This window comes from Biomphalaria glabrata, chromosome 4, assembly GCF_947242115.1.
Source record: "Biomphalaria glabrata chromosome 4, xgBioGlab47.1, whole genome shotgun sequence".
NCBI classification, from domain to species: Eukaryota; Metazoa; Mollusca; class Gastropoda; family Planorbidae; genus Biomphalaria; species Biomphalaria glabrata.
Window position 1 is genome coordinate 6,735,104 of NC_074714.1, and position 131,367 is coordinate 6,866,470.

The following is a 131,367-nucleotide window of genomic DNA, read 5'->3' on the forward strand; positions in this document are numbered from 1 at the left end:
GAAAATGGGTGTCAGAGAAATAACGTGTACAAACTTTTGGCCAAACAGACAGGCACACAGAGCTTTGTAAAAAAAAATTTTTTTTTAATTCAAAGACATAGAGATACTCGTAAGACATTCTCTTACAGAATCAAAGCGGTAGCCTAATTGTTAGTCTTTCAAACAAAATCACGTGAAGCATTTCAGCAGAAAACTGAGTATTTGGTAGCACAGCTTTTTCTTTTTAGTTTTCAACGGTGGCCGCTGAACACAGGAGTATTTCGAGGCTACTAATTTGCACGGCTGGAACAAATCTTTTATTTCTTTCGTTATTACAATCAAGTCAAAAAAGTTAACTAGAACAAACAAAACAAAAATAAATAAAAACAACATTACAATACAAAATATTTATTGAGTCTTTAAAATCAGGGATAAAATTTTAGATAAAGCTTCTTAAAAAATTATATTAAAAAAAAAAAAAATTGTCTAATTTTGTGATGTGTACAAATAATCTGAAACAAAATAAAAAATCCCACACATTTCACAATTTGGCAAAGTCAAATAAAATTGAGTTTCTAATAAACCTTTTCAGTGGCGTAGCTAGGAATTTGCAATCATTTGGAGGCCCGTGGCTTGACCTCTTTGGAGCCCCTTCATTTTGTGTAATATTTAATGTAAAAAAAATTCGAACACTCATTTTGGGCCCCCTTTAAGTGGGGGCCCATGGGGGATTTCCCAATTCTCCCCCTACCCTCAGCTACACCACTTAACCTTTTACTTTAGTCAGATTAACATTGAAAAAAAAAAAAAAATTGAACAATAGATTTTGATGGTAGAATACAAAAGAATACATCTTTTTTCAAAGATTATAAAAAAAAAAAAGTCAAAAGATCAAACCACACAAAAAGAGAAGAATCAGAGTTTGACATTTGAATAACAAAAAAAAAACCTCTACAGGTAAAACTTTGTTCCTAGTAAAAGAAGAACAACTCCAATTTAGAATAATTTAATCCACAAGTTGTTACACAGGCGACATTTTAAAGAGCTTATAGTCTCTTGGAAGATGATTACTGCCTTTATTATACCCCAATTAAAAGGCAAAGTATCCGTTTCATCGAAGTAAATCGTTTTTTTCCCAGAGATTTCTGTACCCTTCCTCCCCTACTGCATCTTGTAACAAAACCGAAACCTGGGTCAAGTAACAGAGAATCTCCCCAATCATCGGAGCATGATCATCAGTCATTTAGAATAAGAGATGCTATCATGAGCATCACCATTTTGTTCCTGCTTCTTTACCCACTAACTCTACCCCATGGGGATATTTGGGGCTTAGTTTGTAGTTTCTCCATCCCACGTGATGGCCTATGTGGTGGAGTCAAGCTAAAGACCTGGGCTCTTACTTGGGATTTGTGACTCCACTCACTTGAATGATAACCTGGTGAAAAAGCTACTGGTCACCTGACAACCTCAAAAACTGTTGGGCCAGGAAACAGTCAAATATCATGACATAGTTTCAGAAAAACCTAAGAACTAACTTGAAACAAATTAGAGTTGGTACATTTGATTGACGTTTCTTCTTTCCTATACACTTACATTCTTTGAAAAGCCCAAACCATAATCAAGTATTCTCTACATCCTCGAGATCTTACAAGAAAGTCAAAGTATTAATTCAAATTCAAAATCCATTCAGAAGTGTATGTATATATATATCATTACATATGCTATAGATGTATGACATTAGATGTCATCGTTGAAATTTCATAAGTACATTCAATAAACAGATTAGAAAAAAATATATCTGTTAATAAGAGGGTAGAGAATGTTAAACAAGAGAAGCCTTGAAACAAAAGGAAGAGTTATAGCAGCATTGGAAGATCACAAAGATAGATGACTATCTTTAATAAGATACTATACACACAAAGAACTATCAAGATGACTATAACATTACAAGAGCAAACAACAAAGAAAACACTTATCCGAAGATAAGTCTGTGTAAGAAACAGGCCAAACACACACAAAACCAAAGATCCACAAAAATGTCAAAAAGACTACCTGCTTTTCTAGAAAGACATCAAAAGCAAACATATTTCACTAATATCAAAGCAAACATATTTCACTAATATCAAAGCAAACTTATTTCACTAATATCAAAGCAAACTTATTCCTCTAATAGTCTACAACACAGAAACACATTTTCAATGCAATACAATAAAGTCATTTCTGCACTTACATATTGACTTCAATCCTAATTGACATTTGCTCTAAACCAAAATATCTACTAAGTAATAAAAACTGAACACTTTCTTAGATTGAATAAGACTATATGAGTGGGAAGCATGGTCGAGAGGCTAAGTCCTTGAACATGGTTTGCCTACCTATGAAGGGGGCTCGAGGTTTGACACCCGAATCGAGCAGAGTTGTGTTTACTGAGCGTCTAAAGGCAGCACAGAAAACTTTTCTCCCAGATACCCCCTCCCTCCCACTGGTCCACAAATGAGATTGGACCAAAGCTCTGAGCATGCTATAAGCAGGAAAGGAGCGTTGTATAAAAGCTATATATTTTTTTTTTAACTTTGAAACCTAAATAGGCAATGTTTTTTTTGCAATTTAAGATGTGGAAATTCCTTCAGAAAAAAAAAATTATGTCCAAGCCTAAAGCTCCTTCAGGATGGAAGTGGATGGAACCAGGCAGGGTTTGACCATCATGGTGACAGTCCATAAGTCATATCAAGCATCCAATCAGTCATCCCAATCAGGCACTCGTCTTGTACTCAAATAAATTGAAGGATTAAGTCACTCTCATATTTTCTGGTCAAATAAATTAAAGGATTAAGTCACTCTCATATTTTCTGGTCAAATAAATTAAAGGATTAAGTCACTCTCATATTTTCTGGTCAAATAAATTAAAGGATTAAGTCACTCTCATATTTTCTGGTCAAATAAATTAAAGGATTAAGTCACTCTCATATTTTCTGGTCAAATAAATTAAAGGATTAAGTCACTCTCATATTTTCTGGTCAAATAAATTAAAGGATTAAGTCACTCTCATATTTTCTGGTCAAATAAATTAAAGGATTAAGTCACTCTCATATTTTCTGGTCAAATAAATTAAAGGATTAAGTCACTCTCATATTTTCTGGTAAAAAAACTTGCTCTTTCTCAATTACCTCCCTGTACATTAGCTCTGGCTGACTTTGTGAAAACTTATGGCATAATTTTTTATTTTTTTTTGTAACATTGCTACAGTAATGAAATCTTACGTTGGTTGCCGATGTAAAAGAGACAATATCTCCAGACAACTCAGTTCCCAGATCTGGATTGTAAAAGAATCGCAGCATTATCCATGAAACTATTAAATCATTAAAATAACTCTTACATACATATCAAAAACAGAGTTGTCTAGCTTAGTTTGGTTGTAAAATGAGTTGTCCAAACCAACAAGTCTACAGCCAACAAGTCTAGTTAGAAGTTATTCTCTAACAGCAGAAGGTGCTCACCTAAAAACTGTGCTGCTTTCAAATGGTAGTGGTAAAAATCACATAGGACAATGAAATATATAAACAATAGATTGCACAAAGATGATGCCTGATGATGATCCAGACATTAGGGCACCACTGACAAGCAGACCCTAAACTGAACTTCATTTCATATTTATTTATATTTTAATTTTCAATCACAAAGCAATTACAATCATATTTTTTTTTTAAATTATATGAATCAATAAATGACTTAAAAACAATTAACCATAATTACCTAAAAATAAATGTTCTATATTTACAACTCCATGTACAATACAGATTAGTCTACCCTGAACACTTGTGGTGCTATTTATAAACCATATGGTACTAGTGCCCACAGGGATGACAAGTTGTCTTATTGAGCTCTATCTACTGTACATTTAGAACTTCAAAGTCTCCACAAGTAGGCCTACTTTAGTTCCCTAGTTGGAGTTCTCAATCTGAGTATTAAGTAAATATAACACACAAGCTTTGTTCAGTACTGCAATCTTTATAGGCCTCAAACATTTCTTTTAGACCAGTAGCTCTAAACATTAAACAAAACAAAAAAATGAAAACAACCAACTTGGAGGGTAAGGTACATAGGCCAGTGAAAACATAATTTAGATGAAGTTTTGGGGCTATATGAGAACACAAACAAAAAAAGTGCTCTAAATACTTTCCTTTAATCTAGTTCTCAAAATGTGTCAATGTAGAAACATGGCAAGCACACATGGTTGGAATAACTTTCAGTAATAACATTTCTTTGAAAAACATGTCTAAAAATGATAAGGCGAGACTAAGATCTCACTGGCTCTCTTCTAGCTCTACCCTCCAATTCTAATACTTTCAAATGTTTACATGTAGGAATCTATTGCACTAACAACATCTGGGAAAAGGGGGTGGGGGGTGGGGGAAATAGCAGAGCTGATGCCCCCTGCTCGAGTTAAACACTAATTAATAAGTAATGTAATGAATGCTGACAAATATTGAAAAGATTTACTTTCAATTCCAGGATTCCTTAAAAATTCCTTTTAACATGCGTTCATTGTCATCATAAAACAAATGTATTCCATCAGAATCTACAAACATGTCAGCATTCATATACACCTACTGTCAACATCCACACACATCTTGTGTAAGCATCTACAAACATCTTCTGACAGCATCTACATACATCTTGTGTAAGCATCTACAAACATCTTCTGACAGCATCTACATACATCTTGTGTAAGCATCTACAAACATCTTCTGTCAACATTCTTATTTTAATAGCCCACTTAATGTTAAATTTATTATCGTGACATAAAATAATGGAGAACAATGTGTCCAGGACAACATCCACAACAAACTGGCTGTAATTCAACTAAAAGAAAACTGCAAACAAACTATGACCAGATGGTAAAGAAACAAATTATTATGTAGACAAAACTGACCAGATGGTAAACAAAAAACAAAATGTCCACTTGACTTACAATTAATAACAGGACTAAGCAATAAACAAATCTAAGTAAAGGTTAAACACACAAAACTGTGTCATAAATAAAAAAAACAATAAATAATCAATTAAATTTTTAAAAATTCATTTCACCATTGAACATTGTTGAAGCTTTGGTTTATCATGTGATATCAACAGGGATTTGAGTCAGATCAATACTGGAGTAGCCATTTACAAACATACAACATAAGAACATTCATGTTTACACTCAATAAAATATAGAATAATATCTAGACTTTTTTCAAAACTAATATGTTTCCTTTAAGCAATTGGACTCTAGGGGCATAGTTTAGTTGTGTAACAAACCAAGTACAAAATCTACCTGTATTAAAACAACAGCTGAAGTGACATAAATAGAAGTAATGCTGATGACATTTAATGTTGATCAAATCCAAACAAACATTGCTGTGAAGTTCTTCATGAACCTTCTTCAGCTTCACCTATCCCTTAGTCTGTTGAACCATTGGGGCACCACGCCAGATTTGTCAAACGTCCTTCTCCATCTGCCTGAACACTGACATTCTCTTTGCAAACATACTTCTATATGAAGAAAAGAGAATGCTTTGAACTAGTGAAATATTCACACTGAGAATTGGAGGCCCATAGATGAAGCTCATGTTCAAAAGGTAAGAGGTCAAGGCCAGTAAGATGACTGTCAAACAAGTTCGATAGTCATACCAGATATCAAAGTATTTTTTCCAGTTTTATTCGACTATGCTGAATATACATCCATCCATCCATCCCAGTGGCGCTACAGCCCATAGAGGGCTCTGGCCTGCTTCAACACATCCCTCCATTCAGATCTCTCCTGGGCCTTTTGTCTCCACGCCTGAACCCCCAAGCTGTTGTCGATATGCCGGATATACACTATATTCAACAGTAAATAATCAACCAATGTAACGATACACATTTGATGAAAGTATGGAGTATATCATGAACTGTCTAGACAGGTCAAATCAAAAAACAATGTTTAAAATTAAAATGACTCAACACCCTTGTATAATAATACTAATGGCAATGACTTTGATTCCAAAGATTAAGGAGGAGTGCACGACTACGCAAACCCCTTTACATATTTTCCCACATCTCGGGCAGACAAAGCCTTGCATGGTAGGGGAAAAAAATGACTAAGTATCAGAAATGACTAAAATAAAGTTCCACATAGCATAATATAATTCTGTTTGATTGTTATACAAAAATCCATCATTGTAAAACCTACACGAATGTATTGATGAGTACAAACAAGAAAAATCCATGTATAAAGAGGAAGGAGGTGGACATACTGTTGTTTTTCAAGTCACTTAAGATTCCTATTGACCAAACAGATCATACAGTTGGTACTCTCATTTATAACAAGCTACGTTAATGCAGTTCTCTAATAAATAAATAATAATTGAAATGATGAGAATGAGGGAATGAGTTTGAACTACATCTTGTAGAAACTTATGACTTGGGGGGTTCACCAAATAAAATGCTTGCTGGGTCTGGTACAAAACAATAAATGACATGAACAAAATGTGTGTGTGTGTGTGTGTGATTTTGACATGATCTGCTGATGTATAGAAGGAAACTGGAACTTTACATGTGACAAATTGTCAACTCAAGATCAACTTAACCCATTTTTTTTTCTCTCTTTTTTTTTAAAGACCCAATGAATTGACTTTTCAATAACTCACAGAATCACTCAAGTGCACCAAATCAACACTTGGAAAATATTTGTGTTCCTTATGTAACATTTTTTAGGCCACATTGATGGCTCTAAGGCTTCAGGAACATGAGGTTAAGAATGACTACTGCAGCTTTTCAAAGTCTTGTGTATACACACACTACAAGATCATTATTGGTTTTAGTCCAGTGACATAACATGCTGTACAATATTTCAATAGCGACAAATTTGTTATATTACATAACAGTCCAATCAATGAACTGGTTTATTTGAGTCCAATATCAGATGCTTAGTGTAGTGTAAGGACACCATAACATGGCTGAGGAGATTCAGTTAAAGAAACAAAAAAAGTACACAGTCACTCCAAAAGCCTCCACACTTTTCCAGAGCGAGAGGGCTTTGTAAGTGGTAAAAGTGGTGAAACCTGTTCAAAACAAGGTCAGTGCATACATTGCTACAGGGATGAGAGTTCTGTTTACATCAACTCAACATCTTTGAACAAAAACTAAGAAATCACCAAATCTTTCCAAACATCCGAGGGTCACAACCCCCCCCCCCACACACACAAAACTAACATCTTCCTTTTTACACATGAAGTGTTTTACATGGTTCAGATTTGAAGACAATTACATATTAGCCCAAACCTCCCACAGGACAGCGTAGGATGGTGACAAGCAGGGTTCGAATCCAGGACCATTAAACGAATCCATAGTACATACCACACAACCAGGCAGCCAGCTCACCCCAAACAAACAGGTTCAAACCTTATATAAATATTCAAATTAAATATTATTTCAATTGTTATAAATCTCTGTTTCAGTATCAAGTAAACTCAGGCATTCTAGTCAAGTATAACAGCATAAATAGTCTCTTTTTTTTAAATATTTAAATGTACAGTATACAATATAAATAAAGACAAATCAACATCACACACAGTAATTATTACACAATATGAAATGAACTGCTGTGTCACAAACTATTATGCAGATACAACAAAGTTTAATATACATATACACAAAGCCAAAATTGCGATAAGCAATAAATATGGGAATGACTTAGGGTGAACGAAATTTTGATATAAAAAATTCATTGAAAGCTCAAAATCAACTTGCATTATATTACTGCATTGTTTCCACAATGCCACATTGTCAGGCTACTGAACACAATGTCCTGAAAAATTATGTTTACTTCTGTGTATCTGTTAGTTTCAAGAGTCTCACACAAAAAAACTTTAGCAATTCCATTGAAGCAGATGTAAAGACATAAGCGTAAAGACGTAAACCTGTTAGAAGTCTGTGATAGTTAACTTGATAAAAAAATATGAAGTCAACTAGATTACATAGATGAGTCTTAATTATCCATATTCTAGACTTACAGAGAAAGGAGAAAAGTTTACCATTTCTTTGATCACATGAAACTTATATTCATTAAAAAGTTGCTCTAACTTTAAATTACACAACATTCTATCTGGCTGTATAAAAGTGAAGTGGCCAATAATGAAAGAACAAATTGTTATTTATGGGAATGAAACCATATCAATGAACAAAATTAATAAAAATAAAGGATTGTTTTCATCAGTTATACATTTCTCTTTTTCAAGAAACGATGATTACATTTCAACTATACATTGCCTCAACCGTACAGCACAATATGAAACCTGCTGTAGAATTCACTATGTAATACTTGTCTACACAAAGTTCATTTAAAAATGCTTTTTTTTTCTTTTCTTTGTCACACGTTCCATAGAGTATTAGATCAATCAATCCAAAGTGACCTTCTATTCCAGAAAGCTCACGTCAACAGATTAGTGTACAATAAAATCAACAAAAAAATCTGCACATAAGAAAGGGCCAAATATATATATGAACATTTTGAATTTTGTTAACAACTATTTCATACATAAAGTAGGTACAATGAACCATTGGTGAGTTTTATTATAATTCTTTTAACATTTCCAATATAGAAAAAAAAATGCAATCAAACAAAGTGAATTTGAAAAGGCTATTACAAAATAGAGGTTCTTGTGGTCTCACCAATTGGACTTGCAAAACGTGATAGGAACAAAGATGTGAGAAATTCCATTATAAAGTGTTAATCCAAAGCATTTCAAACAGTATGGTGTATGTTGTGACACAAAGTTTCAGGATGGAGCACAATGCAGCATTTCAAACAGTATGGTGTATGTTGTGACACAAAGTTTCAGGATGGAGCACAATGCAGCATTCCAAGCTTTTTGTTGGAAAGTCTCAGTACAAAATGTCCACCAGTCTTCTAAATCATTCAGTATCTGGGTATTTTTTATGAAGATCTACTATCTTCATAATCTATTCTCTAAAACCTTAGATCACTGAGAGAACTAGTTCTATTGAATTACTTTTATATGTTGATTGACATGTTTCTGAAGTTACTTCTGAATTACTAGATTATTACTTCCTAGACCAACCCTCCTACAAGACGGCAGAGGATGGCGCAAAACAGGATTTCAACTCAGAAACATAGTGATGACAGTTCAGAGCTCATGCCAAATGACCAGGCAGCCATATAGATAAGCCAGATATATCCATGACTGCAGTATTTGTACACCCAAGGCACACTGACTAGGACTAAAGCTGCCTTTTAAAATAACTCCAATACCTCCTGCTGGAAGTTCATAGATGAAATCAGTTAAATTTCATAAATTTAAAATAAAAATGTGTTTTGATAAACAGATCCAATAAATATACATAAACTACACCTATGATATGAACCAGCGTTATCACATGAAGCTTCTGATTTTGTTTTTGGTAAGAGTTTATCTGCTTCACTAGTGGTACACTCAATGGAAACAAGACAAACATTGCGCTGCATCTGTTTCGATGATGTCGTCAAACATCTCAAGATGGCTGACAGATTTGCCGAGAGGCAAGACATTATGAGAGACTTTAAGTCACTTGGTTTGGCACATTAGTTCGTTTCAAATAAATATATACACTGCATTTTTTTCTTTATAAACACATATCACTGGACATATCTGATTGTCTGTAAAGATTGCTGTGTTACATTAAGTACTTAAGGATTTGAATAAGTTTAAATAAGAATCCAACGATGAGCTAGGACCTATTTATGAGTACAAACATCTTCAATAAGAACACAACATAGATAATAAAACTTCTCTGTCTTTTTTTGTTTTGCCCTTTAACTGTTCAAAGCATATTTTAGTTAAACTAGTCTTCTTACTTGATAGACCAAAAATAATTGTGTGGGAGAGTTCAAATTTTTGTGTGGATAGACCAGAGGGTTCACAAGTTTTGTGTGGATAGACCAGAGAGTTAAAATGTATTTGTAAAAAGGACAATGTAACTTTTTAGCCCTAAAAATATCCAGCATCATTCTGAAATCTTAGACATTCCCAGATACACATCAATGACTTCAACCATTTAGATATGAGTTGTTCTCTATTCAACTTCTGGACTTAAAGGCTAGAACACAATTCAAAATCTACTAGACAAACGCCTTTGACTAAACCAACATATAGACAGAGATGTACTATATGGACTAATTAACCACGCAAACAATAACTGCAGTCACATGGTCAATACATAAAAAAGTTTATACACTCAGTAAAAACATCTTTATAACTATTCCGCAACAAATCCTATAACAGAAACATGGCTTGTACAGTCTCCGCAGAACCTATACATTTCATTTAAATGTCAAAAGTCATCTACATTGGCTCTTAAGTTTTGCAAAGAGAAACTTTAAGTATTTCATTGTGAACAGCATCAAACATCGACACAAATACTGAAAATCCAAATTAATCTTGTGGAGGCAGGAACATAAGTGGGGGGGAGGGGGAATGTTAGTACTCTATTTACATCGTTGTTCTTCAATTGTGTACAACTGTTTCCTTCATAGTAACGGCTTTGTCTGAGGCCTTGCAGGAGAAGCCCCAAATTAAAAACTATCGCAGTCCTTTGTAAAAGCTGATGACGTCTCTGCAAACGTTTTGGCTATGTCTGAAGCCTGGCGGTAGTAAGTCTCAACTTTTTCAAAAGGCTTCGGGTCAAGGTCAATCACCTTGACGGAGAAGTTGTAGAGGTCGCCGTCAAACCTGAGAAAATCTTGTTTGTGTTGGATGCTGCTTAAAAAGAAAAAATAAATCATGTAATCATAGAACAAAGCGGAATTTATTTTTAGCATTTTAAACCAATCAAAACATGGTATATATAGAAAACTTGGAAGTCTGTATAAAATACAATCTGACACAAATGAGTTTTTGTGGGAATAAAAATATTAGGATATATAATCTTAACAGAAAGAAAACTATTACCTTGATAGACTATCAACCCACTGGAAAGCTTTACAGTTTCTACAACCCTGGAAGTCATACCTTGATTTAAGCCTAATAACTTACAGCCAAGTATTTCTTTTCTTTTCAATAATTAGTTTTGTTTAGCATTACTTTCTGTATGCTGATGATGCAGCTATTGTGGCTGATTCTGATATTCAGCTACAGTCCCTGGTTGACAAACTATCTGCTGCTTGCCAGAAGTTAGGCTTAAACATCAGTCAAAGCAAGACTAAGATACTTGTCCAAAACACAAACACTGCACCTCAAGTAAGCATTAATGGCCAACCACTAGAAATTGTTGATCACTTTTGTTACCTTGGCTCCATCATATCCAAAAACACTCTACTGGATAAAGACATAAACAACAGGATAGCCAAGGCAATGGCCACCTTGACACGGTTGCAGAAAAGAGTCTGGGACAACATATTGCTGACTAACAGTACTAAAACCCTAGTCTACCGGACCTGTGTGTTGAGCACCTTGTTGTACGGAAGTGAAACATGGTCAACCTACTCATGGCAGGAAAAAAAGCTGAATGTCTTCCACCTCCGATGCCTAAGGCGGATCTTTAAAATAAGGTGGCAAGATAAGATAACCAATGAGGAAGTGCTATGAAGAGCAGGGTGCCAGGACATTTGCTCTGTTATCAGCAGCAGATGCCTTGGCTGGCTTGGCCACGTTCGTAGAATGCCAGTAGGTCGACTTCCACAGGACATTCTGTATGGCAATCTAATAGAAGGCAGGAGAGCCGCTGGTCGCCCACTTTTAACGTTATACGTATGTATGCAAACGCGACATGAAGCTCTTCAAAATCGACACTAGCAGCTGGGAAGAGGTGGCACTGGATAGATCCACATGGAGAGAGAGCATAAAGGAAGGGTCACGGATTGCAGATGTCATACACAACAGAAGCAGAAAGAAGGGTGAAAATGCAACGGCGCCAGGTGATTACATATTCCCAACCTGCGATCGCAGCTGTGTATCAAGGATTGGCCTCTTTAGTCACACAAGAAGTTGCAAAGGGAAAAGATCATCTCTCGAGACGTAAAATGCCACAGACTTTCTTGGTGCAATCTGGCCCAATTTCTTTTGTCAATCTGTGGGAGGGGTAGAGGGGAAATGGGGGGGGGGGGTCTGGGAGAAGATTTAAAAAGCTGCCTTAAGCCGCTCAGTTAACAAAAACTCAGATCACGTTGAGATTCGAACTCAAGCCAAGCAGTCAATCAGCCACAGATCCCAAAAAATAGATAACAGTTTGTTTTTTTCCCTGACCCATATGCTAACCTATATCTGGATAAGTATCTCACCTCTTAGTAACTGGCTGTATAGCAGCAATGATGGAACAGTCCTGTAAAGTCTTGGAGACCAAAAATCTCTTCACCTGAGACAGGAATTCAACAGTTAGACAGGTTTTTAAAAAAAAATCTTGTATAAATTGTTTTTATAAAATAACTTAAATGGTCTATATATAAGCACAGACATTGTTTATTGAATGTTAAGCTAGTTAATTATATTTCAATATGTAACAAAAATAAATTATTTTCATGTACAAAATGCAATCATCAATCAATTATTTTTTTAGGATGGAAATAAAAAAAAGAGGCTCAAACCTACTTTTAAAACGGCATAATCTAGTGAATCTGGATCAAGGTCACTAAGGTGCTCGCCATCACGTCCCAGCAACCAGGAAACATCATCATAAGGCCCATTTAAACACCAGTGATTTCTGGAAAAAAAAAAAAATCAGTAAAATACAATAATCCAACCAATTCTGTAGATACCAAAAGTTCCAAGAGACCAACATACTAATACTCATTAATGAAGGTCGGAGATGAATTGAAATACAAAACAAATAACAGTTCAAGATTCAACGCAAAGGAAGTCATGATTGTCATAATGCTTTGACCTTTAAAGATTCTGGTCCCCCGTTACAGGATTTCAACTTGCGACCTTTGTTTTCAGTAGCTGAATTTTTCCTGGCTCCATGAGCCCGAGATACAGTGTAAATAAAGCTGAGAGCACAACGTGTGTGTGTGTGTGTGTAAGACTTACATCAGCCACGGCTCCTTTTCCATTCTGGTCTTCAGTTGCTTGTACAGAGGGTACACACCTTCAATGTCAAGGTCATCTAAGCTCTGCAAGCTGTAGATCTTTTCAAGCACACAGCCCTGAGGGAGTTCTTCCGATTTCTCTGGAAAGAGTGTAGAAAGCCAAATGAGGAGTGAAAGCACAATCAAACTATCCGCTGCAGGTAAACTCTTGGCACAAACACAAGATCAATTCATTGAACACTACCCTAATGAAGGTGTCTTGTATAAAAGTAACAAAACCATTATACAAGGCATTAATGGGTTGAAATAAATAATTTTTAATAAAAGACAAGATGTACTATTAAATTCAAAAACTGCGACCAAGAGTATTTATTGAAAGTTATTTAAAAAAAATATATTATTAAGGTAAAAAACAAGCAATTTGGATGGTGAAACCATTAAAATGACGTTACCAACCAAAATACACAAATCCATTTATACTTCTTCATTAATTTAAATCAATAAATTTACATTACATTACTTGCATTTAATAATCAAAAAGGAAAAAAAAAAGTTCCCTTTCTGACCGTACAATCTATAGGGCAGATGATGTAAAAGTCATCTGTTTTTATGGCCACATTTAACGAAGGTGTCGTGTGGCCAGCGCAATGACCACCCACCTTTACTTTTCCCAAATAATGTCCTGTACCAATTACAGCAGGGTGGACTCAGAGGCACCATAAAGATCCACAGCATTGATTTATCAACATGACTTCTATCCACTTACCATCCTCACAATAAACAAAAGAACTGCTGTCACATTTCTGGGAACAAAAGCTTCGAACTGGAGTCCCTGGTTTAGCCGGACATGGGTCACTGTTTTGATCAGTGCTTGGCCTGGTCAGTAGAACTTCTATCACCAGATCTAAGAATACACTGATAAGCCTATATAAAAAAAAAAGATGTACAAAAAAGTCTATTACTATTTTCATCTGACCTTTCAACCATTACAAGATGAAGTAATGAAGTTTAAAAAAAACAACAACACATTTTACAAGATTACTTCCCCTGCCTTAATGATCTCCCACATATAAAAGTGTGCATAATACTTAATGGTTTAACTTCTACAGATTTTTTCTCAGGTTCTCAATAAATATACATCTATGTTACTGATCTTGATCTGATTAACTAGTGGGATAGTGTGGTATTGAATACTTAGTATTTCATACAGAATATACCAGTACATAATTATGATTTTAATGATTTTTAGAATTTACAATGTACACAGTATGTTATTAATAGGACCTGCAACTTCAGATAGTTGGCTGCTATCTAAGAGTAATTTCTTCTGTCTGGTGCAAGCCAAAGCAACAAGTGACAACCCATGGGTTGAACCAGTTGGTTGGTCAGGGTTACTTGTAGAAGGCCTACCGCCCATTGGCTCATTTGCCCTGGTCACAACTGCTTCTACAACTTCTGATTGAACATTTGGCATTATGTTCTGGGTACAGCTTGGCTTCTCATGGCTACAGATATTTATGCTTTCATAAGGAGTAGAAGTTATTTCCCAGCCTGAACAGACATCACCACCAAAAGAACAGACTTAAGAAATGTTCGTGGCAGAGAAGTACAATCATCTAATGACTTTTGGTGCGTCATCAGTGCAGTCCATTATTTTGTTACATTTCATTCACCATTTGCTCACATGAAAAACTTGGTCCCTAGTGCTGCCTTTATAGATGTAAGATGTAAGCATCTTTCATTGTTTCAGCCCTTAGCTTCACAATTGTATTCACGTTTACAGCTTAAACAGCTACCAACTCACTGGGTTTCTATATGTACTGTATGTCACCTATCAATTTAAATAAACCAAAGTCTAGTTTTGAAAACTTAACATATTTATGCCTGTACCGCACGTGTCAAGTGTCAAAACTCCCCATGGCGTAATCTGACATGCATCCATCAATAGCATGACATCTTACAGGAAATAATTTGATAGGTTAAAGGCAAGCGTCTAAGAAGAGGCTAAGGAAAACGTGCGACCTAGAATTTTGAGTCGTAGAGAAATTTTCATAGAGTTAAGACGTATTTTAGTTTTGAGTTGTAACTTGCAGTGACAAGTCTTGTATTTTATTAGATCTAGTATTAATCTGAATATATTTCATTATTGAGCTTTGAAAGAAGATATTTATTTGATACAGTCTATTTTGTATATTCTGTACATACAGTGATTCTTAGTTGAATTAAAGTTCTGTATTTGAATTAAAAGGATCTTCGTTTATTGAATCTCTAAGATAGCATTTAGATCTAGGGATATACATCTACTGAATCCATGACACGTCAAAGTGACTTCTTGTAACATCTGACATATCAACAATCTTCAACAAGAGAACAAGAGCACCTGTAACATATTCTAGCACTTCCAACAACGAGAGTACTGTGACACTGTATTTAAAGTGTCATATTGTTCTATTGTCAATACTTGAGTTATAATAGTTACAATTAAGATAGAGCCATTGTTTGTCTAATATAGGCCTAATGGCTGTCTGTGTCAGCTCTGTTATGATTGTTGGTGAAGACATAGGTGTGCAAGATGGAGGTGGGGCTGGGCAGGCCATGTAGCAGTTGACCTCTGGATGGTGTAATGGCTAGTTTGCTTAGCAGAGTTGCCACTAGGTCATACTGGGGGGTGACTGGTTTCCTGGTCAGTGCAGTCTCTTATTTTGTTACAATTAATTCACCATTTTATCTCACCAAAGATTTGGTCTCTAGTGCCACCTTTGTATATGTCATCTATATGCTTCAGCTACTTAATCTGCCTGTTGTAATAGTGTGTTTACTGATGAGAACCTATTTCAAATATTGCAATACAGAACAGTAGATCATTGTACCTATCTATCTTCCTAAATGCTTCCAAACTAAGGCACCAAGTTGGCTTTTTTTTTCTTCCCTTAAGTATAATGCCTGACCTGATATACACCCAGATTTAGACCTTCCAGTTAGCAGACCATTAATCAACCATGTAGACAAAATGCCCTTATCATCACAATTAAATTTTTTAAAAAATGTAACTATAAGAAAAACAAACGGAATTGTTTCTTTACTTCTTTGTTCGGTTGGGGTTGCTGGGGAACCAGGTAGACAGTATTGCACTCAGATTTTGACGGATTTCTGAACCATAGACTTCTTTACCATTCTGAAATGTTAGAGAAATGAGAAAAACATGGCTGTTAGTTCAAGATATTACACCTGAATACGGAAGATAATGTCATTAATGATAACAAGGTATTATTTTATTAAAATGATAATTTTAAAAAAACTTATTTTTAGGTTCATTTGTTATAACAATTTTTGACAGATTTGGTTAAAATGTGTATTTTTTTGTTTGTTGGTTGGTTAAGAGAGATCTCATGGATTAATTTTCTTTTTAAATTTTTATAAATAACCTTTTGTGAATGCTCAGATGGAGTTACCTCAAGGCTAGACAAAAGCTAAAATGATTTTGTGAGTTATGTCCCTTTAACCACAAAAAAAAAAAAAAAAGATGACTTGCAGGGGAGGACGGGTGTATAGACCAGTGAATGTCCAACCTAATTCGATCTGCGGGCCATATGACCGAAAATGTACAAAACGAAATGAAATGGACCTAAAACTAGTTTATTAGAAACTTCTGCTGCTAGTATTTAAAGTAATTAATGGGAAATTTGAAGTTTATCATTCTTTAAGCGTCGCAAACTGGCTTCATTTCTCTACTTAAAATGTGAGCAACATTGTAAATAGCTTTACCAACGACTCAAATTCTCTTCTTTTGTTGGTAAATATGCCTATCGATCCTTCAGGGTTAGTTTAATAATCTTTCATTCGCGGCTCAAACTAAGAATGTTTTATAATCCGTTTCTATGTTGTTGTGCTTTAAAACAGCCACACTTTACAACAACAAATATGTTGGTTTATTATCATGTTCCACAAACAAAAAGTAATCATCCATTCACTTTTCCTGGTAGATTCTAAATTCAGAGTCTATTTTTAGTTTCTTCGGCTCCCCGATGGCATAACCTACACATTTTAATTGTCAAGGTACCAAATCCATCAGAGAAAAAGTCGTAGCCCTAAAGTTGCTAAAGAAACATTTTTCAAACTTTAAAAAAAAAAGGCAGGGGGCATTTTCTACACTTTGTACCGACGTTTCGGCGAGCCGGATAAAACCACGTCAAGAGCAGGATCTGGCCCACGGACCGTATTTTGGGCATCACTGGAATAGACAAAACAACATATATCCTATAAGTTTGTTTGCTGTATTTTCCGTGTATATATATATTTTTTTAAGTAATGTACGAATAACGCATAATGTACGGATAACGCAGTCTTCCAGAGTCTGCCGCTTGGTACAAGCGTTCCATTAAGAGACTTTTCCAACCAAGGTGCCACTTTGAGGTCGAGGGGGAGCTGGACTTATCGTACCGTATCGTGTGATTGTCAAAAGAGTTGAGCAAAAGGCTCTTCGAACTCTAGGCGTGTAAGCCTGCTTGAACAAAGCGCTATATCTGGAAGAGGTCCAAGTCAATGTCTATGAAAAAGATTGCTATTTCCGATGTATCTCGCACATCGGGCGCATGATGGCCGAAGGCCGAGCACACCGGGAACCCCCGCCATTTTCATATGTTTTACCAAGCTAACCGTGCAGGGCATGCCATTAGTGTTCCCTTGAGGAACGGCGCACGGATTATCGACAGGGACGTGGAAGCTCTCTTTCAACTCAGCACTGTGCAATGAGAAAGCTCTCGCATTCCCTTGGACACTCCCACAGGAGTTTTGTTTTGCTATTCATTTAGTCTAACCACTTCCTCTAGTGATCGTTTCCACCCGAGTGCCACGTTGAGGCAGAATAGCCGTATCAGAAATTCCTTTCGTAACAAACAACATACGCATGACCGTGCCCTGTGTAGATAAGGAAACTTTTAAGTCAACAAACAAGTCAGCACGCTATTAAAGTAGTCGATTACACAATACCAAATGTCTGCTTCCTTGGGCCATGTACTGAAGTGAAGATAGCGGGTCTTTGGTTTTGTCTACAATTGTGTACTAGATGGCTCCTATTAACATTTAGTTGGTCAACATATTCTATGTTTCCCAAGTTGACTAGATATAAAAGAAGGAAGACAAGTCACCGTACAGACCCCACAATCCTCGTGTAAGCCAACTACGCAGGTGTATAGCACTTGGAGGATACGTCACGTCTCCTAATGTATTTCAGTCAAACACACACAGAACACTATGTTTCAACTCAGCTGACACGAGTCACGTGACTTACTTTGCATATTTTCAAATTGTTCTGCGGAGTCTTGATGAGGGACCAGAGGGCGTGTTTCATTCTGTGCTTGTTTCTGAAAGTAACAACGTACAATCGATGAAAACAAAACAAAAAATACAGTCTGTATCCACAGAGGTCATAACATTCTAAATAAATATAACAACCTTTACAGAGCCTCATCACCACACTTTTTACATAAACTACAGACCAAATATGGGAATCGAGAGTATTAACTATTCAGTAACAGTTCCAATCAAAACTCTTTTTTTTTTTTTTTAAACTTCACACACAAACTGAAGTTGTGTTATAACCAGTACTACACACAATTAACTTTGAAAATGTTTGTTTATTGATTAAAACTGGTGATACGAGATGTTAAAGGTATGATGTGACTGATTTGATCCCTAAAGTCAGTTAGGCCTACATTCAATGGATATGTCTCTCAAGGTTGTTCTTTCAACCAGTATATACCAGTAGCTAGGAGAGAGGTAAGCATGCATATACTATACTATTCAACACACTCGACTGTTGTGTAGTCTTAATAAACTGAATACAACCATCAGCGCGACAATGAACATATGCTAACAGCCGAACAAGCACTCAGTCGGAGATTTTAACTCGGCGTCATCGAAATAGGAATTTGATTGATACCAATACATCCCAAACACGCGCACATCTTTAGTATTGCTATTAATAATTAACTATGCTCTCTGCAGATTAAAAAAAAAACGAAAATGAGGGAGGGGGGTGTACATATTAACTTTTCTATTCAATATATAACCTTTATTCTTAGCTATCTCTTCATCGGAGTATTTTCACTTAGCCAAGCTTTTCATTAGTTGTTTAATGTAGCGGGAAGGGGGGTAGATTTGCAGGCACACAATGATAGAACCACTGGGTACAGAGCACATAGAAGAACCTTGTTTTCCACCTTGTAGGTCATCTCTGACGTAGGAGACCGCTGACATTCACAGCAACCGAAGCTCATTAATTATGGTAGGTCTAAATATAGCAGTGAGACATTTGCACAGCGGCGACACACTGGGAGACGCTTCGATCAAAGGATTGTCGGTGACAGGGAGTCAAGGGCGTTTCGAAAACACGCACTAACGCCACCATGACAAGAGTCACGCAGGCCTGGCTCAGCACACAGGCAATTACACCGTGGCCCAGATTACCAGGCGATTACACACTAGCGCATATGTGCATGTCACACAAGTACATACCTCTGGTTGTGTAGTGGGGGGTGTGTGTTCTAGGTTGGTATCAGCAAGGCGAGGGGAGAGGTTGAAGATATAACATTTACACCATTAAATGTTTAATGATCGAATTTCGGTCTAATGATCCAAATTATCACTGGACGCTATATTGTGATATATTGCTATAATGAGAAGCAGACATTAATCCCCACTGCAAGATCCAGAGTACATTTCAGGACGACATACATTGGTAGCCTTGTCCACTTGGAACTCAACGAGCAGCTAATGATAAATAAAGACTTTCACAAAATAGTGTAAAGAAAACAATGAACAAAAACAAAAAAAAAATAGCTTGAAGTCAACTTGGGAAAACAAATAGAATTACAGTTTCTGATCTGTTCATTATTTTGTTCCCAAGCATGACGTTCTGACTCTGAGGCACAATTTGTTCGTAAACTGATTTTATTTGATAGCACTTATAGTCAAGAGTTTTTATTTATTTAGTAATAAACGGACAATGGCTTCATAAGCCATAATTTATTCTAGATCTAGATTCGAACTGCAGCGTCGATTGTCATCACTTCTGTCGTAAGCAGCACCAGCAGCCATGGTGAGTAGTTCCACCTCGCGCTAAATATAAGTTTAAGACTCTATATTGCACCCCGCTAGTGTCAACAGTCTGAGCCTGACTCAGTCTGGCAACAGGTCGATACTACAAAGAACTTGTCACACAGTCGACTACGTTGTAAAGTTCCTGTCCTTTGGGAAGCGGATATGAAATGGTCACGTGGAATGTCACGCGCTAAGCCGTCATGTGCAGGGAGGTCCAGCAGACGAGTACAATATATGTTAGGTTTATGGTTTTCAGCGTTAGCTGCTGAACTGCAAGTCCCAGGTTTGAGATTTTTTAACAAGATGGTTTAAGTTTCCATTCACAGTTGCAGTAGGTAATAAATATAAATAAAGATTTTCAACCATTATCTTCATTCATCGTAGCCCTCATGCAATGAAACCTTCAACTAATGCAGCAATGTTTTTGTTTTGTCACAGACGTTTTGAAAATAACTAGGAGAAGAAAAAACAAACTTTAACATGTCCATGTATGTGAAATACAGAAGAGATCATTTTGGAGAACTACGCTTTGATATTTCATTGCAACACTGATATGTAACAACAGCTCGGAAAGTCATCATCGCTATTTATAGATACTGGATTCCTGTTGTTACACCAGCAGTTTTGTCACTTGGCTGGCGTCGCCTAGTGACCAAATCAAATGAAAACAATATGAAACGAAAAGAAAAAAATGGGGAGTGTGTGTGTGTGTTTATATAAATGTGAGTTAAAAAAAAAGAAAGTGACACACACAGGCGTGATGGTAAAGATAGTAAGCAGAATCTTGTATTATTTTGGGACTCGAAGATAACGCCTTATCCACTATCTTGCTATCACATAGCTCGCCCTGAACCAAGCCCCTGTTTAGACCAGAGCAGAAGACAACCTGTCATTGTTCTCAGGTCGAAACACGAATGGAGTCCTAGGGCCATGAAGAATACACCGTTCAATACCAAGTGTTAGTAACTAAGAGATAGGTCGCTGTTACAGACTAGACGCTAGACACAAACTAAAGTTTACTACTACAGCCAGAGGAGGGGGGAGTTCAAAGGCGAAAGAATCAAAGAGACATTTACCGGCAAGGTGAAGGACGAAAAGAAGGTTTTGTTTGAACCTGATAGATCTTCGTGTATATAGGACAAATCCAGGTGTTAGGCAGGGTGTCAGTGTCACACTGGTGATAACAAACCCGTCACTACTGATCTAGTGACTTCAAAATGTAGGGACGAGGCAACCAGCCGTACGATAGTGCAACACACCTGAAGTGTGTGTCATAAGATAGAGCAGCACACCTGAAGTGTGTGTCATAAGATAGAGCAGCACACCTAAAGTGTGTCATAATACAGAGCAGCACACCTGAAGTGTGTGTGTGTGTCATAAGATAGAGCAGCACACCTTAAGTGTGTGTCATAAGATAGAGCAGCACACCTGAAGTGTGTGTCATAAGATAGAGCAGCACACCTGAAGTGTGTGTCATAAGACAGAGCAGCACACCTGAAGTGTGTGTCATAAGATAGAGCAGCACACCTGAAGTGTGTGTCATAAGATAGAGCAGCACACCTAAAGTGTGTCATAATACAGAGCAGCACACCTGAAGTGTGTGTGTCATAAGACAGAGCACATGATCAAACAGGGCGACACATAAACACGCACGCGTGTTGCCATTTTAACCCACATATCTACAACACATGGCAATGAAATGTGTTATCTTGAGTTGATCTTCGAATGTTATAGATTGGCTCTGCGGGTCGATACAGAGGGCATTCAAAACTGAGGTCATTACCTGAGTGCCCCTACACAGCAACAAGACAACACAAAATTGAAGTGGCATAAACAGAGCTACGACCTCGCACAGTGAACACGCAGAGAAACAGCTGTTCATTCTAAGGAATTCACCGCAAGCAAAAATGCATCAAATATTGACATAACACAGCTCTCACATCCTCAATTGCGATATTAAACTATAACGGAGCATACATTATTGATGAATCACTCCATGTGAAAAAAAATGTTAGTGTTTACATCTAGGTCCATAGTCTTATCTTATATAATACAGACGTTACTTCAAAAAAGAAGATGATTAGTCGGAGCATTCAATGTTAGAACATGCATCTGGAGTCAAACTTTAACAGTCCGTAGACCACCACTGTATTGACTGAGATCATAGAGACCTAGGAATGACCCTTTCGTAAGCCCTTCGGCCTGTACACAGAACATACTCCCTGATTGACTTGAGGTCAAATCCAGGCCAGATTTTAGGAAGTGGAGGCCCTGGAGAGATTCTTTGCTATGACGCCAACCTTCTTCAATAGACATGCGTTAAATAATGGTAATGGTAATGCATCAAATACAATTAGTACGGAAATAAAGAGACTACTTTTAAATGTAATCTCATATCCCTTATTTTCTAACAGTTACTTATTACTTATATTTGTAAACTGTGGAGGCCTGGTTTTAATACAAGGGGTGGGGGTGGGGTGGGGCTATGGGTGTGGACTTTCAAAGTTTACTTCTCGTTCCACGGCTTTCAGATTTGGCCAGGTGTTCACATCCTGAACTATTTCTATCAACCTGTGTTAAGCTTGAAATGTGTCTTTGTCAATGTTTATGTCACGCCAGGGGCGTGGTTCTAGGAACCTGAACACCAATAGAGCCAGGTTTTTAAATAGCCGGATAAATCATTTCGCACATAAATAGCCATACAAAAAAAAAAACAAACAACAAAAACCAAACAACTAGGCTTGAAGTGACGAGACTGTCCCTAAAACTAAACCTGTCCAACGTCTACAGCCCAAGGTCAGGCAACATTCTGGAAAGACGTGTCTGGGATTATTGTCTTCCGTTGAGCGAACAAGAAAAACTCGCACGCCTTTTGGGGCTCCCCTTGGGGCCGATGAAGGCGTAGCATCTTAACATCCAAGGACAGTGGTGACGTCCTAACCCCCCCCCCTCCCACCAGACGTTGTCTCTTAAGTTACTGGCGTCAGTACTTGGTTCTCTATTGCAGCGTAGTTTAATTCTTTTTGTGTGTTGGGGGGGGGGGGGAGGCTAGATCAATTTTTGGCATGTTGCAAACATCTTAAAGAGCATGCGGCAAAGAAAACCAAATTCATGGGTCACGTCGCTTAACAAGACAGCTGCACACTGACAGGGACGAACTGAACTCTAAACCAAGGATATCTAGATGTCGGGGGGGGGGGGGGGGGAAATCGTGTCCAGACACTAACATGGAAAACAAAACCAAAAAAGAGAATACTCATGCCGATGGCCGGGGAACGAAAAAAAGAAAGGTGGGGGGGGGGGAAGAAGGACGGTAGACATCAGTACTTCCTATGGTAGTTTTCTACATACATGTGCTGTCGGTTAAGTCTCATTTTTGGTATAGTTTCATTAATCCAATGGTGTTCACATGATGAACTGAACAGTTTTGATCTAACAGTGTTTTTTTTTCGGGGGGGGGGGGGATAAATCTGACTTCCGAAAGCCTATGGAAAAAAAAAAAAAAAACGACAAGCAAATCGGAGATTCTAAGATCAAGAACACAAATTGAAATGTAACAACGAGACTTCGTAGCGTTAGGTTTTTAAATCAAGCATAAGTGGAGAAACTAGAAAACACTTGTTTTCTTCGAGAAGGAAAGAGAATTTAATTAAAAAAACAACAACTTGAAAACAATATTGAAATGTTTTGAAAAGAGGGAAAGGAAAGAGAAAGTGTGCTGGGTTGTGTTCTGTTCTGTCTGTCGCTAATATCGCCTATTGCCAGGAAGCTGTGAAATGTCACACCGACTTGTAGCTGACAAGCGAAACATGCCAATGTCATCATCAAGCAAGGTCGTGGGGGGGGGGCAGGGCTTGTGTACACGCTGCTGGCCAAAGTTTGCTTGAGTTTGTAGGCAGGGTGTGTGTGTGGTGGTGGTCAAAGGTCAGGCTGTGAAGATAAACTTTGCGAATGGCTATCACAAGAATGAAAGTTATATCCTTTATGGCCTGGTTAGTGGACAAGTGTTTCAGGAACATTCTCTGTGGCCGAACATTCAACAAAGGCTGACGATTTAGGTCATGGCAAGCATAATGATATATCCCAGACATTTTATTTTATTTATGTATAAGCTTGTCTCCGAGTTCTAAAAGTCTGGAGGAGTGCAGTAGTTCTCTCAACCCATTTCTTATCCTCTCTGTTCAAATCCGTTTGATTGTTAAAGAGCTGAGCCGAAGGCTCTTCAAGCTCTAGGCGTGTAAGCCTGCTTGAACAACCGTTCTGTCTGGAAGAGATCCAAGTCAATGCCTATGTAAAGCATTACTATTTCCGATATATCTGGCACTCCGGGTGCATGGACTAGAATGCATGGCCGAAGGCCGAGTACACTGGGAACCTCTGCTATTTTCCCACGTTGTACCAAGCTAACGGTGCAGGACTCGCCATTAGTGTAACGGTCCCTTAAGGAACAGCGCATGGATTATCGACAGGGACGTGGAAGCTCTCTTTCAACTCCGCACCGTGCAATGAGAAAGCTCTCACTTCCACAGGAGTTTTGTTTTGCTATTCATTTAGCCTAATCACTTCCTCTAGTTTCCACCCGAGTGTTGAGGCAAAATAGCGTACCCGGGCTGTTCAAATCCACCAATGTCTGTAGTCCACCAGTGCTCACGCGAATCTCTACAGCTGTCTATGCCCAACACTGCGTCATTCCCCGTGGCCCAAGTCTAACTAACACACACACACATTTGAATGAGTTCAGTAAATAAACACACACACACACACACACACATATTTGAATGCGTCCAGTAAATAAACAAACACACACACACATAACGTCGAGTTCATTGTTCAATGGTTCGAGCCATCGCAACACATACTAAAGTAATCGATTACACACATCTAAAATGGCTGCTCGAGCCATTGCAACACATATTAAAGTAATCTAAAATGGCTGCTCGAGCCATTGTTAAAGTAATCGATTACACACACATCTATACTGGACGTAATGTCAATAATTAATTCCATTTGCTTTTTGTCACTAATTTAGCCTCATGGAAATGCCATGGACACACGCAGGTGTAACGTGAAACGAAGGAGAAAGACTACAGAAGGAAAAACAACTCTTGTCCTATCACTCTTCTATTTCTAGACACAGAAACAAGAACATATCAAACACGCCGTCCGAGCATTTGAACTGACAGTAGATATAATATTTGCAGACGACCTGAGAAATGAGTCATTCCAATATTTTATGTAGCCTTATATATACAATGGCCTCCTTCAGTCGTCGAACGACTATGGTTCATCTCAGAAGCACACTCAGAGCCCTATTTTTACATAAACCATCATGGATGACCCACAATAAATAAATTACTCGACCAAAATATACAAATAAATCATGCCATTGTAGTACCCAAAACATATTGTAAACCTAAAATTTATTGAACAAAAAAATAGAACGGGGGGGGGGGGGCGAGAGCTGACCATGTAGATCTAGACTTGCAAGAGTCCTGGACTTCACTCTTAAGACAATTATAAAGATGTGAGAAAACGAATTAGTGATTTGTTTTTTTACAGAGAGAATGAGATCTCATTACTAACATATCCCTTGTGGTCTATACAAAGGGGAACTTTATTTTACTTTGCTACCATATCCCATTCGCTTCGTGTAAAAGAGCTTGTATTTCCGATATGTTACCTTGCACATGTCACCTGATATTAGTGACATATTAAGGAAGTTCGCAAGTGTTCTATTCACTGACGTGGTTATTGAGAATGGGAATTTTTTTTTTTTTTTACAACTTTACTACGCTCCCCTTCCAGTCCAACGGGTTTTCTGAACTTGACAAAGAAGTTATTAATAACACAATCACAGTGAGTCAATGGTGAGAATCCTCGCGCAAGGAAAAATGTAACGTCGTCAGTGATTGGCTGGGCCGGAGGAGGAAATTTAGACTAGTGCTTAGCATTTGTGCTGAATATCCTGTGCTAAAAATAGAAACAAAAAATCGGGTCATCGCCCATCAGGGTGAGGCTCTGTCAGGGAGCAACGTAGAAGAATGCTAAAAAGGGAAAAAAAAATAAGTCAAAACTAGCGAAGTAAACAAATTATTGCCGTCGTACAGATTGAACCGACGAAATGGGATGTGTTGCAACACAGAGAACTTGTGCGCTGAAGAAATATGCATCTCAACTAAGTCAGTTCAACTTCATCACAACACATTGAGATATGGACACACTTTGTATCTTTTGTTCCAAATGTGTTGATAATTATAGAAGGGAAGCTGTTGAGCAAACGCTTGCCAGATGGCGTGAACTCGATCTATATACTACCTAGTCAGTAAGTTGATCCCACATTTACAGTGTGCATCCCTTGGGGGATAGAGACTTGATGTGTACTGCAGGAACAAGGCTAGGCTACCAATATAGCAACATGTCCCTGCAGGCTTTATTTGATGGCCGCTAGATTCTGATCAGGACCTGAATCGACATTTTTTTTTGTTTAAACGAAAAGGTTACGGGGTCAATATATGTCAGAGGAGAGGAAGTGTCACGAAGATTTGAGATACATACATAGATCTACTATCTTAACTGATGTGAGGTCAGTAGTGGCGTATCTAGGTTGTGGGGGGATGGGAGAATTTGAAAATCCCCAAAATGAGTGTTTTTTTTTTACATCAAAAATTAAATATTACGTAAAATGCAGGGGCCCCCTAAGAGGTCAAGCCTCTCGGGCCCACTAACGATGGAAAATTCTTAGCTACGTCCCTGTTGTGTAGAAGGGGAGGGAGTCCTGCAAAGGTGTAGGTGTCTTGTGATGAACTATTCATTACAGAGATTGAGACAATACTTTCGCAGTGTTACTTCTTGGAGAAGAAATTCAAACATGCCATATTTCAGCGTTAAAGCACTACCATTATCCGTAGCATCTACACCAGCGATGCTCAACCTTTTATGCTAAGCGACCCCTTGTTACAATCCCCCACTCTGCCGCGACCCCCACCCACACAGCAATAGAAGAATAGACAATAACAATCCATATTTTCGATGGTTTTAGGCGACCCCTTGCAAATCGTCAATTGACCCCCAAGGGGGTCGCGACCCACAGGTAACCCCTGATCTACACCGACAGAAGCAATCCCAATAACAAAAGAATTCAACGATTATATGAGGTAAATAAGTGAACACATATTTTATATCATACGTTCGTTGTATCAAACTGGGCAATATATACAGTATATCGAACTAAATGGCTAAGTGAAACCGGTCAATCAACACACTCCATTCGAACTAACACTAGTGGACCGGGAACAATGGTCACAAAGAGTGCTAGAGTTAGACCTTCCATTATCACTTGTCATTCGGTCATCAGATAGCTTCCTTTATCACCTCGTTCTCCTATCACGACACCGCCACCATTAGTGACAATTAGCTAGATGTACAAACTTGGCACACATGGGATTTGGAACGATATATCGTTGTCGACGCACTAATGGTCCGGATCTGTGAGACAAAGTGTGAAGCGACATGTGTATTTCAGTCTTGTACTGCTACACTTGATGGCATCAGATGGAATAGATTCTAGCTCTGGTTCACTACGACGCATGATTCCAAGTACAGACGTGTTTTTGTCTCTCTACGTCTGCTCCCGCTTCTTCCCCCCCACCTTTTTTTTTCATACCGCGCTCTCCCACACACACCCACCCATCTCCCACCAAATATGGTGGCATCATTACCGACGGTAAATCAACCTACATTAGGCACCAGCCGCAAAGTAACCGAGTCAAAGACTGTAAGAAACGAGACTTGCCCGAGAGGTGGCGCTGTTACAGTTCTGTCACAAATAACAGTTGTTTTAATTGGGGGGGGGGGGGGCCTTCTTAAAAGATAGGGGACGCAACCATTAAAAATAAAATACAAACTTATCTCCCCTCTCTCGTAAAGTAATAATCAGTATGTTACATAGAATGCCTCGATCACGCACTTTATTGTAACCGTAACCATATACCAACTTCAAGTGTATTGACGTATCTCGCTCCATTCCCTGCCCCTGCCTAGTGAAACGCCTTTGTGTGTTATGAGCTGAACTCGGCAGTCTTTGTTTCTCTCGCCCAGACACCTGACCTGGTCGAAGCTTTGAACACCTGCCGCCTGGTTTAGTCCCGTTATGCTCCTTCACTCCTCCCCCAGCCCCACCCTCTCCTTTACTCAGGGCTTTTGAAATGTCTTCTAGGTCAAGATGGCTGACAACCATTCTTAAATGACAGCCTATTGGAAATCCACAATCCCTGCCAGGGTGAATTAGGCTGCCCTCATCTGCCCCGCCTCTTCGTTGTTTGATCTAATGAAGATTAGGCACGGGCTTGCACTGAGCCTGATGAATGTACTGAGTACTTCAAAATCTGCTCAACAACAAAGCGATATTCATACATGCATTTATCACTCGTTTCAAGCCACAAGACAAGCTGAAAGTATATAAATATGGGCTGTCCTACAAAAGGGGAGGGTTCGAATCTTGTCTGGCAGCAGATCGGGAATCCCCTCCACCCATTTCAACAACGTTATTGTCAAAACCAGCACTGTTAATATCGGGGTTTGGTCGTGATGTGATATCTGAATTATTATTTTTAAAATCCACCTATACCTTTTATACACGCCATGCCAGGCATTAAATCAAAATATAATTGTAAATGTTCGACATGAATAGTAACAAAAAGCCCTGTACTATTGGTCGTCTGCTAGCACGAGCAATCCTTCCATTGGGACAAGTCTAATCCGCCTAGGACACATTTATAAGTACAATAATAACATGACCAGTCCAAACGAGTTCTAGGGATTCCATCTTCGTGTCACCCACCATACAGCTGCAGCTAATAGCTTTGGGTGGCAGTCACCACTGTCAGGAGACAAAAAAAGAAGTGGCACAAAGCCCGCGTGACACATCGTCTGGAGACACGTCACCCAGCCGTACAGCGTCGCGTGGTAACCAGACGAAACGAAAACAGACATTGTTATCTTCCAGCAGTCGCGCAACCAAGGGCGGCGCTGCCAAGAGGGGTTCTAACTTGGCGCACGTGTATTCTAAAAGAGTGAGCTGCGATTCGCTTGTAACTTACCCCCCCCCCCCCTTTTTCTTTTTAAAATGATACATTAGAGTAGATAATAATTATACAGAAACAGATACAAACAAGAATGGAATGCCAAGATTATATGAGGTAAATAAGAGAACATGTATTTTAAATCATACATTAAATGTAGACGCTGAAGTAATCTTGCAAACTAGTGGGGAGGAAAAGCTTCCAAAATCAAAATACATTATCAACACACACATGAACACACACGCTCTCGGCAGTAATCCTACACATAAACAGACTAGAAGATGGCCAATCACCAACAAGGATTGGGAGCGTGGTGAGAAAGAGATAACACGAGAGAAAAAAGGGGGGGTGTGAGAACAGCGCGCGTGGGTTGAAAGGATTAGTTTTTCCTTCTCATCGACCTCGACCTTTCGCCATTCATATGCCACTCGGATTCTTACCTCCCCTGAAGCATACACACACACACACACACATTTCAATAAGAGGGAGTGAGAAAGTTTTAGCGTAGATATGTCTACACATAACTTGATGACGCAAATAGCTTCTGAGTGGCGAAGCGCCGAAATAACGCAAACACGCATGACATGCAAACATACGCAAATGTTATTGGGGCCTAACGTTTTCACATCTCGTTATGCGGTACATCCGTGAAGAGCAGACACAATCGAGAGACACTGACACACCTCGATAACCCCGCTACTTTTATAACATGAAACAATAGCTCTATTGTTAGACTAGCCGAACAGGACAAGACGATTTACAAAACTTCACAAAACAAGAGAGATTTTTTTATAAATACCCAGACACATTTATGTACACACACACAAACTTTCATCTTAATAAGGATGTGGGGGCTTCAATTGAGAGAGGCCTATCTAACCGGTTAGGGTAAACTTCCCTAACCACCCCCCAATAAAAACTGGCATATGGGGTAGAAGTACCTCAACATGTTTCTCTCTCTCTACTCACACACACACAAACACACATATATATACAGGGCTTTTTTGTGACGGTAAGCACCGGTACAGCGTATCGGCACCTTTTTGAAAAAAATAATACTTATATATATATATATGAAGGAGAAACAGGAAGAAGTTTCAGTTGGTCACATTTCGCTGCCAATTATTCAGTTAAGACTGGGAGAAAGGTTTTTGGTTGTAATCTTCTGAATTATTTGTTTCCATGGTGATGCAAATGTCATGACACTCAAATGTTGCTATAATAAAACAACATCACGATCTACCACCCGGGCTCCATATGTCATCCCTGACATCCACTCCCTGGATGTCATGTCAATAAATGGAACATACTGACATTACAACATCGACCCCCCCCCCCTTTCATATTACGGACAGACCCATAAACATTAAACTGATGCTCTAATCTCTTAAGGAACACTGATGCCCCTACTATTTTTTTTTCTCTTTCCCAAACAAACAAACATCTTTCGTCTCCTGTCCATACCTGTTCACGTAGGCGACCTCACGCGATTGTCAACTGCTACACTGGAGGGTGTCGGAGGAGTCATAGCCCTGACGTGTATTTAGCCGTTAGCCAGAGTCAACATCAGAAGAAGAGCAGCACACAGTGTTGGAAGAGTCATGACGTTCTTAATAATTGTGTTGACATAGAAGCATTAGAGATCTGCGTCTAGTGTAACAGGATTAGGTCTGCCTGGACCCTAATAGAACGATCGATGTATTGGAGTTGAACTGCAGTATTGATTTAGTCGTCCGTTCTGAGCACTAGAACACGACTGTGCAACATTCGACACTTGTCCGTAACTCAAGGACTATAAAACAAGTCTCTGAAGAGACAGGTGCCCCCCCCCCCCCTCTCCGGACAACGGGCTAAGAAATAGTGTTCAAACTGATATTGTTCTATTTCAGTCCTTGAAGAGTTTCGTAACAAAACAAGTTCGATAACAGCATTGAAGTCTAATTATCGAATTAACACTTGAGACCGACGAGCGGTATTTTAGAGGGGCGGGGGGAACAATTACAGTCATGCATTTTAAAAACAAAACTTTTTTCCCCTTCTATCCCCTCATGCATTTGATGAATCATTTCTTTGCGCTACACAGTTATTAACAGCTTCCTAGTCTACGAGGTTACCACATGACCAACACAATGACCGAGGTTACCACATGACCATCACAACAATCAAGGTTACCACATGACCATCACAACAATCAAGGTTACCACATGACCATCACAACTATTGAGGTTACCACATGACCATCACAACTATCGTTATCACATGACAATCACAACTATGGAGGTTACCACATGACCATCACAACTATTGAGGTTACCACATGACCATCACAACTACAACTACTGAGGTTACCACATGACCATCACAACTACAACTACTGAGGTTACCACATGACCATTACAACAACTGAGGTTACCACATGACCATCACAACAATCGCTTAATTGTAACATAATTCGCAATCATTAATTTCCAGGATTTGAACCGGAGAAGTTCGGAATGGGAACAACCAACAACCAAAATAAAAGTACCGTATTACAAAACAAAAATGTTTACTAATTTAGTTTCCCTGTCAATATCTAGACATTCTAACTAGTTTCCTTCATGCTTTGTTCCGTGTTGCCTAAACATTAGGTCGCTGCTGAAACCGGATGGGCATTTGTCAACCCCACAAAATTCCCACTTAACTCTGGCCAGTCCCTCCCCCCCCCCTCTCTGCACAGCCAGGTCACGGGATCCAACTAGCAAGTTACAAATGTAACTTCTTGTAAAAGATATATGTACTACCAGAGATCTTTTTACATCCGGGCAACAAAGAATACTGCGTCTAAAAGAATGAAGGTTAATTATAACATACATTTAATGGCTTGACTTCCCTTAACAAAAAAGGTTTAATACGGCAATTAGAGGACAAGTGAAGTTACTGAAGTGAAACTGAAAGTAGTCGAAACCAAGTACGCAATAGCGTCCTTTGAGTGGTCCATTCCTCTATGACCCTAACTGCCCTAAGTAGCCTACTACAGATCTATGTCACAAGTGGGTTAACTCTCCCTATTTTGGTGTAATAGTAAACATGATAGTAAGCGCTGTAGCACGATTGCGTAGGAGACAGTGGCTATATTTAGAATCAGACGTCAGAAGGACTCGGCACAAAGAAGGCAAGCGAGGCAGTGTTTTGCTGGAAGGGGCTGTGCAGCGGTGCATGCAGGCGTGTAGCTGTTTAATAGGCTTAAAAAAGGAGGGATGTAATTTTTTTTTTTAATATGGCGCGAGGGTGAGGAAACTGTTTCTATTTTTGGTCGTGATCTCGGTCACGCATGACACAAACGTCACTGCTTGACAAAAGGGCAGGTAACTCGTCATCCGATGGCTGAAATAGAACACAAACCGGAAAGATGGACACGGTATAATTACACAGCTACACACTGCACATAAACAGTGAGAGATGGGGGGGGGGGGGCTGACGCGTGACGTCGGGTCAAAGTTAAAAATAGCAACATGGTCAGTCTAACGTAACTCTGCTGTCCTGTCGACTCTCCCATAGAGCCCGCTCTCTTTATAGATCAAGTACAACATACAGCTGTTTTGAAAAGCAAAGAACCAGAAACGAAAGGGTGCTATTTGCTCAGTTGCTGCCCTTAGGCTGTACTATTTCTTAGCGTTGAACGAACTGATCCAAAGCAAACTGTTTTCTGGACGCCAAGTAGTAGCGTACATACTAAATACACACACACACACACACATTAACAGTTATCTTCTGCGTTCTTATTGTCATGTTTAAGGTTCAGATAAATAGTGCAATATCTGATATGAACTGCGCAGTGGTTTAAAAAAAAACCAATATAGTTTGTCTTCTACAGGGGTGTTTGGGGCCAGCGTCTTCGGACCTCTTGATAAAGTCAGCAGTTTTGGAGGACATTCTCTGGTGATACTTCAGTTTCCGGAATATGTGAGTCAACTTCCGTTAAGTCCAGTTCTGAGGTGAAAAATTAGACGTTGATCGTGTCGGGATTACTCGGGATAGCCTTTTTTTTTTTTTTTAGATAGAATTAACAAAAGCCTAGATCTAATAACTGACGGTTTCTTTTCAAATATAGTGGTCAAGAAAAAGGTGGAGGGCAGATGATGAAAAAGACTCACATGGTATCATGTGACCAGCACAACGACAAATCGATTCTATTTTTAGAATCTCGCGTTTTAAAAGGGATTTGAATTCCAGAACGTAAGTTATGAACTTCTAAATGTTCAAATGTTCTATCCAAAGAAGCAATAACAAAAACAAAAGTACATTTTCTGAAGAAACAAAAAATCCTTCCAGATCAATATTGCTGTCCGAAAATTCTGACAGGAAGGTTGATGTATACAGACACAGGGTTTCGTTCCTCCTTCCTGTACGGTGAAGACAGATTTCAGTGACGTAAGGTTTGGGATTGCGTTTCAGTGCTCGGAGTACAGACTGGCATCATAAAGGACAATCACATCACTCAAGAGCAAACATTCAATTAAGCTACTGGCAGAAAGAGAGGGGAAAAAATACATTGACTCGTTTATTTTGTTGTTTTCAATGAAGAATCAGGGGGGGGGGAGACCTTTGATATCATTGTTGAGCTGGAAGTTTTGTTACACTGGTCGAAATGAAAACGTCACTAAAACATGTCGTTACGTTCTGTAAAGCCTGGTGTACATCTGGAGTGACTCAGACCCACAATACATACACAGGGCAGGAGATCAAGACCAGAACACAGTGAGCGCCTCCATTTAAGAGTGAGCATAGTTAAAGATTGACCCATCGTTTGCTGAGCATGTCAAACTACTTGTCCTGCATGGTCCCAAAACTGAAGATGATGAAGAGAGTTAATGAGATGCCGCCATGGACTGTCCACTCCATTCCTGTCACGAGCCAAGTGGAACATGTCTCGGTTCTAGATGACCGGAAGTCTAACCATTCTAGCACATTCAAAGACAGCCTCACACAAACACACCTACACAACGATGACTTGAACTTAAAAAAAAAAAAGTACCAAATACACACTCTACACACGGAACATATCCAGTGCACATAACACATCTCATTTGTTTCTTCGCCCTAATTTCACTCCTACACGCTGTCAGGTCAGGTTTTATTTATAATGCTCAGTGACATTGCCAAAGTCACGCAAAGGGATGTAACCTGTTTTGTTGTTGTTTTTTTTTTTTTTTTGGGGGGGGGGGGGAAGGGATACAAATAATACAATGAGAATTAAAAGTAAACAAAAGTAGATGAATGTTTAATTATTACAGCCTTTACTCCGCACCTGGTCTGCACTGACTTTTATACCAACGGTCAATCCTCTCCTGTCGTACAACGTAGCCTGAGTGTGTATGTGTGTGTGACAATGCACTTGTGTCACAATGTATTTGTATGTGTGTGTGTCACATTGTACTTGAATATATCCCTGTCACGAGTGAATGTACTTTGTGCAGCCAGTGTGTGTGTGTACTCGTTTAGTCCTTAACGACATGGGATACTAATGTAGGCAGGCAACATTAGACACCATGTCATGACATGTGGCAGCCCAGGGCACGCCGTGACACCGACAACAGGTGTATTTTGGGGCTGGCAACAAGAAGCTCCACTAAATGTTTTGTTGTTTGCAGCTTAACTAGAAGGACAAAAAAATAAACAACACACTTCAGTGCGACACTGATGCAGACGTTAAGAGACAGAATTACTGAGCAGAAAGACGGCTGCGAGAAGAAATGGAGATGAACATTTGGAGGCCAACGCTAAGAACGAAAACTAAAATTGAGACCACACAAAAATTGAAATAGAATGAATTAATAAATGAGAAAGAAGAAAGGGAGATAAAAGCAGCACAAACTTAATAGCTATGTACGTTGGCAAATATCAGTCGAGTGCAGTAAGCTAGGTAATGTGACCTAGATAAACAAGGCAGTATTTTTTTTTCCAGCTGCTACACCTAGGTCAAGGACAAACCTCCTGCCTGCTTAGATAAACAGAAAAAAACAACAGTATCGATAAAAATGTCAACCACGAAAAGACCACATAAACTAAATGTATATTTTTGACTACTCTCTGCGTGATTCTAATATATCCATACATGTATTTCAGCATAAAAACCTCCTCACAAAATGGGTCTATACGAGTCTGGCCTTAGATCAATTGTTAAGACAAATGATGTTACCTTCCAATCTTGAGTTAGATAAGTAATATGACATCAAAGGCATGCATTTATATTGATAGTTATTTCAGTATAATACAGATAACGATGTTATCCTTACATTATGGTGATGAAAAGAAATGATTGAAAACAGCCCATCTTCTGGTTGGTGTCTAAATCAACAGCACATGTTGGGCTTCAAGTGTACTCACTTATGAAATAGCGCTGGTCAAAGCTTACTACAAAGCTTACAATCTGTTGTGAATTATAAGGGCTGCAACCACACCTTACGGGTACTCTGGAATATACATGTCGACATAAGGTATCTAGTTTAATAATAAGGCTTGTCCTCGAGATGAAGGGGGAAGGGGGAGAAGACCTAGCTATGACCTTAATATTTTGCCAGACCCAGCGCAGACGTAGCATTTGTCTGCCGGTGGTCAGTCTAGGTTTTCCATTCGCCGTCTACATCTGTCTCAGACAGTAGATTTGTTTAAGTCTCAAATGTGTATCCGCGAACTTTGAACTCTTCGTCTCGTTTTGCAGCCGCCTGCTTTCAGGTTGTCACTTGTATGTCCGTTAAAGCGAGCTGCCATTGGTCTCTAAAGCGTGTTCAGGGGAGCACCTCTGTTATGCCGACCACCTTTCAGCTCACAGAACAAGTCGACTGCCTTTGGCATAGGTCGTCCTCCATACGGGATGTGACCTGTGACTTGCCAAGCGTAGCTGTCGAACAATAAGCAGTCCATCTACTCTGTCCGTGCCGGCTTTCGCTAGAACACCGCTGTTTGTAGTGTGATCCATCTACTTTGTCCATACGAGACTATACGTGATAACGAGCGATTGGCCCACACAGCCCACAGGTTGTGACGTTGCAGGTCAGTGTCCAGGCCTTCTGTAACGATTGGTCTCGGTCCATACGGACATTCGCAAGAACATCGCTGTTTGTAGTTTGGTCTTGTCCATGATGGAGCGCAAACATCTTTGGTGTAGCGTTCAAGAAGTCTTAGTTGCTTTCGTTATAGTAATCATGTCTCAGATCCATATAGAAGGGATGAAAGAACCAGTACTTGTTAGACATTGATTTTTGTAGACAGACGGAGCAATTTATACTCGTATAGAGGTCGGTGGTATTTCTCTAATAAAATCCCCACCTATATTTAAAAAAAAAAATCATTATTCAAAATAGTTTCACAATAATTTAGGTCCACTGGTTTGATCAACGGTTGAAGGTTTTGGGACTTTGTACAGTTAAACCTCAAGCCCACACAATATCGGAGATACGATGTAGTGTTGCAATGTTCTAGGTCAGACTTCTATGTTAACAGTTGAGCCACTACTTCACTACTTAGTAGGACCCGTGTTTTTGGTAGGGGTCAGCCTGACACGGGACTAAATCCTTACTTGGTGACAAGTAGACACAACCTGACACATCACTATGTCAATACCGAACCTGACAGCTAGAGCGGGGATAAGCTTCCAGCTAAGCCACACATCCACACAAGCAGCAGCACGAGGCTAAATCCACCTTAGTGGATCTCAAAAGTGGATACACACATTTAGACTATAATTGGATGGATAATGGACTGAGCCTTAAGAAAACAAAGCCATAATGAGAATGCTCAACAATTAAAATGGCGAATGATGACCTCGCGGGTTGCACACGAGCCCAAATTAGATGCGCATCGCTAGACACCAAAAATAGCGACGTTCTCAAGCGAACATTCACCTCGAGTAACGCCGTTAGTAAAATCACTAAATTTGAAGAGACTTCAGGACAGAAGACTTAACAAGTAAATAACAATAATACATATAAGACTAACAATTTACAAATACAAAGACACAATCTAATAGAATGCTCAAAAAGACACGAAGGGCACATTTCTTATTCCATTATCTAGGAGTAATTCATATAAGTGCTGCTTCTTCCCTAGTGCTATTAGAGCATGAAATGGGTTGATTGAATCAGACAGGAAAACCAAATGATTTAGCAGAGTTCGTCTAATTAACATTCACGACTAGAGTAACACATGGATACGTGTAGGACGCAATTATCTTCTATTTAGAAAGAACGTCTGTAATGTACAAGATAAGAAGATAATGCCACTCAGTGCTTGTTTTGGTTCGACGTGAAATGTAAAATACAGCTTTTCAGTATGTTCACAGTTCAAACATTTCCAATGGTCTTAAAGCTAGGAACTGGAGAAATGGAAAATGTTGAGCTCGGTTCATTGGGTCGATTTATAATTCGATCTAAATGTCTTCAGCGCTAAGACCTGATTTGTCTTCCTTAGAACAATCCAGTTTATTTATAAGAAAACATATCACTTAAAACAACATTTACAGTCACAGATCTTAATACTTAAGTGTCTATTTCCCTTTTTATATCAAAATTAATTAATTAATCAAATAATTAGTGTTTTTTTTTTTTAATCCATACACGTTTTGTAAGGGACAATGAATACTTTGCAAAGTTTCAACTTGATCCGAGATTAGGAAGTGGGAGAAATAACGTGTTCAAAATTTGTACCAGACAAAGTTGATAAAAGCTTTTTTAAAAAAATCACTAGATTTTAAAAACATTACAGATATTTTCAATGACTGAATCGAGTCCAACTAAAAGCAATGTAATTGAAATGTATAATGATGTATGATGTATTTGAAACTGCCAGCAGACGACAAAGGGAGTTAAGTGTTTAAAAGGAAGCAAACTTCTCCCAACTAGTCAGAAAATAGGAGTGGAAGTGTCAAGGTGACCTAGGGCACAGTTTCGTCTGCAATGCTATCATAAGCAAAATCATGGATACGCCCTGCGTACACAATATGTACTACCCTATGCGTTTAAAAATTCATATCCATTGCGTTGGACACGGTTTAGAGACTTGGGAGCGTATGTCTCAGAGACTACGTGGAGCTGCACAAGTTTCACTGAGGATGTGTGTACTCACTCAATGAACTCTTTGTGTCTGATCTATTGGTGTGAATGTTGGGGTTTGGATTTGAGAAAAAAAAAAAAGGGTCCCTGTAATCACAACCCATTCCCAATTAGGATCAATAAAGCAGACCTAGCCTTACCACAGTGCCATTATTGTTACCCCTGGTCGCTTCAAGTACTATTTATGTATTTGTTCAGTCCACATTAAGAACGATGCAACACTTGGTGTTTCTGTTGGTTGACAACTCTAGACTGGAAACAAATTGTTGAAAAGCAAAGAACTCGCAGAAAGATTCCATAGTTTTAATCGTTTGACCGAACCCATAGAGTCAACCAAAAAGGGACCAACACAAACTCAGAGAAAATATTCCTATGACTATAATTTGGAAAGTGTCAGATTAAGTCTCCAGTAATCGAAATATATGGGTTGAGTTCACGGTGTTTTCGGTTGGAAGGGGCGGCTCTAGAGGTACAATAGCTTTGATTGAATGAAGTAAGAAACAAGATATAAACAAAAATGCTTTAAAAAAAAAAAAAGGTGACAAAGACAGTTTGTGTGGAAACACAAACTCAAAATCGGCCCCCGAACTGATCCTCCTAGGCAGGTAAAAAGGCAGGTTTCAATATTTTCAGAAGGAACATCAGAATGAAATTCTATCAAAGACAAATGACAGAGAAAAATCGAGAAAAAAGGTTGACAGATCTTGTGTGGTGCCCCATCGGTCCAGCAGACCAAAGGATAGGTGAAAGTGAATGTGAAGTTAGATGTGAACCTGGCCTAACTGATGTCTTATAATGAATATCTAATTGATCTAATTGTTTTGTAAAGAGTTCAATCTCTTATTCAAATCCTCAAGAAAAAAAACATTTCCGTAAAAAAAAAAAATGAATGTCCTGTGGTTTGGTATGTCTACGCTGCAATTCACGCGATAATATGAAAAACTACTTATTGTTTGTTTTAAATTCTGTCCAACTTATATGCATACTAGATAGATTTTTTCTCTTTAAAAATATAGTTAACATTTTTTTTTGTTATTTTAGTAGTTAGTATGACAGAACTTACTTAACTTAGCAATAAAAATGTAAAAAAATATATATTTTCACAAAACATCTAGAACTGTTTGTATAAATGTGTTACAAATATGGCAAATTACCATGTCCCCTACTAAAGAGCCTCCCGTGTTTGTTACTATTAATAGTGAATAGTTGTAAAAGTGATGTATTTTTATGAAAAATCTGCTTGCATAGACAATTTTTTAAATTAGATGGTTTACTTTCGGAAAAGAAAAAAGTAGTCGTAGCATCAGAACTTTGAAGGATCTAAAATACCATGATGACCGATTTTCATTTTCTCTTCTAGTTTCTGAGATCTAACCGGGACGGACGGACAGACAGGCCACACAAAACTAATAGCGTCTTTTCTCCTTTACATTACAATGAGGGGAGAGCACCGTTCAATCACTGCCAACTTTGCAGGTTTTATCTCCCCTTTTCCCATATAAATCGAAATTAATTACCACTAATTCATCAGTTTAATGTTGTTGTTTTTTAATTGATTCGTGTGTTGTCATCCCCAATGAATAGTTGTTCAGTTTCTACTTGATCCGAGAATGTGAAGTGGGTGAAAAAAAAGTAGAAAAGAATCCAGACAGACAATTTATATAAGCTTTGTAAAAAGGACAGATAGATCGATATCAGTCAGTCCTGTGGGTAAGTCCATTCAGTCAGGACACACACACACGTTTTTAAATATTACCTCCATGCTTGCTTTTTTTTTTGTTTTTGTTTTATATCATTTTTTTTAAAGAAAAGTGAATTCTCAAAAGTCCTTTAAAAAAAAAAGAAACTGAAATCTACGTCACACTTTATCTAAGAAAGAGAATATAAGACAAATGGTTGTCACTTCTAATCCAGTTCTAGCTACCAGTGGATGTTAAAAGTATAAGGCAGTCTACGAAATTGAGAACCCCCCCGTGAGGGCTAGACTACATTTCGACGCGTTCCCATCCATGGCTACCACATCAACAGCTACGTCCGACAAGTCAACAACCTTTTATTATTTGTCTAACGAGTTTAAAGGTGAACTAGCCACAAAACAATAAAGATAATAATAGTATCACAGTGATCTAGGTGACTTATCAAAATTTTTGTTTTTGTTTTGTTACAGTCAATCAGACGATATTGACACAGTTACTTATGACGGTGCAATCATTCACGGGAAGTAATCAATTTATCGAACCCAAGTTTGATCAAGAGTAACATTGTGGTCAATGTTACTTTTATTTTGAATAGAACCTTTAATTCTTTTTTGTTGAACTAAAGTTTAGTTTCTGATTCAGTGTGTTTCTAAGTTGTTTATGAAGTGAACACCACACAGTTGTTACAGAAAGTTAGACTAAATAGTGTTGCTATATTATATATACAGTGGGAGATATTGAAATTGAAATTTGATGTAAATATTTCAGTGTTAATTCTCTGTATCTTTTAAATGATGCCCTGTTTACAAGAAAACCAAGAATCAGATATCCTCAGAACTGCATTTGTTTAACGAAACGATTCCTTGGAAGAGAACTGAAAATCATTGTTTGTTAACTAATACAGAAAATGGCATTTTAAAACTTGAATCTCAAGAGGGAGTCATACAATAGAAAGCTAGTTCAATGAAATAACATTGTCAACTTTGATCAGCTCATTCTACAGCAGGGGTTCTCAACCTGTGGGTCGCGACCCATTTGGGGGTCGATTGACGATTTGCCAGGGGTCGCCTAAGATCATCGAAAAAATGAATTGTTTTTGTCCATCCTTCTATTGCTGTGTGTGTGTGTGCGGGGGGGGGGGGTCGCGGCAGCGTGGGGGATCGTAAAAAGGGGTCGCCGAGCCTAAAATGTTGAGAACCGCTGTTCTACAGGTTCAAACTTTGTTATGAAACTCTGGGAAGTTTTATTTCGAGCGAAAGTAGAAAAAAGCTTTTTTTTTTCCTCCCTTCCCCTTCATCCCCCCCCCCACACCACCACCACCAACGTGGCTGCTTAGGAAAACACTGTTATCTCCAGGCTGCAGAAGGAAGCTCCCAACAATGTGTCTGATCCTGTCAGATATGTTGTGTTCAGTCCCCTCTACACAATGTAGACTTTGAAATCCCACGAGGAGAGAATGTGTTGGACGCGTTTGTTTGCCAACAAAGAAAACAGAGACACGACTTTGTCCAGGGTTTGTTTTTGTGTGTTTCTGTACTTCAATGCTGTACGAGTATCTGCACCCCCCCCCCCCATCAGCAAGTTGAGAGATTTCCTTCTCGACAAGAAGATGCACGAGAATATAATGGCTAGTAGAAACAATGGGAGGCCCCAACATTCTTTAGCAAAGCACATCTGGTTATATTGATTACATATGTATTGGTGTATAGTGATTATATATACAATGGCGTCTAATGATTACATATTGAAAGATTGCAAGTGATTACATATCAAGGTTGTATAGTGATTACATATAAAATTGTTTATAGCATAGATCTATAATGGGGTATAATGATTAAATATGTAATGGTATATAGTGATCAAAGATGTAATGGAGTCCAGTTAAAAAGTATAGAAAATTATCTATAATGATCACATGTGAAATTGCGTCTAAATACCGGCTAAAGTTGTTTAAGTTTTTAATCATGACAGTATTAATTGTTCAGCTATACTCATCACCGAATGACATGACGTAGACTGAGCTGATGGGGAGTGATTAGAGTTGAGATCATTTCAGCCAATCCACGCCATGTCTTGTCATCTGGTGATAGAAGGACAGATAGCTGCAAGTACTTGAGTACAGTTATCCCGCTCTTTCTGGAGCTTTCTTCCTAAATGTCAAGAAACTCACAGAAAAGCAACTCGTCTTCGAGGTTATTTTTATTTACACGATACGATACATAATGACGTCAGCCCAACGAGAGAGAGAGAGAGAGGTCACAAATGAGCAACTGCCTTCCTTTAACAGCAAGATCTAGATCGAGAACTTAACAAAAGTGTAGAAAAGAGAAAAATAAGGATACTATTTTAACTACTCCAATAGGATAGCAGAAGTTTCAAGCTTTACACATCAAAAAACAAAACAAAACACGAATTAATATATTGCATGAAGTTTTACTCTGTACCATGATTTCTATTGGTTTCATTATTTCCATGAACTATTAATGGCTGTAAGATCTTTGTTTTGATTATTACGTTATGTTGTATTCATGTCTATGTTGTGTATCTAAACTCCAGACACTAAAAGACTATTGAACACTGCTAAGTTCGACTTTTAAAAACTGTTTCAGTAAAAAAAAAGGTCAGGAACTAATACATTGGTATAAAACCTAACGTGGATGCAGTGGCCAAACTTTTTGCTGCTCACCAGAAGAGCTCACGTAGAAGTCACCTTTCACCTTCCTTCGCCACCTTCGCTTGTCTGTCAGTCTGTTGGACCGTTGAGGCACCACACATGATCTGTCGATCGTCTTTCTTCATTCATCTCTGCTATTTGCTATGACTCGAGACTGTTTCAATGACAAGCCCAGCCATTCTTCGATGGTGTCTTCCCATCGCTTTACGCCTGTCTCTATAGGTCAGTGTCATGCATTTTTACTTGGCATCTAAGATCGCCTCTCAACCCATTTAGTTCAGTCTCCTGTGAAACCAGTTTCAATGAGTATTGAGAATGGTGGTTGCGCTAGACTTGTACTCACTAATAGTTCTTTACAGCCGAACATCTGCAGCCACTTTCAAGTCTCCAAGAAAACAATACTTACTGACTTGCTACGTAGACTAAAGTGTCAATGATCAAACTATAAACCCAGGCAGCTAGCAAGCAGTGTGGCAGCTAGGAACAGGGAAAATGCTGAGATTTGTCTGCCTTTTTTTTTCTTCTATTAAAGTAAGACAGCGATCATGACACGTCAACAAGCATACATAACTACTACCGTACAGAGGTGGGAGAAAGATGGGCGCCCGATGGTCAATGATAGAAGACAACTGCCGGTACTCCCAGCCACCTACATGGGCTCTGTTTGGGGCTCAGCCATTGAAGAGGCAATACAGATCAACTCATTTGTGTAAAACATATACATATGTAAATAAAACAATTAATGGAATTCGTGTATGTGTGTAGAGCGATAACTTGTGTGTGTGTGTCTCCATATATTTATATAGTACTTATAGTTTCTAAACGTGAGACTTGTCAGACCTACTTTAGTGCCACAGTGACCGGCATTCTGTAACGCCATGTATTCGTGAATCACCCACTATTGTTGTCAACAAGCGTTACTGACCAAGTTGGTTGAATGTCTAATCCTATTTACCCAGCCATGTTGATGCAGATAAGATAGATACAGATATGATACTCAGTCAACGAGCTTGCATGATAACTACACAGGTGGGAGAAAGATGGATATTTGATGGCCAACGAAACTGTCGGTACAAGTCCCAGCCAACTACACGAGGTTCTGTTTGGGGCTCTCCGCCAATGAGAAGGCAATACAGATAGACTAAATCGTTCATATCCTTAATGAATATGGGTCAATATGACCACACCTTCTGTTGCCAAAAAAACATGTTGTTTATATAATTTTAATCAAAGGATCGCGTGGTGAAGTGTTCGTTGAACCTCTGCCACTATACAGTCAACTTGAGTCAACAAAGTCGGAACTAGATGAGATACACGTGTTTTCAGACAGATCTAGTTGACCTTTTTTTCCACACACATTACTACAATTTAATAAAAACATTATAGATTAGATTTGGGATCATCCAACTATGACGTCCAAATGTTTAAACAAATAAAGACCGATTCCTTTCATATCAACATTAAATCTAACAATTTTGTTAGCTAGTCTTAAGAGTAAAACTCTATTGAAAACATTGGGTTTAAAATAATGAATTTGTAAAGTTTTCGCTTTTACTACAAAAAAAAAAAAGATTTATTGATACTAGATGAGTATTAGACTAGCACAGTCACGTGACAGTATCGTTAAGTGGACAACTATGGTCATGATGGTGTGGTCTTCACATGCACTGGTCTCAGGTAATGTCCCATCACCCCGAGGCTGTGTTATAGGCAGTTTGACATACTGGGCAGTGTGCTGCTGCAGAAGTGCAGGTACCATAATATTGTAATTCATGCTAAAGGTTAGGATTAAACATGAGGCTTACATGTTACTTATAAAACTTGGTGATAGTAAAGTAACAATTCGTTGCGGAATGTTAGCGCTCGGTAAGCACTTGAGACCATTAGCTAAATAGACTGAAGGTTAGGTTAGTCGACACAGTCAAGATTAGAGCAATTTTTGACAATGACAACTAGATAAATGACAGTGTTTACTAGTACTTGGAATTGGGGTAAACCTTAGCTTGGACAGTTTAATGCCTTTTTAAATATATAACACCCACATTTGAATGACAAGAAGCCATTCCATCCATTGCCACGGAATCATTTGGCAACAAAAAGGGACAATCGTTTTCATCATCAAATAGTGTGTAGGTTGTAAGATTTAACATGATTCAGTACCGCTAAAATACTTATTTCAATTACGTACCGCTAAAATACTTATTTCAATTACGTACCGCTAAAATACTTATTTCAATTACGTACCGCTAAAATACTTATTTCAATTACGTACCGCTAAAATACTTATTTCAATTACGTACCGCTAAAATACTTATTTCAATTACGTACCGCTAAAATACTTATTTCAATTACGTACCGCTAAAATACTTATTTCAATTACGTACCGCTAAAATACTTATTTCAATTACGTACCGCTAAAATACTTATTTCAATTACGTACCGCTAAAATACTTATTTCAATTACGTACCGCTAAAATAGTTGTTTCAACTACGTATCGCTAAAATACTTATTTCAATTACGTACCGCTAAAATAGTTGTTTCAACTACGTACCGCTAAAATACTTATTTCAATTACGTACCGCTAAAATACTTATTTCAATTACGTACCGCTAAAATACTTATTTCAATTACGTACCGCTAAAATAGTTGTTTCAACTACGTATCGCTAAAATAGTTGTTTCAATTGCGTACCAACATCCATGCCCCAACCACTGGAGCCCGCTGTTCCACCTCCACTTATATAACAGTCATAAAGGAATGATCCTTAATACATCGCCAAACCGCGATACGTTAGTATTCACGACCACCATAACATTTTATTTTTTTTTTAATACCGGTAACAAGTAATTATGTTTTATTGGTAGCTATATAAGCAATACATTACAGCCAATGCCGAATTTACGTAAGTAGAGGACCTGTGCAGGATTTTTGAGGCGGCCAATATGTTATTTTAAAGAAAGTCTAACCTTTTTGGGCCTGTAGACTTATATCTTAAGACAGTTCAACCATTATAGGTCTGGGGGGGGGGGAGGGGGGTTAATATCTTAAGTAAAATAGACCCACCTTTTTAGGCCTGGGGGCTAATATCTTAGGTAGGACAGACCAACCTTTGTAGGCCAGGGAGTTAAAATCAATGTCCATCACGAGTGTCACATGCAGTTCAATGGAACCCAGTTTCTTTGGCTTCATTGTGCACTGTGTCAAGGGTCAGATATGGCCCGCGGGACGTAGGCATCACTAAGGAAACAACATTTATTAGAAAAAGTAGATGAAACATTTCTCTTGTCAACCTAGAATTACCCCCACCCCCCTTCCCCCACATTGCCGAGAGACAGAGAGAGAAGTTTATATTTTAATGCCATCAAACTACTATGGTATACATCTAGTACCCAAGAGTCGCCGCCACTGCAGCACTTGTAAGATCGTGGCATCAAATGAGCGTGATGAGTATCGGTCAAGTGAAAAACATGACTGATGTACTTACGTGTCGCGAGATTAGATACCGGTTAAGTCAGTGATGCTCGAACTGCGGCTAGTGTGCTATATCCGACCCGTGACACAGTTTTAATCCGGCCCCTTGATACTTCTGAGCACATGAAATTGGGTGGACTTGAAGCCAAGACAAGGAAATCATTTGGAAACTCATGCAGAGAGATGTTGGCACCGGGGTAAGTGAAAGCCCAACACTGGGGTAAGTGAAAGCCCAACACCGGGGTAAGTGAAAGGCCAACACCGGGGTAAGTGAAAGGCCAACACCGGGGTAAGTGAAAAGCCCAACACTGGGGTAAGTGAAAGCCCAACACTGGGGTAAGTGAAAGCCCAACACTGGGGTAAGTAAAAGCCCAACACCAGGGTAAGTGAAAGCCCAACACCAGGGTAAGTGAAAGCCCAACACCAGGGTAAGTGAAAGCCCAACACCGGGGTAAGTGAAAGGCCAACACTGGGGTAAGTGAAAGCCCAACACCAGGGTAAGTGAAAGCCCAACACCGGGGTAAGTGAAAGGCCAACACTGGGGTAAGTGAAAGGCCAACACCGGGGTAAGTGAAAGCCCAACACCAGGGTAAGTGAAAGCCCAACACCGGGGTAAGTGAAAGGCCAACACTGGGGTAAGTGAAAGCCCAACACCGGGGTAAGTGAAAGGCCAACACTGGGGTAAGTGAAAGCCAACACTGGGGTAAGTGAAAGCCCAACACCGGGGTAAGATAAAGCCCAACACCGGGGTAAGTGAAAGGCCAACACTGGGGTAAGTGAAAGCCCAACACCGGGGTAAGTGAAAGGCCAACACTGGGGTAAGTGAAAGCCAACACTGGGGTAAGTGAAAGCCCAACACCGGGGTAAGTGAAAGCCCAACACCGGGGTAAGTGAAAGGCCAACACTGGGGTAAGTGAAAGCCCAACACCGGGTCAAGTGAAAGGCCAACACTGGGGTAAGTGAAAGCCCAACACCGGGGTAAGTGAAAGGCCAACACTGGGGTAAGTGAAAGCCCAACACCGGGGTAAGTGAAAGGCCAACACTGGGGTAAGTGAAAAGCCAACACTGGGGTAAGTGAAAGCCAACACTGGGGTAAGTGAAAGCCAACACTGGGGTAAGTGAAAGCCCAACACCGGGGTAAGATAAAGCCCAACACCGGGGTAAGTGAAAGGCCAACACTGGGGTAAGTGAAAGCCCAACACCGGGGTAAGTGAAAGGCCAACACTGGGGTAAGTGAAAGCCAACACTGGGGTAAGTGAAAGCCCAACACTGGGGTAAGTGAAAGCCCAACACCGGGGTAAGTGAAAGGCCAACACTGGGGTAAGTGAAAGCCCAACACCGGGGTAAGTGAAAGGCCAACACTGGGGTAAGTGAAAGCCCAACACCGGGGTAAGTGAAAGGCCAACACTGGGGTAAGTGAAAGCCCAACACCGGGGTAAGTGAAAGGCCAACACTGGGGTAAGTGAAAGCCCAACACCGGGGTAAGTGAAAAGCCAACACTGGGGTAAGTGAAAGCCAACACTGGGGTAAGTGAAAGGCCAACACCGGGGTAAGTGAAAGGCCAACACTGGGGTAAGTGAAAGCCCAACACCAGGGTAAGTGAAAGGCCAACACTGGGGTAAGTGAAAGCCCAACACCGGGGTAAGTGAAAAGCCAACACTGGGGTAAGTGAAAGCCAACACTGGGGTAAGTGAAAGCCCAACACTGGGGTAAGTGAAAGCCCAACACTGGGGTAAGTGAAAGGCCAACACTGGGGTAAGTGAAAGGCCAACACTGGGGTAAGTGAAAGGCCAACACTGGGGTAAGTGAAAGGCCAACACTGGGGTAAGTGAAAGCCCAACACCGGGGTAAGTGAAAGCCCAACACCGGGGTAAGTGAAAGCCCAACACTGGGGTAAGTGAAAGCCCAACACCGGGGTAATAATAATAATTTATTTATTTATAAAGCGCTGTTAACAAACAAAATGTAGGCTCAAGGCGCTGTAACAACATTACAAACATAAACACAACTGCCGAAATAACAGTTAATCTAAAAAAGTTTTAAACAAGTAGGTCTTAATGTTCTTCTTAAAAGTGGTATAGCATGTTGTCTGTCTGAGATCAATGGGGAGTGAGTTCCAAACCTTTGGTCCGTGAACTGAAAAAGCACGCAGACCGTAGCTTTTGAGGGAGAAACGTGGCACTACTAAAAGCGTTGAGTCCATTGAGCGCAGGGTTCTCTGGGGGACATATGGAGTAATCAGTTCGCTAAGGTACAAGGGCATCTCGTTGTTATATATACACTGATGACAAAGTGTGGCGACCTTGTAATCGATTCTCGCTTTCACGGGAAGCCAATGGAGCGTGCGCAAGAGCGTAGTAGCAGAATCTTGTCTAGTTTTTTTTAAGGACTATTCGAGCGGCGTTGTTCTGTATACGTTGCAGCTTGGCTATTTTGTCATCAGGTATACCTGCTAGCACGGCGTTGCAGTAGTCAAGGCGGGAGAGTATGAATGCCACAGCTAGCGTTTTTGTTGACTCCGTTGTTAAATATGGTCGGATCTGGCCTAATCTGCGCAGCTGCAGATAAAGACCTTTGCAGAGCTGATTTATGTGTGGGTCGAAAGATAGTGTTGAGTCGAAGAAAACTCCAAGATTCCGCACTACATGGACAAAAGGAACATGGCAGTTCGTGATAAAGAGAGAATCTGTGCTTTCAACTTTTGAGACATTGTTCCTAGTGCCAATCTTAATTATTTCTGTCTTGTCTTCGTTCATCTTGAGTTTATTTTCAACCATCCAATCGCTCACCCTTGCAACGGTACCACTGATATTCTCTGCCAGATGGGACACCTCTGAGGGTACTGATGAATCGTATAACTGTGAGTCATCGGCAAAGAAATGGTATAAGATGCCGGTTGGCCGTATGACACCGCTGAGTGGATATGTGTACATAGTGAACAGTACTGGGCCTAGAACTGATCCTTGGGGTACTCCGTACTTCAAAAGTAAGCTTGTTGATTCCGTCCCGCTAACAACGACACTTTGGGTGCGTTCCGTCAGGTAGGATCCAAGCCACTTTAGGACGACTCCTGCTAAACCAAAAGTTGCAGAGAATCTGGCCATCATAATTTCATGGTCTAGCGTATCAAAGGCTGCGGACAAGTCCAGCATAGAAAGAATTGATATGTGGCCTTTGTCGGAATTGTGAAGTAAGTCGTTTAGTACCCTGACCACTGCTGTCTCTGTGCTACGGCACTTCCTATATGCAGATTGAAATTCTTCCAAGAGACAGTACTGTTCAAGATGAGAAAGAATTTGCACTAACACGATGCGCTCCAGAAGCTTTGACAGGAAGGGAAGATTTGAAACCGGGCGATAGTTTTTTAGACATTCCGGGTCAAGACTGGATTTCTTTAATAAGGGCCTGACAAGTGCATGCTTAAATTGCTGTGGTACAATGCCTGAAGTCAGTGAAGAGTTCACAATGTTGGTAATTGTAGGTACAAGCTCATCTAAACATTCAAGGAGCAAGGAGGTTGGAATGGGATCAAGGTCACATGACTTATTTGGCATCTTCAAAATAGTACTTTTGACATAATCTTCAGATACACGCTGAAACTCGCAAAAAGGAGTATTTTGAAAAATTGGAGAGTGGTCAAGCTGTGATGAGAGGGATGGCATGTCATTTCTAATCTGCTCAATCTTCCCAATGAAGAATCTATTGAAGGAATCAGGAAGTTCAGATAATGGGATAGATGACGGCAAACGTTCGTTATTTGCTCCCCCTAACATTTCAGCGGTGATCCTGAATAGCTCCTTTGAAGAATCAGAATTTTCGATTTTTTGTCGAATATGACTAGCTTTTGCGTCTCTAATCATACGGTTAACCTTGTTTTTTTCTCGTATGTATATTTGTCGATGTATCGTCAGACCTGTCTTTTGAAATGTACGTTCGGCACGTCGGCGAATAAGTTTGGCAGTCTTTATGTCTTCCGTCCGGGTAAGTGAAAGCCCAACACCGGGGTAAGTGAAAGGCCAACACTGGGGTAAGTGAAAGCCCAACACCGGGGTAAGTGAAAGGCCAACACTGGGGTAAGTGAAAGCCAACACTGGGGTAAGTGAAAGCCCAACACTGGGGTAAGTGAAAGCCCAACACCGGGGTAAGTGAAAGGCCAACACTGGGGTAAGTGAAAGCCCAACACCGGGTCAAGTGAAAGGCCAACACTGGGGTAAGATAAAGCCCAACACCGGGGTAAGTGAAAGGCCAACACTGGGGTAAGTGAAAGCCCAACACCGGGGTAAGTGAAAGGCCAACACTGGGGTAAGTGAAAAGCCAACACTGGGGTAAGTGAAAGCCAACACTGGGGTAAGTGAAAGCCAACACTGGGGTAAGTGAAAGCCCAACACCGGGGTAAGATAAAGCCCAACACCGGGGTAAGTGAAAGGCCAACACTGGGGTAAGTGAAAGCCCAACACCGGGGTAAGTGAAAGGCCAACACTGGGGTAAGTGAAAGCCAACACTGGGGTAAGTGAAAGCCCAACACTGGGGTAAGTGAAAGCCCAACACCGGGGTAAGTGAAAGGCCAACACTGGGGTAAGTGAAAGCCCAACACCGGGGTAAGTGAAAGGCCAACACTGGGGTAAGTGAAAGCCCAACACCGGGGTAAGTGAAAGGCCAACACTGGGGTAAGTGAAAGCCCAACACCGGGGTAAGTGAAAGGCCAACACTGGGGTAAGTGAAAGCCCAACACCGGGGTAAGTGAAAAGCCAACACTGGGGTAAGTGAAAGCCAACACTGGGGTAAGTGAAAGGCCAACACCGGGGTAAGTGAAAGGCCAACACTGGGGTAAGTGAAAGCCCAACACCGGGGTAAGTGAAAGGCCAACACTGGGGTAAGTGAAAGCCCAACACCGGGGTAAGTGAAAAGCCAACACTGGGGTAAGTGAAAGCCAACACTGGGGTAAGTGAAAGCCCAACACTGGGGTAAGTGAAAGCCCAACACTGGGGTAAGTGAAAGCCCAACACTGGGGTAAGTGAAAGGCCAACACTGGGGTAAGTGAAAGGCCAACACTGGGGTAAGTGAAAGGCCAACACTGGGGTAAGTGAAAGGCCAACACTGGGGTAAGTGAAAGGCCAACACTGTGGTAAGTGAAAGCCCAACACTGGGGTAAGTGAAAGGTCAACACTGGGGTAAGTGAAAGCCCAACACTGGGGTAAGTGAAAGCCCAACACTGGGGTAAGTGAAAGGTCAACACTGGGGTAAGTGAAAGCCCAACAATGGGGTAAGTGAAAGGCCAACACTAGGGTAAGTGAAAGGCCAAACTTCATATCTCCAAAACTTAAGCGCACACTCTCAGACAGACATACACAGATCCCATTCCATCCAAGATCAACTTCGTGGGGAAAAAAACACACACACTGTGCTTACCCTGAGAAAAGATCAAGTGGACAGTAGCTGCTCGTCTGTGGCCACTGGCCAGATTTGGTCTGCAAAGAAATGGAAAAGACAAACAAAGCTTATATTAAGCGTAATTGTATCAATTAGTTTGGATCAGTCAAGTAATTAAACTTGTAATAGATCTAGACTAACAACGGTAAATCTGTGCGATTAGAAATATTTTTACCAATTGTTTTTGTTTAGCGCTTTTTCATGATTTTAACTTTCTCCTCAATGTGCTATGATCCTGTCACTTGTCTGGACCACTTGGGAAAGGGGTGGGGGAGAAAGAAGGGGGTATCTGGGTGATCGCTTTTTAAATGCATGTATTTATTTATTTTTAAAAAAGGAACAACGTGAATTGGAACTCAGGGCTCAAGCCTTCTCAATCTGACACTCAAGCCACTGTGCTAGTGAAGGGCTTATGAAAATAGAAGGTTTTATAATTATCTATTGTTAGTTTGAAACTTTCAAGCGGCGGCCTATAAAGGGGGACTAATTCAGCTTATACCACCATATCAGCCATAGACGATTTCTTTACCTTGTTCGATACCAAACAAAATTATTAGTTACCAATAATTAATTAACTAACCAATTGGTTAATTTTTCTTGTTTTGTCAGGTAAAAGAAATGTGTGTGCAAAATTTCAGCTTGTTCCGAGATCGGAAGTCGGAGAAATAACGTGTACAAACTTTTGACCAGACAGACAGACAGACAGACAGAGTGAGTTGATTTAGACTTTATTAAAATAGTCTCGTGTGTTCAGACTTGAAAGATTATTACATCCTAGCCCAGGACGGCGGGGAATGGCGACGGGCTGAATTCAAACCCGAGACCATCGAGACGACAGTCCAGAGCGCATACCACACGACCAGGTAGCCATCCAATGCAACAATCTAATCAACACGAGTGTGTGTGTGGGGGGGGGAATCAGTCCCTGTCACAGTCAGTCCATCTATCAGTGAATCAATTGTCTAAAAACGATTGATCGATTAGTTACCTCTCACACACCTCATCCAATCTCTCTCCCTCTCTCCATCTTCAATCTCTCTTCATTTTATTTACTCTCTAACTCTCCCTTTGATTTCAGAACCACTTTCTAATGTCCAACTTCCCAGGCAGTCTACCACTACGCCAACACGTTTCCCAGCAGATCACTACATGATAAGATTTCCCCATTTCTTCACAGGGTGACTCAAGAGCTAACACACTAACCAGGAGTAGTTAAATTCTAGACATTGAACAACGTCACTAATCAATACCATTCAATACAGTCAATAATCACGTCAGTAGTTCACATGAATGGTTTCCCCTGGTGACCTCATGCACATTTTACAAACTCCGCATTACTTCCCTTGTACATTTAATTTCCCCTGAGTGTCACTGCCTTTCCTTGTCCTATAGATATATTCTCTCTTATCTTATCTTATATAATACAGACGTTACTTCAAAAAAGAAGATGATTACGTCCTACGCGTCATGCATTTAGTCATGCATATTAACCAATGACTTAAATTCTGCCAAGTCACTGGTTTTCCTGGCTAGCTCAGGCAACCCATTCCATGCTCTAATAGCACTAGGGAAGAAGGAGTATTTGTACAAATTTGTCCTAGCATTTGGGACGAGGAATGTGCCTTTATCTTTGTGTCTTTCAGAGTATTTTATTAAATTTTGTTTTTGTATTTGAAGATTATGGTTCAGTGTTTTATGTATGATTGCTACTTTACTTTTGAGCCTTCTGTCCTGAAGGCTTTCTAAATTTAGTGATTTTACTAAAGGTGTTACTCTAGTCAAATGTGAATATTCGTTTGTCTCTCTCTCTCTCTTTTACTCCGTTCCATAACGTATTGAATCAAAGCTCGATTTGATGAGTTTTTAAAAACAGAAGAAATGATTAAGTTTCCCTTTTTTTTGTGTGTAGTATTCAGTCAAATTTGTTGGAAATGGGATCTTTTTAGCGGCCCCCGAAAGGGGAAAAGACGCTATTAGTTTTGTGTGGAATGTCTGTCTGTCGGGGGCCGATTTTTAGTTTATGTTTCCACACAAACTGTCTTTGTAACCTTGTTTTTTTTTTTCTTTACTGCTGGAAACTAATATATTGATTATTACCAATACAAAAAAAAATAAATGTTGTTGTTTATTAGTCGCAAATATCTAGAGCTAATATACATTGTAAAACAGTCCGATACACGGTTCACTAGGTGAACTAGACAACTCTGTTATATACTATGTGAAATAGTTTGAGCATGTCCATTTAGCAATGGCATTGTAATTGGTAGGTGCTATGTTTAGTAGTTTGACCATGTCCATTTAGCAATGGTATTGTAGTACGTAGGTGCTATGTTTAGTAGTTTGAGCATGTCCATTTAGCAATGGTATTGTAGTACGTAGGTGCTATGTTAAGTAGTTTGACCATGTCCATTTAGCAATGGTATTGTAGTACGTAGGTGCTATGTTTAGTAGTTTGAGCATGTCCATTTAGCAATGGTATTGTAGTACGTAGGTGCTATGTTTAGTAGTTTGACCATGTCCATTTAGCTATGGCATTGTAGTACGTAGGTGCTATGTTAAGTAGTTTGACCATGTCCATTTAGCAATGGCATTGTAGTACGTAGGTGCTATGTTTAGTAGTTTGAGCATGTCCATTTAGCAATGGCATTGTAGTACGTAGGTGCTATGTTTAGTAGTTTGACCATGTCCATTTAGCAATGGCATTGTAGTACGTAGGTGCTATGTTTAGTAGTTTGACCATGTCCATTTAGCAATGGCATTGTAGTACGTAGGTGCTATGTTTAGTAGTTTGACCATGTCCATTTAGCAATGGCATTGTAGTACGTAGGTGCTATGTTTAGTAGTTTGACCATGTCCATTTAGCAATGGCATTGTAGTACGTAGGTGCTATGTTTAGTAGTTTGACCATGTCCATTTAGCAATGGCATTGTAGTACGTAGGTGCTATGTTAAGTAGTTTGACCATGTCCATTTAGCAATGGTATTGTAGTACGTAGGTGCTATGTTAAGTAGTTTGAGCATGTCCATTTAGCAATGGCATTGTAGTACGTAGGTGGAGTGATTATCTTATAATAGCTTTCCTATTGAATGCCCACGCCACTGGATCCATTGAACAAAGACATCACAGCATGGCTCCCCATGGCCAAAAGTTCCTATTTTCCCCTACTAGTCTTATTTTCAGCCCAAGAAATCTTTGGCATGCAGCAATCTGTCGTGGTCTTTAAATGAGTGTATTTAGCCTGACCTTCAAAACCAACATCGTGACCTTTAGAGATGAAGAGATGCTCGTTTGAGCACCTTGATTACACTGCGATGATTTTAATGGCATCGACTTGCCCGTGCTTAACATTGTCACTTGCATTCCGCCTTCCACAGTCTCCTGCAGGAGATCCATACAGCACTGACTCAGTCTCATGATTCAGTCGTGTGAGCCCATTATTGCGCATGCGCGATCGCGTCTCTGAACTCCCCTTTCCACCCCACCCCCACACATTCACCCCTTCGTGACCTTTTCCAACACCACGACATCATCTACGCCAGTGGTTCTCAAACAGTGGTCCGCGGACGCCCATGGGACGACCGTAGGGGTCCGATGAAAGATGAAAATTGTACACTTTTTAAAATAACTTCTTCACTAAAAGCCAGTTATTCCGATCAGATAGTTTGTCCCTCACTACTGTATAAGTTTAGACTATAAAGGGATCCCGGGGGCAAAAAAAAAGTTTGAGAACCTCTTCTCTACACCAGTTATCTAGCCCCCCCCCCCTTTTTTTTTTCAAATCAATTTTCTATCTTAGCGCCAGTTTTTCAATGTTGATCACTCCACGCTGAGACTCAAAGACATCATCAACACTCCTTATGCTCATGGAAAAATAAAAGTCTCAGACAATTCGAGTGCACGGCACATACCAAACTTCATCAATTGAGTTACAATGAAACAAATGAAAACAACGAAATGACAAGTTTTTTTCAGAGCCTGTACGAGTTTGAGGTTGGAGAGCTCTCTTGACGGGGATTAACTATTGGCTAAATTTAACCTTTCAATGTATAGGCTCGTTTGTCTATTTAGACACTGAAAAGGAAATAAGCGAATTGTTTGAGAGGCAATGTCACAGGTGAGACGTATTAATGGGTTACAGGCAGGGGCGGACTGGCTATATGGGCATTCGGGCAAATGCCCGGTGGGCCGGTATCCAAATGGGCCGGTAAGCCCACAGTTATATCTCCTTTTTTGAAACCACGTCTGTATTTTATAAAATAAGGACCGCATGGATGCCACTATTAAATTATTACGTTTTTCATTGTATTCCTTTTTCAGGGGAAGGGGCTTCTGAGTGAAGTATTTTCTTAAAAATCTTTTACAGACCCTACTAAGGCCTACTAATTTAATCTAATACATTTTCTGAAATAATGTAATAGCCTACATCGGTAGAGCTTCATCCTTTTAGGGCCTAAACACTTTACGATTAAATAGCAACATAAAGCCTTTATTCCTTATAAGGACATAGTGTTCACTGTAAACATGTGTACAGCTATCGATACATTATCAAAATTTTACATAATGATTTTGAGGACAGGTAGCCCTAGAACTGGATGTCCATCATATAATATACAATTTATGGGCCGGATGGTTTAGAAATGCCCGGGCCGGTTTTGATACCCAATCCATCCCTGGTTACAGGTTTACAACAAAAGCTATGTGACACAGGTGAGAAAAATGACTGAATTTAGTGGAGACACAAGATGTAGCAGGAACATTTCGGTTTAGCAAACTACAATGATTCATTTTTCTCCCATGATAATTGATCAGTCTAAAGAGTTCTTTAATTGACAAGAAGCATAAATAGCAAAACTTATGGAGAGAGAGGGAGAGAGAAAGAGAGCTCTGGGTAATGTTTATGTCACTTCTAGGCCTAACAAACTTGCTGTATGACAACCATTAGATCTGAGAAGCGAGAGTATAAGAAGTACAAGAACATAAAACATAAAGGCATTGTTCTTGGTCTTCTACATTGGACCTCAAACTTTAAGATTTACACCTTTTCTGCAGGGCGTGTCTGTGCTAAACATAAGCTATAGACCGAGAACCACTCTAAGCATGAACTAGAAACGAAACATTTGAGTCGGTATAAAACAAAGAATAAGCACAAGCTCCTCTAAAATACTAAAGACTACAAGGGCTTGTTTTGTAAAGGCGAGGCGGGGATCTATTACGAACGGAAGGTTCAAAGACTCAAAGATTTACTGCATATCTAGTATCAACAACAAACTGAAATGGAGTGAATACTTTCAAAAGATATACAAGAAAATTCACCAGCGACTCTTCTATCTCAGAAAGCTAAGAAAATTTAACATAGACAAAACAATAATCAAACTCTTCTACACAGCAACTATCAGCAAGTCTAATCAACTTTGCCATCACCTGCTGGTATGGTAATACTTCACTGGCACAAAGACATAGACTTAATAGACTAATTAAAAAAAGCATCGTATATCACTTAAATACAGCTACCATCTCTTTTAGAGCTTTTTCAAGAAAGATGCATTTCCAAAACATTCACGATTCTTAAAGACGACCTGCACCCATTAAACCACTGTTACATCAGATCTGAACGAAGTGGTCGTCTCCTTACCTTTAGGACTAAAACAGAAAGATTTAAAAACTCCTTTATCCCACTTTCGGTCAGAGTGTTACAAGATCAGCTGTGGTCATCGAGAAGTACAAAGAAGTCAAACTCATAAAGCGCTGGTTGTGAATGTGTATGTGTGAGTGAATGTTGTTCGAATTTTTCATCCGTATTGTTTTTGGAAAGTAGTTACGCTGAGGTTGTCAATTGTAGTCAAACGGAATTTCCATTTGATTGGATCAATAAAATTATCTTATCTTATCTTATATGTAACCCTGCCGGACCAAGTTGAACAAAGGACGTTACAAAACAAACAAGAGAATGACAAACACTTGCTATGTTTTTTAAGGTAATATATACGTGTCTTGGTATTTTTGGAAAGGTAATCTAAATGACTTGCTATGTTTTTAAGGTAATGTAGATGTTTATGTCTTAATAGTTTGGTATTTTTGAAAGACCAAGAGCTCATAACTTAAGATTAGCAAAAATGTTTACCCCCCTTTGACTAAAACTTCTATTTATACTACGTTTTTAAATTCCAGTCCTACTGTTTCAAATTGGTCATAACAAAGAACCGTTAAGGTCAAAAGGTCCCGGCCCCTGATGACCGTCACAATAGTATTCAGGAATTAACACTGGAATGATAGCCCAGCTGGTCAAACTTCCACTCCGGTCAGAGCCTCATTTCCTTCGCTCCCCCCGGGTCTACCACACAGCCCCTTCCTCCAAGCTGCCATGACGTTCTTTGTTAGTAAACAATACCCCCCCCCACCACACACTCAGACACTAAGGAGAGCCTTCGAGCCTCTCTCCCTCACCCACGACCACCCCTACACTCTCAGCTCCAGAACACAAAAGCGCATATTACATAGACGGGAACACGCCCCCCTCCCACCCGCCTCACATACATGCGGCGGTCGTTTCCTGCGGTTATTTTTGGTAACGGTCTGTCTTTGTGTGTGTCTGACAAGCGGAACGACTGACAGTGGGGAGACGAAAGGGTCAGAGAAGTCCACCATTGTTGTTGGTCAATCAAGCAGCTCCTAACTAGATGAGAGTGTTGGGGTGTGGAACAGGATACAAGAAGTAAGAACCGCTCACGGACGATCACTTGTTCCTTCTATGGTGTGTGAATATAAGTGTGAATGTGTGTGCATCTAATGGGTGTATGTGAATGTGTGCACATACTGTGAGTGCTACTGGACTTTATTAAACGACCTTTAGGACCTCTTTTATGATGGTCTCCCGTCAGCTCAGGGCATTTTATATCTAGCAGTAGGTCGGTCAATGTGTGTGGTCCATAAAGGGAGGACACTTCTTTTTTTTTTTTAAAGTGATGCTACTGAAACAACAATTGTGAGTGCTTTGCATTCTTAACGGAGCCGCTTCCGGTTAAAACTCCGTTTAATAAGAGTAATTAGAAAAAAGATAAACAGAGGGGAAAGAACAGAAGTTTGTGAGAACATTGACCATCACGCGTCTTCCAAAGACCATAGTACTATCCACCGTTAAATGAGTTCAAAATTTTAATATTTTTACCAACATGTTCAGTGGGACAGTACTAAAGAGAGAGAGAGAGAAAGAGAGAGAGAGAGAGAGAAAGAGAGAGAGAAAGAGAGAGAGAGAGAAAGAGAGAGAGAGAAAGAGAGAGAGAGAGTGACCACAGAAACTGATATTGGAGAAGGCGAGGTATGAATACATTTGAAGGTTTCTAAGAAGTTGTTTCAAACCTGTGTAGTTCAAAAGGAACAGTCCAGGAACATTCTAAATTTGTGGAATAAATAAGAAGCAAGAGCTATAGTTCTGGAGCATTACAAACAGTAGTGACAGGAACAGTTGCTGTTCATTTGCAGTAGCAATCATTCAATCACCTCTGAATCTAATGACGGTAGTGCTACAGATGCTATCAGTTGGTGTTTCTTTCAACTGCAGAGATTCTATCCTTTTATTTAGTAACTTTATAAATATCCTCAAACATTTTTTTTTAAGTTACACACACACACATAGATAGATAGATAGATAGATAGATAGATAGATAGATAGATAGATAGATAGATAGAATGATAAATACATAGATATAGCTATAAGACACATATTCTGGGGGCGAGGTGGCTGAGTGGTTAAGCGCTAAGGTTCAGAACCTGGGGTCCTGGGTTCGATTCTCGGTGAATACTAGGATTATGAATTTTGGTGACACCCTGCTCGTTAACAGTTGGCCAAAGAAACAAGCGACCTTAACATTATCTGTTCTATAGATCGCAAGGTCTGAAAGGGGACATTTACTTATAGGCGTTTTATGAACACCTCAGATTTTATTGTTATTTTGTTTTTTATTTCAGAACACAACACACTCTGTAGTGACTGGTGTGCTCAATATCGATCCAGTCCCGCCAGACGTGTGCACGTACTAATGTCTCTGACAACAAAGACTGCCAGTGCAGTGCCAAGTAAACTTGTCAAAACGACACAGTCACCGCGTTAGCCAGCATGCCACTGACAGATTGTGTATATAGATCTGAGTTGAGTTCCATTATGTCGTGATGTGGTGAAAGGAGACTAGTCAATAAATCACCCACTGCCTCATTAGGTGTAGCAAACATGACAAAATAGTTGTCAAATTAACTGCTAGAGAAAGGAAATAAAACTCCATCAACACCCACTTTAAGCGTCAGTCAAGACATTTGTGTGTAAATTACGGAACGTTTTTTAAATGTTAGATTTACAACACTGTAATCTTCCTAAGTTCTTTGGAACACATTTGTTCCCATAATGAGTAGCACATCCCTTCTATTCTACTACAGCTATTGAGTGCAGCGGCTGGCACCCTCACACATCTCAAGTGAGTGCTGCGGCTGGCACCCTCACACAGTCTTACTAGTAAACAAAGACAAACAAAATAACTCAAATGTAGGGTTTTGATAAAAATATATCTGCAGCTTTCTATACACCATTATAAAACATTGATAACATTTTAAAACAATGCGAGTATCATTCACACAAAGAAACTAGGTACATGCCAGTATATTTAAATGCCCGCTACATGTAAACTTATCTAAATAAACATTTAGAGGGAACCTATTCACTAAGCCGACAAAACAAGACTATGATAATGGGAAAAAAAAAGACAACTGTTTTTTAAAAGGACATTGTGAGTCACTGAAAAAGCAACTTTTTACGAAAAAAAAATGATAGTGGAACTAGACATTTGCTAACAATAAAAATGTTAAGAATGACTGTGGAACTTGACATTGGCTTAAAATAAAAATGTTAAGAATGACTGTGGAACTTGACATTGGCTTAAAATAAAAATGTTAAGAATGACTGTGGAACTGGACATTGGCTTAAAATAAAAATGTTAAGAATTATTGTAGAACTAGACATTGGCTTAAAATAAAAATGTTAAGATGATTGTAGAACTAGACATTGGCTTGAAATAAAAATGTTAAGATGATTGTAGAACTAGACATTGGCTTGAAATAAAAATGTTAAGATGATTGTAGAACTAGACATTGGCTTTAAATAAAAATGTTAAGATGATTGTAGAACTAGACATTGGCTTGAAATAAAAATGTTAAGATGATTGTAGAACTAGACATTGGCTTGAAATAAAAATGTTAAGATGATTGTAGAACTAGACATTGGCTAAGAATCAAAATGTGAAATTAATAGTGCCAGTCTCCAAAGTGGTTTCAAACAAAAACTAAAACATGATCACAAACAGCGCGTTTAAAAATGCAATATTTAAATCTCTTTAGAAATATGTTGTATTATATGTACAAGTCAAATGACATAATCTGGTTTCGGTTCTCAAACTAGTACAGCATGCTATAAGCATGAAAGTAGCGCTATATAAAAGCTATAATATAATTTATGTAAGACTTTAAGAGAAAAAAAAAGCTACAAAATCCTAATTTGCCAGAGTATGAATAGTAGTTACATTTTCACTTAAACACTACTTAACTTTAGAGAAAGTGAAATAATTACATTTTAACAAATGATAATACTTCAGTTTTTAAATTGAAAGAATTCAGTGCACACTGTATCCATCTATCATTCATTCAGCCAGTCTCGTATTGCTTTGTTCACCAAATCCGGTCGGTCCATCTGCACGAAATGACCAGCGTCCTCGATTCTTCGAACAGTAATGTTCGGGAACTCTTTCTCAATGTCTTCTACTATGGTCAGGCTGAGAGCCACATCCTTGACCCCCCAGACCACCAGGACAGGGATGGCGAAGGCCATGTCGTAGTCCACCTGCCCCACAGCGGAGCGGAGCCTGGCCCTGTAGTAGTTTATGGGAGCAGTGACGCCTTCGACATCAGAGAACGTGTACTTGTAAGCAGCAATATCCTCTTGGCTCAAAGGGTTCTCAAACGCCTTCGGAAACCCCAACCTGCCTATGTATTTGTTTCCAAAGACGTTGTCAAAAAACACGAAGCTGTTGAGCCTCACCAGAAGCTCTGGGAGATAGGGCAGCTGGAAGAAAAAGATGTACCAAGACATCTGGAGCTGCTTCTTGCTCTTTCTAAACACTTTCTGCATCACGGGCGCCGGCGGGGCGTTCATGATGATCAGCTTCTCCACCATCTCGGGGAAAAGTCTCCCGAAGGCCCAGCATACGGCACCGCCCCAATCGTGACCGACCAAGATGCACTTGGAGTATCCCATGCCGAAAATGACCTGCTTGACGTCGCCCAAGAGCTTCTTTAGACAGTACTCATCCATGCCTTTAGGCTTGCTGGACTCGCCGTAACCGCGCATGTCAATAGCCACGACCCTGAAGTCTTTCTGGAACTCGCGTATCTGGTGCCTCCAGGAGTACCAAAACTCCGGAAAGCCGTGGACAAAGAGCATCAAGGGCTTGTCTTCTGGGCCGCTGACCACGTAGTGAATGACCACATTGTCCAAGGTAAGCATCCCGTGAGTGCCCAAGGAAGGGTCATCCAGCTGCTTCGGCCTCGGCGTGGGCTTCCAGCTAAACACACTCCTCACTCCATACGTCCAGCACATGGTGGCTATGAAAGCCAACATGCGGAAACCGTGGTACACGGCCATCATCCACATGGAACACTGGACGGCCAACTTAGACATGTCCACAGTTGTAATGGAAATCCACACGATAAATTCCACCCAGGTCTTAACTGGTCCTAACACTTAACAGTTGATCCCTGCCTGAACGAATGCCGAAGTCTATTTCAACGTTTGAAGATGTTTAAACACGCAAGAAGGAAGAAAGTGTAACACTAATGCCGTGTAAGCGTATCTTGTGTTATGTCCACAAAGGTCCCAGCATGTGCGATACCTTTTCATTGCAAGGGTTGCCAATTTGTTCCAACTCACGGCACCCAACACAATCCAGGATCTTCCTTACCTCCCTTTACTTCGACAATCAGACACATTTAGCTTTGACAATATAATCAAATGCGCAAACACTTTAATCGTCATCTAGTGCCCTCCCCCCCCCTAAAAAGTGGGCACCCTGAGGGGCACTGTTGTACACCCTTAAAGACCCGCTGTGGTAGTATTTGACGTGGTAAACTTGGTCACGTGATAACGTTGACACACAAGATAAAAGACTGGCTAAGAGAGTGTACAAGACGGTGTCCGTAGGAGGCACGCCTAAACAAAGCGGTTTGACAGTGATCTAAACCAACCGCCAACCAGTCAAGCCCATAGACTGGAAGTACAAGCAATAGCATTAGGAAATTGTCTGCAAATATTTTTTTTTTTCAACGGAAATAGGAATTAATACCTTTTTAAGACATGCCTCCCCATTCCCCCAACACGAGCAGCAACAAAAAAAAAATGAACAAAAAACAGGTGCACTAATAATAAACATTTTATTAAGTGTTATTTTTTTTTCTGTTCACTAGACGCTTATTGCTTATAATGTAGAATTAGTAATGTAAAAATAACGTGTACAAACTTTGAGCCAGACAGACAGAGTGAGTTGATATAAGCTTGGTCAAAAAGTCGATTCTTTTCCTTCCTCTACTTCAGGGGTTCTCAACCTGTGGCTCGCGACCCCCTTGGGGGTCGATTGACCATTTGCCAGGGGTCGCCTAAGACAATCGAAAATATGATTATTATTGTCTACTCTTCTATTGCCGTATTTGTGTGTGTGTGTGTGTGTGTGATGGGTCGCGGCAGAGTGGGGGGGGGTTGTAAAAAGGTGTCGCCGAGCTTAAAAGGTTGAGAACCGCTGCTCTACTTGATAGTTGAAAACAGAGATTGCATGGATGAGGCGTATTGGCTTTTCCTCGTGTATAAACCGTACTCTGGATAAGGTTGAAGCAAGCCTCGTTCTGAAAACGAGGTTCATGCTAAACAAAATAAAACCTATCAGAGCGTTGGGTTCAAATGCTACCGGACAGTCTGAAAAACTATAGCCCTGGACAAAGCGTCCAGGTTACAGCCATATCACCACTGACCATGGTTAATGTATAAGCAGCTCTTATCGACGACCAACATGTTGGTCAGTTGGCAAGCACCATGACGTCCATTACGGCTAATTCAAGATTTCAATAACGTAAGTTAGGGGCTGTAACCTTCAATATGAATGGATGGCTGCATGGTCAGGTGTGCGCTCGAGACTATCGTCTCGAAGGTTCAGGGTTTGAAACCTACACTTCTGCCGAAGGTTTGTGGGCTGGAGTGTGATAATCTTCAAATCTGAAGGACCATTGGAAATGTACAGCAAACCAAACACGGTGGTTAACATGAAGAGCTATCTTCAATACAAGGGACGTTACTAGCATAGGTAAAGGAGCACAACTCTGATAATACACCCATCAACACAGGCGATATCTAGATCACTAGGCAACGGCTCTCCGTCCCCCATCCTCCCATTTCTTTGTCCTTTCAGCAGGACTAAAGGTCGAATGCAATAAGTAAACACGGGTTAAACAGGTTGGCCTACTTGTAAAGCCTAATGTTTACAGCTGATTAAGTGACTCTGTTGGGGGGGAGGGGGGTCACACGATGTTTGGGTGTCCGTGTGTAGTATGGAGAGAGGGAGGGGGGAATTCATGCCACCCCCACTGGAAGGTCCAATAACGGGAGTGAAGGACAGATGGGGTCAGCAACTAGACCAGCGGCAAAGCCAGACTTCGGCGTTGTGCTTACTGGCCATGACGTCACGTCATTTATATGTTAGCCTTGGTGTATCTGTTATACACAAGTAGGTCAAACTTTCCTGTTCTACTACGTTTGCCAAGGGTCGCAACCACTGTGTGAAAAAATATGGACTGCTATGGAAAGTCTTAAGTAAACCGCATATTTAGGGTCTGCAGCCTCATCGTGGCATCCCCGTGGAATGTCTATGAGACATTGGGGGTGGAGACAGTGCTTCTAGTGGCCTGCCACACTACGTTCTAGGGAGCAAGCATTACAATGGGGAGAATGAAAGACACGCTCCGCTAAACCACCACATCCGCCACGTCGTCCTTCCGCGGGAGCTTTACGCTGTGGTGATTACTGTCTCGCCGTCAGTGGCGGTACATTATGGGAATACATGGGAACCGCTAGTTGATTCGACCTCTGGTCTAGCTGTGATGGGAGAACCTAGGCGGGGCTCACAACAAAGGATGTGATTATATGATCATCTATTTTTACAAAGCTTATATATGGTACACATTTTGAACACGTTATTTCTCCCACAGGAATTCTCGGAGCCAATTACAACATCACAGAATAAAGAGAGATGGCTAAATATGTGGGATTTGTCCACTGAGTTGATTGTACACGTTAGCTCTCCTACGTAACACTTATTCTCGGATTAAGATTAAACTTTCCACAATTACTTCTTGTACCTAACAAAACATGAATCAATTTAAAAATTAACCAATTAGTCAATTAATTATTGGTAATTAACTATTTTGTTTGATATCGAAATAGGAAATAAATTCTACATTATTGGCATATACAGTTGTAAATATGGAGTTATTTCCATTAGATAAGCTTTGTTTGTTTTTTTCAAAGTATTTTTATATTTTGCTTGTTTAAAGGATAAACTTGCAAAGTCGAATGATTAAATCTAGTAATTTCGTATTTCAAAACGTTTTGTTTTGTTAAATTCAAAATTGTTCCCACCAAGTTAAATGAGACTTGAGATTCAATTGAAAATGGTAGCCTAAAAAACAAACTTTTGATTTCACGCTTCCTCAAACACTATTTAGTGACTAAAATACACACTCAACGCGTTTGCAGTAGTCAAGGCCGAAACTTTCCGCACTGTCCAACATTAGACCATCTGGGGAAGAATGACTTCCATTTAGACTAATCACTTCCAACGTGACCTCGTTCACCCAAAGCAATGACATCTTAGGCCTTTGGCCCTACGCCATTTGCATCAAAACAAACGGAGGAAGGACTTTTTTTCATTGCGTCATAAGACGGCACAGAACGTCCAATGTCTTGCGCGCAAGGATCACGCAAGTCTTAAACACAAGCAATGGGACCAAAAACTCAAACAAAGACAGCAAATACAGGACTGGCCAGTGAGCAGTTCACATGACCAACTGCAACACAGGAAAACAAAATCTTTAAGAAGGTTTCCCACTGGACATGTCCATATAAGGCGTGACAGCAGTTTCCACAGAGACACAGAAGCAAGGGATGTAATCTAGCTGACAATGTCCACTTTCAAGGCCACACAAGGAAATCCTCAAAACAACCACACGATCATGTCCTTCGAGTTGACCAGGAACAGAATCGCCGCATGATGTCCATGTGTATTAGTGAATGTGTGTGTGTGTGTGTTTATGACGCGAAAGCTAGAGCGAGTGTCCATTATTGACAGATTCGAGGACGACTTCAAACATGTATATGTCCTCAATGTACATAGAGAAGTTTACCAAAATTTCAATAACAAATAAATAGATACATAAAATATAGTCACATTCGGTTAATCGTACTACAACTTCACTGGACCAGGCTCCTCTATCAACTGATACCTAAAGTACAGAAACATTTTCGTAACAGATGTTCGTTTAATCGGTGCAGCCGGTTATTAGGACAAAAATGGTCGTGCCCAGTAGTGGTTCGATTATCCGGAATCAACTGTATATAAATAATGGAAAAATAATATTTCCTCTGTCTCTTGTTTTTCTCTGCTATTTCTTCGCGAATAATGGTTTCGTGTGGGGTAGTTGTGGGGCTGCATCCTCACACTTCCCACACATTTAGAATCCACATTCACGCGCCCAAAGCGAAGTCTATCTAGATGTACAAGTGTCTGGAAGTAGCGTGAGAGCGGTGCTCACCCGATAGCTAGAACAACTCTCACCAACATAAGGTGGTCGACTCTCTAACCCTTGGCCCGCGACCAAGACAATAACACTGATAAGCTCTGATACACAGGCCTAGTTCTTCCTTGTAAGCACAACTAGTCACTTCACGCGTTTGATGTTTTTCATAAGCTAGAGATATCCTAACGGTCTGGAAATAGTTTTGATAAGTGTATGATTTCGATCCTAAATTTCCAATCCAGTGTTGAAGGTATGGTTAGCCTAACGGTCTGGAAATAGTTTTGATAAGTGTATGATTTCGATCCTAAATTTCCAATCCACTGTTGAAGGTATGGTTAGCCTAACGGTCTGGAAATAGTTTTGATAAGTGTATGATTTCGATCCTAAATTTCCAATCCAGTGTTGAAGGTATGGTTAGCCTAACGGTCTGGAAATAGTTTTGATAAGTGTATGATTTCGATCCTAAATTTCCAATCCAGTGTTGAAGGTATGGTTAGCCTAACGGTCTGGAAATAGTTTTGATAAGTGTATGATTTCGATCCTAAATTTCCAATCCAGTGTTGAAGGTATGGGTTGTCCTGGGAGTTTAGAGACTTGAAAGATGTTTAAATGAACTGAGAAGAGAGTTTCATCATAAATTAAGGAAAAGAACAAGACTTACAGAACAAAGAATGTTTTTTTTCTGAGATCAACTTAAAGTTTTAAAAAAGACTCTGAATAAATCAAAGCTCAGTGTTACTAACATTGTTGGTTTATCGGCCAGAATTCAGCGATTTGATGGTCGCATTTTAAATCACACACAAGAAATCTATCACTGAATAGTGCAATTGTTGTGTAGCAAATAAGCCACGAAGAATTACTGTCAGGGTTAGAGAGATCGGTTATTTGATGCCCAATTCGTAGATGCTGATACCAAGCGCTTTGATTTACATTCTAATACAATGAGCTCAACAAAAAATGGAAGGCCGGAGCTGTAATAGAAGCATTGATCAGCCTGAAATTTCTGGACTAGTTTGCTAAGACAAAGGCTATCTGGTTTACATTGGTTGAAGTTAAGTCACACACCTGATGGGGATGTAATGAAGTTATGTAATGGTGGCCAATGCTTCTAAAGAAGCAAAATGAACATTACTTTTGTTTCCGATTTAAAATATAACAAGAAAGAGTATATAAAATGCGCAGTAGAAACTTGTGAAAATACAGGATGATAACCGATGGTAACCCAATGTTTTGACAAAGAAGACACCATTAAAAAAAAAACCAGCCAGGTCCCAACTGTTTTTGATGAGAACCGCCCAATGTTTTGACAAGGACGACACTATTCCAAAACTACCAGGTCCCAACTGTTTCTTGTCTACACTTGTACAACGACGACTGCTAGACATGACAAATGTGGAAGGCAGACAACACTAGATCTGTTCAAAACAAAGGTATGAGGGTTTCACCACAAATAGTTCACAGACAACACTAGATCTGTTCAAAACAAAGGTATCAGGGTTTCACCACAAATAGTTCACAGACAACACTAGATCTGTTCAAAACAAAGGTATGAGGGTTTCACCACAAATAGTTCACAGACAACACTAGATCTGTTCAAAACAAAGGTATGAGGGTTTCACCACAAATAGTTCACAGACAACACTAGATCTGTTCAAAACAAAGGTATCAGGGTTTCACCACAAATAGTTCACAGACAACACTAGATCTGTTCAAAACAAAGGTATCAGGGTTTCACCACAAATAGTTCACAGACTTCTTTAACGACAATTCGTTCACCCCCAAAAAAATGATTTACAGACAGCTGTCTCACCGACAGCTCGCTCGCGAAAAAAGGCTGACTTTTGGTTCACCAACAATTAGTTGACTGGATTGTGACCTAGATCTATTATTAAGATCAGGTCCACCAACTGTAGTCGGGAAGGAGAGACGTAGGTGTGGAAGGGAAGAGTTCTTGGGCTTATGTCTTAGTCTTATATCTTAGTCTTATGTCTTAGTCTTATGCCTTAGTCTTATGTCTTAGTCTTATGTCTTAGTCTTATGTCTTAGTCTTATGTCTTAGTCTTATCTCTTAGTCTTATGTCTTAGTCTTATGTCTGTAGCAGAGACAGAACTGCGAGAAGAAGAAAGATGCAATCACAAAATACACGCGTTGAAGTACAGAGATACTCTCTAGGGCAGATCAGGTTCGAACCAACAAGAAACCTCCACCTATAGAACGTTTTTACCCATCAGATCTCATGGCACACGCTGTACGTGGCACGCTAGGTTAGCCTCAGAATCCATCACCTAGTAGAGTGCATCTAACAATCTAACCAGGGCCGGTCCTACAGATTGCGGGGCCCTATGCGAAATGGATTGCGCGGGTTGTGATAATAAGTGAAAATTAAGATTTTGTATTAGAAATTAAATCGTCTTTGCATTTTATTCATACTTTACTAAGTAAAAATCACAGTCAAATTAACTTTACGAGCCATTTATAATAAATAGTATTTTTTCTACAAAAAGCGGATAAACATTCAGATCTGCCTTTTAGATTTACTATCGACTAGCAAAATATTGTTTTTTTTTAAGAAGTCAAGATAGATTTAGATCTATATTTGTATGCCAGTGATTATTAAAGTAAATTAAGAATCTGAACTTTTTTTTTTCGCATTTTTATTACATTTTTATTAAATGAAAGCTGACAGTGCCGTTTTACATTTGTAATTACTAGTAGGATTGGCGTTTTCCATATTGAATGACACCCAAAAAAAATACAATTTTGTCTGTTTTCAAGGAGATTTGCATCAGTTTTCAGATTTTAATAATTTCAGGAGATTTTAATTTCTCGTATATTTTACAATTTCAGGAGAATTTCAGAAACCCTTTATTAAGTTAAAAATTGTTTATTTTAATAATTTACCCCTAGAATTCGTGCGGGGCCTATGAAAGTGCGGGGCCCACTGCGGCCGCATAGGTTGCAGAGGCCTAAGACCGGCCCGGAATTTAACATTAACACAACCTCCTAAGATTTAAAAACGCTCTGGGCAAGCAACTGTCCCAACACCTTGACCTGAACTGTGTCATTAAGAAATACAATTAGTGTACAATATAGTCAAGTGTCTGCGTGCGTGGGGGCTGAGTGGTAATGCGCTTTGCTTCCGAACTGAGAGGTCCAGTGTTCGAAGACTGGGATTTTTAGGACGCCCCTGAGTTAAACCCAACTTTAATAGGTACCCGACTATAAGTCGGGGAAAGTAAAGGCGCTTGGTCGTTGTGATGGCCACATGACACCCTCGTCAACAGTCGGCCATAAGAAAGTTGACCTTCACTTCACCTGCCATATAGATGGCAAGGACTGAAAGGGACACTATACGTTTTCGTTTCAATCTGTGTCCAAAGCAACGAAGTAGTTCCGAATCTCTGACCCACTTTATAAAAGGTCACGTGACTGTGGTCTTATACATGGCAATAATGGCAGACTAAGACATAAGACTAAGACAAATTTCCTTACGGATAATAAAGATTATTATTATTATTATTATTATTAATATCTTCCTATGATAGGATGTAGATCTAGATTTAGTGCTAGCCTAGATCTAGTGGACCTACTAAATAATCATAAAAATTAGTGAATTATTGTAACATACTTTTTATTACTTAAAGATGTCTAGATCTAGACTATTTTCATGTTTAAATTACAATGAAATCCATGAGGTCATTAATGTAAACAACACACCCACGTGACTGAGAAGAGATCCGGAACTACCCCATTGTTCCTAAGATATTCCACCCAGACCAAAGCAAATCCGAAATCCTGACATCCCTGCTCCCCCCCTCCCACTTTCCAATATGAGTGGCAAAATCCGCTTTGACTTTCTATCAATGGGGCACAAGTTCAAATCCCGACCCAAGATGAGTTGTGTTTGCTGAGCGCGAAAAATTTCTCTCAGGTACACTCCACAAGCACACACAAATGAGATGGGACCACAGCGCTCTGAGCCTGCTAGAGTTTTAACATAAAAAGGTTGCACTATTTAAAATCAGTTTGTAAAAAAAAATATATATAAGCAGCGACTTCATGGTTACAGACATTTATAACAATTCTACACTTTCTCCATGTATGATACATACGTCTAAAACAAAAGGAATGTGAGATCAAAATTGAAATGAATGTTAAGATTTATTCTGTTGTACTCTCTAAATTATTAGTATTTATATGTGCGTGTGTGTGCGCTTATATATATATATATATATATATATATATATATATATATATATATATTCCATGTGTATGTATTGATGACTATAGCTCTTTGAAATGTAAACTCTTTAACAGTTAGATAACAGACAATCAGGTGAGTATATAATGTCTAACTTTAGTAGCCTCTTGGGGGTGCCTTCAAGACAAACTGATTGGCTGGTCTAGCTCGAGAGTTGTTGACTTGTTAGAGCATTTAGTTGAAGAGTAATGCACACATCGGATCTACATGAAGGCTTACTACTCAAGCTAGTTGCTTGAACAATGAGTTTCTTCACGGAGTTGCCGTGTGCGGATTGGGTGAATGAAACAAACAACACGCTAACATTACTATTGACAAACGCCTTTCAATACGTCTCTACGAGGTCCATACAAAGAACTAGGATCAAGTTCAGTCTTCATCATTAACAATTAAGTTTGTTTCATTTTTACTAAACTCGTGGGAGAGACTCAGATTTCAAGTGTTGAAAATGTATCAAGGAAAATCTACACTTGTTTCTTTGACAGGTTCATAGATTGAGTCATGTTTTTGTTTTTAAAAGTCAACTTTCATTACGTATTATCCTTTACCAGATACCAAAATGGTTTTATTATTGCAGTGCCCAACGGATATATAATGAGCATGACAGAGAATAATGGTAGCAGAACTTTAGGAAGCGTGAGTCACCGTGTCTCAAGATGAGTGTACAACATTAAGCTGTAGACTTGATTATCAACTACCTCCTTGACATGCAGTGCCAATAAGACTATGGAAAGTGAAAGTGTGAATAAGCTTGAAGTGTATGAATACCCATCACCTAGAATAACATGACCAAATACATGTAGGCCACATAGTTCGATTGATTCTCGTGTGTTTTAATGAACTGTCACAAAGTAACAAAGCCAAAACTTCTCAATTCGCCGTTTTCTAAAGCGAGCATTGAATTGCTAACTCAGTCCGAGGGTGTAGAGTTAAAGTGAAGTGTCCTACAGGTTATACAGTGCAGAGTTACGGACGATGTTATGAACGTTATCGGGTTAGTATCTGTTGGAACAGCGTTAACAGTGCGACGAGTACCTTTTGAACTAAGTCTGGCGCAGTCTTAAACTGGTGTCTCTGTTGAGCAGAAAAAAAAGGAATTTTTTTGGAAGGATGAACACAAAAAAAAGCGAACAAAGCATTTCATTTCTAACTAGTCCAGAACAAGAAGTTTGGCTTGCCATCAGACTTACAGCACGGCTTGGAATACATACAGAAAAAAAACAACAACGCAAGAACATCAAATTCACCAGTCTGTTTAGACTAGTGATGCCCAGCCATGGCCCGCGTGTCATATCTGGCACGTCGAAATCTATGTTTAGCCTAGTGATGCCCAGCCATGGCCCGTGTGTCATATCTGGCACGTCGAAATCTATGTCAACGAAGGATCGGACTGGACGATCCCTAGAGGTCATGCTGTCCTTGACACGCGTATCGGAATAGCATAGTGTCGGAATACGGCAAATCGTCGCGAGTCTATGAAATAAAATCATTGCACTTGAATACATCTCCAATGAACGCCATCCATGTCTTACCAACGTTGGATAGGATTAATAGGATCAGGTCTTATCGTTACGATTTCTTCATTCTAAATCAAAACTTGGTTCTTATTACCATTCTACATTACGTACAGTTTTTATAACATAAATACACCCACTTCCTTTGAGCAAATAACAAAATAAAACAAATATACAAATACATGCACGCCTACAGCTGCCCTGATACATTAAATGAACTGGTTTTGGGTTTGTTTTTTAAAGCAACTGTATTAGCGCACATAAATGTTTCCTTTCTGACATGTGTGAATATATATCTCAATGAAACGAAAACACACTCTTTAAAAAGTATTTCACGTGTTATTTAAAAAAAAAATCACTTCATAGTCAAAACATATGCACCTAATGAAAAACAAAAAAATAAAAATAATAATAATAATTTAAAAAAAGCTGCCCTAAGAAGGAAACGAATGTAAGAGAGGGGATACTTATTACTCTTTGAAAAGTCATTACAATTGACCGCAGATTTTGTTTCTTCTAGTTCAGCAAATCTGAACAAACAGGGAAGGGGGGGGGGATAGCTTCGGTGGGAAAACATCTGCACTGATGACGTCAACCATGAAAACAACAATGGTGCAGGAGATGGGGATGTGGGCGGCTCAATCCACATTTTGGCAACGGCTGCAGTTTTCGTTTCGGAAAAAAAAAATCTTGAGCCTGATAAATCATGAAACATGTCAACACTCATTTATTGGTAGATTTCTGTCACTGTTTGCAACATCAAAGTTACGACTGGTGTGTATGTGTGTGTGTATATATCTTATACTATAAAGTAGAAAGTAAGGCGTATGTATTTATGTGTGTATGTCCCGCATAGAAATCAAAACCGTTTCACCAATCTTGTTAAAACTTGGCATAAATGTTCCTTGAGTACTAACTGGAACTGTGACGTATGTATAGTAGCCCTAAAACAAACTAAAGACCTCAAAAAAAAAAGTTGCCCAAGTCTATGAAAGTATTAGTATTTTAGTATTTCATGGATCTAGGCCATGTTTACCATGCTTAGATCGAAAGGCCACCAGTGTCTGCCAGTCAAGAACGTATAGGAGCTTAAATTCGAATACCAGCAAAGAATCAACAATATTACTGCGTATGAAATAGAATGGTAACATCAGATTGAGAAGTCACTTAATAAATGATACATTTCGAACAAACTCAACAAGTATTTGGCAATATGTTTTTATTATTATTACTATTATTTGACACCAACAATCCACTGAATAAAGGCGAGCACCGGATTCGGACTACGTCGTGGTCTAATGAATCAGTTTCAGTTCAGCCACTCTCTCCCCTTACTACACACATGACAAACGTGAGGCAGTGTGGCACCCACTCACGCCCAGAATGCGCGCCGTCTTTGTCGGTGCCAGGTGCAAAATTACAAAGGCGGGTCACCTACTTCTTTTTTTTTATCCACCCCGTGAAAGCATGGGCGCCACTCTCGCGTTGCCCCCAGTGACACGAGTGTGGCTGCCAAGCCGCGAAAGAGCCCCCCCCCCACGCCATTAACATGACAAGCTATAATAAAGACATTACGCTTCCCCTACCTACCGCCGTACCACCCGCATAGCTTTGTAAGGGGGTGGGTGGGGAGCTTCTTTTTTTTTTTTAAATAAAAAAAGTACTTTGTTTAGTACACACATCGCCCGCAACCCTTGGGTCCCACGGGTCTGACTGAAGTGGCAACATATGGCATGCTGCTATTCAATAAGACACACGACCGGATACACATCAAAGTCACCTAGGAGCACCAAGACAGATCAATGCCAGATCCGTGCTCCCTTTGTCTCGGGGTCTACAGCTTTGGTCTCTGGCAATGTGAGCCCATCTGTGTACTCGTCACGAGATAACAAACAACTCACACACAAAGTCTAGGAAGCCACCTTCAAGATTGGCCAATCAGGAACTCACAGACTTAACAGATCATGTCGTATACATTGACTAATCTTAGTAAATACTACGAAATACTTACACGTATTTCTAATTACATGCATATAAACGTACTCATTTAATTTGTATGTATAAGTGTACACGTTGAAGAGGACATGTACAGCTTTTCCGCCTATGTAAATAGTGATATGGATGTTACAGAATTTAGAGAAAAGACCATGCACATCTATTGAACCTTGTTTTATAAATGGTTTTTATGTGTATGCATACTAATGTTTGAAAATAAAATGATACGCTTTCGTGAAACTAAAAAGTAGCTTTGCAAATATATCTAGACTGTAACTCTAGACGTAAGTGATATTTACGTTTCAATAGAGCATATAGTTCTGTTATAAACGTGATAGAAGGGGAACGGGCATACATTCAAACAGCATACAATTAAAGTCGCTTTCCCTGCATACAAAAAGACCACCAATTTTGAATTGGATATACAGTTATGACATAAGAGAAACAAAACTAAATCTAGATTTGCAATTTCGCCTTGCAAACGTTATGCAAGCCAAGAACGCTGACCCTGCGATTCATCTACAATGTAGATGTAGAGCATCTGACGACGTTGAAAACAAGTTAGCACCAGGCCTTGCTGGCAACTCATTAGTTCAACGACTGCTGCTAATGGTGCGTTAATTTACTACATTTCTAGTCCACAATTTCCCACAAGGCAAGTTGAATTAAAGCTGGCAAACAGCAGGCTGACAAGTGCTGACACTCGAGGGGACCATTCACAAGATACAAAGTGCAACTGTCTAAAGTCTAAACACACACACACACACACTTACACACACACACACAAACCAAACAGGGCCGGCCTTGGCCATAGGCAGCTTCCGATTTTTGGGGGCCTCCCAAAGGACTCAAAACAATTTTGCTTAGAGACAAAAAAATGCGATATTGTGCCCAATGGTATCAGGTATGGTTGGAGTACGCTAGAATCTAATTAAATTGCGTGTTTTTTTTCTTCTGTTTATTTATTTTATTTTTCTATTTTATTTGGGGGCCACCACATTCACTTCGCCGTAGGGCCTCCAATAAGGTAGTTCCGGATCTCTTCTTAGTCACGTGGGTGTGTTGTTTACATTAATGACCTCATTGATTTCATTGTAATTTAAACATGAAAATAGTCTAGATCTACACATCTTTAAGTAATAAAAAGTATGTTACAATAATAATGAATAATTCACTAATTTTTATGATTATTTAGTAGGTCTACTAGATCTAGGCTAGCACTAAATCTAGATCTACATCTTATCATAGGAAGATAGTGCCATTATTGCCATGTATAAGACCACAGTCACGTGACTTTTTATAAAGTGGGTCAGAGATTCGGAACTACCTCATTACCTACGGCCGACCCTGGAACCCAGATGTCAATGAATTCTCCCCTCATTACGATGAAACAGAAACAGATCAAAGCATTCACTAAAGACACTCGTTTATTAGATTCGGATCTCGTGCGCTGCTTTTTCGTTTCTACCTCTTATACATTTAATGTCATCAATAAGTGCCATCGAGGGGAAAAACAAAACAAACATCCATCCACCCCGGCGGCACTACAACCCATGGAGGGGGCCCCTGGTCTGCTTTAGCCCATCTCTCCATTCTGATCTATCGTGTGCCTCCATGCCAGGACTCTTAGCTGTTGTAGATCTGCCTCTACGTCATCAAGCCACCGTGCTCGTGGTCTGCCTTTGAGACGCCTGCCTTATAGTTTGTTTGTTTTTATGCTCCACAAAACAATGAGACAAATTGCGCGAATTGCCAGAGGATCACCCAGACAAAAAAAAAAAAAAAAAAAAGGAGAAGAGGACAGCGGCCATGTTGGAAGCCATCTTGAAAGATGGTAACACAGACGACAGGGGAAGATAAAATGGCCAAGACAAAACTTACCATCTCTAAGTAAAGATTCGGTGCTCAATATTCGATGGTTAATAGTAAGACAATAACAAAAAGACGAGCCAGATGAGAAACACAAGCGATGGTAGGGCGATAACAGATTCCACCATCGCTGTGCAGCCAAATTTTAATGCTTAACATTCAGAAAAAAACAACAAAACAAAAAAAAAAGCGATATCAAATTAAGAATCTGAAGACATGACAGCTAAATGTGCAGACATTAGAGCTAACAGATGATCCTACAAAGATAGCTGACAACTAAAAATAACTTCTACATCGTTATAACTCTTCATCTTTATCGCTGGGGGACAGGCCTATTAAACATGTCATTTATCTTTTTTTTGTTCCTAACATTCGGCCTACATAACAATGTTTGTTGTAGATAATATACACAGTCCAGTCACACGCTTCACCACACACACACATACACATTCCCCACAACCCCCTTTCCCTTTCTTCTGAAGTGCTGAATTTATAAAACAATGATCGAGATTTTGAATTTTTAAATTATGATAACTTATGCGTCTAACAAAACTAGTTGCATTATACTACTCACTGACCCGGGATACGCGATGAATATATACAAGTTGAAAGCCACGATCTTTGTTTATATATATGTAGATTAGTTGGTTTTTTTTTTTTAATTCTTTGTAAATATAAGGACCCAAGCCTCATTACATATCACAAAGTATGCTAAATACGTTGGGTGTTTACTCATTTTGCTGATTTCAACCTTTATGTTTATATCCAATGTTTACATTTCCACCATCCCCTCAATCAGATCTCCCTCCCCTTCCGTCTCCCATTTCACCCCTTTCCCCAGTGTGTGTGTTTGTGTGTGTCCCCCCCCACACACACACACACAGGGCCGTGTTTCAACATGATCGACAAATATACTGCTGACTGAACAATGACCTTGGGAGCAGCAGCTGGCTGGGACTGGCGCATGCGCAGACCTGGTAAATAAAGACGGCTTTGTTGTGTGCGCACGATAGGCAAGTTCAGGACAGAAAGGAACGGAAGCAGAGTAGAGGTGCAATGGTGGAACTTGATTTGTTTTGTTCTCTCGCACGCCAAACAGAACTCACCCACTGCCACGCGTCAACACACGACCAGTCTAAGGTCCGACGCGATGACCTGTCCCCAACACATCTACTACTGACTGCTTTGACAAACGGGAAAATCTTAACAACAATAGTTGTTCGTAATATCGCGAAAAACATAATAGAGGGTAGAGGGAGGAATATGTCTGGAAAAGGATTTTTTTTTTTCAAAAAATTGACAAATAGTTCATTTGAATTTTAAAATCTAGTGCTACTGCATATCCATATTGAATTTCCACAAAATTCTGTGCAAACTACAGATGGCCAACACACCAAGTCACGTGCAACACAGTTGGCACATTAACTTTTCTTACACGCTGCATTATTCCATTAGTCGCTCCTTCCCCGGCGAGCCAATACGAAACAAATCACAGTGCACCGTGCTTGGTTCTCTATGCTCACTAGCACAACACACTAGTGCTCAACACACCCACGTGATTTACTTGACCTGCTGGTATCTCCCGAGTTGACAACTATTACATGCACTCTTCCGGTCTAACTGCAGGCGCAATACGTCTGCCAGGATTCAAACTCACGACATACGTGCAAAAAGGTTTGTGTGGGGGTAGGCCAGAGAATTCATAATTATAACGAGAGACTTGTGTACCATTCACACCTAGCAGGTCCAGTCTGTCTACAGTCTACTAATAACATACGCTTTTTTTTTTACCATGCAAAGACATTTATATAAGAATACACAATGAAGCTATTTTGTAAAAAAAAAGCGTTTAAAACAAAGGGAATCAACCCCAGAAACGTTAGACAATGCCATTTGCTGAGTCACTGGACTAGCACATAGGAGAATGGCTACTCCGTTTCGGGCCATGAGACGCATAATAGTGTTTTAAAAGGTTACTTCAAATGCGTTTCTGGACCACATTTAATTCTATTAGTTGGCAGCTGAGATTTGGTAGCAATACAAGTGAAACGTTCCTCTATTACTCCTGCTCTCAACGAGGCTGTGTCACTGACATTTCACCACACTGTTGAACAATGAATATCTTGTCAGCATTGACTTCTGAAGTCACTCAACCTTTGAAAGAAGCACGCGCAGTGGCAAAGGGAACAGAAACAAACAAACAAAAAAAGAGCGAAGCCAGTTCAGTTGTGCTCTCCAGTGAACCAAAGGAGCCACGACCAAAATAATGAGAAGATAGGTCTATAGACCTAAGACATAGACCTAAGTTACCATCATGATTTTCATAGTGGTCTTGACTACAAGACACGAAAAGGCCATGAAACAAGTGCGTTACTGTAAATATTCTTTTTTTCCAAAATGAACCGGAGCCAATTGTAAAACAATGGCATGATACAGCCGCTAAAATAAAAAGAGTTCCTCTTTCAGTCCTTGCCATCTTTAAAGCAGATGGTGTAAAGGTCACCTGTTACTGTGGCCCACGGTTAACAAGGGTGTCATGCGACCAGTACAATGACTAACCGACTTTACTTTTCCCAACTAATATCTGGGTGGACTAAAGCGCTCTAAAGATCCCGAAATTAAAAATCACAGTTTTCAACAGGATTCGATCCCGGGACCCCTCGGTTTGGAGGTGAATCGCTTTACCATTCCGCCCCAACGCCCCCGATACAGCCAGATGTCGGTGAATATGTTAAGTGTCTGTGCACGCGCGAAATATATCTTAAAGTGCAAGAGATTTACGACACTCTGTAAGCGCTCACGATCTGTTGAGAAATTAAAGCTTGTTTAATTGGCCCCTTGACGAAAGTGAGTCATTTTAATCACGACTCGGTTCACTCTCTGTGGTGCATTTCAAAATCTTTGTTAGAAAAGTGAATTCAATTCTGTTGGTTGATTCGGTCTTAGAAAGAATTCACGAATTTCAACGTCACATTGGTTGTCATGTTTATAATTGGTATTGAAATGTGGATAATGCCAGTTAATGAAAGGAAACCAATCAATTAAATTCAATCAATCAGCCTGTCTACCTCGCTCCTTGGAGCTGGAAGACTTATAACTGGTCTCTAACAGACTAACTCTCAATTCTACATCTATTTCTACATCTCAAATAAACTCAAGCAAATTTAAATAAATATAAAAAGGAAACAAAAAAAGGAGGATCTAAAGAATTCAAATTGCTTCTTTTTGTGACCTTTGAAAATTGAGTTTAAATCTTGTGAGCATTGATCGATTCCATTGTCATGATTGAGCACACAGCTAGCAACAAGGGGGGAGGGGGAGGAGGGAGGAGTGGTGTTTTGTCTAATATCCAAGTGTGGGGTTAATAAACTTGTCCCACATTCACCAGGAAGTCATGGGGCTCAAGGTCAAGGAGACTAGCTCTACATCTTTTTGAACAGGTTGAAAATACATTTATAGAGAGCAAAGGACATGTTCAAAAGACGAAGGACAGAAATGTCTAAAAGAGATGTTCAGAAAGCAATAGACAAAGAAAAAAAAAAACATGTTTAGAAACCAACAGACAAAGTCTAAAAAAAAAAACTTTCGAAACCAACAGACAAAGTCTAAAAAAAAAAACTTTCGAAACCAACAAACAAAGTCTAAAAAAAAAACTTTCGAAACCAACAGACAAAGTCTAAAAAAAAAAACTTCCAAAACCAACAAACAAAGTCTAAAAAAAAACTTTCAAAACCAACAAACAAAGTCTAAAAAAAAACTTTCAAAACCAACAAACAAAGTCTAAAAAAAAACTTTCAAAACCAACAAACAAAGTCTAAAAAAAAACTTTCAAAACCAACAAACAAAGTCTAAAAAAAAACATTCGAAACCAACAGACAAAGTCTAAAAAAAAACTTTCGAAACCAACAGACAAAGTCTAAAAAAAAAACATGTTTAGAAACCAACAGACAAAGTCTAAAAAAAAACCAACATGTTTAGAAAGCAACAGACAAAATCTAATAGACATGAACATTGTGAAAAAAAAACAACAAAAAAAAAGCAAGCAAAAAGAAAAGATAATACACAATCACCCCCCCCCTTTCCCCAGGCCTTCTGAAACTATCATATTATCTACCAGAAAACCATGGTGAAGTGGGAGGCGCGGTGGCTGAGCGATAAAGCACTTGACTCCCAAACCGAAGGACCCGGGTTCGAATCCCAGTGAAGACTGGGATTTTCATTTCGGGATTTTTGGATGCCTCTGTGTCCACCCAGTTCTAAATGGGTACCTGACCTATTATTTAGGGAAAAGTAAAGGCAGTTGGTCGTTGTGCTGGCCACATGACACCCTCGTTAACCGTAAGCCACAGAAACAGATGACCTTTAAATCATCTGCCCTATAGACCACAAGGTCTGAAAGCGGAACTTTACTTTTTTTTTTACCAGAAAACCATGGAGAAGTACTTATTAGGAGACAGGCATCATCTTTATTACCAATCTAATATTAATCTCCACGTCTTTAATAGCAGGTGGGAACAGATATGCATGGTTGTAATTCACACAACTAGAAAAACAATGATTTTCAGAAATTTACATTGATCCTTCTGGCTCTATACAAATGCATAACTTTTGTTTCAAGAACAATGGAATCATTCAGAGGATTGCCTATAAACCTTTTTAAGAATGTTCCTTGAAAACAAAAATGCTCTAATTCAGTCTCAAAGATATTGATGTAGCATTTATAGGTCGATTTTTTTCTCACTCATCTGATCATTTATGTCGAATTTTAACTGTTGGACCCCCCCTCCACTTTTTAATTACATCACCCTCACTTATTTGACAACAAGTAAACACAACCCACACAATATTTACACCAATGTCTCAACACACCAAGCACAATATTTACACCAGTGTCTCAACACACCAAACACAATATTTACACCAGTGTCTCAACACACTAAACACAATATTTACACCAGTGTCTCAAAACACCAAACACAATATTTACACCAGTGTCTCAACACACCAAACACAATATTTACACCAGTGTCTCAACACACCAAACACAATATTTACACCAGTGTCTCAACACACTAAACACAATATTTACACCAGTGTCTCAAAACACCAAACACAATATTTACACCAGTGTCTCAACACACCAAACACAATATTTACACCAGTGTCTCAACACACTAAACACAATATTTACACCAGTGTCTCAAAACACCAAACACAATATTTACACCAGTGTCTCAACACTCCAAACACAATATTTACACCAGTGTCTCAAAACACCAAACACAATATTTACACCAGTGTCTCAACACACCAAACACAATATTTACACCAGTGTCTCAACACACTAAACACAATATTTACACCAGTGTCTCAGAACAGAAACACATTTGAAATGACTTTTTCAAATCTATATGTATTAGGCCCAAAGGCAGTGCTCTTTTTTTTCATTTGGTGTTAAATAACTTTTTTCCCCCATGCAGCATATAAAAAATCAAATTGATTCCTATATAGAGAGAGCACACACATCACACTTGAACAGTAAAGATTTGGACCTACCTTCAAATGCTGATGCATACAGAACCGACACACTTGGTTGAAGTCATCTGAAGAGCTCTTTGTCATGAAAGATTTTTTGGGCTGAAACAAAAACCAAAACATGTAGCTTAACATGAATGTAATAGTTTTGTTTATCAAACAATAAAATATTGTAAAATAGTAGAAAAAGAATTTTGGCTAGGCTGTTCAATCTTGTCAATCCCAAAGTGAGACTTGATTATAGTACCTTGTGAAGTAGAATCCCTCGTCAAAACCTTAGAAATGTTCAATCCACCAACTTACTCTGTATCCGAAACCCCATTAGTAAATGTACATAATCCAGTATTTACTGTATGCTTTGAGTTGAATTTATGGGCTTAAAGGATCCCTTAATGCCAGTATGGAATAAGTCAAACTCCAGACTAAGACTATCAAACTACTCCAAAATGCAGATTACATTGTTTGGAATAAAAATTCTGAGGATCTGCATATACATAAGGACTGGACTAAAAATTCAATTCAACACAGGTAATACAGAAAATTTTACATTTTAAAAAAATTACAAAGACACAGAACACAAATGGAAGGCACAGTGGCTGAGTGGTTACACACTTGGCTTCTGAACCTGGGTCCCTGGATTTTTAGGGCATGCTTGAGTCCAAGTAAAGTAAAGACATTTGGTTGTTGTGCTCGCCACGTGACACCTTGCTCGTAAACCGCCGCCCAGAGAAGTGGATGACCTTAACCTTTACTTTTTTTTTCTCTAGAAAACAAAAAATGGACTAAAGGAAATTGGTTGGAATAAAAATTCTGAGGATCGGCAGAAAAACCACTACTTTCATATGCACGAGGACTGGACTTATAACAACTTAACACAGGTAATACAGAAAATTCAGACCATCTTCAAGCATCCTAAGAAACTAAGTATTTTATTCAAAGCAGGTAATACAGAAAACAACCATCTTCATTCATCCTACTGTACTAAGGGTTTGATTCAACACTTGTAAATATTTTTCCAATTCCAGTTCTACCAAAATCAGAATCTGAAAGCTTAAAACCCAAAGTTATAAAATATAACACTCTAACATCTACTACCCATATTCTGAAAACTGAAATTTTACCTTTATTTCAATGCTCAATGTAAATACAGGCTCTCCGTCACTTTTAACACTGCCAGCCATGCTGTTCGTAGTATCCAAACAACTTCTGACTTCAGAGACATCTTGAACATCCCTAATATCCCTAAGTTCACATATATGCAGGGATGAATCTTCCATCCTCTCGTTTCCAAGATAAAAGGCACTGCTGAAGGAATAAGAATCAACCTCATCTACCTCATCACCGGCTGAAGAATTAGCATCAAGACTGTCGTCTAAATGCTCAGCAATGGGACTTGATTCCTGACTGTCTGCCGAGCAACAGCTATTGCTGCGTCTCAGGTCCTCCTGGCAAATCGGGGAATTTAAATGCATGCTATTCCCAAAAGAGCTGACTGCACTAGATTCATTCAAATCAGAGTTGCACACAAAGCAACAATCTGGCAATACCAAGGCACACTGAACATCAGGATCCACATTGTCAGCTGGAGAATTTTTTCTGTGAGCTGTAACATGAAAAAAAAATTATTTCACAATTGATTAAAAAAAAAATAATGTAAAAACCTACAAATAAACCAGAACTAGATTTAAATCCTTTATTAAACAGAAGTATGATAGTCTTACCTGGCCTAGCTTCTCCAGCCAATAAAACTGCCTGCTCTCCAAATTTTTTGTGTAAAATTTTAAGATTCTGTTAGAGAATAGACAAGAGCGTTACTAAGCATAAACAATTATGTAGAGATAAACAACTTACATTGTACTAATGTCTTTCACTCTAATTTCTTCTTCACTTAAAAAAAAATAAAATAAATTAGTCTTTTTTTTTTAAACTGAATAAATAAATGTAGATTTTCATTAAGCATGTAACAAAAGACAGCATTACAAGACACAATTAGTATCACATAGCGCATCTTTCAGATATTGCAATATATATATACATATATACATATATTTAGTCACACAAGAAGTTGCAAAGTGAAAAGATCGTCTCTCAAGACGCAAAATGCCACACAGGGATATATATATATATCAGATGACGTGAATGTTATCTATTTCTATATGAGTTTCATGCAACCAGTACAACAACCAACCGCCTTTACTTTCCCCAACCAATGTCAAGTACCCATTAGAGTTGGGTCGACTCGGGGGCAATTTAAAAAATCCGAATATTCCCCACGATTCAAACCTGAGACCCATTGGCTTGGAAGCCAAGCACTTTACCACTCAGCCAGCAAACCCCTTATTATACTGTCAAAAATAAAGCACAATGAAGACAAAACTTTTAAAACACTAACCGGTGTGACAACATAACGTGATGACAGTAGAGGTTTCATGATATTATTCATGTAGCTGATGACTTTCTCCAACTCTTTGCGCACAAACATGTTGATCTTATGCTGAGTTTGAAAATCCACAGATTACAAAAAAATAATATCTTAAAAATACAATTCAGCAATTTTGTTTTTGCAAATAGACATAAAAAAAACAAAAAAACTATAACGACCTGTTATTATATTCAGAAATCTTACCGATAATTCTTCATCATGATTAGTGACTGAGGCTCTAAGAAGTTTCTTTACTTTCCTAGTTGCATTCGACTTCACCAGTCTATAAACTTGTCTAGTCTATAAAGAAGTAAATATTACTTAAGTACTGAACAGGATTAGGGAATACGAAGTTTATTTAGTGAGAGGGTTTATCAATTTATACATTTTTTTTAAATTTAATATTGTAAAATAAATCTATTTCTTACTTATACAGGCTTGAGAATAATTTTGTAAATTTTAAATACTTAATACAGTAATTTATATGGCTAAATGAGAGCTTATTATGACACAAGATATGGGTTATACATTAATCGTTTCAGAACTTGCGATTTATAGGGCAGATGATGGATGTATAGGCCAATACGATATTTCTATAACACATATATAAAAACTATATTAATTTTAAAAGGTATTTTTCTGAAACTAGTTAAATATAAATCTAATTAATAATTTGAAATCAAGTTAATTGGTCTTCAGAAAACACAAACTAAACTAGATTTTACACCTAGAACTATATAAAATCTTAAGTTTATAAACTATAATGGACTATATTATTATAATTATAATACATAAATCATGAAATTATTATATCTATACTTACAATAGACCTAGATTACTAGATAGATCTATAAATGAAGCATCATGTAATCTAGACCTATAATAATCGAAATCTAGATTATTCTAGATCATCTTCTATTATCTTATCTACATCTGATCTACTAACTCTAATCTAAAGATTTAATTATTTAATCTATTAAATATACTATAGAAATCTATACTATAGATATTTTACACTATATTATATTTTATTTATTATATTATAATATTATATAATTATACATATTTATAGACCGAGATGTTAATTGTTAATACTTATTAATAAATAAATAAATTATGGCTTTTATGCTTATTATCATGCTCAGAGCGATTAGGTCCAATCTCAGTTGTGGACCAGTGGGGGGAGGGGATATCTAGGAGAAGGTTTTTCCATGCTGCCTTCAGGCGCTCAGTAAACACAACTCTGCCCGAGTAGGGTGTCGAACCTCAAGCCCCCTTCATAGGTAGCCAAGCCTCGCCAATTTCAAGCGCACTTAGCCTCTTGACCATGATTAATAGAGCTAATAATAATCTAATTTTAGATATAATCTAGAAGTAGAATATAGATTTATATAAATATAAGTCTAGTCTATGTCTATGTATATATTTTAAATATTTAAAATATTATATTTATAGAATATAGATCTAGTAGATCTACTAATATTAATAAATGATAATGCTAGGTCTAGTACTAGATTGTGACTGTCAGTCACTGTCTAAGTCTAGATCTAGATCCAGATTCCATTATTTTAGATTTTATTGTTTTATTACTTTTATATTATATGAATCATAAACTTGACAGTCTGGACTAAAACAAAATCATCAATTTCATAATTGAATCATTATCAATCAAATCAATGAATCAAGAATGGTCACAATCAAAATTCAAATCAAATACATCATGTCATAATACATGTATTTGTATCAATCATTCAATCACATTTCATTTTGCATTCAATTTGACATGATAATATACTTGATTCGATCGAGCATTTCATTTCATTTGTCAACAGATTTACAAATTGTAACAAATCATTTGTTATTTAGTTATTGTTAGTAATTACTAATTCAAATGTTACTCAAGTTACTGTAATTTACAATTACCTGCGGATCGGCAAAAACCATAGCACAATTACCTTCTCCCCTATATTCTAAATTAAAATATTTATCCATATCAGAGAATCTAATGATTTAAATGTGTAAATCAAGTCTTTAGTCTATAATTAAGTTTATAGATCTCAAAACAAACATTATTTATAACAAGATACAATAATACATGCTTAGAACCGGATACTGAATTGGGGAGGTCACTCTGTCGCATTGTGGCCAACTTGTAGCAATTAATAATGATAATAATAATACAAGAAATCAGATTATAAAAGAATAAGCAAATAGAGCCCTTAAAATACTTAATGTGTAAAATATGCATGGTGATCTATTTCCCTTGTTCATTTTTCTTAAAATCAAAAATACAAAAAGATTGGGAAAAGGAATAATCCGAATAATATAGGCCTATACGTATAGGCCCATACCTTCTTTAGTGTTTCATCTCGTGCGTATTTTTCACTTCATGTGTTATCGTGTCAGTGTAGGACAACTTGCCATTTTTTGATTCAATCTAGATCTGATCTAACAGGTCTTAGAAATATATTTACACACAAATACATCTATAGATTTTAGACATAACCTTGTTTGAAACTATCTTGGCTTTGGGGGCCACGCTGCAACATAATAACTTGTTACCCCCCCCCCTTAATGTTTTTCCTTTTTCCTTGACTAAAATATTTTAATTGTGTAAACTGTTTTTGCATGTTTCGGATGTTCCTTCGGAGTTGAAGATAATAGACCTACTACTTCCTAGTCTAAACCTCCCGCAGGACGACGGGGGATGGCAGCTGGCAGTAAATAAGCCCAGGACCACCGAGACGACCAACGACAGTCCAGCGCGCATACCGCATGGTTTACTAAAGTTTACTGCGATGCTAAATTTGTGGATAGTAGTACTTTCAAAAAAGAATAATAAAATGTTCTCAATAATATAAATTCACGATAATATTTAGGCTTGTCTTCGAGTATTTTACGTGGCTATAGAAGATACGCAGTTCTAGCAGTGATCAACATATTTAGCCACATCATTGCAGTAGCCTACAGACACAACCATTGTTGGACGTTGGTCGGTTTAGGATAGTTTAGATACTCTTTCCGCATCCCACATCTTTCCTCGGCTATAGATTTCCTTTTAGTCTCTATGTGTATCATGCAGCCTTTGTAATAAATCTTCAGCTGTCGATAAAGTTCATCAATAAAATACATAGATCTAACAGATTAACGACTCCGTCTTGACTGTAGACCTAATGTTTTTAAAATTAAAATAATATACACTTATGGAGTCAAGGGCTATCTAGGTATCAAGATCGGCCCTGAAATTACAATATAGGCCTCAGTCCGGTCCACATGTAAGTTCCGACCCTAATAATATGCAGCTAAAAGTTTAACATAAGTAACTTATTATAGTACAGCTTAATTAAAGGATTACCAGATGCCCTGCAGAAGAGGACATGTTCTCCTTTTTGAGGTCGCGTCCTCCGTCCTGCAGGCATTGGCCTAAAGCTTGAAGATGTCCGGCTTTCACTCTGCTGCTGACTACAATATACTACACTATACCACGTACATTATCTGTCACTCGAATTCAGTATGTCTAAATCTACTTCATATCTTTTGGTTTGTAAATACAAGTAAAATCTCTAATAATTCTCATGCATGAAGATACCTTCTAGAGTTGTTTTTTTTTTTAAGTCAATACCTTCTTATGTATACAAATTATAGATTTATAGAGTGATTATTATTCTCTTTATAATTTATGAGCCTGAGTCAGCCAGGAAAACTAACGACGCAGCAGATTATAAGTAATTAAATTGACTAACATATATGCATGATTAGATTGACACAAAAAATGCGTAGGACGTAATTATCTTTTTTTTTTTTTTTGAGGTAACGTCTGTACTCAGATAAGATAAGATAAGATATATTCTTATGATAGACCTAGAAGAAGACGAGCAAAAAGTTCCTGAACATTAATTTATTCAACTCTTTAATAATATAAAGCCTACATGCGGAAATGACCCAAGACGTAGGCTATAGTACGTTCAATATACATTTTTTCTAGTTCTCCAGCCAAATTTAAATTTATTTATTTTTTATGCTTTAAAAATTATAACGGTCAAACTAGAGTTTTCTCTGTGTGGCCAACAAGCTAGTAATTCTTTTCCCAACGATATACATCAATATTAAATTTCTAGGAACATCGTTAGAGCCGTTTTCAAGATCCGTATCCATCATGTGTTTTTGAGTTTTCACTCTGAAGTTTTTAGATTCCACGAAGGTGCGAGTTGAATAGATGTATCGTGATAAAACTTGAGTTTCAAAACTTTCTTCCATTTTTAATCATTCTTGTTTGCATAGACAATCCACACATACTTTATGTACTTACCATCACAGCCCATGATCCAGTAGCGTAGCAAGGTACCCTGGGCCCGGGTTCAAGAATATCTTGGTGGGCCCCCCTCCCCCAAAAAGACGAATGTAGTGTGTGACCAAAATGTTGATTGATCTGAATGTATTGGTACATCTACCTAAAGACATTCCAATGCAGTTGCAGTGTAGCCTTTTTTTTTTTAAATAAGTAGACCTAATTATATCATTACGTTTGATTCAGTTAGGACTCCAACAAGTAATAGTGTCTTAAAAGTCATGTTTATACAATTTCTAAACATAATACACCTACTTAATAAGCAGACAACGGCTTTGTCTTCAGCAGATGTGGAAAAATATGCAGGTCGCAACTGGCTTTGTGTAGTCACGTGAAAGACTGCACTCATCCTTAATCTTCCGAATCGAAGACATTGCCATTATTATTATTTTACTGTATTTTTCCTTTCTTTGAGTTTCTACTGAAAGTGTGACAACTTTGTTAGAGTTATCCAGCCGTTGCTTTCTAAAGCCGACTCTTCTTTTCTATGAGCTTGTAGGTTTAGAAACAAACGTGTGTGTGTTGGCGGGTCTTAATAAGCTTTTTGGGCCAGCACTTCCGCTGCGTTGTTCATATTGAGCACACCGAAAAAGAAACCTAATGGTAATTAGACATCCTTCATAACTGTTCCTGATACACACTTTACACAGCGCATCTGTGAGGATGCAAGTATTAAGGCCCATGCTGTGGAAACGTCTTTCATCCCAGGCACCATGTCACCCGCATGCCAGATGGTAGAATCCCGAAAGATATCTTATATGCTGAGCTTGTGGAAGGAGTCAGACCCAAGGGCCGCCCAAGATTAACATATAGAGAAGTCTGCAAGCGAGACATGAGAGCCACTGGCATCAGCGAAAGTATGTGGGAAAACATAGCCAAAGACCGGAGTGCATGGAGACAGACTGTGCGTGCTGGGACAACCCTCGCTGAGAACAAAAGAATTGAAGCGGCCTTAATCTAGAGGGAAAAAAAAAGAAAGCTGCCCTGTCCGCTAGCCCTGAATCAGAGGCATACACATGTATGAATTGTGGCAAAGTCTGTCATTCTAGAATTGGCTTGATTAACCACACCAGATTCTGCCCCGTCTCAAGATTAAACCAAAACCAGTGACTCATTTGGGCGCATCCATTGCCTTTCGAGACAAAAGGAGCCATATACCATCCACTGCAGCAGGTTTAGTTGCCTACAGATTAACATTCCGGGCCCCAAATAGTCAGTCGTATGTCAAGCCCTCAGCCCCTGTGGATGACATAATTAAGTGGTCATCATCAAGAACGAAGGACTAACAACAGCCTCTCCCGATTTCCATATTGGCATAATAGCCAAAACAACCATCACTGGGTCTCTTCTTGTACATCACAGATATTCCTTCCAAAGATACTTAGGCCTACGTCCTACGGTACGCGACACCCGTATCTGTGTGTTGATCTAGTCGTGAATGTTAATTAGAGAATATAACTTCTACTAAGTCATTGGTTTTCCTGTCTGAGTCAGGTAAACCGTTTTTCATGCTCTAATAGAGCCAGGGAAAAGGACCATTTGTCGGGTCAATGTATGGGGCGCAAGATGCCACACATAGGTCTTTTCATTGAACTTCCCTTTTCTTTTTAATAACCAGATGTAAAAATGTGAGATTAGTTTGACATTTACATTGGCCTCTTTCTAGTATACACTGTCTGCGCATGCTTGAATAATAAATAGCCTATAAATGATGAGAACACGCACAAATACATTATATAATAAGCTCTTATTTCGGGGGTCAAAGATAAGCACAATTACATTTTCTATGAACTCGAAGATGGCAGTGAAGTCCATTTTTAAATTGGAAAGGCGCAGGAAGGTTGGCTATATAACAACATTCGAGTTGTCTTTAAAAAGATAAATTATAAGGTTAGATGAAAATTATAAATTTGATGAGTATGGTGAATCTAATTTAAAAAGAAAAACAACAATTCCTAGATGGGCATATCATGGCATAAGTAGATCTACCATCTACTAGGCTGCCTTTGTGCTACAAGCCATAACAAGAAGCCTACCGTAGTCTAAAATTGAAGGCCTACATATTTCAATGTTGAATGGCATATTAGCATATTGTTTCTTGATAAGATGTGTTGTTTTTTTTTTTTGCTCAGAATTTATTCACACAATTCATTTAGCATTATTTAAAAGAAATATTCAATTTCAAAATTCACAAAAAAAAGCCTACCATATTTCTAACGTAGGCCTATGTCAAGATTCTTTCATAGACTCTTAACCCTTAAGATGCGTGTGGTATTTAAGCCTCTAAACATGAACATAGTAATTTCCTTTTGTATGTCTTCATTGTAAAATAGCTCAGCACTTTAAGGGTTAAGTTAAAACAAATTTCTATTTCATTTTTTTTTCATTATTTTTTCTACTTCGTAAGTGAAAAACAACAACAACAACAAAACAACAAGGTTACAAAAACAGTTTGTGTGGGGACACAACCTCAAAATCGGCCACCGAAGTGGTCCACCCAGACAGGTAAAAAGGCAGGTTTCAATATTTTCAGAAAGAACATCAGAATGAAATTCTATCAAAGACATATGACAGAGAAGAATGAAGAAAGAAGGCTGACGAATCTTGTATGGTGCCCCATTGGTCCACAGACTAAAAGATAGGTGAAAGTGAAGTTAGATGTGAAACTGGCCTAACTGATGTCTTATAATGAATATCTAATTGTTTTGTAAAGGGAGAATCTCTTATTCCTAAAAAAAAAAAAAATTATTTCCGTAAAAAAAAAAAAAAAATCCTGTGAGTATAGTTCCACGGTTCAATGTTCTATCGCCATAAAGCAGGGGTTCTCAACCTGTGGGTCGCGACCCCTTTGGGGGTCGAATGACAAATCACCAGGGATCGATTAGTAGCCTACCCCGGAAATTCGTTGTTTTTTTTTTGTCTATTCATCATTGGCAGTTTTTTGTTGTTGTTGTCCATTCTACCGTGCTGTAACAAGCAGATTTGAACCGTACTTTACGGTACTTTGTATTCAAACTAGTTCCTGTCCCGTTCTGTTGGAGATTGTGTTGCGCCATCCAAGAACAAATGTTTGCGAAACAAAGTTATCCAGCTTGATAATTTTGAAACCCAAATTCAGAAGCAGACTTGAAGCAGAAGATGACATTCGTTGTGCTACTGAATTCCTGATCTGGTGGAACAGAAACAAGCTCAACCTTCGCACTACCATTGGCGTGTCTGAAAATACTGTCGAAACACTATCTCTGTAACAATGTAGTTTACTGTATCAAAGACTGTTCTCCATACTTTATTTGTCAAATTGTCACAAGTATGCAATATGTAAAATGTGAATACGCTATAGAAAAGTAAATAAATGCAAGTCTGAAAGATAACCTTTTTAAAATTATTGAATTATGAGCACAAATATATTTATTTGTAAATGAAAAAAATATATTCTGGTTGGGGGTCGCCGCCTAGTGGGAAATTATATTAGGGGGGCGCGGAACTAAAAAGGTTGAGAACTGCTGCTATGGAGTAACGCTGCAGTTCACGCGATAATATGAACAACTACTTATTAATTGTTGTTTTAAATTGTCAAACTTATATGCATACTAAATAGATTTTTTCTCTTAAAAAAAAGTAATTATTTTTTTATGTAAATGTAGTAGTTAGTATAACAGAGCTTACTTATGCAGCAATAAACAGCACACTGTGACAAATTACGTCTTATGAAAGGAATCTTTTTCCTTTGCAATCCTTGTGTGACTTAAGAGGCCAATCCTTGATGCTCAGCTGCGGTCACAGTTGGGCATCTGTAATCACCAGGCGCAGTTGTACTTTCATCATAATGTTGTATATGGCATCTGGAATCCGGGACCCTCCCTTTATGATGCTCTCCATGTGGGACAGCCTACTGTGTCTACGTCAAAACATTACAAGTAAAATTGCTAACCAATGTTGTTGTTTTTTTTAATTTATTTGTCCATCTGCCTTCGTTCGATCCCCTTTTTCTTTGCGTTTCTTACACAAGCTGGCTTTAAACAATACAAATATAAGCTGCTTGACTAAAGCTTGAGACAATATTTCATAGCTGGTTAAAATTCTTAAGAATTAAAAACAAGAGACGCTTGTAGATCTTGTTTTTCTTACGAACACGCCTTAATATGAAGAAAAAATATACATGTTTAACGCCAAACCTCATTTTGATTCCCTAAAAAAATATCAGGCTTTAAAAAAAAAAAAAAGTCCTGCGAGTGGCGTTGTTTTTAAACTCAGGAGTTGTGTATTAACTATCTCAGAAATGAACTGAGTACACTTCGGATAAGTTCTCAGAAATGCACTGGTTTGGAAAGTCTTTCCTTTAGACACCAACTCACTAAACCATTCGTTTAATAGAAGCTTAAATCTTAGTTTGGCTTCAATGGTTTCTAAAAGTCGACTGTTGCCTCATTATCAATACCGTTTTGTTCTCATACAACGACTGTAATCAGGGTTTTATCGGTGCAGGGAGAGAAAATAAAGATACAGAATTTATTCCAGTCCATTTAAGTTGTTAACATGAAAGAAAAAATCTAAGCAAAGGGGGTACCAGACACTTGTATTGATTAATTCTGTTCGGACTTGTGCAAAATGTTGACATCTGTTTGTTATTACCGGTACTTGTTATCAAAAGAACAAAACGTTGGAGAGGTATCTATGGATAAATCTTTTAAATATAGCCCCCCTCCAAATATAATTCAGAAAAGGAATCATTTAAAATGTAAAAAAATTCCCTTTCAGACCTTGTGGTCTAATTGGCAGATGATGTAAAGGTCATCTGATTCTGTGGCCTACGGTTAACGAGGGTGTCATGTGGCCAGCACAACGACCAACCGCATTTACTTTCCCCATCTGATGTCAGGTACCGTACCCATGGATCCCGAAATAAAAATACCATTCTTCACCAGGATGCGAACCCGGGACCCTCGGTTCAGAAGCCAAGCACTTTACGGTACCGCTCAGCCACCGCGCCTCCATTTAAAATGTAACATGAAATTTTTTGTTCATTAAAGATGTCTAGAAAAAAAATCTATTTCTCCAATATCTATGTGTTAAGAGCAGTTTTTTTTTGTTTAATTAAAGAGATATATGAACCAATCTTTTGGGTATGCAAGATGAATTGCAATTTTATCGGAAGTGCTAATAATGTTCTTGATTATTTTAATCACTTTGTTTAATGGTGCCACTCAGCTGAGCCGTTCATCTGGCGGCCTTCGGGTCCTGGCTCTGGAGACCGTTGGTGCCTTCAGGCCCAGTGCTGTTTTTGCATACACTGATGGATCGGCATCGATGGATTCTGGAGGAGCGGGCTGTGGAGCCTGCATCGACTTTCTTGGCTCTCGCACAGTCAGGGTCTTTGGACTGTGTGTTGGTGTTTGCGGTTTTGATGCGGAGACCATGTGAGGCCTTGGGGGTCATTGGCTCTCGACTCGGCGGGGGAGGTTTGGGGGCGGCGCGGGTTGTTGTGGTCGCTGACTCAGGGTCTGTGCTGCATGCTTTGCAAAGCCCCGGACCATGGCCCCCCAATATCAACACTGTCACCATGGCTTCACATAACATCAAACAACGCTATGGCACCCCTGTAATAATGCAGTGGGTACCGAGTCACATAGGTGTGACTGGCAACACAATCGCAGACTCTTTGGCCCACCAGGGAGGGCAAATTCCACCCACTGATCAGGCTGTAAGCTTTCATCAAGCCCTGGCTATAATACAAAAAACAGAAATGGAAAAGTGGTTTGAGTGCTGGGACAAGTCCCAAAAAGCCCGTGGAGTCTGGGAGCGCATGAGGCGCCCTGACCGCACTTCCCCGTGGTGGAGGCTGTCCAGGCCTGAGCAAGCTATTATAGCACAGTGCAGGACAGGCCCTCGCTGCGGGGAAGAAGAGGAAACCGTGCCTCATATTCTGTTTGACTGCCCCAGACTTGCTGATCTCCGTCTCGACAGGTCTGGGAAACCCAAAATTCTCGACCTGTATGGCGACATTCATGCACTACGCAAGACAGCAGGGTTTCTGTCCAGGGCTTTTGCAAGAGAGGATTTGAGCCTCTCAAGCCCTGACTCTAATGGAGTTTGATGATGATTTGAGCCTCTCAAGCCCTGACTCTAATGGAGTTTGATGATGATTTGAGCCTCTCAAGCCCTGACTCTAATGGAGTTTGATGATGATTTGAGCCTCTCAAGCCCTCACTCTAATGGAGTTTGATGATGATTTGAGCCTCTCAAGCCCTCACTCTAATGGAGTTTGATGATGATTTGAGCCTCTCAAGCCCTCACTCTAATGGAGTTTGATGATGATGATGATGATGAATGGTGGGATAAAACACTCATTTTTTTAAATAATTTTTCTTCCACAGAATATACCCTTCCAAGTAGTCTCATTCAGCTTGAGGAGAGGATAAACAAGTTAACATGACCTAGTTAATCACATGACCTACTTAATCATTCTTTGCTTTTTTTTGTTCACTGAAACATTAAGTGAAACATACAAATAGATAAATTTAAAAAATTCGACTATTTCAAACTAAAGCATGTTTATTTATTTCACATAATTCAAACATTTCTGTACATCATCTTTTTTTTGTTGCTTTTTTTAAAATCATTAATTCAAGTGCACGATAAAGCAATTTACATCAGGAGGGGGTTAAAAACAAACAAATAACCTGCAATTTGGTTTATATAGTTTCTAAGTGTACAATATTTATATATATATGTATATAATATTTATGAACTCCATAGTTAACCATTCAATAACATTAGACAGTGAATTTTGAATCAATATTTGCTTTGAACACATTGGCGGTGTCCCTCACACCTGATATCATTCAATACTGTATAACAATTACAAAGACTGCACCAATGCTGTCTGGGTCATAGTGACTAGTTAACAAAGTAGGAAAACAAAACTAAGTGTCATCTAAATGTATAAATAAATATGATCTAGGGAAAACAAAATGTTATGCATCTCTCTTTAACTCTGCAGTTGATGGTACGTGATGGATAGCCAACCAAAATGTGGAGATAGAATTTTGATAAATACAATTCATTTCAATTTCAGATAATAAAGAAAATGATTCTGATGGTTTGGAATCACTAAAGAGGAAAAACAAAATGCAATAAATGTTCATTAAAGATAGCCCAGACTGTTAGCTAAACCACAAGTCAAACATTCTAAAATGTCAATAAAACAATGTTACTAAAACTAAAGCAAAGCCAATGTCATGTTATATAATGCTCCCATGCTGTTAAATATGCATGATTAAGCTCACTAGCCTTTGGCAGATGCAATGTGCATGCAATTCGAAACGAAACATAAAAAAATTGAAAGGCATAGTTCAATATGCAGATGGAATTTTACAAACGCCTGTAATCCTTGTTCAACTTGTATGATTGAAAAGTCTTTTTTTTTTTTTTGGTCAGACACTAGTTAAAATTTTGTAATTACTGATGTTAATATAAAATCTTTCTTTTTTAATTTTTGTCCCCAATGAATGCCATACACATGTGGATCACGATTGCCATTTTTAAAAAACTGTACTGTATATATATATATATATATATGTATATATATCACATATTTACACAGATGGAATTATTCATGCTGATATGCAGAGTGATAACATAATTGACACTAAATCACAACCACCTTCATATTTTATCAAATTAAAAAAAAAAGTCAAAGGTGCATTGGGGAGATGAATGATTCTCAACTGACAAAAACAACAATTGTGTTAATAGCTCAAACACAAACATTGATTTTCCAAGTTGTCACCATCCAACAATAACACACCTTTGAGGTCTTGTATTTATATGTAGGCAGTGGATCATTGTGTGGCATGAACAGGTTACTGTCTTGAGAGCATTATACAAAGGACTTTAAAAAAACAAAACAGCTGTAATAATGGAAACTATAAAACAACACCTAATGAAACACAATGACATGTACACACAGTAGCAGTTCATGGAGAGTAAAGGCAAGTGAAAGACCAAATCTGAACGCTGATCTGTTTGTTAATATCAGCTCACATTAACAGTATGTTAGTAGCAGACGTTCTCAAGTTCTAAGTCTAAGAAAAGGATTTCAACATTGAAAATTACATTAATTTCATTTTTCTTAAATTAAAAAAAAAAAGTCACTAAAACGAATGTCACATGGTGACCCCACAATTTCTCAGCATCACTATGCAGTACATAAAACCAATATATTTTTAAAAATTCTGTGACCATTTCATACAAATTCTTTGATAAAAACATTTATTTGTAGATATAAATAGCAATATTACATTTTAAAAATAATACTCTTAATCAAGCTGCACAATTGGATCTTAGTATACAGGAATTCATTTTCAGCATCCTCTCTTCAGTTCAGCGGCAGAATGTGTTTGGTGGAAGTTAATGGATGAGACATGGATGAAAGCAATGGAAAATATATAACAAGTGTGAAAGGGCGGCGCAGGTGATGTCATATAACAGATGACTCAACATTGTGATTAATATCAGAATGCGAAGGCAGCACAGAGTATCACAGTTTTCGTGGTCTAGGGTTTTGCCGCTCAACTGAAGAACAAGAGTGCAGAAAATAAAACCAAAAAAAAAAAAATGCTAATAATAACAGTGATGAAGAGGACTGACCAATGATATGATATATAATGTTATGTATATATTTATATAACATCGTACAAGTATATAATAAGAAAACTCTTGACTTTTGAACTGCCATTGATACCTGAGATCAACACTCCATTACTATCTAACATTAACAAATACATTGAGACAAAATTCAACTGAGTAGGCTTTCTACTTAATGCATTGGGTTAGTCAACTATGGAATCAAAAAAAATCCTGTCACGAGCACAATCCCTCCAAAGGTTGGAACATTATGATTTGTTTGTCTACAAACCATTCAGATTTTCAAAGTTTATCTGCTGCAGGATATGATGATAATATACAATTACGATACATTGAAAGACACCCCATAAGATTTTATATTCAAAACAGGTATGGTTCTTTTCCCAACCGATTCTCATTGAGAGATTACATTTGCTTTAGTTTGATTTGCAGATCAATAATCCAATAAAGTATGGACTTTGCAATATTCTCTAATGAAACACTTAGGATGCTTCACCCATACTTCTAAGGACTGATCTATAATTGCAGAATATATATATATATATATATATATAGATAAAAGAAGAAAAAAGAAAATTTAAAATGACTAAACTTACTACTTGGAGCAACAAACAGTACTATTAAAAAAGAAAATGGCACAATTCACTTTGATTCCCAGTAAAGAAAGACATCAACATCTCCTTAAAAAAATGCCACTTATTTAGACCTTAATTGGCCAATATGCAACAGTCCAGTGTGTTATCCCAATTGACACAAATCTGTCCACTTAAAGCACTAATCCGATACATCCCTAATGTCTATAGAACAAGAAGGAAAAATATTCACTGCTGGTTGAATACACAAAGAAGGAAAGAATGGAATAAAATATGGAGAATTTTTCTTCGTGTGCACTGCAACACAAGAACACAAGAAAAGAAAATTCCACTTGCCAACTGTAAAAGCCAATGTTCAGTTTATGCTAGGCCTAAATGAAAACATATTAGCTAAATAAAACATGCACACAAATCGCCATGATTTAAAAAAAAAAAAGAACATGATCTATGCCATGGCTGGAATGTCATAGAAACTAGGTTGAAGCAAGTTCGTGCCATAGTTGACAGACATTGAGTATGGGTTGAAGGCAAGCTTTCCAAAGCCATCAATCATAGAAGCAGTTCCATTCTCATTGGAGGGAAACAGGGCCCTAGGGCGAGTGTACGATGGTGTACGCTGCGTTGATGAAACTGGAATGTGCCCTTGGTTCATTAAATAGTCTCCCTGCTGACTAGGAGTCATGTTGGCTGCTTGTGGCATTGAAAGCCGACCCTGAGACCCCGAAGCCTGAAAGTTTCGAGGAGATGGTGACACATTGAGCTGGTGGGAAGGGGTTTGGGGAGGTGATGGATGATAGCGATTGGGATAAGACACTTGGACGGGTGGGGAATATGGGTTGTACTCCAGGGAAGAAAGCGGTGTAGGACTACATGATGCACTAGCTGGTGTTTGTACAGGTGACCTCCTTAACGATGGACTAACTGACCCGGAGCGCTCAGAAATGCTAGAATCAGGACTGGAACTGCGTGAAGAAAAGCCTTCATCAGATTCAGAGGCTGATCTTTTACTGGACAATTTGAGACTTGTTTTGTACAACTCTTCATCAATTATCTCTGATCCAATGCTTCCATCTTCACCTATCCGAACTGAAACGACGCCAGGATCTACCCAAATAGTCAACTCTGTGTGCGATAAGCTTTTTGGTATTCCAACCTTTGAGCGCTTGAGGCATTCCAAAATCGTTGGGTCAATACTTTGAGTATTAACACGAATGCAACGAAATCCACTTCCTCTTTCTGGGTTCTCAGGAAACCAATTATTCTGATAACGAGCTAACAAAAGTTCAGTAAGTACTGCAACAAATGATGCAAGTTTGCTCTCTGAAATATTTTTAGTTCCATTTTTCTTTGTGCCGAAAACAATTCTGTGGAATGTCTCCACTGCTTTGTCAATTTCTTTTCTCATTACTGCTATCTCAGGTGAAGAAAAATGATGGATTTTTTTTTACAAAATTTGAAAGCTCTGATAATTATACAACCTATGAAAAAAAAAAAAGGTAAAATTTAGTTTAAATCACAAGAAAAATATTAAGCTATGAGTAATCATGCAGCTAATCTGAGTATAATGAAATAAAATAAAAAGAAATGAGTTAAATGATGTAAATCATAATTTCATAGTGATATCAATTTATAGAAGTGATTTTGGTGATCCACATCCAGACTGAATAGATCTATTATGATAATTCAGTAGCTAGTTTAAGATCTAGGAGCTAGGATATTAAGTATATTAAAATGAATACTGTCAGTGTCACTCTCATAATACTTTTACATCGAGATGCCAGAGTAGAACTCATCTTATCTTGCAAATTTAGATATTCCTCCAAAGAGGCATGTTTTAGAGAATTATAGTAATAATTTAATGGCTGATTCAGGCAACCCATTCCAAGCACATTCCAAGCACAAATCAAACTTGGGAAAAGAGCACTTATTACTGATTTGTTTAAATTATAATAATGCATGGAACCAGGACCTACATCTTTGTAAACATAGCATTTAGATCTTTAGATCTATTAAAAAATAATCCAACCTATGGAATAATAAATCTAGATCTATCATCTAATCTGGATATTACAATATTAGACCTAAAATTTAGATCTTTACGTTGTGATTATTTTTGCCCTTGTTTGTCAAGTTTTTTTTTTTAATTTGATAATAATAGAGTCTAGGTTGTGTTTTGGTAAATAATTTAGAATCTAATGACTAGACTAGACTTCGCTAGACTATTATTTAATTATTAGATCTATATTATATTATACTTTATATATTAAATATAGAATTAGATCTAAACATAGATCTAGATTATACAGGCTAGATCTAGCAGCAGTGTGTAGAGTTAAGGTTAGGGTTAGACTCATACATTATAGTCTGTATATAGACCAATATAATAATAATAAGTAGATTCTAATTAAATCTATTATTCTAGATCTAGACCCTAGATCTATTTAGTTATTATTTACTTTTCAAAATATGATAATAAAGACTAATATAGATCTATATTCTATATATTTAGTATTACTATTAGATCTATTCATGATATTGATAATTCATCTATAATAATTCTGACTAGATCTATATCTGTCTGGTCTTTACTTTTAGATTCTCAATTGAAATAGATCTAGAATCTAGATCTAGTATAAGGAGTATGGAGTATAATTCTATATATAATAAATAATAATATATAATAATAATAAATTATAATAATATTATAGTTTATTATACTATTTACCTATTATAGATTAGATCTAGACTCAATAATACTAGATCTAGAATTAGATCTAAACATAGATTCTAGATCTAGCAGCAGTGTGTAGAGTTAAGGTTAGGGTTAGACTCATACATTATAGTCTGTATATAGACCAATATAATAATAATAAGTAGATTCTAATTAAATCTATTATTCTAGATCTAGACCCTAGATCTATTTAGTTATTATTTACTTTTCAAAATATGATAATAAAGACTAATATAGATCTATATTCTATATATTTAGTATTACTATTAGATCTATTCATGATATTGATAATTCATCTATAATAATTCTGACTAGATCTATATCTGTCTGGTCTTTACTTTTAGATTCTCAATTGAAATAGATCTAGAATCTAGATCTAGTATATGGAGTATGGAGTATAATTCTATATATAATAAATAATAATATATAATAATAATAAATTATAATAATATTATAGTTTATTATACTATTTACCTATTATAGATTAGATCTAGACTCAATAATACTAGATCTACTAATTACTAATCAAATGCTAGTCTAACACTGTAGTGTAACACATTAATTATTTAGGGTAATTTCCGCTTTCAAAATTAGTGGAATTACTAGACCTCTGCTGCTCTAACTCTAGACTCTACATGTAACATTAACTACATAGATCTAGATCCTAGACTTCTAGATCTACTTAACTCAATAACTGTCTTAACATAGTCACATAATTTAATCATTGTCATTGACACATACGGATCTAGTCTACTCCTAGATTGGCTAGAGCTAAAAAAGTTCAGAATTATACTTACGTAATGTACAACTTAAAATGTTTGTTGATGAAACTTTCGTTCTTAGAACATTAATTTCACACAAACAATCACTCTCACACACAAATAGAATTGTTCGGGGTTCGCTACGATAACATGACTGCTCTCGAGGTAATGCGCACAAGCTAAGCTTGCAGTCTAGTTTTGTCCTGGTTAGGAGAAGGGCTCTAGCCAATGAAATCCTTTGACACACGTAGGCGTATTTTGTGTGCAATTTGATTGGCTCCTGAATAATCGGGTTAAGCATGATGTCATTGCTACATGGTAAACAAAGAATGTTTAGCCTTTCTTGACAATATTCTAAATCACTTAGAGTTGGTATATATTTCTTTTAAATACATTTTTTAGCTTTAAGAAAAGGTGTAATAAAAAAAATCTTTATACTTTTCTAATCGCACACAAATTGCAAACAAATAAAGTCTTAAGTTACCCAAACAGAGCCTCATGGATAAAGAGACTAAAAATAAAAAAAAAAAAGATTTTTTTTTTGGTAAACACCGATGGCGAATTCCGTTTACGTCATACTTGTCGAGGTCATTTTTTTTTTCGCAAGCACTTGAAATTACAGGCACTTTTACCAACCGTTTTTTTTTTATTTTTTTAAATCTGTAATACTTTGCAGCACTTATCAAACTTACAGCAGTTTGAATACCAAGAATGTGCTTTCATACATTTTTGTTACAGGCATTAATTTTATGATGTTTAGTTCTTTAATAAAAGGTTTATGTTGGATAATATACACGAGCAAATAGATATACCCTAATAGGGCTAAATCAGTCACTTGGTCTCTAAGCATAAAAAATAAATAAATATATAATTCATGTCTACCAGGCAGTGGTTCTCACAAATCTCAAACCTTAGGTTTGGCTATGAGATATCGGTTATTATATTGAAAGCAATTACGCTAAAAATGCCATGGGCATGTGACGGCGACAATTCGAACACTACAAATAATGCTATTCGTGTAAACATCAATGCAGATGGAAAGAGGCAATTTTTAAAAAATCGATCGACTAGTCGATTGGCCCAGCTGGGTGGGGGTACCTATCTCGTAGGCTATATGGAAAAGAATGTTTTGTTTTCTTTGTTTGTTTGTTTGTTTAGCAGCTTAAATGACAATAAAGGCGTCATGTTACCCAATCACCCTTGGTCTAGATCCAAGTATCCCATGAAAATTCGAAATATATGATTATGATACCAAAATTTTTGGAATAAAAAAACAAACAAACAGACAAAAAAACAAAACAACAGATTAATTGTACTTTTATAATACATGATTGTTATAGGCTGCCTGGTAGTGTGGTATGCCCACAATGCTGTCATTAGTGTCATCTCGATGGTCCCGGGTTCGAATCCTGCCCACCACCATATTACTAATAATCTTCAGTTCTGAAGGAACATAAGAAACATATCAAGCACACGTTGTTGTTTTTTTTTTTTTGCGAAAGATTTAAAACATATCAAGCATACGTGTTATGTTTTTTTTTTAAATTTCGATCGGATAATTAGTCAATGTGTTAGCCTAGCAGTAGCATAAACAAAGATGGCTGCGACCCATACGTGTTCAGACGAAACGGTTTTTAATTTACATGATAAAAAGACAGACGATCAACTTGTTAATGTATTTTTAGCTATTTACACTATTATTAGATCTATAATTTATGAAGACAAGATCTCTTAGATCTATATTTTGTGTTCTCCTTTCTTATCAATCCAGTTGCAGACGTGCCTTGTTCACACATACACATCAAAACTAACACTTCCGCTTCCTGCTCATCCCTATTTAAACACATTTCGTGGATCCAGCAGCACACTAAAGAGACCTAGCGGATATATTATGTTACTTTTCTGTATGTTAATCAATTGTAAAATTACTTTGCAATATTAATATGTCCACCCCCTCCAAACAGACGCAGACATTTTCTCCTCTTTTAAAGATTGTAGTTCATCTTTCACGCAAAAATGTGACATTGACATCTGCTTCTTTACTCCTTTGAATCGGTCATTCGTTTAGATAGACCTCACTACCGTAATCGGACAGTTTTTAAAACCCGTTTATCACAGCTTATTAGCTTGTTCAAAAACAACAGCCAGTTCCAAAGATGTCAATACGACAAGTAAAACAAAAAAAAAATACATAAATCGTTTTTGAGGCTCTGTAGAGGAGTTAAGATACGCTAAACTCTGGAACAAATGCATTACTTTTAAAAGCTCCTTCCCTTCTGGCACCTCTATCTGATCCATCGCTCTCCTATTAAGGAGTTTGATTCTGTGTGAAGGAACAGATACTTAAGGTGTGATAGCTGGGACAATTCAGATAAGAGCAGAGAGTTATGGAGGCAGATGAAGAGGCCAGACCCTTACGACGCATGGCAGAAATTAGAACGAGAAGAACATGCCGTCCTTGCCCAGTTCAGAGTCGGACATTCCCCGTTTGGCGTATTATACTTTGGACAATTCAGGGAGAAGTACTACCCATTATGCCCACATTGCACAGCAGACTAAGAAACACTAGACCCCATTTTGTCAGAATGTCGCGTCGTGTACGTGATAAGGAGTTGAGAGGGGAAGAACTGGTCCATGTTCGGCTGCGGGTTGTTCCTTGTTCGGGGACAGGGAGACCCTAGAAAACACTGCCAAATTTATTTCACTTGCTCTAAGGGAATAATTCTCAGCACAATACTCGCCATACTCGGAAACGAAAAAAAAAGGTGTAATTATTCCCCTTTGTTATTTACCCTTTTTGTGTAGAAACTCGAAGCTATCAGGAGCCAACGTGTACACCTTGACTCGTAGACCACCTGACAGACTAACATGGTACAATGACACTATAATAGGCCTAGTGCTACTAAATATCTAGATCTAGTAGCGCAGCAAAAGACAATACCCCCCCCCTTTTTTTTTTTTTTACAAAGCTTCTAAAAAAAAACTGTATCTCTGCAAATAACCCAACTCTGTCCATCTTCAAAAACAAAATTTAATAAAATACTCAGAAAGACACAAAAATAAAGGGACATTCCTTGTTCCATATGCTAGGACAAATTTGTACAAATGTTCCTTCTTCCCTGGTGCTATTAGAGCATGGAATGGGTTGCCTGAGCTAACCAGGTCATTGGTTATAATGCGTGTAAAATGTAAATGCATTGCGCGTAGGACGTTAATCTTCTTCTTTTTTGAAGCAACGTCTGTATTATATAAGATAAGATAAAATCAGTCTATGATTGCAATGATCTATCTTGATATATCTAATCTTATATATTATGGACTTATAATACATAAGTAGTGAAGTTCCCCTTTCAGACCTTGTGGTCTACTATAGGGCAGATGATGTGGTAAAACTTTCCATCGAAGGATGTAAAGGTCATCTGTTTCTGTGGCCTACAGTTAACAAGGGTGTCATGTGGCAAGCACAACGACCAACCGCCTTTACTTTTCACTAACTAATGTCAGATACCCATTAGAGCTGGGTAGACTCAGAGGCGCCTGAAAATACCAGTCTTCCCCAGGATTCGAACCCCGGTCCCCAGTTCGGAAGCCAAGCGCTTTACCGCTCAGCCACCGCACCTCCCCTTATAATATATGATATACACTTAAAAGATATGTTACTCGATCTTACCTTGAGTCATTTTCCAATCTGTTCAGTCCACATAGAATTTGACATAGTTGAATCATCTTTGCACCATATGCTTGTCAATAATTAGAATACACACAAAACAAAACAGCAAAACCACAACGACGAATCTCTCTCTCTCTCTCCCAAGCCTGTGAAGTCTGACACCCTAGAAAGGGACAAGTCTCACAAAGGATCAACGTCTTATTGTTGTGTGCTTTTTTGCTATTCGTTCAGAAATCTATCAAGTCTTTTGTCTTTCTGATGTTGGACTGCCAAGTGAAACCGGAGTATTGGCATTTTAGGGTTTGCTTGGTGTTCCAATAGACAGGCTCTAAGTGACACCGTTCACGACTAGTTCCCTGCAGTGCGCAGATAATGTGAACATGTTCATAACTATTTTGCTCTAGAGCATTTTACGTCTCGAGAGATGATCTTTGCTCTTTGCTTCTTATCTATCTTTATATATTACAGACGTTAATTAAAAAAAGAAGATAATTACGCCCTACACATTTCATGTGTCAATCTAGACATGCATGTTAGTCAATGACTTCAACTCTGCTAAGTCGTCGGTTTTCGTGGTTGATTCAGGCGACCCATTCCATTTTTTAATGGCACTTGGGAAGAAGGAGTACTTATATGTATTGGTCCTAGAGTATGGAATAAGAAATATGCCTTTACCCTTGTGTCTTTATAAGTAGCCTATTTTATTAGATTTTGTTTTTCTATTGTAAATTAGGATTCAATGTTTCTGCATATGACCTTCTCTTCTGTTTCTACTATACAAAATTGAATTGCTATAAGTACGTACATCGTATATTTTTTTTTTAAAGAAAAGCTTATCTAAGGGAAATAATTCCGCACTTACAACTATATCTCTTTAAAAACTGTAGAAGCTGTTTCCCTTATTTGATATTAAACAAAATAATGAATTATCAAAAATTAATTTATAAATTGGTAAATTTGTTTATTGATTCATGTTTTGTTAGTTGTAATAAATTTTTAAAGTTTCAAAATGATTTTCAACAATAGGTGTGGGAGAATTAATTACCTAAGGGGAAAAAACCCTAAATATTTAGACGAATATTTGAATACTAAAGAATTAATTTCCCATTGTTGGTATCAAACAAAATAATGAATTACAAGTAATTTATTGACTATTGTTTTTTTTTTGTATTGATTCATGTCTTGTCTATGCCAATGCATAGTTGTGCAAAGTTTCTATTAGATCCAAGAATGGGTGTGGGAGAAATAACGTGTTCAAACGTTTTACCAGACAGACAGAGAAGAGAAAGAGTAAGTTGATATAAGCTTTGTAATACTCGGTGTAAACAAAGAGCAGATTACTGTGATTAACTTTCAGTTTGAAAATACTCAAGAAAGAATAAAACTTTGTGAATGACCAATATCCTGATAAAAAGCTTTGCGTGAAAACGTAAGACCAGGAGTCAGTGGTCAATTAAGGTCAACACATGACGTTGTTTGGGTCGTCAGCGGTTCGCGGACTGAAGCTCAAACACACAAGGCGTCAAGGCGTGCGGCCGTGGTCAAGGTAACATGTGGCGTAACTCTTGTTTGCTCCTGTCATGTCATTGGTACACCATGGATTACTGTCCTTTGTCGAACCTCACGAAGGCCAACGACTGCTAGTTGAAACACACAGAGGGCGCCAACAAACAGGCCAATCATCATTCCATTGTCAGGGTTGGACCTCAAGGCGTTCAGGACTTTTGAGGAGACCCAAGGTTCGCAAACTATGCCCGACCTTCGCTTGCCACAAAATTAAATACTGAAGAAATTTTCAGGGGCAAAGTAGTAGGCCTATAGCCTTTAAAAAATCACATGACATTTAATTTTTTTTCTCCACAAATGTTAGTCAACCAATGAACAAAGAAAATAATTAAAGTCTTCAGGTGTGGAGGGTTCTTGTAATTATCTATCTATCTATCTATCTATCTATCTATCTATCTATCTATCTATCTATCTATCTATCTATCTATCTATCTATCTATCTATCTATCTATCTATCTATCTATCTATCTATCTATTTATCTACCTACCTACCTACCTACCTACCTATTATCTATCTATCTATCTATCTATCTATCTATCTATCTATCTATCTATCTATCTATCTATCTATCTATCTATCTATCTATCTATCTATCTATCTATCTATCTATCTATCTATCTATCTATCTATCTATCAGGCACATTCCTCGTCCCATATGCTAGGACAAATTTGTACCAAATACTCCTTCTTCCCTAGCGCTATTAGAGCATGGAATGGGTTGCCTGAGCTAGCCAGGAAAACCAGTGACTTGGCAGAGTTTAAGTCATTGGTTAATATGCATGACTAAATGCATGACGCGTAGGACGTAATCATCTTCTTTTTTGAAGTAACGTCTGTATTATATAAGATAAGAAGATATCTATCTATCTATCTATCTATCTATCTATCTATCTATCTATCTATCTATCTATCTATCTATCTATCTATCTATCTATCTATCTATCTATCTATCTATCTATCTATCTATCTATCTATCTATCTATCTATCTATCTATCTATCTATCTATCTATCTATCTATCTATCTATCTATCTATCTACACAAATACATTTACATACATGTATGTATTCATTTGTTGTTACATATTTTATTTTTGTGATCTAACATTTACCCACGTCTACGCCGGTGTTGATTGAAAAAAAAAACAATATGTACGATCTCCTACTTGTACAAGATCTAGGATTATTTTATTGCAAAAACCATGTGATTGAACAAGAAAATAAATAGATGGGGAAAAAAAAGGGTGGTGTCGAAGTCCAATGGGAGGGGAGTGGCCAGAGGCATACAAACCTATCACGTGTGTCCCTTGCTTAAGGAGAAGATCGCGGCCTAACAACCAATGTGTAGACAGCAAGGCGACTTCTCTTATACATTCTTAAAGACAAAGAATCCAGACTCTGGGCTGTGCAAGTGATACCAGGACCCCCCGGCAATAGTATCTAATACCGAGAACCCTGACGTAACAGGAGTCTTGAAAGCGACCTCCAGCTTTAGGACAATGACACAATGCCGATCAGCTGACCAACGAGGCCGATGACGTAATCACACAGTAAAGTTGAATGGGTGTCCAGCTTGTGCGGTCGTGGGTCAATGGGTAACTTTGTATTCAATTTATCACTGAGACATTTGTTGTTCAATGAACGACCTTCACCATTTCTCCCCCTAAAATAAATAGCTAGAATACCAGAGCCGGATTGAAGGAAGGACAGGCAGGGCTACAGCCCCCCGGGGGGCCTCCACAAAAGAGATAAAAACAAATCCGAATTTCGACGGGCCAGAAACTTGTAAAGTTTTTTTTTCTCAAACTTTTTTTCCCCGCATTTTTACGGCTGACAAAAATGTGATGAAGAAGTGCACGCGTGTTGCATGCTGGGAATAGGTCAACGCGGTTACGGATTTTTTGAGTCTTACTCTCCAAAAACTCAAAAATATACAATACTTAAATTAAACTATGCATATTAAATATTTTTAAAGGAAAGAGAGAAATTAAATTTACAAGAGCTCTATTTCTTTCTTTTAAAATATAGCATGGTTTTAAATATAAGTATTTTCATTCATAAGTAGATCTTTATTAAAGCTTTCGAAAAAATGTAGGGGCCTCCACAAAAATCCTGCCCCCGGGGGCTTCACATACTTTAATCCGGCCCTGATATTAAATAATAGTTAATCGGGTAGTGTAACCCAAGTAAAAAAATAACAACTCACAAATGCTCTCCTCCATGCTACCCCCACTTTTTTTTATCGCAAACAATGGCTTTATACATGGGCGGATTGGCTATAAGGGCATTCGGGCAAATGCCCGGTGGGCCGGTACCCAAATGGGCCGGTAGGGCCACCTAAAGGGCTTCATGAATGTTACTATAGAATGTATTTACTTGTCAAAGGTTTTATATTCTCTTGTAAGAGGGGGCCCTCTGAGCTTCGTGTTTAAAAAAAAATCTTTTACAGACTCTACAGTGTAATGCTAATTTAATCTAACACATTTTCCGAAATACTGTAATAGCCTATATTCGTAGACAGTGCTACCAGTAGGCTCCATCCTCTTAGAACCTACACTCAGCGATTAAAAAGTAACATAAGACCTATATTTCTTATAAAGATACAGAGTTTCATTGTTTGCATGCGTTCAGTTATCGATACTTTATCAAACTTAACAGAATGATTTTGAGGACAGGTAGATATAGAATTGGATGTCCATCATATGATGTAGAGTTTGTGGGCCGGACTGAATAGAAATGCCCGGGCCGATAGTAACAACCAGTCCGCCCCTGGCTTTATATGAGTCAGTCGCAACCAGGTTGAGGGGGGGGGGGTAACTAAGACATTTTAGAAACTTTATAACCAAATAAAATCAGGAGTAAAAAGAAACGTGCAAAATATTCTTATAAATCACGCATAGACGAACACACAAAAAATTACTTTATCTAAAGTTACATGCAAAATGGTGGCTCTGTTGTGGTCATAGACATTGTCCTTTTTTTCAGGTTAAGTTTAAGTAACACTGTATTTACTGAACTGATTTAGGGCATGAATACTAGTGTGACTCCCGAAGCCTTTCCCTTGTTTGGGTACAGTCGCAAAGCAGCGAAGGTTAGGAGCCAGGGCTTTCTTTCTCTGAAATGGGCAGCGAGCCAAGGCCAACGAGGTCCTGCCCTAAGCTCACTGGTTTTGTGCGCCAGCTTCTCGCCTTGCCCCTTCTTCTGTTAGTGATAACAGTTCCGCCGAGCTCATTAGCTGAGCCACGCACGAGGGCCAGGACTGTTTGTGAGAGACTGGTTGAGACGCATGCCATTGGAAGCATTTTTATATGTAGTGGAGTGCTTATATCCATAACCACTGTGGTCAATAATAGTCTTACAGAATCAGAAGTGCAATGCACTTTGGTTTGATTATCCCGTGGTTCATCTCATGATGCTCTATCTTTATATCATTGTTGTTGCTGGTAGACAACTAAACCACTGTACGCGTATTATATTTTAACTTTTAAAACTTGAACTAACTTGAATAAATTATTTGTGAACGAAACTAAATATAATTTACAATATTGACTAGTTCAACTTAAGATGAAATAAATAAATGTAGATGACTTCAGTGATAATACAAAATGGTATTTGAAAACAAAATCTAACCCACTACAAAAAAACAAACAAACAAACAAACAAAAAACACGGCTTTTCACTCTGGCATTCTAGAGTCGTATTATGCACCCAAGACAGCTTGCTACAGTGCATAGCCACCAACCAATCGCTAGCTTCTTCTCACCGTCATCACAGAAACACACACACAAACACACACACACACACACACACACACACACACACACACACACAGAGACTCCATAACAATCATACTCAAACTTTGTCTTTTATAATGGATTTAACAGATCTATCATCCAAACGAAGTATTTCTGTTCTGTGATTCTCGTCCGAAGTAACGATTGTTTCTTCCCAATAATCACAAAGAGACAAGCATAAGGGGCGAAACCCCTATTTCAACTTCTTAGTTAGAAAATGAAGAATTACTTCCCCTCTCTAGGAGAAATTCTAGTTTCAACTTTATGTTGTTTTTTGTTTTGTTTTCTTTTAAATATTCTAATAGAAATACGTTTTATCCAGATATTAGAGAGAGAGTGTGAGTGAGAGAGAGTGTGTGAGTGAGAGAGAGTGTGAGTGAGAGAGAGTGTGAGTGAGAAAGAATGTGAGTGAGAAAGAATGTGAGTGAGAGAGAGCTCCAACAGCGGCGGGGGAATGTGTCTGCAGAGACACCTGACTTGTATGGGAGCTATGAGGCACTACGCCGAACGGCAGAGTTCCTCGCTAAGGCTCTACGGGAGGGTTAGCCCATCCAGTCTTGCTACCTATTGGAGTTCATCTCAGAAAGAGAGAGAGAGAGAGAGAGAGAAAGATAGAGACAGAGACGTAAACAGAGAGTGTAACTTACGTTGTTAGTTTAAAAAAAAACGCAACTAAAATTGAACAAAAAGAATGAAATCCGAGAAAAACCAAAACAAACTTTTAAACCATTAAAAAGAAAAAAAAAAGTCCCTGTTAAACATTGGCTTCTTTATTTCCTATTTTAACCTATAACATTGCCTACAAGTAAGAGAGTTCATTACATGTTTTTGAAACTTAAAAAACTAAAAGAAGCTAGGACTTATTCTTTAAGATTTTTTTTTTCCACACTATTCTATTCTATTCTAGTATTTTTTTTTTTTTTGGTTGCTTCCAAAACCTAGCCCTTTCAACAAAAACCTGTTAAGTTTTTAAGTGATCTACCTCAGGGACAGAATCAGTGGCCGAGTCCGGGAAGATGTCGTGATCAGTGGACAGGTCCACCATGTAGTAAGCGTTCTCTCCGTCCTCTTGGTGCGGGACCCGGGTCTGAATAGCCACTGCAGTTTTGTTTCCGGCCGGAGAGGTATCCCGTTCGCGCTCCGACAGTGCTCGCTTGGCCCTCCGGAGCTCGGAGCCGCGCTCCACGATCCAGTCAAAGCAGAGGACTCCAATGTCCGACTGCTCCAAGGGCGGTGCAGCGTTCTTGATCTTCTCGTGTATACCGAGGGCCTTCCACAGCTGGGGGTCCCTGGTTCTGAGGAAGGGGTTGTAGCGCTTCTCTTCGCCTACATAAAACAAGTGAAGTAACAATTTAGAGCTTTTATTTTCTACATAACCAGTGCGTGTGGTCTGTACAAACAAAGAAAGAATGAAGTAACAATTTAGGCTCTTCTCTATATTCTAAGCGCAATGGGCCCTGATTGATTCCATGTCTGACTGACAAGCCTCTTATTCTCCAACTTGCCGTGGACGAAAACAAAACAACACGAACATTGTATCAGTTACTACTTTCCGTGTGCAGATGACAACTAAGCACATTTCACGATCGACGCCGCACTGGTTTAATTAATCGAAAAAAAAAAGTGTTCATTCGCGATTTTCACCCAACCTTTTTTTTTTAATTATTATTATAAATCAGACTTTAAAAAAAAAAATTACTAGGTTATACTTCCTTTTACTTTTGTGTGTAATTCCCACTGATTCTAATAACACCCGGTTGAATCAGTCGCTAGATTATCGGACTTTAGATCAGAAGATCATTGGTTCTAATCTAGAATACGTGGTCCAAAATGGTTTCATTGTAATACTGAAAGTTTCATTGGAACTCCCCAAAAAAAAATTAGATTGGGGTGGGGTACGACCAAAGTAGGCCTATTATATGAGCATTTGCAGGTAATAAGTAATAAGAAATAAACAAACCAACGGGCGAAGACGTTGGATAATGCTAGTTACCTATGCCAACGAAGACTCCGCAGTGTTGAATCTATTGCGATGTGTGAAATTAATAGATAGGGGTATTTATATTCTGCAAGAAGTGCTAAGAGTATCAAGGTTATTATGATAACCGACTGTATCACATTATTTGATACGCGTTGTATCTTACATCCAAATCTATATTCTTTGCAATTTTATCTAAAAAAATTATTTTATACTTACATTTTTTTTCTCGAAATTTTAGTTCTAAATTTTCAACTTTTCACATTTAAAGTGAGAGGGAAGATAATGCGAGGTTATTTCCCCTTTCCCGATACCGTTTCTCAACATAACAGTCCTATACAAAGATTTCTTCAATTCTATGGAAGGCTCACACGGGACATTTGTTTAAGATAAATACATTATTTACCCACCCATTCTTGAAGGACATGTGCAGAGCATAAGGTCACGTCTGCTTGTGGCCCAGACCAGTTTCAGGATGGTGTCTATGTTGTCAGGCTCGATGTAGGCCGCCAGCTCCAAGTTCTCCAGCCCCATCTCATGACCAGGCCACACCAACGTCTCAGGTGGTAGCAGATTGAGCAATTCAAGGGAGTTAATCATTTGTTTTATTGAGCCTAGAGGTAATCCAGACAAGAAAGCATGTAGTTAGATCTACAAGGAAAAGCAATTTTAATGACTTCTACTTTCTCTTGTAGGACAGCATTGGGATATTACACATAGAAACTAGTTAGGGCCTTGTGCTAATTGGAACATACAAATAGGATATCGCTGCTTAAACAATGCCTATATAAGAAAAATAAAGTAATAAGAATAACACATAAAGAGTAATCTTAAGGAGCTCACCACTGTCCTGGAGGTGCGGTGGCTGAGCGGTAAAGCGCTTGACTTCCAAAACGAGGGCAATATCCGGTCCGAGATGCACTACCGCCCTCTGGAAACGTCTGCCCACACTGCAAGACGAAGCCTAAGAGCCTCTGTTCCATTTATATGAAGATTGTTTCGTTTCGTTTTGTTTTTACGCGGCCCCGACAAGCGTTAATTATATGGGCACAGATCAAAGAAAAACGTTAAAGCTACCCATTTCTGACCTTGCGATTCATAGGGCAGGTGATACCCATTTCGAGTTGGGTGGACTCATGGTTGTCCTTAAAAATTCCGAAATTCAAAATTCTTGTCTTAACCGAGATTCGCACCCGAGACCCCTCGATTCGATAGCCAATCGTTTTACCAACTCAACCATCACGCCCCCGCTAGGTCGAAACAGCTTGTGCACTATTGTCATTGAATTTAATGATAATAAATAGTAACACCAGAACCTATGAAAATGTTCTTGTCCTTGACCTACTGACCTTCAAAAGCAGCACCACAGCCAGCCAGCATTAGATGATCTCCTGAGAAGATGCTGTCAGCCACACCAAACTCCTCGCCACTCAGTCGCCACACAATGTGTCCACGCGTGTGACCAGGCGTCCACATTGCTGTAAATTTAAGGCGGTTGAACCTTGGAGGGAGGACACGTAGAGGACAATTAGGACTTTTTTTTTTTAATCGAGTTCTTTTTGCAGCTGACATTATAGCAAGTGTAAGACTAAAACTTTTTCATGCTGTATACACACACAACCGCAAAAGTGGGAAGAGGGTTATGCTAGGCATTACATGCCAGTAAATGAGTCATTCAAAAAGGCCGTCTTCGAGGGGATGTCATGCATGGATGCCACCTGCAACCTGTTACTGTTTCTAGAACTGGGTATCTTGACGAAAAAAGAATCAATTATCAAGGGCGCTAAATTAAACTTCATGTTGTTAAATTATTTAAAAAAACAAATTGTGCTGCAAATGGTCATTTGATTCTACAGTGCTACTAAAAGCATTGTTTATTTTATTTTGTACACCACCGGATACACCAAAAAACTAGCTATTTATTATTTTTGTTTACGCCATAAATGAAACTCTCCAGGCCAAAGAATACATTTTTATTTTAAAATCTTAACATGAGCAGAAATATCCCAGAATATTCAAAGCTCAAAGGGCATGAACCCAATTGCTCGCTCACTCACATCAGCACGTCTTTGTCATTCACGCCATCAGTACTGTCCGGCACGTGGTCCAGTGTCCCGCCGTAGATTTTTAACTTTGGGAAGACTCGCCTCATTTGTCGGTTGCCGCCGCTGTGGTCCCAGTGTTTATGAGTTGTCAGTATGGCGTCGGGCGCCTCTTTGATCTTGCTGATCTGGAAATAAAACGTTAGCATAACGATGCTGAAAAGTTCGACTTGTTATCGTCGCGGTCACGTGATGAGGACTTCAATGTCCTTGGATAGTATTGGGCACATATGAAAGAATTTTATATTCAGTCAGACCATTACCTAGTTAATATTGAGTCCCAATGGGATTCTAAAGAATACCGTCAGAATGGTCCAATTTCTTCCTAATGAAATAATATCGTTCTAAGGGCAACTTTTGCGTAACTAAAACAGGCCCCGCTGCAAGACAACTTTCTGAATACCGGGATATCTTAGGGTGATGTTTACGGACATTTACGGTGAAATATCTAATTTTATCTAATTTTTATCTAATTGTAATCTATATTCTCCACTGCCTCGACGGTCCCTAGCGCTTTAGTAACGACCCATTCCACCCCTTCTTAAAGTGCATTTTTTTTACCTGAGCTCTTTTCTATCTTGGAGAAATAGTGCGCTGTAGACCCAAGGAGATATAATTTAAAAAGCTAAAATACAGGAAAACGATTGGCGCCGGGGTTCCGACCCGTACCACGCTAGGGAAGCTACACTGCTGTAAGACCATTTAAATAAATTAAGAATTAACAAACTTTAAAAAAAAAAAAGACCTCTCAGCATCCCTCACCCCAAATTTTAAACGTTTGAATCAATATCTGAGAATCACGAGACTGAATGTAATGATAGAACAATCTACATACTTTGTTCCTATGAATATATTTATTTGTTATAGGTCTGCATCTAAACGAGAACTTTTTGTATAGACCTATATCTATTTTTAAGGGCATAGTTTCTATCTAGTATTCTGTACAATGCAATTTAATTGCAGTTATAACAAAAAAATAAATAAAATAGAAACACTACAGTAAGATATATTTTACCATGGTCGCATCTCCAACGTCAACAAGTACATAGTTGTTGTTGCTGAGGTCGGCTACCATGTAGGCGTAGTTGTTGACCAGGACAGGGATGGGCATTATGAGAAGATCGTTGAAGCTAAGGACACAAAAGATGTGAGAATTATGAGAAGATCGTTAAAGCTGAGGACACAAAAGGTGTGAGAATCATGGGAAGATCGTTAAAGCTAAGGACACAAAAGGTGTGAGAATTATGAGAAGATCGTTAAAGCTAAGGACACAAAAGGTGTGAGAATTATGAGAAGATCGTTGAAGCTAAGGACACAAAAGGTGTGAGAATTATGGGAAGATCGTTAAAGCTAAGGACACAAAAGGTGTGAGAATTATGAGAAGATCGTTAAAGCTAAGGACACAAAAGATGTGAGAATTATGAGAAGATCGTTAAAGCTAAGGACACAAAAGATGTGAGAATTATGAGAAGATAGTTAAAGCTAAGGACACAAAAGGTGTGAGAATTATGAGAAGATCGTTAAAGCTAAGGACACAAAAGATGTGAGAATTATGAGAAGATCGTTAAAGCTAAGGACACAAAAGGTGTGAGAATTATGAGAAGATCGTTGAAGCTAAGGACACAAAAGGTGTGGGAATTACGAGACGGTCATTAATTCAAGAGACACAAAATGTGTGAGCATCATAAGAAGATTGTTGAATCTGGGGACACAAAATCTGTTAGAACTATATGATTGTCTTTGAATTTAGGGACACTAAATGTAGGGATATCCTCAATAACAGAGGTGTAAAGACCCTTAGCGTGAACGGATAGTTAACAGAGAAACTTGAACAGCTAACACTAAGATACGTGTGGACATCCTAATAACAATATTTCTCAACATGTTCATTTACGCTGAAAAAACTGGTTGACTGACTTTTAAAGAACCAAAAAAAAAAAAAAAACAAACACCAACAGCATGTTTACTATTCTATCAGCTCTACATTAGAATGAAGCAGTCAGGATTTGAACTGTAGATCGTCTATCATTTCTATCAAACAGCTCCGCATCTCGACAAGTAAAAAAAAAACCCAGACAAACTTAAAAAAGGGACACATTTAAGTAATCTAGCGTGGACAAAAAAATATGATTTAAGGCTTACATGAAGGGAGTTAATTTTGAATGGACGGCATCTGTCCCAAATTGCTTCTGAAAGGAGTGGATGAACTTGTTGTGGATGCATCTGCCTATGCAGGTGTCAGCGTACAGAGTGTAGCCGCATCGAAACATACAGTTGCCCATTGTGTAGGCATGGTCCTTTCACTAGCTGACCTGACTTCAGGAGGGCAAATGAAAAATAAAAAGGTGGAACAAGTTTAAACAAAAAAAAAACTAACGTATAAAGAAACGAAACAAATGAATGTGTGATGGAGAAAAATGGACGCACAGCTCAATGATTGTCTGGCCGTTTGATATGCGCTCAGGACTGTCGTCTCGGGTTCGAACCCTGCCCGTCGCCACCCCCCTCCGTCCTACAATCGGTTTGGATTGGGATTTAATAATCTTCGAATCTGAGGGAACATACGATGCTTGCAAAATAAAACAATAGAGAAGTGACGTGGTTGAAACCAAAAGCAAAGAAAGTACTCAATAAATAGTTACACAACATTTCTTTCAAAGATATTGTTGAAAGTGGGAACTGTGGTCTCTTCCAAACAAAATTAAACTTGTTAAATAAACCAAACTAAATTTAACTTAACTAAACCATTGGATTATTTTTTTTTCATTTTGGAGAAAAGAGTCCTTGTAGTCACGACGAATTTCCATAAGGATCAATAAAGCAGTCTTATTATCTCCCCCCCCCCCACCTTCCCAAACAAGTAAGGAATCGGGCTGGCACTTGGGTTTCTCACTGTACACAATGCTCAAAAAGGTCTCAGTAAGATTCCTGGTTCCATTCCCTCAATCATTTTTAGTTGATAAATTTCTTATTTTAAAGACTTTTTGTTGAGCTGTCCAGCTGCACACTATACGGTTTAGACTGCACCAAATAACAACAACAACAACGGATGATTTTTCCCCCATGCCGTTGTAACTTTCACATTGGACAGGATTTTGCCGTCCCGTAGCTATTCCACATTGTGGACTAGGAAGTAGATTATCTTCAACTCTGGCTGAACATTCGAACCATATAAAACAGTTTGCTAAGCAAAACTAATAACAATGTAAGGACAAAACGCTGGTCTGCAGATTAAGAATAAACTTATTCACGTATCAGGCACTACACACCATCACGTGATCAACAACCAAACACACTATTAAAACGAGTTGTGGAGAAACGTTGTTCTGTCCCTTTCCGTCAGCAGCAAGTCACCGGAAGTGGTAATGGTTACCTATAAAATGCTTCCAATGGCATGCGTCTCAAATAACCTCTGACCCAGTCAACTTCACGTGCGATTCAGATAAAGAGCACGAAGGAACTGTTACCGTTGCTGTTACTGGCAAAGGCGAGCAACTGAGGCCTAAACCATTAAGGGCTGAAGCGGCGCCTTCACGGAGGTCACAGCTGAAGCCTCCTTGATGGAAGACAGAGATTCTAGCCACTGAGCTAAACAAGTTCTTATAAAAAAAGAAGGTCTTACGATTATTCCTTTGGTTTCAAGTTTTTAGGCGACGACCTAATTCTTTACACCAGGCTTTTATCCCTCTTAACCACTAGGCCCTACTGTCTCTCTAAAACAAAACAACAACTTAATTAATTACGACTAATAGGTCATTTTTTTTTAAATTGATTCGTATGTTGTTAGGGACAATGAATAGTTGTCGCAAAGTTTCAACTTAATACGAGAATGGGGAGTGGGAGAAATGACGTGCACAGATAAGTTGATATAAGTCTTGTATTAACAAGGCAGTCCACGTATAACAAGGGGTCGCACTTAGTTACAAGACCTTACATTGTTAAGTTACAAGACCTAAAATCTGTGGGCACCAGCTGGGAAGAAGCCGTGGGAGTCTCCTATGAGCGATCACTGTGGAGGGAGATTGCCTTACTAAGCGTGCAACGGCTCGGAAGGACCTACGTCTAAGTCAGTATTATCATTCTAGAAGAATCTAGATGACTTTGTTACAAGCTAAGAACGAAATCCGATATTCTCACATTTCCGGTAACAACTATAAAAACTAGTTTAGACTGCACAGGTCTAAATCTATATAACTTTAAAAAGTTTAATAAGGGCCTACAATTATATAATAATATATACTAATAAGAATTATAAAGATAGGTCTAGAATCAGCCTAGATCTATATTCTAGATTAAGTATGTTTGATTAGACATAAATCTTGCCCTTGGTGTGGCAAAATATGTAGGTCACAGCTGGGGCTGCGCAGCCACGGGAAATACTGCATTCCTCACTAATCTTCGGACCCGAAGACAAGTCTTATTTATTATGAGCTAGACATATGTTACCCGCGACACGCGGGTCTTTATTTGCGCATTTCTTTCGATATAGTCACTGAGAGTGTTTTGTAAACAATTAAACGAAATAATAATGTAATAAGTAAAGCGAATGTGTCAATGTAAAAATAGTGTGAATAAAGCTATCAAATCAAAATAGCTAATAGGCTTGAATCCATTTTTTTTTTCAAATTAAAACATTTGCTTGTAGGCCTACATATATTTTATTAAAATTTGAGATGAATAGACTAAATTTTGTATGTTCATGTGTATAAAGTAGATCTTGAGGTAGACATAGATCTAAATCTACACTAATCTAGAGTTAAAAATTGGCTTTTATAGAGTTCATTCTGTGCTGCGCATGCGTGAACTTTTTTTCATGAATAAATATAGGCCTATCTCAACACGGCTACGCAGCTTTAGCGAACGAATGTATTAAAAATGCTTAGAAAAACAAATTTGAATGTTAATTTGATTAAAATATGAAATGAATGGACAATAATTAGTATGTTTATGTGTAAAAGCATAAAACTATCTTTGCGAAAAGAAGTTTTATCATCTTAGAGTTCAATAAGAGTTTTAGACCTAGGCCTAGGAATAGACTCAGTAGAGAGATGTGTTAATGTGTAACCATTTGGTAATGTGTAATGAAAGAATGTTCGCCAGGAAATCTGTAGTCACAGATATCAGGAACTAATTTATGTAAAAAATGCTTTTGAATAATCTAGTGGATTGGATTTAGATGTATGTTAAACGTAGCTAATGATCCTTTCACGTTATTTCTCTTTCGCTACGAAAATAAAATTAGTTTTGCGAAAATGGGTTTACCTGAAGTCGATACATTCTTATCTATTAAAAACGAAAAGAGCGAAAGCTTTGTTCAATGAATGGGATTATAAAGTGAACAATTAAACGAAATAATTTTTAGTACGCGATTCATGAATGAATATAGATCTAGGGCAATCTAGGCCTATCTCAACTCGGCTTCGCAGCTTTCGTAAGTGAATGTAGCTTTAGAAAACCAAATTTGAATGTTTATTTGATCAAAATATGAAATGAATGGACTTTAATTAATATGTTTATGTGTTAAAGTATAAAACTATCTGTGCGAAGAGAAGTTTTATCATCTTAGAGTTGAATTAGAGTTTTAGATCTAGGGATGGGATTATAAAGTAAACAATTAAACGAATTAATTTTTAGTACGCGATTCATTACGGTATTGTCTAATGAAAGAATGTTCGTCAGGAAATCTGTAGTCACAGATATAAGGAACTAATTAATGTAAAAAATGCTTTTGAAACACAAAATTGAAGGTTAATTTTATTATATAATGAAATCAATGGATCTTCTTTTGTATTTTCATGTGTCAAAGTAAAAAACTATCTGCGCAAAGTGTATTTCTTAAAATTAGATCTAGGTCTAAATCCTTTCTATCTTTTCTCATGTCAACATTGTAGACATGGCCTAGATCCATAAAATACTATAGCTTTAATAGAGTCGGACAACTTTATTTTTTTTGAGGGTCTTAAGTTTGTTTTAGGGCTACAATACATACACTACGGTCTAAGTTGGTACCCAAGGAACATTCCTGCCTAGTTTTATCAAGATTGGTCAAGCGGTTTTGATGTCTATAAGTAACATACATCTATACACCTCACATTCTACTTTATAATATAGATATTATCTTATAATAAGGATTAATTTAATATCTTACCTCCTTGACTAAGCATCAAGGTTTTTGTTTTTAAAAAGATCTATAAATCATTTTGTGTTTTGTTTTTTTGTCTTATTATAAAACTAAAAAACTATACTTCTGGTTTTCTATATTCTAAAGTAAAAAACTAAAAGTTTAAGAGGGGAGTTTAAATTTCTAAGACATGGCGACTGAAGTGTGGAGTTTGGTGTCATGTAAGCTGCCAGTAAAGTGTTAGCGATAAAAAAAATGTAATTTCTGTTTTATTCATAGACTGGTGCGCAAAACTGAATCCGCTAATAGTTCTAAAATTGCGTCTACGTGAACACACCAGAGAACACCAAAAGGTCGAAACAAGCTGCAAACTAAGGTGATTACAAATGCTCAACTTGCGCACCAAGGAACGTCCTCTTTAGTCATAAGGCAGGAGTACTCTGAAAATAAGCTGGCAAGATAAAAATGACCAACGAGGAAGAGCAGGGGCCAAGACAACTGCGCTGTTATCAGCATTAGACGCCTTGGGTATATTCACAGAATGCCACAGGGTCGACTCCCGCTAGATATTTTATATGGTAATGTAATAGAGGGCAGGAGAGCCGCTGGTCGCACAAATTTAAAGGTATACTGATGTATGAAAGTGCGACATGAGGCTCTTCAAAATCGACACCGTTGGGAGAAAAAAGCATTTGATAGATCTACATGGAGAGCAAGCATTAAGGATGCGTTCTGGATTGCAGATAGCATACACACCAGAAGTAGAAGGAAGGGTGAAAGTGCAACAGCGCCTGATGATTACGTGACTGCAGCCGTGTATTAAGGATTGACCTCTTCAGTCTAAGAGGAAGGATCGTCTATCGAGGCGTAAAATACCACAGACCTACAAATACATGCACAGAGTAATAAAATTAGGCAATCAACGTGAGCCTCCAGCCTCTGCCAATTAGGTCTTCATCTAAATAAAGTAATAAGCCAGTGTCTCTCTAAGTGTAGAATATCATTATGAACCTACATTCTAAGTGTAGTAGATAGCGTGAACGTAAACTTCCAACATTTGCAGAGTTTGCCTCCATCAAAATCTTTTCGTTCGAAACTTTTAATATTGAAGTTTATATATTTAAATAGGTCTGTGGTTTGTGCATATTTGAAGCTTTGGTTTCTACTCATAAAGTACCAGAATTGGTAAAGTTAATATAACTTTTAAATGCTTGCCATTAACAATTTTTTCGATTCTTTATTCATACATCATTCCACCCACCCTTCCATTCATCCGTCTAAGCACACACACACATGCACACACACAAACAACAACAACAACCTGGCTACGCCCATGAGTTGTAGTCTCGATAATCTTCATTTCTGAAGAAAGGAACGAACTTGGAAGTAAATATATATGCCTAATTTGATCAAAGTAATTCCTAACGCATAGATTTTAAAACCCTTGATTTATACATACGTATCCAACTGCTGTATTCAATGTTGTGGTATTAATAAGATGAAAGCAGAATGCAGTAGTTTTCGTGGTGCAAGGTTTTCTGTAACATTGCCTAATTGGTACAATGTTAAATTCTATTTTAATACAGCATGTTAACAATGAAATAAAAGCCTTCGCTTCTTTATCTTGTTCTGAACAACAAGTCAAATATTCGACGTTGCTAATTCGGAATAAACGTGTACAAATTGAACACACTAGGCCTAATATCATTTTACGTAATATTTAATTGTAAAAAACACATTTGCCCCCCCCCCTCGAGTGGGGGGCCAGTTTTTTTTATATAATTCTCCTCCCTCCTCCCCCCCAACCCTATTATAGCTACACCACTGCCTAATATCTTTTATCCTCAGGATAGACAAGATTGGCACTGGACCTACACACTTATTTAGTCGTCTGCTACTAAGACTGAGGTTACCTAACAGTAAGATCGTTAGGAAGAGATTGGCAGAGATAGAAGTCGTATGCCTCATTCTTACTTTAAAAATGAAATTATTAAATAGAAACAACTTTTTCACACATCACATTTTGAAATCTTTAATATGATTGTTGAATATTTAAGCGCTGTTTCTCATTTTTCTTCAGATTTGAAGATTATTACATCCTAGCCCAACAGGACGACGGGGGACAGCAGCTGACAGGACTCGAACCAGAGACCATATAGGGCGACAGTCCAGAGCGCATATCAAACAAATATATTTTTATGTTCTTTTTTTTTGTTTAGCATTGTGGAATTGACATAAAACGCACCAAAAGGAAACAAAGTCCTATCGGATAATATAATATATTATTGAAGATTACTGGATCTTTTTTTTTTTGTCAACAATTTTAAGTCATTCATTGTTTTCGAGTCACACACTCACACACACAGCTCTAGTTATCGAATGACCTAGATTCTAGATCTAGGTCTAATCTGTTTCTTTATACAATGCGCAGACATAGAAAAGAAAATCTGTACATACAATCAAATATATCTATAATCTGGAAATTGATATAGGCCTTCAACTCTTAAATTTGTATATTTCATTTTTTTTTTATTTTGCGAGCCTTCTTCTGAACTCTTTGGGTCGTTTGCATTATACGAAGTGCGTTTCTTTTTTCGATTATACTTTTTACTTTTCAAAGCAAATTATAATAAAATCACAGACCTAGATATGTGGAAAAATAATGAAGACAATGATTTTCTCCAAATAAAAATAAAAATTAGAAATATATTATCTAGATCTATATTATTGTTGTAAACTAAAAATCATACAAAGAATCTTTTTTAAAGTTATCTATAGACATATAATGTGTATAAATGTATTAACTGATTATTTAAGAAATTTATAAACCCTGTAAGAGCCTCAAAATAAAATTCTATAAATAGATGCATCCATTGTTTTTAACTCGATCGTAACCATCTGTAGAATTAAATATCACAAATATTTATTTATGACTGTTAAAATTCAAATGAATTTTGTTTCAAATGAAAAGAAATTAAAAAAACAAGCATTTTAAGACCAAATAAGCCATGTGTTTGATAAAGTCAGGATATAAGCTTATATTTCACGTTTGTAGTCGCCGGGAATGGTGGCGCATTCCTGTAATCCAGCTACTTGGAGGCTTGGGTTGTTGGACGGTTTGAGGACGGGAGCTCTGCTCTCGGATGTACTGTGTCGATCGGGTGTCCGCACTAAGCCTGGCATCAATATGGCGTTCTCGTGGGAGCATGAGACCTCCAGGTTGACTAAGGAGGGAAGCACCGGCTCAGAGGGGAAACCCAGCAGGCAAAATTCCCCGTGTCACGCAGTAGTGGGATCGCACCTGTGAATGGACGTTCGTTGGTAGCCCGTCCGATACAACTGAACACAGCCCTTATTTTTTTTTAAATTTTATTTTAATTTTTAACTCTGTATTAAATTTTCAGAACCAAAATATATAGCATTCATTATTTAAAATAATATAATCTATAGTAGACCTATATCTAAGAGGAATTTTATTTCTATAAGATCAATATTTTGATTCAGTTTAACAAGAAACAGATATATTTGGCCCTTACGATAAAAAAAACAAAACAAAAACAACACGAATATTTGAGTTTTACCGAATATTTCGACTAAGATGAACTAGCAATGTATAACTTCGCCTATCCCTTAGTCTTTCTCCATTCCTCTTTTTTTGCCTTGATCAGAATGTCTATCAATGCCATCTACTTCTTTTCTCTTGTACTGTTTACCCTGTGTAATTACCTTACATAAACAAAGGTAGAATGGTGTACACCACCCTCTCACTTACATATCTGCTATTTCTTCAAAAGGGAGGTCCGGTGGCTTCTGAACCAGGGTCTGTGGTTCAAATCCTGAGATTTTTAATTTTGGGATCTTCACCAGGATTTGAACCTGTGACCCCAATTTGGCTGCCAAGCACTTTAATGCTCATCCACTGCGCCTCCACCCCAACTCTGATCAAGCTGAAATTCTTCACAATAGTTCCCTATACCTGACAAACAAGAATCAACAAAAAAAATTATCAAGTAGTTAATCAATTAATTTTTTTTTTTTGGTATCCAACAAGCGAAAGAAATTGTACTCGACAGATGTGGTGGTATAAGTTGAATTAGTCTCCTTTAGCCCTGACCAAACAAGTTTCTTTTTATGCATTTAAAAAGCAATCACGGTAACATTCACACAGATACCCCTTTATTTCCCAAATGGTCCAGACAAGTTATAGGATCATAGTGCATTCAGAAATCAAGAAATTAGGCTTAAAAAAAAAGAAAAAACTGTTTCTAATTACACAGATTTACTAATGTTAGTCTAGATCTATTACAAATTTAAACACCTGACTGATCCAAACAAAAATTGATAGAATTACACGTAATATAAGTTTAAAAAAAAAATAATTAAAAAAATGTTTTTCTTGTTATAATCAATCTTCAACGACTTAACTTTCAGTGAGCTGTTCTATACCATCAAGCCCACATCTAATTAGTGAACGTAATGATTGTTTGGCCCATTAGCCCATTTTATGCCATGTCCTGCCCATTACTTCTTCAAAGATTATCTTCCTGTACTTGGCAAACTACTATTCAAGTGTTCCCACCCAGCCTTATTTGTTTTTCAAATATTAAAAATTCCTCTAACATATAACTTTCAAATGCTTGGTCAATATATTACCTCTAAATATATACTTAAGCATTTTATTTTTCTTGAATGTTATTTTGTAGATTTGTGAAATGAGTGATTCTTAAAAAATTAATTTCAGAATAAAAAAGCTTTTTGCGGCATAGATCATAACTTGGTGTAAATTGTGAATAGAAATATCTTTTCATTAAAAACAAACTTTTGTGGGGGTTTTTGGGGAGAGTGTTTAGATTATGAAGATATTTGGAATTAGATAATAAATAACAACTTTTTCCTATTTTTGTGTGTGTGCTACAGATCCTTATCTCACTGTAATATAACCAACTAAAGGAGAACACAAGATAATTTTGTATATTTTTATACAATTTATAATTTACAAGAAAATCACTTGTAACATTCATTATGATTTAAAAAAAAAAATTATAATCTTTATTGTCCGTAAGGAAATTTGTCTTACAATTTGTGCATTACACCAAACAAAAAACATTATAACTATAAAAATCAAAATGTACATTAACACATAACTCACTGATAATTTATTTACATGTGAAAAGTTTATATCAGATTGTTCTTATTTAATGATTTGATTGCCAGGGGAACAAAAGAGTGTTTGTGTCTGTTTGTCTTTGCTATCGGTGTCTTGTATCTCTTTTTTGATGGTAAAATCACAAAATCCTGACACAAAGGGTGATTCTTTATTTCGATGATCTTGTTAGCGCTTTTATAGATGTTTGTCTCAAACAACTGCCCAAATGGGGTTTGTTTTTTGCCAATGATTTTGCCAGCAGCATTTAGGATTCTATGAAGTTTATTTTTATTTTTAATGCTCAGATTGCCATACCAGGCAGTGATATTGAAACTTAAAATATTGCAGATGTGAGCGTGATAAAACATAGCCAAGGCCTTTTCGCTAACATTAAACGAGGACAGTTTTCTTAGTAATCGTAATCTTTGCTGCCCTTTTTGCTGATATAATCAGTATTTGCAGTAAAATTTAGTTTATTGTCTAGGATAGTACCAAGGTATTTAAATGTTTGTACAATTTCAATAGTCTCTCCAGCTACAGAAACAATATCATTTTCCTTCTTGTCCCTACGAAAATCGATTATCATTTCTTTGTTTTTTTTTACATTTAATAATAAAAAATTATCTTTACAATATTTTTCAATTTGTTCTATTTCTTTAAAATACTCATTAACATTTTTTGTTTGATTCTTTATTCATACATCAATCCATCCACCCTTCCATTCATTCATCTATGCACAAACAACAACAACAACAACAACAACAACAAAAAACAACAACCTGGCTACGCCCATGAGTCGTAGTCTCGATAATCTTCATTTCTGAAGAAAGGAACGAACTTGGAAGTAAATATATATGCCTAATTTGATCAAAGTAATTCCTAACGCATAGATTTTAAAACCCTTGATTTATACATACGTATCCAACTGCTGTATTCAATGTTGTGGTATTAATAAGATGAAAGCAGAATGCAGTAGTTTTCGTGGTGCAAGGTTTTCTGTAACATTGCCTAATTGGTACAATGTTAAATTCTATTTTAATACAGCATGTTAACAATGAAATAAAAGCCTTCGCTTCTTTATCTTGTTCTGAACAACAAGTCAAATATTCGACGTTGCTAATTCGGAATAAACGTGTACAAATTGAACACACTAGGCCTAATATCATTTTACGTAATATTTAATTGTAAAAAACACATTTGCCCCCCCCCCTCGAGTGGGGGGCCAGTTTTTTTTATATAATTCTCCTCCCTCCTCCCCCCCAACCCTATTATAGCTACACCACTGCCTAATATCTTTTATCCTCAGGATAGACAAGATTGGCACTGGACCTACACACTTATTTAGTCGTCTGCTACTAAGACTGAGGTTACCTAACAGTAAGATCGTTAGGAAGAGATTGGCAGAGATAGAAGTCGTATGCCTCATTCTTACTTTAAAAATGAAATTATTAAATAGAAACAACTTTTTCACACATCACATTTTGAAATCTTTAATATGATTGTTGAATATTTAAGCGCTGTTTCTCATTTTTCTTCAGATTTGAAGATTATTACATCCTAGCCCAACAGGACGACGGGGGACAGCAGCTGACAGGACTCGAACCAGAGACCATATAGGGCGACAGTCCAGAGCGCATATCAAACAAATATATTTTTATGTTCTTTTTTTTTGTTTAGCATTGTGGAATTGACATAAAACGCACCAAAAGGAAACAAAGTCCTATCGGATAATATAATATATTATTGAAGATTACTGGATCTTTTTTTTTTTGTCAACAATTTTAAGTCATTCATTGTTTTCGAGTCACACACTCACACACACAGCTCTAGTTATCGAATGACCTAGATTCTAGATCTAGGTCTAATCTGTTTCTTTATACAATGCGCAGACATAGAAAAGAAAATCTGTACATACAATCAAATATATCTATAATCTGGAAATTGATATAGGCCTTCAACTCTTAAATTTGTATATTTCATTTTTTTTTTATTTTGCGAGCCTTCTTCTGAACTCTTTGGGTCGTTTGCATTATACGAAGTGCGTTTCTTTTTTCGATTATACTTTTTACTTTTCAAAGCAAATTATAATAAAATCACAGACCTAGATATGTGGAAAAATAATGAAGACAATGATTTTCTCCAAATAAAAATAAAAATTAGAAATATATTATCTAGATCTATATTATTGTTGTAAACTAAAAATCATACAAAGAATCTTTTTTAAAGTTATCTATAGACATATAATGTGTATAAATGTATTAACTGATTATTTAAGAAATTTATAAACCCTGTAAGAGCCTCAAAATAAAATTCTATAAATAGATGCATCCATTGTTTTTAACTCGATCGTAACCATCTGTAGAATTAAATATCACAAATATTTATTTATGACTGTTAAAATTCAAATGAATTTTGTTTCAAATGAAAAGAAATTAAAAAAACAAGCATTTTAAGACCAAATAAGCCATGTGTTTGATAAAGTCAGGATATAAGCTTATATTTCACGTTTGTAGTCGCCGGGAATGGTGGCGCATTCCTGTAATCCAGCTACTTGGAGGCTTGGGTTGTTGGACGGTTTGAGGACGGGAGCTCTGCTCTCGGATGTACTGTGTCGATCGGGTGTCCGCACTAAGCCTGGCATCAATATGGCGTTCTCGTGGGAGCATGAGACCTCCAGGTTGACTAAGGAGGGAAGCACCGGCTCAGAGGGGAAACCCAGCAGGCAAAATTCCCCGTGTCACGCAGTAGTGGGATCGCACCTGTGAATGGACGTTCGTTGGTAGCCCGTCCGATACAACTGAACACAGCCCTTATTTTTTTTTAAATTTTATTTTAATTTTTAACTCTGTATTAAATTTTCAGAACCAAAATATATAGCATTCATTATTTAAAATAATATAATCTATAGTAGACCTATATCTAAGAGGAATTTTATTTCTATAAGATCAATATTTTGATTCAGTTTAACAAGAAACAGATATATTTGGCCCTTACGATAAAAAAAACAAAACAAAAACAACACGAATATTTGAGTTTTACCGAATATTTCGACTAAGATGAACTAGCAATGTATAACTTCGCCTATCCCTTAGTCTTTCTCCATTCCTCTTTTTTTGCCTTGATCAGAATGTCTATCAATGCCATCTACTTCTTTTCTCTTGTACTGTTTACCCTGTGTAATTACCTTACATAAACAAAGGTAGAATGGTGTACACCACCCTCTCACTTACATATCTGCTATTTCTTCAAAAGGGAGGTCCGGTGGCTTCTGAACCAGGGTCTGTGGTTCAAATCCTGAGATTTTTAATTTTGGGATCTTCACCAGGATTTGAACCTGTGACCCCAATTTGGCTGCCAAGCACTTTAATGCTCATCCACTGCGCCTCCACCCCAACTCTGATCAAGCTGAAATTCTTCACAATAGTTCCCTATACCTGACAAACAAGAATCAACAAAAAAAATTATCAAGTAGTTAATCAATTAATTTTTTTTTTTTGGTATCCAACAAGCGAAAGAAATTGTACTCGACAGATGTGGTGGTATAAGTTGAATTAGTCTCCTTTAGCCCTGACCAAACAAGTTTCTTTTTATGCATTTAAAAAGCAATCACGGTAACATTCACACAGATACCCCTTTATTTCCCAAATGGTCCAGACAAGTTATAGGATCATAGTGCATTCAGAAATCAAGAAATTAGGCTTAAAAAAAAAGAAAAAACTGTTTCTAATTACACAGATTTACTAATGTTAGTCTAGATCTATTACAAATTTAAACACCTGACTGATCCAAACAAAAATTGATAGAATTACACGTAATATAAGTTTAAAAAAAAAATAATTAAAAAAATGTTTTTCTTGTTATAATCAATCTTCAACGACTTAACTTTCAGTGAGCTGTTCTATACCATCAAGCCCACATCTAATTAGTGAACGTAATGATTGTTTGGCCCATTAGCCCATTTTATGCCATGTCCTGCCCATTACTTCTTCAAAGATTATCTTCCTGTACTTGGCAAACTACTATTCAAGTGTTCCCACCCAGCCTTATTTGTTTTTCAAATATTAAAAATTCCTCTAACATATAACTTTCAAATGCTTGGTCAATATATTACCTCTAAATATATACTTAAGCATTTTATTTTTCTTGAATGTTATTTTGTAGATTTGTGAAATGAGTGATTCTTAAAAAATTAATTTCAGAATAAAAAAGCTTTTTGCGGCATAGATCATAACTTGGTGTAAATTGTGAATAGAAATATCTTTTCATTAAAAACAAACTTTTGTGGGGGTTTTTGGGGAGAGTGTTTAGATTATGAAGATATTTGGAATTAGATAATAAATAACAACTTTTTCCTATTTTTGTGTGTGTGCTACAGATCCTTATCTCACTGTAATATAACCAACTAAAGGAGAACACAAGATAATTTTGTATATTTTTATACAATTTATAATTTACAAGAAAATCACTTGTAACATTCATTATGATTTAAAAAAAAAAATTATAATCTTTATTGTCCGTAAGGAAATTTGTCTTACAATTTGTGCATTACACCAAACAAAAAACATTATAACTATAAAAATCAAAATGTACATTAACACATAACTCACTGATAATTTATTTACATGTGAAAAGTTTATATCAGATTGTTCTTATTTAATGATTTGATTGCCAGGGGAACAAAAGAGTGTTTGTGTCTGTTTGTCTTTGCTATCGGTGTCTTGTATCTCTTTTTTGATGGTAAAATCACAAAATCCTGACACAAAGGGTGATTCTTTATTTCGATGATCTTGTTAGCGCTTTTATAGATGTTTGTCTCAAACAACTGCCCAAATGGGGTTTGTTTTTTGCCAATGATTTTGCCAGCAGCATTTAGGATTCTATGAAGTTTATTTTTATTTTTAATGCTCAGATTGCCATACCAGGCAGTGATATTGAAACTTAAAATATTGCAGATGTGAGCGTGATAAAACATAGCCAAGGCCTTTTCGCTAACATTAAACGAGGACAGTTTTCTTAGTAATCGTAATCTTTGCTGCCCTTTTTGCTGATATAATCAGTATTTGCAGTAAAATTTAGTTTATTGTCTAGGATAGTACCAAGGTATTTAAATGTTTGTACAATTTCAATAGTCTCTCCAGCTACAGAAACAATATCATTTTCCTTCTTGTCCCTACGAAAATCGATTATCATTTCTTTGTTTTTTTTTACATTTAATAATAAAAAATTATCTTTACAATATTTTTCAATTTGTTCTATTTCTTTAAAATACTCATTAACATTTTTTGTTTGATTCTTTATTCATACATCAATCCATCCACCCTTCCATTCATTCATCTATGCACAAACAACAACAACAACAACAACAACAACAAAAAACAACAACCTGGCTACGCCCATGAGTCGTAGTCTCGATAATCTTCATTTCTGAAGAAAGGAACGAACTTGGAAGTAAATATATATGCCTAATTTGATCAAAGTAATTCCTAACGCATAGATTTTAAAACCCTTGATTTATACATACGTATCCAACTGCTGTATTCAATGTTGTGGTATTAATAAGATGAAAGCAGAATGCAGTAGTTTTCGTGGTGCAAGGTTTTCTGTAACATTGCCTAATTGGTACAATGTTAAATTCTATTTTAATACAGCATGTTAACAATGAAATAAAAGCCTTCGCTTCTTTATCTTGTTCTGAACAACAAGTCAAATATTCGACGTTGCTAATTCGGAATAAACGTGTACAAATTGAACACACTAGGCCTAATATCATTTTACGTAATATTTAATTGTAAAAAACACATTTGCCCCCCCCCCTCGAGTGGGGGGCCAGTTTTTTTTATATAATTCTCCTCCCTCCTCCCCCCCAACCCTATT

The 131,367-nt window shown here is 38.0% G+C and overlaps 4 protein-coding genes across 6 annotated transcripts; all 4 read right to left on the reverse strand.

Annotated features, from left to right (window-relative positions):
• Nucleotides 1-371: 371 nt before the first annotated feature.
• LOC106056602 (inositol-pentakisphosphate 2-kinase-like) lies at nt 372-86,164 on the reverse strand. 2 transcript variants are annotated; one of them, XM_013213418.2, is made up of 14 exons: nt 85,962-86,164; nt 84,243-84,338; nt 84,009-84,110; nt 83,338-83,404; nt 82,738-83,219; nt 81,638-81,718; nt 51,547-51,605; nt 18,312-18,384; nt 16,105-16,196; nt 13,788-13,945; nt 13,023-13,161; nt 12,585-12,696; nt 12,278-12,351; nt 372-10,757 (listed from the first exon to the last, which is right to left on the reverse strand). In XM_013213418.2, the coding sequence occupies exons 1-14, from the start codon at nt 86,028-86,030 to the stop codon at nt 10,574-10,576; spliced, it is 1,788 nt and encodes a 595-aa protein (XP_013068872.2). In that variant the 5' UTR covers nt 86,031-86,164; the 3' UTR covers nt 372-10,573. The 2 variants fall into 2 exon arrangements, with proteins under 2 accessions (XP_013068872.2, XP_013068871.2); XM_013213417.2 differs by having other exon boundaries at nt 372-10,760.
• Nucleotides 60,102-62,580, reverse strand: LOC106056603 (epoxide hydrolase 1-like). The gene has a single exon (XM_013213419.2). It carries the CDS (start codon nt 62,282-62,284, stop codon nt 61,244-61,246), a length of 1,041 nt encoding a protein of 346 aa, XP_013068873.2. The 5' UTR covers nt 62,285-62,580; the 3' UTR covers nt 60,102-61,243.
• Nucleotides 86,165-94,920: 8,756 nt separating the features above from the next.
• On the reverse strand, nt 94,921-105,086 carry LOC106056601 (protein BTG3-like). Of its 2 annotated transcripts, none has more exons than XM_013213415.2 (2): nt 104,788-105,086; nt 94,921-99,103 (listed from the first exon to the last, which is right to left on the reverse strand). In XM_013213415.2, exon 2 carries the CDS (start codon nt 99,028-99,030, stop codon nt 98,071-98,073), a length of 960 nt encoding a protein of 319 aa, XP_013068869.1. In that variant the 5' UTR covers nt 99,031-99,103; nt 104,788-105,086; the 3' UTR covers nt 94,921-98,070. The 2 variants fall into 2 exon arrangements, with proteins under 2 accessions (XP_013068869.1, XP_013068868.1); XM_013213414.2 differs by lacking the exon at nt 104,788-105,086 and adding an exon at nt 101,154-101,310.
• A 5,814-nt stretch (nt 105,087-110,900) lies between these two features.
• On the reverse strand, nt 110,901-120,559 carry LOC106075659 (uncharacterized). Its single transcript, XM_056027975.1, has 7 exons — nt 120,375-120,559; nt 116,369-116,542; nt 115,242-115,356; nt 114,182-114,354; nt 113,474-113,625; nt 112,535-112,738; nt 110,901-111,472 (listed from the first exon to the last, which is right to left on the reverse strand). The coding sequence occupies exons 2-7, from the start codon at nt 116,506-116,508 to the stop codon at nt 111,108-111,110; spliced, it is 1,149 nt and encodes a 382-aa protein (XP_055883950.1). The 5' UTR covers nt 116,509-116,542; nt 120,375-120,559; the 3' UTR covers nt 110,901-111,107.
• Between the last annotated feature and the right edge of the window lie 10,808 nt (nt 120,560-131,367).

Excerpts from the sequence above, each read along its gene's own strand:
- LOC106056601 (XM_013213415.2), bottom strand. The coding sequence starts at position 99,030 with ATGAGAAAAGAAATTGACAAAGCAGTGGAGACATTCCACAGAATTGTT.
- LOC106056602 (XM_013213417.2), bottom strand. The coding sequence starts at position 86,030 with ATGGATAAATATTTTAATTTAGAATATAGGGGAGAAGGTAATTGTGCT. Across the intron at positions 51,606-81,637 it reads GTATGCATCAGCATTTGAAG|ACCAAATCTGGCCAGTGGCC; the intron begins GTAGGTCCAAAT and ends ATTTCTTTGCAG. Across the intron at positions 10,761-12,277 it reads ATACAGCCAGTTACTAAGAG|CAGCATCCAACACAAACAAG; the intron begins GTGAGATACTTA and ends TTTCTTTTTAAG.
- LOC106075659 (XM_056027975.1), bottom strand. The coding sequence starts at position 116,508 with ATGGGCAACTGTATGTTTCGATGCGGCTACACTCTGTACGCTGACACC. Across the intron at positions 112,739-113,473 it reads CTGTGGTGCTGCTTTTGAAG|GCTCAATAAAACAAATGATT; the intron begins GTCAGTAGGTCA and ends GATTACCTCTAG. Across the intron at positions 111,473-112,534 it reads CACATGTCCTTCAAGAATGG|GCGAAGAGAAGCGCTACAAC; the intron begins GTGGGTAAATAA and ends TGTTTTATGTAG.
- LOC106056603 (XM_013213419.2), bottom strand. The coding sequence starts at position 62,284 with ATGTCTAAGTTGGCCGTCCAGTGTTCCATGTGGATGATGGCCGTGTAC.